The sequence below is a fragment of the Xenopus laevis genome, chromosome 4S (assembly GCF_017654675.1).
Source record: "Xenopus laevis strain J_2021 chromosome 4S, Xenopus_laevis_v10.1, whole genome shotgun sequence".
NCBI classification, from domain to species: domain Eukaryota; kingdom Metazoa; phylum Chordata; class Amphibia; order Anura; family Pipidae; genus Xenopus; species Xenopus laevis.
Genome location: NC_054378.1, coordinates 31,164,818 through 31,308,996, shown reverse-complemented (window position 1 = coordinate 31,308,996; position 144,179 = coordinate 31,164,818).

Below are 144,179 nucleotides of genomic sequence, written 5' to 3'. Positions count from 1 at the left end.
TATGGGGCTGTGGAACATCTTGAAAAATCCCTCTAAGATCTGTGTGTTTTTAGTTAGACGCACTTCTGCAGCGTCCCCCGTCGCCCCCCTTTTTCTCTACTTTGTATTGTACGGGCGGGGCAGAGCTTAGCTGTGGGGCTGGGGACAGCCTGCTTGTCTGTATCTGAGCTATAACTTTCAGAGAACTTATCTCTGAGCTGTTTGTCTTTTTGGTGTCAATTTTTTTTCACTGTTCTCTATTATCTAACTTAACCCTTCTGCTATCAACTTTTCTTGTTCCTCTCTTTGCTTTCTAGCTTCCTTTGATTCTGAGGCACTTTCCTGACTTTCTAGGGCACATACTTGACCATTTACCTCTTTTGCTGCCTCTCTCTTGCTCTTAGCTATTACGGGAAAACAACCCATCATAGAGTGGGGAGGCTGACGGCTCTATGTATGCCTTATGAGTTACAACCACTCAAGTCTGTGGGGCTAAAGCTTCTGATATATCACTGCTGTGCTGCGTATGTACTTAAATGCTTGTACTCTTGTCTGGTGATCCCATGTATCGTTGGGAGGAATGGCAAATGACTTACTCTCTGTAAGTGTACTCCCACTTAGGCAAGTAAGCCACTACATCTTTGCCATATTCAACAGCAATCACACTACCTGGTGAATGCTCTACAGTCACTCTGCCTAGCGACTGTCTTGCGCTCACCCTCCTTGGTGAACGCGCAGAGGTGATCAGCCTCTGTTCACAATCCTCCCCGCTAGGGCAAGATGCTCCTAACGGAGTCTTACACTCATTCTGGCCAAATGCCTTAGTGAGCCTATTTCATCTCAACTAAAAAAATGCCCTCCTCCCTCAAGTACGCATACTATCTTGGGGTATACTGGGGTCTAACCAGGTAAGTTAGTACAATTCTTATAAGCAGCAATAGTATAGAAAAGTTAGAACTTTTTCACTTTGCAATTAGTCCCCAATCACATGCACATTCATACAGGACACATGGTTAAGACAAACATAGATACCTCGAGTGATCACCTTGGGTCAGGCTGCTTGCACAGCAACACCCTGTCCGTTTGGAACCGGAGAAGAAAGGAGACAGAACAAGGTATGCTTACCCTGTGTGGCCACTCCTGTCCCGTTAGTTCTCCGGGTCCTCACTGTGGATGGGTGAAGTCAGCGTCTTGAGCCTGCCCGCATTATCTCCACCATTTTGTTAGGGAATAATCCAAAGACCGGAGATCACCGAGGTAAAAGGAATAATCCAAGTTTATTATTTATATAATAAACATACACGAGCTCCGTGGGTTCTGATACACAAGTAGGTCAGAACTGAGAAACAAAAGATTGACCACACATTATATACCCTCTGGTGGGGAACTTCATGGGAATGGTATGTGAAAGGAGTACGGAAGGGAGTATAGGGAGTGAGGAGGAGTACAAGTCAGTGTGATTAGCTAGTTATGTGAAAATAAAGGGAGTACCACTATGTGCGAGCTTCAAAGATATTGCACCTTGTTACTGAGAACAAAAACATAACAGTAATACGAACCTTCTCACAGATGTTACACATAACCTTGAACAGTTTCTAGAAGGGCCTCATGGGCACCTAGAAACTGTTCACTCCATTAAGGGGGGCCAAGCAAGGCCTGCAAGACTTTTCCCCTACAGTACTGACTTCCCATGTCTTAATTACCTTTTAAAAAAAAGTACGGGTCTTTTTGTTTTTGTTTTGTTTTGATTTGTTTTTGGTTATTTCATGGTTTAGATTACATGAAAACATTTCTTGAACTTTACTCATATGAATTATTCTTTTATTCCATAATATGATTGTTCATATATTTAAGCCATTGTATTTTCATGAAAATTCAATAAAAAGAATTTTAAAAGAAAGATGATTCTATAAACTGAATTGAGCTATAATTTCACACTTTGAAAAATCTTCCTCAAACTGTACAAATATGAGTTGTTGTTTATTATATAATGTATATTTAAATATTTTTGTGGACAACATTGCCACTTACAAATAATGTAACAAAACAGTTACATTAGTCAGACATGATTGAACAACCATTTAAAATTTCTATTACAACTGTTTTCAAGATTTGGCAGTTTGAAGGAGATCAGTATTAAGCAGTTAGTGAATATACTGTGAATGGACAGGTGTTGCTTATTGCAAATCTTATCACCAAGTAAAACTATTATACTATATCATAAAGCAACAATACTGGACCAGTTATCAGAACTGAACCTTCCTCTGGGATCTAAACATTGGCTCGGCATTGAAAACTCATATTTACATCCTTGGACCCCAACTTGGACCCCACTCACGTACCTCTAACAGACCAATCAAATAAAGTAATCCAAGGATTATCCCGCCGCATCTCTGGTCGATTTTGAATAGCTGGCGATCGATACATAATTCTAAACATATTTCACCATTTCCATCACCACTTGTACCACTGGATACACTCTCAATGGAAATACCCTCTCTCCAACTCAATACTTGGACCCAGAATGGGGCAAACTCTCTTCTACAATTGATTAAAAACCAAACGCTTAAAACACTTGCCTCCATACAGAAGGACTTTAACCTCCCGCAAACGGAATTTTACAAATATCTGCAGATCTGCTACTACTCACAAAAATGCATTCAACAAATTAGTAGATCACCTACAATATGGGAATATATTTCCAAAACCCAATACACAAGAAGAAAGTTACCTTGACACTATTTAAAATACTACTTCTACCGGACAGCCCTGCTAAATATGGATTCATACAGAAAATGGGAAAAAGACTTGTAACAAACATTCACGACACAACAAGGGAACCAAGGTTTTAAATCACAGCTTCAATACTATAAGGGGCATATTTATCAAGGGTCGAATTTCGAATTGAAAAAACTTCGAAATTCGAATTCAATAAGACCAACCGAAATGAAGTTTAAGGCTTTTTTTTGGACAAATAGGTCAGTTTTTGATCATATGGGTCCGTATTCGGCCGAAATAGAATCGTACAAATTGAAGGAATAGCGCATTCGATTGAATTTGATTCGAAGTTTTTCCCAAAAAAAAACCATTGATTTTTCAAAGTCCACCACTTGACTCCAAATAGATTCTAGGAGGTCCCTCATAGGCTAAAACAGCAATTCAGCAGGTTTTAGACGGCGAATGGTCAAAGTCCATTTTTTAAAGAGACAGTACATGATAAATTTCGATATTCAAATTTTTGAATTTTTTTCAAATCTTTAATTTTTGTTAAAACAATAAAATAACTTAAATATTAAAATTCAGAGTCAGTGTCATCCCCTCAAAAACAGTGCAAGCCTAGCTGAGTGTCCAGTTAGCAGGGGCACTACAAAAAAAAGTTTGGTTGATTTTTACTGACCATTGTGCCAATGCATTCTGTAATTTTTTTGGGGATGCACAAATGACACCTGCATATTATGTGCTGGTAAGAGCTTAGTGTTACACCTTATATTTCTGTTTAAATCAATTTATAATTTAAAAAATGCATAAGTTACAGCTGTCACCCACACATAAAAAGCTGTGCAATAAAAGTAATTTGGAAATTAAACACAAACCCAAATTCTTTTTTTCTGTTAAAACATCCATACCCCCATTATAAATATATTTAAAAGCTGTCAATCATATATTGCTTGCCCCGTATCTATGCCTGAAACATAGAGGTAGGGCAGTCAATCATTTTCACTTTTCATTCAGTACTTCCTAGATGTTACTACACTCCACACATTCCAACTCCCACCTCACAGTCAATATTTGTGTATCCTGTCAATAGGCATGGTGCATACAGGAGATTTTGGTGTAGCTTGACATGATAGAGAGAGCACCTACTTCTTGAGAGCTTTGTAGCATGGGTGCATTAAACCCCAACAAATAGTCTACTCATCAGCCTGATTATCAGCCTGACAATGTCCCTTCACAAGTCGGGTCTAGCGGAAAGGCACGCTACAATCCAAGATTGTGCAGATGGGAGAGATACGCGTGGCTCTCTGTCCCTGGGCTCCTCTCCAGCAGTTTTGCAATGCTATGTCTGATCTCCCAAACAATCACCTACAAGTTGGTTGTTATTTTCAACCCAGCACGCACACTCACAGTTACCTCAGACCCTAGATCTCTCCACAAGCTCCAATGGAGCCTGATCTTGACTTGAACTGGTCACCACACAGACTCATGCAGCACATCTGTCAACCCTAAAAAACGGCAGCCCTAAAAAAAGCAATCACAGAAGCAGTGACTGGGGCTGTAAAAGAAATACATTCTGAATTTTTTGAATTGGGTAACTGGACAGACAAGTTTGAATATATCATCGATGACCTTATACAGAGACAATCCACTCTTGAGGAAGAGAATACATACCTTAGAGACAAGCTACAATACAACTGGTTATAAGCATGCGTGAAGACCTGGAAAATAGGTCTAGGAGGCAAAACCTCAGAATTCGGGGAGTGCCTGAGGATATACCAGTACAAGAAATACCAAACTATCTCATCTGCCTTTTCTCTGTGATATGCCTCAACACCCACCCAGACCAATGGACATTTGATAGGGCTCCCTAGGCCAAAAGCCTCCCCCAACTAAACCTCCCAGGGACATAGTAACCTGTTTACATTACTTTAAACAGAAAGAGCTGATTTAAGCTCATGATCGCTCCAATGCGGAAATGGAGAGATCTTAAGCCAGTTACCCAATGCCTCAGGGACATGAAGATCCCATATAGTTAGGGATACCCCTTTAAATTAATTGTGCAACAGAATGGACAGACATATATCTTGCAAGATCCAGATAAGGCACAGCACTTCCTTGCTGCCATAGGCCTGTAAGATAAGCCATCTACTAATTCAAGGGGAGATCCAACTCGGACCTCGATAGAAACATGTTCATAGACTGCCATCTCAACAACAAATGGTAATAAGCCCATCTTCTTCTTCGGACCATAGAAGCAACTCGCCCAGACCTGGCTGAGGAAAACACCACTGCATCACCTGATTGGAATTATAATTGATGGTTTTAACAATTAGCACCTTCTATGCCATGGACTCACACCATTCCTTGCAGAGACTTAGGGGCAGATTTATTAAGGGCGGAGTAACTAACATTAGCGAAAATTTGCCAGTGTGATGTCATTTCGTTACTTCGCTGATTTACTAACGGGCGCAGGTGTAACTTCGCTAGTGAAAGAGATAGACTCCAGTGGTAATTCGCTCCCTTACGCCTGTCTGACGAAGGGATGTAACTACGTAAATTCACTAAAATGCAGATTTTACTGAACGTTACCTCTTGCGACAGACTTGCCTTCGCACCTCAGACAAGGCAAAGTGCAATAGAGTAGATAGCAATTCCTCAAAAAATAGTTGAAAATTTTTCTAGGTCCCAAAAAAACGCTGGCAACTTTTATTTCAGGGTGATAGGCTGCAAAAGATCGCAATTTTTTCCTAACATTTCCTAACATATGGCACATAAACTATACACTGTGTAGGGCAATATAACAACTCTATTTTATTGTATTAAGATTTCCCAGGCTTGTGTAGTGTAATATATTGGCTGCAACATATACATCCATTCAACTTTAACTTCCCGACACATGCAAATTAGCTAATGCTAGCACAACTTCACTTTGGATTTTAGTGAATTGGCATTGGCCTGGAGAATCTACTCACGGCGAAGTATTGCGATGTGAGCAAAGCGGACGCTAGTGCAAATTTGTCGCTTAATGAATCTGCCCCTTAGTGTACTATAGACACATCTCTTCACAAGTGTTGACCAGAACCCCCCAAACACTCCCCAAAACCGCAATGTATATAGTATATATCCTTTCCTTCTGTGTTTAATATTGTTTATTTTAGTTTACTATACTATTTCATCTTTTTGATGGTTATACACATTAGTTTCACTACCACTGTTACTGCTCATTGCTGCAGTCACCTGATTGTTATGATATATATTTTAACTTTGAAGAAATCCTTTTATAGACAGCCTTTACTTGGCCATGTCTTTTTAAGTTGTTGCCAAGGCAAAGTTATTTTTACAAGTCTTAATTGCAAGGGTCTCAATAATATGGCTAAGCTTTACTTAGTCCTGCGAGAAGTGCAGTTCCAAAACTGACTTTTCTCTAGTACAGTAGACGCATTTCTCTCAGGACAAATTACAATCTAAGCATTACCCAAAAGGATATTATGCATCGGCCCATACTAAGAAAGCAAGGGTGGCAATTATCATACACAAAGACTGCAGGTAACACAGGTGTAAAGAGCACTCACCCTGGTGGTCTAGTGGGCAGGCGGGGATGCCCACCGCTCACCGCATGGTGCTTCTCCTTTGGCTGCTGGCGCCGGTCTGGTCTAGGATGCGCGCGGCGTGCACTTCCTGGTTTTACATGCGCAACATTTCCACTGTCATGATGTCATCTCACCGTGGCACGAGATTTGAAGGTATTTAAAGGGGTTTTGATTTTAAACTCATTGCCTCATTGCCTCATTGTTTGGTCTATCTCGTTTAGTTTCCTGGGTGTGATTTTGCCTGTCTGATTCCTGTTATTGATCCTGCCTGTCTGACTATCCTGAACTCTGATTATCCTGACCTTTGCCTGCCTGACTATTCTGATTCTTCTGGTTTTGAATCTTGCCTGCTTGAAATCCGCCTGCACCGACCCGGCCTGTCTGACCTTGCTTGAACTCTGCCAGCACCGACGCCTGCCTATCTGACTATGCTTTGTCTACTCCTAGAACTGTACCTTCCATCCAAAACCTTGCCAATAACTGTGCCCCTTTGCTCGTCCAGAACTTTTGCTTAGCTCCTCTCTTATAAAGACCTGGCTGTTATAGGCAGAAACAAGAGCCGAAACCAGGGAATCTAGCACTGGTTCTGGATTTAGGGTGCCGATCGTGACAACAGGTCACTTGCAACCTCAATGGGCCTTTTTTAATCATTGAAGGTACCATTTTTAACACACCATATTTTTGCACCCAACCCAACCAAGGCCAGATGAGGTTCCTCAAGAAGGTCCTCAATAGAATTTCTGCCTCCAGAATACCCTACAAAATCATTGGGGGAGATTTCAGTATTTCTAACACTTAATCCTGGGATAGGTCTACAACCTCACCAGATAAAAACTCCCACGTGGTATCTAGAGAATTCAGACAGCTACTATCTAGTATCTACTATGTAGCTTTATTTGACTCCTGGTGCATTGACCACCCACAAGGCCGACAATATACATTCTACTCAGCAATGTATAAAATTCATACATGCCTAGATTATTTATTTATCTCTCAACCCTGCCTTTAGACTCAATTATACCTTTGATATATCAGCAATTGCATGGTCAGACCATGCTGTGGTTATATTGACCCTTGACCTATATACCACTCCACCTAAACCGGCGCATTGGAGATTTGGAGACACTGGTGAAAGAATATTTCACTATAAATGAAAATTTAGTCCAGCCATTAGCTACTCTCTGGGAGGCCCATAAGGCTACCATGAGAGGACACTTTATAGCTCTATCTTCCTTCAGGAAAAGGCAACAAATTCAGCTACAATACAACCTGTTAAGTCAATTGAAATACCTAGAGTCTCTCCCATCCAAGACACTGCTTGATCAGATTGCAGACATAAGAAAATACCTTAAAATCCAAAAAGAAGCTATAGTTGAAAAAGCGCTGGTATGGACTAAGCAAACTTATTATGAAAATGCGATCAACAGCATACCCTTCTAGCATGTAAGCTGAGAGAACAAAAAGCCCACTCCAACATTGCCGCAATCAAGAATGAATCTGTTGCATTGGTCTACAATCCTGATCACATAGTTGTTCAGTTCCATAAATATTACACCACCTTATATAATTTAAGACAGAATCAGAAACCAGACTCTTCACACAAAGTTTCTCTGCTGTCAGGATTTTTCCAACAAGCAAACATGTATAAGTTTCAAGAGAATGATCTAGAAACCCTTAACGCAGAAATTATACAAGAAGAGACCACTCTTAAAGCCCTTCCCAACAATAAAGCTCCAGGCCCAGATGGGCTTCCTTATCAGTATTATAAACAATTCCATCTTATCTATATATGCTTTTCAAATGGTCAGAGAGCTTTAAGTAGTGACTGTCTTATTCAATGTTTCTTTCTTTGTTTCTTTTTTGATTGTGTATTTCTTGCTCTATATGCAGTCCAACATATGTGCTATTGGACATGGAAATAAGCAATCTACATTTACTTGTAACGAGTTATAAACAGTGTAAACAAAATGGTGCCTGCTTACTGTGATTATGAATTCCAAGACTAAAGGAAACAAAATCTAAATAATTAATAAAAAAAATCAATTTAACCAAACTCCCAACATCAGAAAATTATTCGGTTTATCAAACAAAAACCAGCAGAAACAGCTCGGAACTATAGAGAATTCTGAAGGTAAAAAACATGTTCCAATTGTTAAACGGATCACCTGCCATTGACTTCTACATGATTTTGACAGGCTTTAGCTGGAGTATTTTCAGATTTTTAGAAGCTTCAGAGCATTAGAAATCTTGAAAGGTTTGAGGTTTTTTTTGTCTAAAAATTAGAATTTTTCCCCTTTAAAAACTTGACCAGAAAAATTTGAGGTTTAATAAAGAGGTCCCTAAATCTTATCAGTGTATTGTTTGGGAATCATGAAAATTAGAAATAATGAATTCAAAAACTTTGCAATGAGCAGCAATTTCCAATTACACCTTGTATTGTGTAATTGGTACTGTATTTTCTAAAGATATTTACATTTGCAGAAATGTTCTTTGATCATCAAAGATTCACAAGGCCACAGACCTACTGTATTCAAAAATTTTAGAATTTAGAGGTAATCATTAAAAAGTGCGTTAGTTATTATTGAAAGCACATTGTTAAGTTTCATAAAATATTAACGTACAATAGCATTTTTTGTTGTTAAAACTATTTCACTAACAAGTGATAAAGCTTTAATTAGTTGATTCAATTAAATGGAGTACAAGTACAAATTATAAAAATACTTCTGTATCCCTCAGGTGTTGTTTACTGAATTTCTTCCAAAGCCTTTCATGTTATAAAAATAGCCCACTATGGGGCCAAGATACAAAATATATTTTGTTCAGAAATTTGAAGTGTCTCAGTGACCCAAGAAGCTTCTTTTGAATAGTAAATTAAGCAAGCAAGGCATAACAACAAGACTTCTGCTTCATTCTCTAAAAAAAGAATAATAATCTCTATAAACTGAGATTTTAAATTTGAAAAATGCATTACATGAACTATGAGAATATGTCAGAATGACCTCTTTAATGTCCACTTTTTTTTTTAATGTCATTTTTTTTGTACTGTACATTAACACGCAACTGATCAAGAGGTACAGCTAGCAGCATATTTACAACTATGTTTGGGTTGCCCTCAGTTCAGTGCTATTAGGTGACTCACTATGGGGTAGAACTTGATTGACAAGGATCTTTTTTTTACTCAAATAAGTTATGTAACCTGTAGCATAAAAGTTATGAAATAGTGGCAGGAGGAAGAGAATTAATAGCATTTTCTGTCCACAGCTAAACCTCCTGTATAATAAACCCCTCTCATTTAACTGCAAGCCCACCAAACAGTCTACTGCTGGGTACACAAATATACTATATGTGTTTGGCCAGTGCTGACATTGTCCAACTCTCTCTCTAATTATATATGGTGTTTCTAGCTTCTTGAAGTGGGGCTGGGTCTTTTATTAAAGCAGAAAAAAGAATGGATTGTGCAATAACCTGTTCAGTCTACTACAAGAAAACTGAAACACAGGCCTTAGTAACATTAGAGTAGCTAGAGGACAAAAATAGGAATATCCCAGTCAAGGCTCTGATCTCATTCCAACTAAGAATTGGCTAACTCGGGGGGCGTGGCCAATGGCTAATGGAGTGAGACGAGTTGACGTGAGACGGTGCTGAGCTCCGGGCACACATCCTGAAATAAACCCTGAAATACCTGCGCAGGATCGATAATCCTTCATCCACCAAGTGAGGGGCACGCAGTACTACCGCACAACGCCTTGCCATGGGCAAAAACAAGCCTGCACAGACGCGCGGCAAAGGAACCGATCCGCAGCATGGGCCCTCGCAAAATGGCGGCGCCGAATCTGCAGCACTGGAGGGAGACGCAGGTGGGGAAACTTGCAGCTCCCGCATTACCAAGGTGAGCGCCACTGCGGCACAAACATTGGGGAAATTCGCCCGTTACCCATTAACAGACATTAACCAGACGCAGACCCCTGACGCCACGTGTCATGATATGGACCAGACGCAGACCCCTGACGCCACGTGTCATGATATGGCTGACTCCTTAAGAGATAACCCCTTCCCTCCACAACGGTCAATCCTGAACCGACCCTGGGGGAAGTTATCCAATTACTCCACGCTAACCATGCCACAGTCCTTAACAGACTGGATGCAATTAAAATGGACTTTAATATTATGAAACTAGATGTGCAAAAACTGAGAGAGCGCACGCAGGAAACAGAAAGACGCATCTCAGAGTTAGAGGACAGAACACAACCTCTCCACAAAACTGCAAGTGCGCACTCGCACGACATAGCGGCCAAAACCAATGATTTGGAGAACAGGCTTAGGCGCAATAACATCAGAGTTGTGGGCATACCTGAAAGGGCAGAGGGGCGCCAAATGGAACTTTTTCTGGAAAACTGGCTACTACATACATTTGGGAAAGACACTTTCTCACACAGCTTTGTACTGGAAAGGGCGCATAGCGTACCTGGGAAGGCCCCACCACCAGGCTCTCGACCTCGCCCGATTGTAGCCGTCTACTCAACTACAGGGACCGTGACAAGATCCTGCAACTGGCAAGAACCCTGGGGCCCATTCAATTTGAAAACCAACGTGTCTCGATCTTCCCAGATTTTTCTATGGAAGTTCGCAACCAAAGGCTTAAGTTTACGAACATAAAGGAACGGCTCAGAAAATTGCAACTCCCATACTCGATGTCCTTCCCAGCACGTTTGCACAGAACGTATTTCTTCACATCACCAGAGGAGACACTGAAATGGCTGGAGTCCTCCAACCTCTCATCTTCCCCACCGGCTGAACCGGAATCCCCTGCTCAAGCAACTCCGGAAACCTGAAGTGGCATGTAATGGATATGCCTATCATCTCCCTGCACAGGTCCTACTGACATTCCCGGATAACGGCTACGTCCGACTACATCTGAATCGAGCTCCTACACCAGAGCCCTGGAATCGAGGAACTGAAGCTAACACTCTTTGATTCCCACCCTCTTAAAGTTTACCATGTTTTTTTGTTAAAGGGTCAACACCTGCTTAAGTTGGGAACAAGCAGGTAGGGTGGGCCGGGTTTCAAAATTTCTTCTGCAACTGGACACATGCACTGTTGTTTCTTTCCCCTTTTGTTTTCTAACAAGTTTTATGCCTACAGTGGGCCGGAACACAAGCTCTGACAGACAGGAACTTCTTAGGACCTTGTTCGGTGTCATGCCATCTTTTACACTTACCTCCCTACCCGAGGATCATGGCTAAGGTAAAATTTCTTTCTTGGAATGTAAGAGGTTTGGGTAACCCCATAAAACGAGGTTTGGTGTTTAAGCTAATTAGGTGGGTTAAACCTCACTTGATCCTACTCCAGGAAACACACCTGGATGGGAACAAACTTAGATCTCTACGTAAGCCGTGGCTGGGATCTTATTTCCACTCCACATACTCCACATTCACCAGGGGTGTATCTATTCTGGTTTACAAGCAATGTACGTTTACTCTTATTAAGGCTATCTCTGACTCTGAAGGTAGATTCATAATACTGTCCTGTTTATTGAATAACAAAAGTTATATTGTGGTCAACCTGTATTCACCTCCCCCCTTTACTGGGGCACTGCTGTCTCTGGTAATGGAAAAAATGTTGACACTGCCCCTTAACCCGATTATACTACTTGGTGATTTTAATGCTGTAATGTCTGAACAGGAGGATAGGCTTTACCCGAGAACTAACCCTTCTACAATTCTCCCTAACTGGGCCTCCACCTTTGGCCTCCTTGACCTGTGGAGGTAAAAACACCCTGGGGTTAAGAAATATACCTCAAAACTCACATAGACATAAACCTACATTCTACTAGCCTCCAAAACATGTGGGACGCTTTAAAGGCATACACTAGGGGTCTCTTTGTTCAACAAATTAAGACATTTAATAGAAATGCTAGTAAAGAAATTGTCACCTTAGAATCCCAACTGCTCCAGGCTGAGAAGGAGTTCTGTACGAGACCCACCCCCCAATCCAGTCAGAAATTCAAAGCTTCACAAGTCGCATTGCAAACTGCTCAGTTAACGCAGGTTAAAAAGTCACAACTGTACTATAAAGCTAATATATTCTCAGCTGGGGACAAAAATGGTAAATTATTGGCTATGTTAACCAAAGACACCTCCACCTTGACAAGTATTCCAGCAGTTCGAGATGCAACAGGGACGGTGGTTTCTGATCCCTTAGAAATTACCCGAGTTTTTGCAAATTATTATAATAATCTTTACTCCTCCCGAGCAAGACATACTAGGAATGATCTGGTCTCCTACCTTAAATCTATTCCATTGCCATCTCTTGAGACTCAAGATAGCTTACTCCTAGAAGAACCAATTACGGAATTGGAGATAAGTGCAGCCATTTCATCTCTAACTGCTGGAAAAAACCCAGGCCTAGATGGCCTCCCCACTGATGTACCTCAAATATGAAACGTTACTTGTACCTTTACTGTTACCTCTTTTTAATGGGGTGCTGGAGGGGGCGGACCTGCCACCCTCTATGAGCAAGACTTCAATTACTTTGATCCTAAAACCTGAGAAAGACACTCTTAACTGTGCTTCATACCGTCCAATTTCATTAATAAATGTGGATGCAAAAATTTTAGCTAAAATTCTGGCTCTGAGACTTAATCTGGTAATAACTAAGCTTATCTCTCCGGACCAAACGGGATTCATCCCGGGTCGAATGACAGACATCAAAGTTCGTAGACTTTTCACTAATATGAGCATTGAACATGATAACACCGGGCATCGGGTCATAGCGGCCCTTGATAATGAAAAAGATTTTGATTCCGTAGAATGGGATTACCTCTGTGCGACTATGGAAATTAGGGGAATCAAGGGCAATTTTCTGAAATGGACAGCTATGTTATATAACAATCCAATGGCACGTATTAAAACTAATCAAACGGTCTCCTCCTCGTTCTCACTTTTTAGAGGCACACGGCAGGGATGACCCCTCTCACCCCTATTATTCGCAATTGCGATGGAACCACTCGCCTCCTTGCTTAAAAGCAATTCCGAGGTCCAAGGGCTAAGGATCGGTCCTATCACTGAAACAGTTGCTATGTATGCTGATGACACCATACTTTTTTTTTTAGAAAACCCCTATAGTGCCCTGAATGCAGCTCTGACTATAATTAATAGACACACAGAATACTCTGGTTTGACTATAAATTGGGGGAAATCCATAGTTTTCCCGATTGATGCCTTCCAACTTGACGAAGGGAGATATCAGGCAGCTCTTCCTTGGGCCTCCACTTTCAAATATTTAGGGGTCCTCATTCACAGGGATTTAAACCAATTTACTGATCTTAACCTTAACCCCTTACTTTCACTGCTAGAAAAGAAAACTAGGATTGGAGCAACCTCCCTCTGACCCTCCTTGGTCGTATAAACCTTTTTAAGATGGCTCTTTTACCCAAATTCACATACTTATTTTTACAGGCCCCTATTCAGGTCCCTAAACAATTTTTCCGTAAACTAAAGTCATTATTAAATACCATGTACTGGGGTGCAACCTCCCTTAGGACTGCTTTAATGACACTACAACACCCGTCTGACAAGGGGGGCCTGGCTGCGCCAAATATGTTCTATTACTATTTGGCTACCAAACTAGTTACAATCTGGAGATGGGCATCGCCATCCCCCGACATTGCTGTCACAACACTTGAAGCTCAAGTTGCTACCTCCTATGAAGCCCTTAAAAATTTGCTGTATAGAGGTGTGGAGGACAGGTACCACTATTACCTTTCACTGTCTTACGTAAAAAGTCTATTTTACTGTTATACTGTGTATTTTCTATATTTCCTTGCTCAAGCTATTATGCAATACATATCATATATCGATAAAAGCTAGGATGCAACCAAGAGGAACCTCTCCACAGAAACAGACTTGTGCTAAGAAGGCGTCACAACAGTTTGTGGTCATGCTACTCTGCCCCTGTTTCCTGAAGACGACTGCTGAATCATACCGAATAAGGACATGTTATGATTTCTGTTATGATCATTGGCTATGCTGCTAAAACTCTTATATCCGGAGCTGCCAGTCGACACCCCACTTAACCTATATAACCCTTTGTACCTTAGAATAAAGCAGAAGAAGCATTTTGTATACTGAACTGTCTGTGTCAGTGTCATTCTTCCGGTCTAGACCTTTGCACAAACTAATTAGGACGGGAATAGATACTCTCAGGACTGATTTTGTCCTTATCAATTGGCGCCCAACGTGGGGCACCAGGTTCTGGCTGACCATTAGCCGATGCCACGGACAGCAGTCGCCCAGTAGAAGAAAGGACGGAGACTGATCACCGCCGGGACACAGGTAAGACCTATGTTATTAGTTTCTTGCCTGTGTCATACCTATACCTACTACTGATTGTGCCTGTTGTCGATATCGACTTTTAGCAGTCAGCAAAGACAGGTAACATCTTGCCTGGTGCCATTTACCTGACCTGTATAAGAGTATCTATTGCCCTGTTTATGTTATGTGTTATTTCGTCTCTGGGTGATTTGGATAAGACAGCGGGGATTGCCTAGAGAGAACAGACATAGTGGATATATCAGGAGATATAGATGTATGACAGAAGATCCCCACTGATGAAACTCTGGGAAGTAGTCAGTGAGAGGCGGTCATTCTCTATATAAATATATAGACATAAGACAGAAGATCCCCACTGGTAAACCTCTGTGAAGTAGTCAGTGAGAGGCAGTCATTGTCTATATAGATATTTACGTGAAAAGGACAGAAGTTCCCTGCTGACTGAGCCCTGTGCCAGTCAGTGTGTGGCGGTCCTGGCACTCCGGGAGTGCTGGTGCGCGTATCATACTATTTCTGTTCATATCTGACTAAATCCAAAAGACATCCCACCAGAGTCAAGGTTATGTCATGTCATGTTGTGACTGTGTGTGTGGGTTGATGTTTGCAATTTCCCCAGAAGGCTGGAAATTAACAAGAATTAGGAAATACCCAAGGGGTTACTCAATAGTCGATTTAGTATATAAACCAGTGGTCTGGCAATACCCCCAGATTTTGTGTTATCGACTTAATGCCCATTTTCCAGTAAATGCAGACTGTATTGGACTTAGGTTGTCACAAGTGTGTGATATAGTGAAGACTCGCACAGGAATAGAACCCACAGTCTGTGAGGTTTGCCCAGCGGAAGGTTTAGTAGAGTGTGAACAAGCCGAAATTAATAGACTGAGGGAATTACAACGACGTTGGTCATTACCACCGCCTACGGCCATACCACCCCCACAGTAAGCCCATAGTATAAGCTAGACCACCACAGTCCAAGGGGGGGTTATGTCATGCCCTAATTGCGTGTGTGGTCTGCTCTTTGGAATTACTCCGTTTGGGTGGAGACTAGCCAAAGTCACGCCAGGGGGCTACCCCGCAAGTGGATTAGGTATAGGGCCGATTCTCCCGGGTTTTACGGACGTTTTGGCGTACCGTCTCAACGTCCATTTCCCTGTGGATCAAAGTAACCTGGGTGATAGTTTGTATGACATAAGAACAAGGGCGCTCGGAAACGACCAACACCCAGTTGTGTGCGACAGTCATCCAGCAGCTGGGTTGGACGAGAGTGAGGCCGAAGAAATAGACAGGGTTAGAGACCTTCTGTCATACCCTTAGGCCCACCCATATCAAAATGGGGAACACAAATAGCAAACAGACCGAGGGGATAACGGCATTTGACCTAGTTAAACGGCGGGAAGGGAAAAAGGCAGTTAAAGAATACGACAAACTCGCCAAGTTATGTGATTTAACCTCAAATGGCCCCAGATTGCAGCTAGAAAATTGGTGCATACTATTAACGGAACGTAGGGGTCTTCTATGAGACAAGGGTCTACTAGAGAGTGCAGAAGCATGGTTTAGAGTGGCAAAGGACCTGCAGAAGGAACTCTGGTCCGAACAAAGGGTTATACAACCAGATGGTAAAATCAAGTTTTTGTACCACAAAGAACCACCTTTCCCTTGTATGGCAAATGTGCAGCCACCACCCTATAATGGTGCCCCTAGTCCTGACGGCAGACATTTTGTAAGCCCAGCCACCGCCCCTAGTCCTGACGGCAGCCATTGTGAAAGTCCAGCCACCACCCATGTGACTGGTGGCGGCCATTTTGATACAACCAACGTCCAAGTTACTGCCCGCGACATTCTCAACAACAACAACCCTTTCCACCCCTCAGCCACTCCATTGTATCCAGTGTTAACTGCCGCTGGTCAACTATATACACCTACTTTAAAAGGTCCAGCCCCTATAATGATTTCAGGAGAGGAGTATGAATCGGAGGAGTTAGAAGAAATAGTAGTGACAACGCAGACTCCTGTCTCCTCCACCACTAACATAAGACCACGGGGGGGGCACTAGGAAAGTGAAAGGTCGAATCGCAGAGATACAGGCAGAAGAGGGGAGGCCAATTTCCCAGATAGTAGACGATGCGTATAAAAGGCAGTTCTCTAAATACAATCCCTGGCTTACTATATCCCAGGCAGAGTCAACCCCACTGAACGCTCCCGACACACAATTATGCTCAAATAATAAATACTTATTGCCCAAATTTGACCCAGGGGTTACTCAGTCTGATGATGATCAACTACAAACAACGCATCCCACACCCACCCCCATAAGAGGGGGTATGAAGGGAATGAGGGGGCCCCAGTGTTATATGTAACATTCACTCCATCTCAGGCATCCACCCTAATCGCACAGTTACCAGACCCTGACCGTCAACCCATGCCATTTTACCGTAGATTAGCCCAAATTCAGAAAAATTACTCAGCGGCATGGAGAGATTTAGAGAGTCTGTGTGAAATAAAGACGGGGGACGCATATTGGCCACTAATGAAAAATTCTTTGGACTCTTGCAGCGCCACTAACGACACATCTTATGAGTCGGGTGTGGAATTCTGTGATCAAATTAAAACCTGGGCACAGAATAGGCTGGCTGATCAGGCCGTTAATATTCACGATATAGTACAAGACAAAGCCGAATCAGTGGAGAAATTCCAAGTTCGGCTGTTACAAGTGTTCGACGACTTGGGATTTAATCGTTATAACAAACCTCATGCTCAAATGCTGTCCTCCGCTTTTGTTGGTGGACTAAAGGACCACATTAAGAGGGGGCTCACCACTGCCCGCCCGGAGTACCGCACGCTGCCCCTCGACACGCTGGCGCTGGTCGCAAAGGGTTTGGAAGCCTCACAGTCAAAGACAAAACCCACTCCTCTCATGGTGGCTGATGCCGTTCCTGCTGGGAAGAAACAAAAAACCTGTTTAAATTGCGGACAACCTGGTCATTTCATGCGTGCGTGCAAAGTCCCCCGACGTGCTAAAACAATGCAAACCAACAACGATCTTCCACCGCCCCCACCTGCTCCTATTCCTAACTACCCTAATGCTCAGCAATAGGATCTCGGCAAGCCTGTGTCCCTTATTCCTGTGATGGCGGCTACCTCCGAAGGCAATCCTCCGAAGGCAATGGCCCGCTTGCAAAGATTACCTTACCTATACAGGGCACCCCCACCACATTCCTGATAGACACAGGCGCAGCCAGAAGCGTAATCAGGACCCAAGACCTCCCCCATCAAGCTACTCTATCTGACATGGATATCTCCTGTGTTGGGGTCGACGGCACTCCACGGAAGAACACTTTAACCTGCCCCCTTCAGGTAGGATCCTTCTCTGGACTTCTAGCTCGATTTGTGTTGTCCCCCACATGTCCCCTGAATCTTTTGGGCACGGATTTGCTGTCCCGACTGCAAGCCAAGGTGGTTTTTCTCCCTGACGGTTCCGTGACGGTCTCAACCCCACTGGATCAAGATGAAACGTCTACTCTGTGTTCCGTACCCCTACTCCTTTCTGCTGACCCGGATGTACTCACAACCTCCATCCCTGATGACGTAATTGCACGAATACCTCCAGCCCTATGGTCACAAGGCCCTGAAGATATAGGGCGTCTCCGCGTACCCCCTGTTGTAGTCCGCTTAAAGGACGGCGCCTCTCTGCCCCGGAAACCACAGTATCCACTTAAACCTGCACAGTCACAAGCTATCACTAAACAGTTGCAGACCCTTCCCGCAAATGGGGCAATCATCCAGCGCGCTTCTCCATGCAACACTCCTCTTTTCCAGTTAAGAAGAGAGGAAAAGAGGGTGAACCTGACAAATACCGCCTAGTTACAGGACTTGCGGGCAGTCAACGAAGCTACAGTCATGGAAACACCCTTGGTGCTTAACCCTCACACCATTCTATCTGGAATTCCTCCATCTTCCACTTACTTTACGGTGGTCGACTTGACCAAAGCATTTTATTCAATTCCTCTGCATAAAGACTGCTGGTACCTCTTCGCCTTCACCCACGAGCACCAACAATACGTCTGGACGGTCCTCCCACAGGGGGCGCAGAACTCGCCTACCCATTTCTCACTGGCACTGACTTCAATCTGAGGGTCCAGGGTTTTTAGGGGGGATTGTGGAGGACAGGTACCACTATTACCTTTCACTGTCTTACGTAAAAAGTCTATTTTACTGTTATAGTGTGTATTTTCTATATTTCCTTGCTCAAGCTATTATGCAATACATATCATATATCGATAAAAGCTAGGATGCAACCAAGAGGAACCTCTTCACAGAAACAGACTTGTGCTAAGAAGGTGTCACAACAGTTTGTGGTCATGCCACTCTGCCCCTGTTTCCTGAAGACGACTGCTGAATTATACCGAATAAGGACATATTATGATTTCTGTGCTATGCTGCTAAAACTCTTATATCCGGAGCTGCCAGTCGACACCCCACTTAACCTATATAACCCTTTGTACCTTAGAATAATTTTGTATACTGAACTGTCTGTGTCAGTGTCATTCTTCCGGTCTAGACCTTTGCACAAACTAATTAGGACGGGAATAGATACTCTCAGGACTGATTTTGTCCTTATCAGAGGGACCAAATCACAGCTTAATATATCCCCCCTAATGAAAGCAACTATGTACAACTGGAAATCAGCAATGCTCCACTTTCCCAGTAGTGGCACCCATGTGTCCAGTTATACACCCCTATGGCATAACCATTATCTCCCTCACCTCATGACATTACCAGACCCCAAAGTCTGGGCAGACTATAGGATCAAGTACATAGGTCAGGTTTTAGTACAGGGTGAAATACCTAGCTTTGCAGCCCTTAAAGATACCTTTGACTTGCCCATTAAGATGCTCTTCCGTTTTCTGAGACTGAGACATGCTCTCCAATCTCAATTAGGCAGGGATAAAGTAGACACCACCCCCAGGAAGCTGGAGACCTTGATTTTTAGCCCTACCTTACTAAAACCAGTCTCTCAATTCTACTCTATCCTGAATAACCCCAAAGAACCAGTCTTAGATAAACTTTACAAGAAATGGGAGGTAGATATCCCTCTCTTAACCCCTGAAATGTGGCAAGAAATACTTGAAACGTACAACTCTGCATTAATTAGCTCAAAAGACAAAATGATCCAATTCAGATACCTCCATAGAACTTATCTGACCCCACATACTGTAGGCTACATCTTATTAAGCCTTCTATCCCAGATATAGGCCCAAAATGTCTAGGCTCCCCGGCTGGGTTTATCCATATGGTGTGGCAGTGTCCACAAATCCAAAGATTCTGGAGTAGGATTGCACAGGAGATTAGCTCCCTCCTAGTGCTTATTATACCAATGGACATCACCCTTTTTATTCTCCACCAAACTGTAGACACTGCTCCTACTGTGGCGGAAAGGACACTGATATGTTTTTTACTTATACAAGCGAAAAGGCTGATAGCCCTAAAATGGAAGTCTGACCAACCTCCAACGAAAAGGCAATGGATAGCATTAGTAAACAGCTCAATCCCCCATTATCGACTGACCTATTTTAACCGTGGTTGTCCAAACAAATTTGTAAAGGTATGGTCCCCGTGGTTAACTGAACATATTCCTTCACTTCTAAGTCAGAGCGATCACACACAATAGAAGATCCTTCCAACTTTACAGGGTCCCGCCTCCCCCCTTACTGAGAAACAACAGCAGGCATAGTTTATTGGGAAAATTTATTCAATTGTTTCTTATATATTACAGATGGCTAACTGTACCCAATCTTTCTCTTGTGACTCTACTATATGCAATTTTCTTGATAATACATTGTACACAAGAACTTTTGTTACTCTTCCTTAATGTCATCTGATATTTAATGTACACTCTCTTTCTGATGGATGTTATGTATCAATGGCTTTGATTCAAACAAAAATGTCAATAAAAAACAAGTTTGAAAAAAAAAAAAAAAAAAGAATTGGCTAACTCAGGGAAAATTTGCCTGGAAGATTGTCCCAAAATCTGGTGTATGGAGCTGGTATATACTTACACTTAAAGAATAAAGAGTTTCAGTGTTTTGAGTTAAAAAAATCTTAATTTCACTTAAAGTGATACTGACGCTAAAAAACTACTTTTTAAAATATGAATGTACATTAAGGGGGTTATTTAACAAACTCAGAATGCAAAAATCACATTTTTATAAAATCGGAATTTTAAAAAGTCACGAATTTTTCAGAATTTATTAAACCCAGAGGATGGAAAAGTCCGAATCTGAAAATCCGGCATCTCAGACCTGTCAAGTTGCATATAAGTCGATGAGAGAAGGCCCAATGATTTATTGATGTGCGCTGGGTTTCATGCAATACCCCGAATCATGTTTGTACCGCACACAATTCAGTATATGCATATGTTCTTAAACAGCTTGAGGACCACATCCAACACTTCATTTTATCTTAACCAGTTTAAACTATTAGAATAAAACAAGCGTCTCTTGGGTAAGATTTATTCTGAAGGTATAGTTTTCCTTAAATTATGTTCTAATAAGAGTGAAATTGTACTACAAGTTTTGCATGACTTATAATGCAATTCTTAAAATATTTTTTAAGCCACTTTAAAGTGTTGCACTACAAAAATATAGAATGCCAAACTTTTCTTAGCAGCACCATAGTTTTTCAGTTAATATTGGTTTTCAAACAACGACCATCATGTTTACTATCAAGTTGGTAAAACAAAGTGACTTGCAACACATTTTGTTTGAAAACCAATATTAACTCAAATAATATCTTTTAGTCCACTGTTGTTAAGTCTTACTCACATGTGATTCATGATTTTCTGTACAGTATGAAATAGCTAAAGCTAAGTACTGCACAACTCAACAGTAACCATTTTAGTAGAAATATTTACTACAATTCGTGTTTTCATGCATGCAATGTTTTCATGAAAGTGGGGCTCAAAAATATAAATTTTCAAACAAGCTATAGAATTTAGAAATTATGACAAATTTAGAAATGATGATACCCTAACCTAAAGCTTGTAGTGCACTGCCCTGCAGTTATAATAATTATAATAATTATATATATATTAGCCAAAAAAAGTATATTATTGCTCTCTAGGAGGCAAGTTTCTCTTGTCTTATTGCAGATCACTAATAATGAATGTTCTGCTGCTCTCTTTTAAAGGCAAAACATTATTCTTCTCTGCTATTTCCTTGGACATCATTGTTCCAGATTTTTCCATGACCAATGATCAAATTATTTTCACCATTTCTGTGCTAACTGTCAAGTACTTTCCAGTGTCAGTACCCCAAACAATACCATGCTAATTCCAGGGCTGCATTCATCTGTGGCAGTTGATCTAATGACAACTTTACACCCAAATAAAATGACCACCCAGAAACTTGATCACTTACTTAATACAAAATCAGATAATATACTTGCCTTTAACCCATTTTTTCTGTTTGGCCAATGCCTGTTCTATAGATCCCCTTAAAGACATGTGGCAGTTATTAATTTTAAATCAGCCATGTGTGTGTAGTCACTACAAAAATCTAAAATCAGTTACTCCCTTGGATTTATTCATGGCAGCAGTGACTGTATAAACTATAGATTTAAGGGCTTATTTATGAAACATCTCATTTGTGAGGTGAGTGAGGTTATTTCTACTTCATGTATGTATGTATATTTTTATTTGTAAAGCGCTCCTTGAGGGCAAAGCACTGTACAGCAAAACAACAAATTAGTAGTAACAAACAAGCGGTCATTGGAATAAAAAGTAACAATAAGTGCATTATTAGAAATACAATTAACATAAATATAAAATATAATTACAATACAGATTAAGTGCTCAGTGTCAAGGAAACAAAAGGCTAGAGGACTTCATACATATTCACAATTTAAAAAAAACTGTTTATTTATGAAACAATAATGTAAAAAACTCGATTGCATACAATCATAAAAAAACTAGAAATTTTTGAGTTTATAGGCTTGAAAAACTAGTTTTTCAAAAACTCCAAACAGCAAATTTAAAAAATGGATTGAATTTTGCTCCCTACATGAACTCACCAGCTTTATGATGCCGACTTCTTCGCATTCTAGTTTTCGAAAAAAAAAAAAATTTGCTTAATCAATACAAGACATTCGAGTTTTTTAAAGTATAATTTGCTTTTGTGTGAAAAAATTCAAATTTGAACTCAAATCATGTTCCACTATGGAGAAATCCAGTTGTAACCAAAAAACACTTTTACTAAGAAAGCATTACACAGTTAACATAGTGGCTTCTGCCATCTACCAATGTACCATCTCATGTTACAGGGATGGCTCAAGCCATGGACATATCCTGATTTAACCCACCAGAACTTTATAAACTCTCCAAAGATATAATGCAAGTTGCCACTATATATCAAGCTACAGGATAATTATATGTCTTTGTAAGTCAAGTGAGTAGATGTTTTGGTGAATAATTGGGCAACCTGCTATTATGTAAGTGTTTATTAATAAAAAAAAAGTTTATCTTTATTTAAGACGTAATGTGCAATCCTTATATTTTTTTGAGCTTGTAAATGTTAGGAGGCTTCTTTTGAGCGGCCCCCTCAGGTATTAGCACCTCAGCATTTCTTTTTGGGTGTGCGCTTTCCAAATTGTATTTTGTTTTGGTGAATAAAGCTGAAGTATTAGTAGATGTGTTGACTGATGACATCTTTACATCTATTTGTACTTGCACTAAAAGTTTCTAGTGAACCAAACTAGATAATGGTCTATGAGAGACAGGCTCTCCTCATGGGTGTGTTTCAACATTGTGTTTCCATTGTGTTACTTACCTGGAATTTTATTGGTTAATTTTTCAATCCTTGTCTTCTGATTTACCCTGATAGTCCAGTGGGCCATTGGGGATGCACGCCATGCTCTTGGCGGGGACGCCCGCTGCAGGCTTCCTCCTCTTCTTCGCACCAGTTCTCCTATGGTGCGTGCTGCATATTTAAAAGGGCTTTGAAGGGGCTATGAACCCAAAATCATTGACCCTTGTTATGTCTAACTTGGTAGTATCCTGGGTGCGATTTCTGTCTAGTTTGATTCCGGTTTTGACCCATGCCTGAATATTCTGAACTCTGCCAATCCTGACCTTCCTGCCTGACTATTATGAACTCTGCCAATATTGACCCTTGCCTGCCTAACTACTCCTTGAATGCTGCCTGTACTGACCCCGGCCTGTATGACCCTGCTTGAACTCTGTCTGTACTGACCACAGCCTGCCTGACTACACTTTTCATCTACTCCCTGACTTGTTGCCTTTCGTCCAAAACCTTGGAAACGCACATGCTCCTTTGTTCAGAACATCTGCTTTGCTCCTCTTGGCTGCATCCGAGTAGCTGAGGGCTCCTCCTGAGGCCAAAGGTGGCTGCTACAGGCAGAAGATTGAGCCCTGACCGGGGAGCTTAGCACTTTTTCTGAATTTAAGGAGTTGTACATGACAACCTTCCACCCAGCCAATAAAAAAAATGTATATTATCGCAGCTGTAAATGATGGTAAGTGTATTGGAGGTATGCCCCTGGCTTGAGAGTAAACAGGCAGGGAATTAATGCTTCTTATTTAAGGTGGCCCGCTGCAGAGAAAAGGTTCAGGGGCTGGCTGGAAAATTATGTACTGAATAGTTCTTAGTAATGGTACTGTTTTGATTGAAATGATAGTTAATTAATAATAAAACAACAGCTGCAGCCATGTACATGTCGGTTTTTTATTATTGAAATGTTTGGTTGTTGGTAAGTAGGTAAATGCTGGCTACAACTATCAAGACTTATTAACTATGTCAACTAATTCCACCATCCCCATAGACTGATGGGAGGTATTAGTAAAATGAAGCATATAATGAACTATATTTCTGCTTGTAAGGTCAACTCTTTAAATTCTGTTTTTTTGTGTACTAGAGAAGTAGAGCAGGTCTTCCTTAAACAGGAGGCAATATTTAGTCATATTTAAGTCTTTGAAAATTGAGTCCCACATATTCTTTGCAAGGTATCAGAGATAAGCATTGGCATATACCAGTTATTTATTAGATAAAATTAGAAACTACTTGTGCTTTATTGTATATTGAGGTGTACCTTTCACTGTGAATAAATTCAAGTCTTCAAAGCACTGTTGTCTTATCACATTTACACATTAACAATGACCAGTAATTTTCTAACTGAAACTTTCAATTCATACTAATTAATTAGAGTTAGACTTCTCTTAGACTTTTCATCCTTAGAAATGTATAAAGTCACAAAAGAACACTTTGCAAAGCCATAAAACAATCTGTATTAATGCTAAATAATCACATTCAGGGTTCTTTATCTTAGCTGTACATGGCTTTCATCTGCTTTACAAAACATTAAAACTCATTGTAGAAAGAAAGGATAATATTAAAAGGACATATTCAGAGCTGGTCACATAACGTGTTATAAGTTATAAGTGTACTCAGATTTAATATTTAATGTACTTAAAATCAAATTAACTGCAAATATTAGTACTGACATAGTGTTTATAATTACTTTTTAATCTTTGCAGTCTGAACATGTTTTCATTTTAGAAATACAGGCAAACATTTTCTGAACCAAATTGCATGTTCCAGCAGCAAGATAGAGGCACTGTGTCATTTATTTTTGCTTAGCTGTAATGCATTCTTTGTGTTGTTTAATAATATGTGACAAATGAAATGTCGGTAATGGAAAGAGGTTGGGACATTTCTAGCATTATTTTCCAGTATTTGTTATCATTCTTATTTTAAAACAGACACAGAATTGTATATACCTCATTATATTTCCCACCATTAAATCACTAGCAACATTGCTTCAAACTACCTTGATTCAGTGAAGAAACACTGAAAGTGTCTATCAAAGCAGAAATTGGCTGACTGATAAAAAAATGTTATGTGTCTTGGCAGCAAAGGATCAAGATGTTAGTGTACTCATTGTGTACTCTGATAGTGCCCCAATGATTTCCTTTCCTGGTCTAATTATTATACCACTGATTCCATTTGTAATCCAGGTGGTGGAGAAACTAGGAATTAATTAAATAAAATACCTTTGTTGGGGTATGAGATTAGAAAGATGTTTACATTTATTTGTGCAGCAAAGAAAAGTCTGAACATGGCATTTTTATAATAGCATTGGTATGAAGAGCCAGCAAAAAGACATCAAGTCCAATTTTACACAGACCCCATCAATAATCATTAAGTTCAAAGGAAGTGTATCTTTAAAGAAGGGGATGATATTGTTCCTGATCCTAAACTAGCCAGTCAAAGAGCATCCATGATATGTTAAAACAAATTGTGAGCTTGGAATATTGCACTCTCTCCCAGTGTAAGACATTTCTCCAGTTCTTTGCAGATCTGTCTTGTGCACTCACTCCAAAGACTCTTCAGACGCAGTGTAAGATTAAATGAATAATCTTTATTCCACAGGTAACACCTTACGCGTTTCGTGTGTTTCCTGTGGAATAAAGATTATCCGTTTTGATCTTACACTGCGTCCGAGGAGTCTTTAGAGTGTGCCCAAGGCAGATCTGCAAAGTAACGTGTTCTCCCCAAGCTAAGGGTTTGGGGCGCAGCACCCGGGCCACCAAAGGAGAGCGGTGAGTGCACCTGATTTTAAAGATTGTACTTAAAGGGAATCTGTCGTCATTTTAAACTTTTTTTTTTTTTTTGCATTTTTATAAAAAACACACATCCATAAACACTGTCTGGCAAATAAAATGTTAATCCACAAATCCATGCATAAGTTATTTTAGTTTGTATTTTGTCATGGGGGCTTCCATTTCTGCTCATTACACATTCATCCTGTGCTGCTCTAACAGCAGGCACAGCATTACCTGTGTGCTTGGAGGCAGCCACTCTGTAATGAAAAGCCAGGTCGCACTACGACATGAGAATCTAGCTGTACACTCCCCCTCCCCTCTCTGCCCATGCGTGTGATGTTTGGAGGAGAGAGGTCACATGGTTTGCAGGGAAGCAATTACTTTCATTTTCCTACGTTCTGCTCTACAGCTGCACTAGCAGCCCCTCCTCCCACAGACACTATCAAAGCTCCTGCCGTTCTGTAAGTTTGATCTCTGCATTCCTTTGGTGAGGGGAACTTTCTCTCCTTGCTGCCTTCCTAGTTAGTTTTACTGGTTACTAGATGAGGTAAAGGAGCTGTGAGTTCCCTCTGCTATCCACCTCACACACACCTTGCTCCTTTCCTGCCTGCAATACTTCTTTTTTCATTAACTACTTACTGCCTCCTTTCTCCTGAGCTATTTTAACCCTTCCTAAGTTTTCCTGGTTTTCAAGTATGTCCTCCTTATTTTCTCCTTTTTTTCTATTCCCTGTCATCAGTCCTGGGAGTGTACTCCTGTGTTTCTGCCATTCATTTTTGTGTAAACAAATATAATAAACTATCTATAGAAAATATTTTTTCCAGTGCCCAAAATGAATTGTGTGTTTGTATATATATATTTATTTTTGAAACGTAAGTGGGGGCAGTGATCACAGGACTATCTTATTTCAATCCTTCTGAAGTGGTGTCAGTGGGAGCTTATCTTGATTCCTGCCTATTGTTCAATTGACAGGCTCAGCAGACAAGGCTCTATTTACATTACAGCAGCTTGTAGGAGGGAGGGGAAATTACATCACTCCAACTTGCAGTGCAGCAGTAAAGTGTGACTGAAGTTTATCAGAGCACAAGTCACATGACCTGAGGGCAGCTGGGAAATGTCAAAATGTCTAGCCCCATAGCACATTTTAAAATTAGATATAAAAAAATCCTTTTCTTGTTTTGAAAAACGGATTTCAATGCAGGATTCTGCTGTAGTAGCACTATTAACTGATACATTTTGTAAAAAACATGTTTTTCCATGACAGTATCCCTTTAAATTAGCGACGGGTTCAGGGCAGTGGCACCCAAACCACATCCATTACTTGGTGAGCGCAATTTAAAATGTATAAGTACAAGCGACTAAATAGTAAAGTGAATAATTAAGTTGGCAGCACCTGTTCCAAATTTGGTATAAGTATTTCTCCAGTTCTGACACATTATTTCTAGTACAAGTATAGGATCCCTTATCCAAAACCTATTATCAGGAAAGTTCTGAATTACGGAATGTATATATTATATAATGTATATATTGGTTTGATAAGTTATATGTTTGATTGAGGTACATTTTATTTTCATAGTATCCATGAAGAGATTATTTTTTATACCACCTGTTGTTTGTAATTTTCTGAGTGTTCATACACAATATATTCGATATAGAGTTTTGGGTAACTAAGGGGGTTATTTACTCAGCTCCGAAATTCACAGAAATCTGAAAAATTCTTGATTTTTTGTGTTATAATAGGCTTAAAAAAAATCACAAATTTTTCGAAATTTATTAAACCCTGAGGGCTAAAAAGCCTGAATATAAAAACACGGCATCTCAAACCAGTCCCATTGATTTTTGGTTTTGTCGGGGGTTTCAGGCAATTTCACAATGTTTTCAGAGCTTTCGGGGGAAAACTCCGAAAAATTCTGAGTTTCGGGAAAAATTCACGAAAAAATCGTGAATATCTGAGCTTTTCCAGCAAAGATAATTTTCGGGAAAATGTAATAATAAATAAGTGCTAAAAACCCGAGCGGGTTAGATCGGAGTTTGTGGCAGCGATATTGAGATAAATTCGGACCTTGATAAATAACCCCCTAATTGTGGGGGTGCCCTTGGGTTGTTTGCACCATGTATAAAACTTTTGCCCCTTTGTTGTTGTGTTAGTTGGAGTGCCCTCTGTAGATCTTTATTTTTCTACCTTAAATGCTTTGTCACTATATAAGACTAATTTAGTTATATTTTAAGGTATATTTATTCTTTGGTTGGAGATGATCTACTATTATTCTGCAAATTTAGTTATGATGGCCTTCATTTATCTCTTTGCTAATCAGTGTTTTCTGTTTTCTTAGTATAGGTATGGTCTTTTATCCAGAATGCTTAGGACTTGGGGTCGTCCAGATAAGGGATCTTTTCATAATTTGAATCTCCATACTTTATGGGGGTTATTTATGAATATTCAAAATTTTCAGATTTTTAAATAAAAAAAGTGTGATCAAACTAAAATCCTTATTTATCAATAAAAAAACACAAAAAATTGGAACGTTAAATAAATAACTCCCTAAGTCTACTAAAACATAATTTACACATTAAATAAACCCAAAAAGATTGTTTTTTGTCAACTAAAGATTAATTATATCTTAAAGGCTTATTTATTAAAGGTCAAATTTTAGTGGTTTTAAAGGTTTTGGAAATTACTAAAATCACAAACTGTAAAACCACAAATTTCATTAAATTTAATAAAAGATCAAAATAAAAATGTGCAAACAAAAAAAGGCTCAATGATGCCCCAAAAAATACAAATACCTCAAAAACCTCTAAAAATTTTAGTTTTTCGGATAATTCCTAGTGAAAAATAATTTGAAAACTTTGAAAAGTCCGAATTGATTTAAATAGATCCAATAATATCTGTGTAGCTCCCAATGTCTTCTATAGCACATTTTACTTTGCAAAGTTTGGTATTAAAGGTTTTCATGGTTTTTTCACTTAATACATTTAGATTTTTTTATATATATATATATATATATATATATATATATATATATATATATATATATATATATATAAATTGAAAAAGCATTGGCATTTGGGTATTGGGTATTGAAGGTTTGCCTCAATGCGGGAATTGTGCTTTTTACCTATTAGAGAAGGAATTTAATATTAAAAAAGGTAATATGTATGATATGCCATGTTTAAAGTTTGGCTGTATGCCTTTGTACAAAACAGAATATACAAGTGACGCAGGCAAGAGCAGTCAATATATACAGTATATCAAAGGACACAGAGCAATCTGTTGCAGGTATCTACCATGTATTACAATGGAAAAAAGGATATGTGCTGAGGTTCTGTGTGCATCAATAAGGCATACTGTCCATTTGCATAAGTGTAAAGTAAATATATAGCAAATAAACAAACCAATAGTTGACACAGGAACTTATTCATTTACCTTTCAGAGGCAAGGAAGTACAGTACTGCTGGTTTTTGGCTGTTAATGTTTCTTTTCTCTGGAAAACTTTTACATAGGTCCAACTAGATGTTTTTTTTCTTTTATGTTTCTAGTATGTAACTTTGTAAATAAATGTAACATCCACGATTCCCAATATATTGTTTAGCTTATAAATTATAAATAAGACATACAGCATTTTTGTTAAAATTATATTCACCCTCTTTTTAGATGGAATTTTCAGAAAAAAAGGCATTGAAATAGGAAACTACTTTTTATAGACATCAACATTTTTGACATTTTGCAAACCTTTATCAATATGTATGTGAGTCTTTAGAAAGAGTAGATTCCACAGACGTTACAAGTCAGGCAGAATTGAGATTTCATTATTATGCAGTACGCATGAGTGCATTAAACATCAGGAGGATGAGGTAAGAGTACTGTAAGTTAGGCTAAGTCATCCTTAAAATGGTAATACAAACAGTTTTCTGGTCAAATTGCAATCTACAAATGCATAGAAAAAAATCAATCAGGGTTTACTTGCATCAACTGGATGAGACAAAGTGACATTTGACTGCCTTAAATGATTCCTGCAAAGTGAAGATTTGTTATATATTAAGATGTGATTTTATTCCCTTTCTTCATGTGAATAAGCGTATTGTAGTAACACAATGCATAGAAAAAGATTGCATAAAATGTGAGGAACTAAAACCCTTTTTTAACACAATCACTCCACATAGCCAAAAGCAAACAAGGAGTTTATTAAAGCAAATAAGTGGAATTTTCTGGAATGGCCAAGTCAGTCACCTGATCTGAACCCAATTGAGCATGCATTTCACTTGCTGAAGACTAAACTTGGATAGAAAGGCCCACAAACCAACAGCAACCGAAAGCTGCTGCAGTAAAGGCCTGGCAGAGCATTAAAAAGGACAAAACCCAAAATCTGGTGATGTCCATGAGTTCAAGACTTCAGGTTGTCATTGCCAGCAAAGGGTTTTCAACCAAGTATTAGAAATGAACATTTTATTTTCAGTTTTTTTAATTTGTCCAATTGCTTTTGAAGTGATTGTGTTTAAAAAAGGCTTTAATTTCTCACATTTTTATGCAATCTTTTGTTCAACTCACTGATTTAAAGCTGAAAGTCTGCAGTTCAACTATATCTAAATTGTTTCATTTCAAATTCATTGTGGTAATGTATAGAACAAAAATAGTTGTCTCTGTCCAAAGAATTATGGCCCTAATTGTAATTTCACATTTTTATGTAAAAAGTTTTTTTTCTGTAATTTTCCCACTATTTATAGATGGGAACCCAAACCTGGACCCTTGCAAAGTTTTTGAAATTTAACATTCATATTGCCCCCTGTACCTGTGCCAGCACCTATCCTATTGCCCCCTTTTGTACCTTTGCCAACAACAGTCAATCCCTCAGATTGCCCATAAACCCACAATCTGTACCTATGCCAGCAGGAGCCAAAATCCATCATAATGTCCCAAACATTTGTGTACCTGTGCCAGCAGCCACCATATTGCCCCATGTACCTGAGCCAGCAGCAGCCAATCCCTCAAATTGCTCCCAATCTGTACCTGTGCCAGTAGCAGCCAAAAAATCCATCATATTGCCCCAAACATCTGTGTAGCTGTGCCAGCAGCACCATATTGGCCCATGTACCTGAGCCGCAAGCAGCCAATCCCTCATATTGCTCCCAATCTGTACAAAAAATCCCCAATAATGTCCCCTAATATGTACTTGTGCCAGCAGGAGCCAAAAATCCATCATATTGCCCCTAATCATCTGTTTACCTGTGGCAGCAGCTGCCAAGAGGGAGGTGATGAGTGCTTCTGCCGCAGTATGAATCACAGGCAATAGGGGGTTGAAGCAGGCGGTTTATACATTTGAAAAACTAAGGCCAAGCAAAGCTAAAAAAAAATATAAACCCATTGAGGACATATTGCTTTCCCATTTCCACTAGAACAAATATAGGGCCCTGAAACATTAATAGATTTTTATTTGTAAAGATGAAAAGATAATATTATGGGACAAATATCCTTTATTAAACATGAAAAATATATATTGCAAATATTAACCTATTACTGGACATTGAAACAACAATTCCATAATTCAATTTCTTTTTAATTAGACTTCATGGAAGATACTACAATTGTTTGGAGTATAAGAAATAAGCCAGTGAGACCACTGAACTAGACTTGTTGTCTTATCCAGAAAATAGCATAGAAGACTAATTAGATAATATAATAAAGTATAAATAAGAGATTTGAATCTTTAAGTTCCTGTATAACATTGTGTTTCAAATCTATTAATTTTAATTGGAAAATTACTTTATTACTGATATCATATCTAGTATAGGTAAATCGAAAACAACTGGACTCGCTGAGTAATCATGAAAGATGTTTCACTACTCATCTGAGCAGCTTGTTCAGTTCAACTGACTGGTATGGGAAATTCTTGGCATATAAACTCTTCCACTAATCCAATCACAATGGCACATTGTAACTCTTCAAAGAGGTGACATCTGAAATTTACAGAGGTGTTGATTCTGTGTAGTTACTGTGATAGGATTATCAATGTGTCATGCAAACCGGTGTTACTTGTGAGAGTTGCATGAATGGATGTGTGAAATCCACTGAAGTACAGATGTTAGAACAGCATTGTATGTATCAGACAGGTGGTGTCAAAGGCCCCCGCCTCTGTTCAGGGATGGTTTCTCAACCTTGACATGAATTGCCTCTTCCCCGCCTCATTCAAACCAGCGGTCTTCTTTATCCAAGATCTGGACCTTGCTATCTTGCTATCTTCAAAGGAGTGTCCCTTGTCTTTTAGGTGTAGAAAGACAGCTGAGTCTTGCCCTGTAGAGTTTGCCCTCCTATGCTGAGCAATTTGCTTGGTGAGCAGTTCATCATCATCATCATCATCATCATCATCATCATCATCATCATCATTTATTTATATAGCGCTGTCAAGATACGCAGTGCTTTACTGCAGTTATGGCAAACAGGGAATAAATGGTGGATAACAGACAAGGATTACAGAGTACAATAGGGTTTACAAACTAAAAGGTTAGGGTACAATTGAGACATTAGGATTGTATAAACACTGTCATTTTTGATACAGCAATGATTAATTAAGGTACATCGAATAGGCCTCTTTAAACAGATGGGTCTTTAAGGAGCGCTTGAAAGTTTGGAAGGAAGGAGAAAGTCTGACAGCTTGTGGCAGAGAGTTCCAGAGAAAAGCAGAAGCCCGAGAGAAGTCTTGTAGACGAGAATGGGCAGAAGTGACCAGAGGAGAAGTGAGGCGTAGATCTGAAGCAGAGCATAGGTTTCGTGAAGGAGTGTATTTGGAGATTAGAGATGAAATATAGGGAGGGGTTTCATTATTAAGGGCCTTGAATGTGAGTGTAAGTAATTTGAATTTGATTCTAGAAGAGATTGGGAGCCAGTGAAGGGACATACATATGGGAGCAGCTGATGTTGAGCGGCGAGCTAGATGAATGAGTCTATCGGCCGCGTTTAGAACAGATTGGAGTTGTGAAAGGTGACTTGTTGGAATACCTGTGAGGAGTAAGTTGCAGTAATCAAGGCGGGAGATGATGAGAGACTGAATCAGTGTTTTAGTTGATTCTGAGCTGAGATAGGGTCGTATTCGAGCAATGTTGCGCAGTTGAATACGGCAAGATTTTGCAAGTGTTTGAATGTGTGGTGAAAAAGACAGATGAGAGTCTAAGATGACTCCTAGGCAGCGTGCCTGTGTGGTGGAATGAAAGGAGGTGATGTTTACGGTGAGTGATATCTGAGGGACAGGGGAAGATTTTGGAGGAAATATAATGAGTTCTGTTTTAGAAAGGTTCAGTTTCAGGTGGCGCTGTGACATCCAGGAGGAGACAGCAGAGAGACAGTCTGTGACTTGGGAAAGGACAGAATTAGAAAGATCAGGAGTAGACAAGTAGAGTTGGGTGTCATCAGCATAAAGGTGATACTGAAGTCCAAATGACTGAATGAGTTTTCCTAGTGAAGTTGTATAGAGCGAGAACAGCAGGGGGCCAAGAACAGAGCCTTGAGGAACTCCAACAGAGAGTGTGAAAGTAGTAGAAGTAGAGTTAGAGAAGGAAACTTTAAAGGAACGGTCAGACAGATAAGATGTAAACCATGAAAGAGCAGTGTCCCGAATGCCAGCTGAGTGTAGAATGTCAAGGAGGAGTGTGTGGTCAACTGTGTCAAAGGCTGCAGAGAGATCTAGAAGGATTAGAATGGAATAATGACCTTTAGACTTTGCCAATAGAAGATCATTGGTTACTTTGGTGAGTGCAGTTTCAGTCGAGTGTGATGGGCGGAAGCCAGATTGCAAGGGGTCGAGGAGGGAGTTGTGAGTGAGATGCTGGATCAGGCGTTTGTAAACAAGCCTTTCTAGTAATTTGGATGCGAATGGAAGAAGGGAGACCGGTCGATAGTTAGTATGAGAGCTGGGATCAAGGGAAGGTTTTTTGAGGATAGGAGTGATTAGTGCTTGTTTGTATAATGATGGAAAGGTACCAGTAGAGAGTGAAAGATTGAATAGGTGGGTAAGTGCAGGAGAGAGTGTATCAGAGATTGGGTGGAGAAGGCGAGAGGGAATGGGGTCAAGGGAGCAGGTGGTGCGTTTTGAGCTGGCTAGAAGTTTGCTAACTTCATCTAGAGTTGCAGGGGTGAAGGAGTGCAAAGTAGATGTGAGTGGACTGCACGTTGGTCTGAGATTGTTGTCGGATGGTATGCTCAGCCTAATGAGATCGATTTTTTTCATTAAAGAAATGAGCAAGGTCTTGGGTGGTAACATTAATAGGTGGAGGAGGTGGAGGGGGGCATAGGAGTGAGTTAAATGTGGCAAACAGCTGCTGTGGTTTGGAGGACATAGTAGATATTAGATAAGAGAAGTATTGTTCTTTGGCTAATGATAGAGCTCGGTTATAGCAGGAGAGCATGAATTTGAAGTGGATGAAGTCAGGATCAGTTTGTGACTTTCTCCACTGTCGCTCAGCTGATCTACTACATCTTCTGAGGTACCGTGTTACACTAGTGTGCCAGGGTTGGGGTTTAGCTGGCCGGCTGTGACGGGTGGTAGAAGGTGCAAGGGAGTCAAGTGCTGTTGAAAGAGCATCGTTGTAGAGAGAAGCTGCCATATTGGGACAGGAGAGAATATTAATATGAGATATGGATTGTGCTGATACTGTTGATAATTGTTGTGGTTCAAAGGCATTAAGGTTTCTGTACGTGTGGGTAGAGAGAGATGGTTGTGAAGGTGCAGGTGAAAGCAGTATCTGAAAGGAGAGTAGATGATGGTCAGACAGAGGGTAGGGAGAGTTAATTAAGTTGGATGGGCAGCATGAGTGGCAGAATATAAGGTCAAGAGCATGACCCTCGATGTGGGTAGGTGAGTCGGTCCATTGAGAGAGACCAAATGAAGCTGTTAGAGAGAGAAGTTTAGAGGTGGCAGCAGAAGCAGAGTTGTCAATGGGGATGTTGAAGTCCCCTAAAATGAGAGCAGGTGTCTCACTGGAGAGAAAGTATGGAAGCCAGGCAGCAAAGTGATCCAAGAAGGTGGAGTAGGGACCTGGGGGGCGATATATGACAGCAACACGCAGAGAGATTGAAGAAAACAACCATATGCTGTGGACTTAAAAAGAAGTGAAGGAGAGAGAAGTCGGTGTAGTTAGATTTTGAAACCTAAATTTGGGGGAGAGAAGAAATCCCACCCCACCGCCATGACGGCCATCCAGTCTAGGAGTGTGAGTAAGTGAGAAGCCTCCATAGCAGAGCAGTTGTTTTGTCTCCCCAATGTCTCCCCAATCTGTGCACTCCTTGATACACTGGACTCCATATACCACATTGCTTTGTTTTCCTTTTGGTGTTTGATCCTTTGGGTGTACCAGTTTTTGTCTCAGTGAGGCTCATTTATTAACGCATCACAGCGCAGAATTGTACGCAAAATAGTGACTGCGCCATCAGGAGCGCGATCACAAGTATATTTGCGTGATATTGCACATTCAACAGAGCTTTTGCACTGGTTTTGTTTCTGCGCATTGCGGAAACGTTTGGGCAATGATGTCGCAAACTAAGCCGTGTTGGAGAGGGGCGTGACTGGGGGTGTGGCTAAAGTGCAAAAAGTTTGCGTTTGTCGCACATCTGCGTCCATACGGGCGCAATCGTGCGCTAGGAAACCAGCACTATATTTTTTACGACTGTCTATTCCTGGCATAATATAAACGCTCATTAAAATGCGCACAAAAGCTGCCCTACGATATTCGCATTTTTGCATTGATGTGGCTGGGATGAGAATTTAAAAAATGTGTGCAGGATCAGACAGGTAAATAGGGTTGTGGCAAATACTAGAGGGCCTGATGTAGGTGCGGTTGTTTGTTTTTGAGTTGTGTTGGGTGTTTGTAATGACATGGATTATTTAGAATTACAGTACTGACCATTATGAATAATAACTGAAATTAGTGTAATATGTAAGATTAGTGTACAGACAAATGTACACTTGTGTTAAATATTAAAAATATGTTATTGAGATCTCCCATATACTTTGCTTAATGCAATATATTAACAGTTTGTGTGTAATTAGGGGCATAATTATATATTAATAAGACCATGCATCTGCAGGGTGCCCAGGAGGTATAGGGGCCCTTTAAGGGCAAAATTTTTATACATTTGCCAAAACATTTTTTAAAAAAGAGTCAACCGGTATCGTGGACCTGATAAATAATTTGCGGTGGGGCGCAGTAATGTCTAGTTACACCACTGCATGTAATGATAATAATACTGCAGTTGGTGGTAAGTTTCATGCACTAATGAAATGTGTAAATTTGCATTTTGCTGTATGCAGGCTAGTTGATAAGGTCAAATTTACAATAACAACTATACATTATTCTTATTAACTTGAAATTGCATAGGCAATAAGTGTAAAAAAAAATTGTACATATAAATGCATAAATGTTTCCAGTTTGTCCCTACCAAAAATAATCTGAACTTCATGAAAGGCAGATGATTGAATTGTTACATTTCTGTTTCCACTGATAATGGTGTAAAATATATAAAGTATTGTTGCAACAAAATGTATCAACTTCTTATATTTCATTTTCTACACTTAGATCATGTAGGTAATGGAAATAGCATATGCAGGAACATTAATCTATGGTAACTATATTGGTTTATGTTTTGTTACTTACCACTGGAAAATAGTTTGCTATAAGTTGCCTGCGTAAGAGCACACCCTCTTGATTTTGATCTCTATTTTGAACTATGATATCATCTATTTGTGGAGTCAGATCATTGGCAACTTCAATATGTTCTTGAAGTGCAAAATTGTGAAGAATGCAGCAGCAATAAATTATTTGGCAAACTTTTTCCGGTTTGTAAATTAAAGCACCCCCTGTTTTATCCAGGCATCTAAAACGGCTTTTTAGTATTCCAAAAGTTCTTTCAATGATGCATCTCGTAGCTTTATGGCTGGAATTAAATCTTTCTTCTGCATCAGTTTGTGGGTTGATTACGGGTGTAATAAGCCATGGTTTCACAGCATAACCACTGTCACCTTCAAAGTATAAAATGTTAATGATTAAGTAGTATCATTTAGTTGACCTGTTACAAACTGCTAATGTGTGCTTTCCAAAAGACATGTTTCCTTAGGCTAATGCCACCAATTATTTCTTTACCTTTCAAACTTTACAACTGAAATTACATATTTATAATCCACATAAAGTATTCACACAAATTACATAACTAGTCATTGAATATCAAAGCATCCATTTGAAAATGTTCCTAGGAGAGAGAGAGAGAAATAGATAGAGACATCGATAGAGAGTTATAGAGAGAGTGGTATTGTATAGAAAAAAATATTAGAATTTCATAAATGAAAAAAAAAACAGTCACTTAAGTGCATGACATTTCCCATATTTTAGGTACTAACCAAGGAGCCATCCACTTCCAGCTTGTCCTGCTTCAAGCAGTTGATGCAAGTGTGAGTTCCGGAAGATGAATGAATCATGTGTAGATCCCGGAAACTTTGCCACAACATCTATAATCTTACTTGTTGCATCACAGACAGCATTGTTAAATAAAGTTTAGAAGGTGTCATGTGCTGTGATTCATATTGTAAATATTAATGAATAAAATATTACACTATACATACTTGTACATTAATTGAATGGAAGCCTTTACGGTTGTAATAATAACGCTCTTTATCAGCAGGCAGAATCAATGCGATATGAGTACAGTCAATTGCTCCAATGACATTTGGCATTTGTGAAATGTTGTAAAAATCACTTTTAATCTTTGTTAAATTAGCTGTACTCATGTCATAATTTATCAGCTCCGGTGATAAGCTACAAATGCCAGCTAAAACACCTTTTAAAATGTGCGAAAAAGTCGGCTGACTAAAATCACTACATGCACTAACAGTTATTTGAAAGGAGCCAGAAGCTAGAAAGTGCAATGTAGCTAGCAACTTTGACACCCCTGGAATAGCATGGCTATGTTTTGTCGATGGTTCAATGTAATGTTTGATTTGCTGATACAAATCTGTTATTGCTGTACGACCCAGCCGGTATCTTAACCTGATTTCTTCATCTGTTAAGTTTGCCATAATCGTGCGAGCATTACATTTTCTGGGAACCCTTAAACTTGGCCTTTCAATTGTTTCTGCATTCTCAAAATTTTGATGTAGTATTGCTAATAAGGCAAGCTGATAGTTTTGGGTTATAGCCATTTGTGATGAGATAATTTTTTTCAAGCAAAGCATTAAAGCATAGTTTGCGCTCTGGCTGACGCACATATACGCTACGATGGACGCAAACTGATGTACGATGGACGCAAACTGACGTAGTATGTAGACATTATACGTTTGCCTCCTTCAGTTCGCATTATGCGTCATAGTGCACAAAATGCGCCATTAAGCACCCTTATATGCCTCAATGTAGTCGCATAATCCAATATTGAATATTTAAGTAATTAGGGAAAAATAATAGAGCAGAAAACTTAAAAAAGTGTATAGATAAAGTGGTATGTATCTATGACTTGGGTTTGCATTATTGATTATCGGTCCTTTGCTATTTAGTAGGGGTATTGTTACGTCCTTTGTAACTCTTTGCTATCTACAATCCCAAAGTGTGGATTGTACACGGCTGATTGTGTCTTTAGCGACGGACTCGGGGCAGCAGCACCTGGGTCACATTACCGAAAGGGTAAGCTTATCCGTATTATTATATATGTGGAAAATAAATGCACTTTGGATACGAGTGTTGTCCCTTTTTGGGACACCAATAGGAGCAGGGTTCTGGGCATATTGCACCCGAACCACTACGTCTGAGCGAATTAAAAGCATAAGAGATGTGTAACAAACTAGATGGATAGAGCTTATAGAAAATTTATAATCCCTCGTATTTTGATGCATGGTGGAATATTGTTCGAAAAACTCTTTGCTATCTGCCTGCCACTATAATTTGTACTTTGAATTAGAATGATTTGCGTGCTTTTGTGTGGCCATTGTGATCACTACATTTACTTTTCCTTTATCTGCATCCTTTAGATAATTTAATGCTGGGGTGTCAGCAAGAAAACTACTGGCAGGGAAGGTGATCTCAGTGCCCATTTAATTAACTACTTCGGTATTGTACTGGAAATAATTTATTTTTTGTAAACAAAGGAACAGATGATGTGGCAGTGTATTTTAAGTTCTTATTTGTGTGCAGTTTAAATCAATAAAAACATCCGCAGTCAAGTATTTATTGTAAAAAAAGGCTAACCTGTGGCTTCTAAACATGGATTTCATAATTTTGCACAATGATGTCTATAAATCTGCTAATGCAATGACCGGAAGTAACATAGTTGAAGATATATATATATATATATATATATATATATATATATATATATATATATATATATATATATATATATATATATATATATATATATATATATATATATACAAGCAACAGTATAGCAAGTGTGATTAAGCAATGCAAACTTGAGATACACAAGGAACTACAGCCACATAAACAGTACATGGGTTGAGGAGAGAAATGTTATATATCTGAATTTTATTTATTGTTTCAACTTATAAATACAAGTTTCTTTACTAATAGCTATATCATTCACAACGGATTGACTGTAAAATAAATAACATTACAGAACATATTGGGGATTAGTGTAATTTTTGATATATTTCATTAGTTTTAATAACTATGAGTAAACAACAACTAAACATGTTTTTATCAACAATACTTTCAACTGGACTTTTTTCATCTTTAAAAACCTTCAACACTTCAGTTGTTTTTTAATAGATCAGTCAGATTTTTTTGCATGTATTAATACTAATCAATTAGCATTGGAAAATGTTATACATACATTACATTATGAAAGTCTATTAATCTCCATATTCTGTCTTTAGTGTTTCACTTTTGTAGCACAGTAATACATTAGAAGACTCTGTTATGATATTTGTTATCGAAGGTTATACTTTCTAGACGTTTTTGTGTTTAATTACTAGCAAAAAAATTAACTATAACACCTATTTTAATTTCAAACAGCAAAATAAAATCAATGGTATATTGAAAAATGTTGTGCCCAAATTACTACCTATTAAGAGCTGATTTTTATTAAGAAGAGGCATTTCAAAAACTATATATTGAACTCAATATAAATAAAAATTGGAAATTACTAAGTACATGTAAATGCAATTAGAAAAAAGTGTCTATTCCTAGTTAACTATATTATAGCTAACTAATTAAAGCAATGAGTATGTAGTGTAATAATCAATTAAGATACAGCTAAATATGTTTCTGGAATGTTTAAAAGATCATAGTACTGATGTTAAATATAAAGATTAATATATCTTTTACAATGTTCAACTATGTCTGTTTAAACATTTACTTATACATTCTTCATTTTACCACTTATTTTCCCTAATTTTTTACATACTGCTGGAATTTTTTCACTCTTGCTTTTTCCACCCCGAACGCCTGGGGGGTGGTGTTTCTATTGACAAGTGTTCATTTTGGACTGTGGAGCTTTGCTCAATAGCACTATCAATGTTTTCAACATTCTGTTGGCTGTCACCTTTGTCAACAATACCTGCATCATCAACTGTATGAATGTTTGAAGGAAGTGGCACTGATGATGATTTAGGAACACTGTCATTAACTGTTGCATTACGTAACTCTGCCATGTCTGCCTCAAATAAATTGTTTGCATTTTCAATTATATAATCTGTTGTGTCTGTCTCAACTGCTAATACTAATTGTCTTTCCATTTTAAGGAAACCTAAACATGCAGACTCTATGGTCTTTACACCATTATTGATTGCTTTTAAGGAATCCTTGTTCTCTTTTGTTAAAGTTGTGCATTAGTAACAGACAGTATTTCCTTCAAAACATTCAAACACTCTTCTTGAGCCGGTCGACCTTCTTTACACATTTTGAACAGCTCATCCTGAATAGCTTTTTTGGAAGTATCAACATCTTGAGGACTTTTGTGTTTTAGATGAACTAGCTACATCTTCTATATCACTTAGATCTATGAAGTCTTCATTGTTGATGATGTTATCAATATTTGCTGCAAAAAAGAGAGATAACATAAGTTACAAGCATTACCTATATAGTGGAAATTTAGATATCAAATGTTTTCACAAACAGCCTTTACAATTTTTTTTATTTAAAAAGGTTTTCAACTTGCACAATCTGTAAAGCTCATTAGCTTCTTCTTAATCAAGCATTGCAAGTAGTAAATTTTCCAACACACTAAAAGGATAAATTTGCCATTCCAGTTAAATGGTTTTTCACACTTTTAACAGCTAACCACAGCTAACCACAAGGAAACACAATTAAATTGCTGTGCTTGATTCCTTTTACATTTAGTTATGTGTCTCTACATTATGATTTAACAGTGGAAATCTAAAAAGTATTGCCTGTACTACACTATGTTTTATAAAAAATAAAAAATATCGATATATATGTGTCAAAATTTTTTTCAGATTTGTTTTTGATGATTGCATTTATTTTAGTATGGTCTTTCCCAACCTATATATTTGCTTTTCACAACATGCAATTAACTATGGTAGAACTGTTTGGAATATAAGCCTTGCAATTCCCTGATGTAAAAAAGAATGTATGTGCAGTAAACACATATGCAGTCACCAAGGTATATCCTATGCTTAAATAACCAGATAAGTGGGTATAACTAGAAAGTCATATTGTGTCACTTAAAAAGCAATTGTCTATTACAGAGCTGTGCTAGGAGAGATGGTTTTCTGAAAGATGTGTTTAAATATGCATAAGTAAAATTACATAATATAGAAAAAAAACGACAGTTATTGTATCTCAATAATTCCTGCAAGTAGTTTGGTGAGGCCTTTACTCCATATTAGTAGCAGTTATTATTGGTATAAATTCATATATATTTTTATTTGAAAGCAAATGTCATTCAGAGTTACTATAATTTATAACATGAGTAGATGCAATAGTAAATACATTTTCAAAGTACGTTACCATAATTTCTGACGGATTGCACATCACTACTATAAAACGCTGAGTCGCCTTTAATTAAAATTTCTGGTATTGTCCCTTGAACCTTAATAAGAGTCAAAAATATTTGTAATGGTTGAACTAAATAAGCAACGATTTGAAATTACTTATTATTACATTTGTAACTTGGTAATCAATCTTTGTTAATATTAATACATAAAATGATAAATGTGTCAGACATTTAAACATTATGGGGCCGATTCACTATCTTCGAGTGAAGGATTCGAAGTAAAAAAACTTAGAATTTTTGTGCTCCTCGACTATCGAATTGGCGTAAATTCGCCTGAGTAGAATGATTCGAATAGATTGAGCGCAAAAACGCTGCGACTATTCACCATTCGATAGTCGAAGTACTGGATCGAGCGCAAAAATGCTGCGACTATTCGCCCATTCAATAGTCGAAGTACTGTCTCTTTTAAAAATACTTAGACTGCCTACTTCGCTACCTAAAACCTACCAAATTGCTTTAAAAGCCTATGGGAAAGTCCCATAGGCTTGTTTTCCAAGTTTTTGATCGAATAAAAAGGCATTTGATCGAATGAAAATCCTTCGATCGAATATTCGATCGAGCGCCTATTCGCCTGGCGAATAGTCGCCAATTTGACTATTCGCCAGCGCGTAAATTCGCCTGAATTGCCTATTCGATTCTATTCAATTCTATTCCCCAGTCGAATTTCGAGGGATTTAACCCCTCGAAATTCGACCCTTGATGAATTTGTCCCTATGTGTTTCAAAAAATATCATTTATGTTGTTTGTGAAATTATAAGTATTTCTTAGGATTAATTGGTTCATTTTCTTTAAAAAAGTAGCCTTAGAAAATTTTTGCCAAAGATTACTATATGTATCAATTTGTTTGCCATTAAAATATTTATATTACTGCCATGCTGCTTTACTCTTACATTTCTCCATAGTACTCTTGTAATAGTTTGTTTTTGACATAAAAAATATTATGAATAATAATGTTTTTTAAAGTCACACTAGTTTACGATTAAAAGTAATTTAAAAGTATTACTTGTGCTTCAAATGGATTTAACGATGCAATTTTCCACCAGTTTTTATCCTTTTTTTCTCTATTTCACTTAATTTATCTTTTGTACGTCTTACAATGAAACATAAAAATTAATATGTGTTAAAAATCATCAATACAGTGTTCATAGTAGATGAAAGAAAGTATGGCATTACTAAAAAGCTATATTATAATCCATTATTTATATTGTATTTTAATTGTCATCTTGAACAATTTTATTTTTCTATTGAAAACATATACATTTTACATATATCATCTGTCTTTTTGTTTGATTAAAAAAAATTCCCTTTAAATAAACATTTACCGTCGAATATCCAGCCATCCTTTCTTTAGCTGTATGACTGTCCTTTGACCTACTCCTACTGAACAAACTTTGTTTTTTATGCTTTCCCATATTTTATTTTTCCTTTGGTTTGATATTTTAGATGCTAGAGATCCATAAAGTAGATTATACTTTTCTGAAATCTGTAAAATAAAATTAAAATAAAGTCTTTCAGTTAAGATTGTAATTATGACATAGTAAGATAACTCTGTTTAAATATTAAAATGTATAATACTTGCATCATAAATACTGAATGTAAGAAATTGTAAAGTGCTACTTCATCCCCTGACTGAATTTTAGGATGATGTAAAGACTCATATGTTGATACAATGGACAATGAGTTTAAAATTTTGACTTATTCACTTTTAACATTAGTATAATTTATAACTCACTATTGTCTATTTACATTATTATAGAAGAAAGTGTTGACGTTAATTAACTATTAAGGGGTTATGTTATAAAAAGACATTTTGGTGTAGAATGAGCAATCTGCAGTAAAAAATAAACAGAATGTGCTATTTACTGCTTATCTGTTTTAATGAATACAAAGAAATGATTATTATGGATTTTTGCTTCCATTGAAACCTATTTTCCTTTTATGAAAAATCAAGTTCTATTATTCAGACAATAAATTGGAACATTTTTAACATGGTTAAAAAACAATGACCAATAAAATGGCTCATATAAAATGGCTCATATAAAATATTTAGCAATTAGATGTCTGCTATCACCTACAATGTAGAAAAGTAAAGCAAGGATTGCAGTAGTTGCTTGGCCTAAATCATTGGTCTAGTTTATCTACATACTTTAACATGGTAATTTAGACCTATATGTATTCCTATATGTATTAGGCTTTAATGATTTCCGTTATCTCATTTGATAAAATTTAGTTAAAGTACTAAGCAACAGTTCCAGCATTTAATACAAGTAAGCCATAAACCCACAATTAATTCTACAACAGTAGATCATTATTAACTTTGTGGATTTACATTTACATTTAAATATTAATGAAATAAAACTGAGAACTGCAACTAACAACTATATAAAAATATTATCAAGACATCACAACTAGACTTACTGTACTTCACAAATTAATAACTCTTCATCAGAGAATATGGTCATTCTCTTATGGTTTTGATCATTCAAAGCAGATTTAGACTGGACGTTTGTATCATCTTCAGAAAGGTCACTTGAGGAAAAATTTCCAACGTCTTTCTTCTCACTTATGTTGCAGTGTTTAATTTCAAATTCTTTATTTCCACAATGTTTACTTTTACATTTTTGTTTACCATTTGGCTTCTTACGATTTTTCACACTCTCAACGTTAGTAGTAATAGTCTCTGAAGTATTTTCACATATAACTTCAGTTATAATGCTTTCTTGTGACCTGCGTTTCTGTTATAACACTTTGAACAGACTCCAAATTGACAGAATGTTGACTTGTCACAGGCAAATTTTGTTAATTTTTTTGTTACATTTTTATGAATGTAAGTAGCATTAGAATTATAGGCAGGATTTTCATTTCCTAATTGTGTTCTCAAAAAAGGCAAAAACTGCAGCAACTGCCATTGTTTTAAATACTAAGTTTGTTTGCAATAATTTTAAGAATTACATATTAGCTAGGTGAACAGTTGCTCCGATCATAATGCAGTAAATCTTCGCGCCTTTTCTTGTGCATATCCGCATCAGCACGTCACGCACGCAAGCACACCACCTGCAGGAATTCAATGTCTGCATGAGCGCAAAATGAAAACAACATGCATGTTTTAACAGTTGCGCTAGTATTGGCGTTTTACGCGTCCATATTGATGCTTATTCGTCAAGTGGAATAGGTGTGGTTACATGATTACAGATTCACGCAGGAAAGCACCTTATATTTATTGCAATATTGAAAACGAAAGCAACCATGGCATGCCAGCAAAGGATCAAGTCTTTCTCAGGAAGAGAACTTTATTTTTTAGTTCAAGTGCTAGATAAAAAGATGTAAGGCAGTATAATTTTCTTATGTTGCACACACAACATTGTTGGCCATCATATTAAGTATTAAGTATATTAGGTAATATGTTTGATTAATGCTACAGGGGTATATATTGTAAATATTTTACAATCATGCTATAAACATGTTAATATAGTTAACTGAGTATTACTTATTAATACATTAATGATTAAACATTTCGCAACAACACTAAAGATGTATTCATGATATATACACATATATTTTATAGTATAGCTGGGTTCAAAAAAAGTGAGGCCTTTAATGAAAATATTAATTTAGGATTTTGTAATAGTCAGTTACAATAGTTATTTATAAATATATAATACTCAAAACCCATGAATATCTTGTAAATTATATCCTTATAAACAGTGAGTTCTGATTTCATCAGTTATAAACGGTGAGTTCTGATGTCATTTCTGTCACATGACTCACTGAAACTTGTGTATTATAATAAATAAAGCACCCCCAGTTGCAAAATACGAGGATATTAGAAGTTACCTCGGAGTTTCATGACCTGTATAAAAACACTCGCCCTTTGGCCTTGTGTTTTTATATGGTCATGAAACTCCTCGGCAACTTATAATATCCTTATATTTTACAAGAGGGGGTACTTTATTCACTATATATATAATAGTATGTAACAGGACCTTATTTGATTAACACACATATAGTGATAATTTTAGTAAAGGGCAAGTTAAGAAAATGTTTAAGCAGCATTATTATATCGTTTTGTTGTTGTTGTTTTTTTTGCTGCCCAACCAAAAAATAAAATTGTAATTGCTAAAACTAGTAATTGACGGAATCTGTATCATTTAAATTTTCTGTTATTTTAAATAAATACATAAACAAATTTATAAACACAATTGAACTCAATGGACGGCAATTTCGTGTTCACAGATACTTATTTTATTTTTATTGTGGAAATGTTTGCCATTTTCTATAAATATTTATAAAAATAGAGGTATTTTCTCCATGGCTACTAGGAGTATGTTATTATTGTGTTATTATAGATGCTGTGAACTAGAACACAACAATGTTATATATATTTTTTTTTTTCAAATGACAGATATGACCATGTGCCAACATATGCACTAAACTAACAGTTAATGCGGAATTGCATAATACAGGAGGCAGAAAAAATTATTGCACAAAAAACTGGTCGCAGGAGAACAAATACAAAAGACACTGGATTGATTTAAATCATTGTGAAACAGAACTTAAACTTGAACTAATCCGACACAGAATTCAATTAGGTAATTATTATCTATATGTGCAATGTATTAGAAGTAACATTTATCTATATACAATGTCTAATGTGGGTCATCCCACCAAAGTATAACATTACAAAGCACCATTTACTGCACTTTTCTCGACTTTATAAGATAAACATAGCATATCAGTTTAGTCCACACTCAGATTTATTTTCTGACATAATATATAATATGAAAACATAAATGTTAAACATATATTTGTTATAGTACAATGGAACTATTTCTAATCACATCTATTTTATGTAATTTACATCAGCATGTTTTTATACATAAATAAGAAATGGTAAAATACATGTTATTGATTAAACAAGTGTTTTTAATTCACTTATAGTTGCTTGTTAATAAGCATTATTTAGCATCATTATACAGTAGACTCAATATTTAATAAAAAAATTACTCAACTACTAATGACATATATTTCATTTTATTTAATTTTTGCACTCAATAGCTAAACAAAGAAAAAAGAATAAAATGACTACACACAAACAACACCAGCCCCATGTTTCACTACCACAGCAAGCGGCACAAGCAGGATCATCCCACTATATACCTCAACCAATCGATACTTTCAATACTACACAAGAAGCAAGAGAGAATGAGCCAACAGCAAAACCATCTGGCCACCAACTTCAGGCCCCAACACAATCCACAGCACCTCCTAATCTACCACCTAACCCACCAGTACATGGTCAAGATCCTTCAGAGACTGTTTCTCCACCACATGAGCTGCAGCCGGAATCTCCACCTGAAAATGCTTCACATAATGTCTTCAAGAAATTATCACTGCCAGCAGGACCAGACCTCGAAGAAGAGGTTTGCATTACATTTTTCTTAGCAGTAATGTACAAACATATTATTTACAATTATTTATTTATATTACTGGTAATTTGAAGAAATAGTTGGTTTAGAAAAAGTTGCAGTAATGTTTGAATTGTATGATTGTTTAACAAAAATTTTCATAATTAAAATAGAACATACATTTCACATTAAAGAGAACATGTTAAACAAATTGTGGTACAGGTATAGGATCCCTTATCCAGAAACCCGATATCCAGAAAGCTCTGAATTACGGAATAATTTTATAATTTTATCCAAATAATACAAATTTTTAAAAATGAATTCCTTTTTCTCTGTAATAAGAAAACAGTAGCTTGTACTTGATCCCAACTAAGATATAATTAATCCTTATTGGAAGCAAAACCAGCCTATTAGGTTTATGTAATGTTTAAATGAATTTCTAGTAGACTTAAGGCATTAAGACCCAAATTACGGAAAGATCCGTTATCCTGAAAACCCCAGGTCCTGAGCATTCTGGATAACAGGTCCCATACCTTTATTTGCAAATTTTGCAGTACTTTTTGAAATGTCTAGTCATGTTCAATAAAGATTATTTTTTAATTTGCAGATTTCTGTATGTATTATGTTTTTTAATTTGTTACATTTCATGTACAATTTACAAATAACAAATTATGTTTTATATATCAAGAACAGAATCTCTTATCAATAAAACAATCATTACTAATATTTTAACTTAATGCAATAATATGTACTAGTCAATCAAACTAATAATGTACATTACTGTGTATTATTTTTAAAATGTGTTACATTTAGTCAAAACAACTAAATAGCAATCTAAACAAAAAAAAATACCATTTCAGTTTTTATAAAAAAGTACAATATACACAGCAGATAACAAATAAAATCAGTACTATACAATAGGACTCTTCATAACGTATCCATTATCTTCAGTGTATCAGCCCACCTGATATTTTACATTACACATTATTGAAAGGTGCACATTATGGAGAGTCAGAGTTCACAGTCTAAAAGTTATCAGGACACAATTCACAATTGAGTGTGAGCAATGTACTTTAATACTCAGTGCAAAGGCCATCAGGCAGGGAGACACAAGTGTTTATCAAACAAACATGATGAGACACGAATTACAACCCAATACTACACTTATACAAGCGGTAATAATAAAGGTATATACAAACATGAATTTTTATACTCAATTGCAGTTCATATGAAACCCCCTTCCCCCTATAAAGTTTGTATTAAGCAAAGTTAATTTATAGATGTGTTCAAGGTAACCTAAAAACCTTTCATATACTAATATTAGAGCAAAAATGAACGCATCGGCGACACATAGTTAGCGCATAATGCGCCGCAAGTAATGCAACTGTTTAAAACAGCGCATCCATACACGCACAACAAAATTATTCGTTCCTTTTTGCGGTTTATGCACATCATTTATTACAACCATTGCGACAGAAAATGCGCAAATTTAATAATCGCATTTGTTTGCGACGAAAATAGCGTGCACATAACACTTTTCAAGTATCGTGCACTACATTAATAAATACACGCATGCGCAAGGCAAATGTTGAGCCTCTGCGTGTATTTTAGCCCTGCAATGTGTTAATAAATGACCCCCAGTGTGTTGCTAGGCTTGAAAAACACAGGGACGTGGTGTTTGTTGAAAATTCTCCTGAGTATCTCTGACACTCCAGCTACATACAGGATGACTATGTTTCACCTACTATGTGTCTCCGGACGGCTATTTCTATTGGTGTTCCTGTTCGGCTTGGTTGCTGCTGTTTTGACAAAGGCCCAGTCTGGGTAGCCAGACACATTCAAAGCTCCTCTAAGATGTTTTTGCTCTTTGTCTTTAAACTCTGTATCAGTTGCCACACTTTCCGACCTGTGGTGCAGAGTTCTAAGGACACCCAGTTTGTGTTCCAGTGGATGGTGGGAATCAAACAACAGATATTGATCCGTATGAGTTGGTTTACTGTACTTCCTTTTTCAAGTTACTCCCCTCTTGGATACATATCAAACAGTCCAAAAAGGCAAGTTTGTTCTCATGGACATCTTACCTTGTGAACTATGTAATTGTCCACTGAGCTAATGTGTTCTGTAAAGGCCGCCACTTTATTTGGTCTGATTTTGACCCAGGTGTCACCTGAACCAGTGACTCTGTGTAATTTCCTGGAATGTAAGTAAGGCCCTCCTTTCCACTTCCTCCAGGTACAAGTTAGCTACAATTGGAGAGACTGGAGAACTCATTGCATAGCCATGTTTCTGTCTATAAAAAGGTCCTTGTACTTGAAGTACAGTATGTGTTGTTAAGGCACAAATCTAGCAACAAACATACTTGGTAAGGATTGAGCTTCGTTCTGTTGCTTGTTGCAGTTGTTTTCTTACAGTCTCAATTGTCTCTGTCGTAGGTATACATGTGAACAATGAAGTAACATCATATGATACCATTGTTTCTTCTGCTTCTAGTGTAATGCCATGAGTCTTGGTTACAAACTCTTTGGCATTCTGGATATGATGCACTGTATTGCCTACCAACGGGGCTAAGATGTTAGCCAAGAATTTTGCAATGCTATATGTCACTGAATTAATGCTGCTGACAATGGGTCTTAGTGGGGCTCCTTCTTTGTGTATCTTGGGGAGTCCGTATAAGCATGGTGTGGCTTCTCTGGGGTACAGGTGGCGGTATAAAACTTGATCAATGGCTTTCTCCTTTTCAAGTTGTAGGCAACCTATCACCTTTTTCTTGTAACCGCTGGGTGGGTCTTTCCTTAAGGGTTCATATGTATTGCTATCACTGAGTAGTGTGGTTATCTTGCAGTGATATTCAGTTGTGTTGAGCACTGAGACTGAGAGCTCTCTTCTCTTGTGTAGTAAGGTTAGAGGGAGGTTCTGGCACTTGACAAGGCAGCAGACACTTTTAGCCGGAGTTGCTCCACTTCTTCCTTTTTCATGTGATTATTATTGATAGCAGATTCTGTCGGCTGTGATGAGTTCCACTACTGGGATGTGTTGTGGTGTCACTGTATAGTTTAACCCCTTGGCTAAAATGTCCTTTTCCGGCTGAGTTAGTACCGTATCTCATCACGTGTCTTCAGTGTTCTTTGGTGTCTCATCTTTCTGCCTCCAGGTTAGTTCTTCTGTCCTTTTCCAACTGCTGCTTTGTGACAGTATGGTGGTGAATTTGCTTACTTGTCTCTCCTTACTCTTAATATGTTGTGCAATCTGTGCATGTTCAACAAAAACAGCCACCCTTTCCAGAGTTAGTTCTTTTGACAGACTCTGTTTCAGATGTTCAACTTTCTGCTTAAGGGCATCAATGGCAAAGTTGATCTGTCAGACCCTTTCATTTAGTATATGTTTTTGGGCTTTTTGTAAAATCTTGTTGGCTCCGTGACCTTTTACAGTGGAACCCAGGTGTAGGCTACAAGAGGTGAGTCCCTGATGTCTGCATCTGAGATTATAGCGTTGATGGTTTTGATTGTCCGCCAGTTTTTCAGAGAAACTTAGGAGGATTTTCAACAAACACCACTTCCCTGTGTTTTTCAAACCTGCAACAGACTGAGACAAAAACTGATACACCCTAGAAAAAATAAAGCAATGTGGTATACAGAGTCCATTGTAGCGAGGAGTGTACAGATCTTTACATTGTGGAGACAAAACAAATGCTCACCAAGCGGATGACTCAGCATAGGAGGGCGAACTTTACAGGGCAAGACTCAGCTGTCTTTCTACACTTAAAAGGGAATTCCCCCCCAAAATTTGCAAAATGGCAAAAAATCGTGAAATTGGAAAGTTCACTAAAAAAATGTAAAATTCCGTTTTCAATCAAAAATCATGAATTCGGATGTTTTCACTCAAAAATCGTGAAATTTGAAGGTTTTCACAAAAAAATTGTGAAATTTGAAGGTTTTCACGAAAAAATTGTGAAAATCGGAAATTGCCGCAAATTCATGCCAGGCGAATTTATTCGCCCATCACTAATAGCAAGGTCCAAATCTATAGCCTATAGACACAAATCTTGATTAAATTATTTTGAGATCACCCAGTTCATCAACAATTATTAAAAAATTAATTAATATATATTTACAATAATCAATAAATCAATTTACTCATATTCCTTCATAAATAATTCACTTGTTATCAATCAAGATAGTATAGGATGGAGCACACAGTAGACAGACTCTGCTGCATTAAATTTTATTCGGCTCACAACATGTTTCGGATCTGCATGGATCCTTTTTCAAGTGACCATGCAGAACCAAAACATGTTGTGATCCGAATAAAATTTATTGCAGCAGAGTCTGCCTACTGAGTGTTCCATCCTATACTCTCTTGAGTGATTACATGTTGGTCTACTGGTGTGGCCCAGTTGGAAAGTGAGCACCGTACACAGGTGGAAGCGTTGGACTAAACCTATTGTATTATCTAATTTACTTGTTAGACCTGCACAGAGAGTTAATTCCAATAAGTTATACAGTGCATATGTTTAAATTAATTTACTTAGAAATTCATATATTGGCACATATACAATCATCATCCAATTCATATGAGATATCTCTTCTGCCCTCGAAAAAAAAACGGCACCGACTGGCTTAAACACACACTAGAGAAGCAAAATGTTTCATCCATATTTAGAACATACAGATATTGTCTTTCTTTAGCCAAATGTGAAACATCTTTCTGCATATATTGTGAATGTTAAATGCCTGCAATGGTAACACAGATGTTAACGCAGATGTTGTGCTGTACTCAAACACAATTTCTGAACTGCAGTGTGCTTATGAAATGTATTGTATTAAGTGAACTTAAGGGCAAGTTGTGTGTTAAAAGGAACATTTGTGTGTACAGACATGCATAAAAAACATGGCTCCTTCTCACTCAATATGCAACGACACATTTAGGGCCATCAACTTGAACTCGTTTCCTCTGTTTTAAAATGTGCAGAGAAAACAAATATGTGTTTTGAAATACCATATTTTTAACATTATTATGCACTTTAACTATAATGGTCCTCCAGGACTTGAGTTTGCAGCCCAGCACTGAGCCTAAGGGCAGCTAGGTAAATGCTTCCTCCTTCTCCTGGTGATCTTATATTTTTCGTTGGGCAGCTCCAGAACATCCTCCTTCTACTTTGCTTTCCAAAATGCAAGTCCAAGCCTTAAAGGGCAACTGAATGTTGTACTACTACTATGCACTTTAACCAGTGATGGTCCTCTGGGGCCTAAGTCTGCAGCCTAGCACAAGGGCAGCTGAGTAAATGCCTTCTCCTCCTCGTGGTCTTAGATATTTCAGTGGGCAGCTACAGAACGTCCTCCTTCTCCTTTGCTTTCCAAAATGTAAGTCCAAGCCTTAAAGGGCAACTGATTGTTGTACTACTATGCACTTTAACCAGGGGTGGTCCTCCGGGGCCTAAATCTGCAGCCTAGCACTGACATCATGTATCTGTGGCTGTTGAGAAAAAGCTCACCAAATATGTTTACAACTGTCATTAATGTAAAGTATTGTTTATGATGTTTCTATTTTTACATAATGTCTATTTTCAAACTGAGCCGTGCCTTGTTACCCTCGCGTGGCTGTTGGGCCACATCAAGTCTCATGAAATAAGTGGGTAATGTAAATATCAATGGACCAGCGCTCAAGACAGCTTGAGGTTAGACAAAAGGGACAATTTGGCTAATATAGTGTAGTATTGTTTGTTTATGGGTGGTCACACACTCTATAAAGGGGGATACTCCTTCTCATTCACCTTTAAAGTTGTTACCATCACCTTTTATCCAACCATTTTTCTATGTGGGTACTTACAAATGTTTAAGATTTTTATGGGCTTCTGGTATAGTGCTGGCCTTCGCAGACAGTCTGCTCTTTCCCCTCAAATGTTCCAATAGTTCTATAGGAATACGCTTAGAATAGTGTAAAATCCTCTTTAATAATAAATATATATAAAAAGATCATACTCACATTTCCACAATGTTTAAGCATATATATCAGAGTCCCTGTAGTGCCACAGTGCGGACTTTTCACAATGCGGTCTGTTGTTTTTTCGCTGGCGACCTGTCGCAGCGTGTGGTCCTTAGGGACACACAGGTGACGTCACAGCCTGATGCATTTCGTCTTACGACTTTCTCAAAGCCTTTGATCATTACATTCGAAGGAGAACGGATTTTGGGCACCGGCAGAGCAAGTGGACCACAGGATCCTAAAACATTTTTTATATTTATTGCGGTCTCATGAAATAAGTGTTTGTTGGCAACCAAGTAACCATTCCATAAAGGAGAATTGAACCCTGTATAAAAAAAACCTACCCCCACCCCAGGTAGACCCCCTCTCTCTTCCCCCCAGGCTAACTGCCCCCCCCCCCCGAGAAATGCCCTATACTTTATACTTACCCCTCGGCGCAGATTCTGCTAGCGGAGTTCCACGCATCCATCTTCCAGGTCCTCTGTAAGCTGACTGGGAGATAGGTATTTTGGCGCATGCCCAGTTGGAGCAGTTTGCCATTTTGCGACAACTGCACATGCACCGTTTTGGACGGAAATTGCCAATCTCCCAGACAGCTTACCGAGGACCCAGAACATGGATGCGTGGAATTCCGCTGGACAATATCTGCACCAAGGAGTAAGTATAAAGTATGGGGCATTTTCCTGGGGGGGGCAGTTAGCCAGGGGGAGGAGGGAGGGGGGTCTACCTGGGGTGGGGGTTATAGGTTTTTTTATACAGGTTGAATTCTCCTTTAAAGCACAGTGGTCAAGGTGGCCTGTTAGAGGATTAAATAATGCTCAGACCAGGTTTATGATGTGCCCTAAGCCTAGGGTAGCTATTTCTATTTCTTGTACAATTGTTTTATACACTTTTTTCTGGAAATATGACACATTTGTCATAAATACATCTTATTGGATGTTTAAAGTATTTTTTATTATTGATTAGTATATTTCATAAAATACTTATACTTCAAAATGTTTCATGTTGTATTTATTTTGGGGAAAGGTGATTTTTTCAAGGCAATTCCTTGTGAAAGGCAAGAAGGTGTAAAAGATCTTGGTAAAAGATCTTAGTAAAAGATATTGCCTACACATAGTCCCATTTGACCTCAGTCTTCCTTACAGTCCCGCCTCCCCCCCTCCATCTCCCTTCCTGTTCCCCATCCCTCCGTCTCCCTCCCTGTGTACGTCCCCTCCCTCCCTGCATCTCACCCCACCCCCACTCTTTTTCAGCACGTGCATGTGGTGGGGGCTGAACAGCCGGCAGGGTTACCTAGGGTGCTCGGTCTGCCAGACGCGGTCCTGCAGGTGGCTTAAAAAGGACAGGGAGCACAAATTCACTAAATAAGAGCTTTTGATGAGAGACTGTTCCCGGGGGCCAGGGGCTGCCTAAACGGACATGGCCACAAATCTGAGCTGAGTTACGCTGCTGTTGAGCAATAGTTTCACAACTAGGGTTGCCTCCTGCCCGGTATTTTACCGGCCTGGCCGGTAAAAATTAAGCTTGATCCCAATGGCAAATCCACAAAACAATAGGAAGTCCGGTATCCACAAAACAATAGGTGGCAACCGTATCCAAACCTTATGTATAAACATTAGGGTTGCCACCTTTCATGTGGTGGGAAGCCGGTGACATTGAGGGGCGGGTGACGTTGAGGGGCTAGTGACGTTGGGGGCGGGTGACGTAGAGGGGTGTGGCGGGTGACGTTGGGGGCAGTGCAGATGACATTACAATCAGCCATTAGCTGATCGCCATGTCAGTCAGGCAGGTAACAGTACAAACAAACTTTATTGGCAAGCTATTCTTTTATTAGGGTTGCTACTTGTCTGATTTTCACCTGGACAGCCCAGTTTTTGGAAGGGCTGCCTGGGTGAAAAGTGCCTGTCCGGATTTCCAAATTAGGAAATCACCTGGGCAGCCCTTCCAAAAACCGGGCTTTCCGGGTGAAAACCAGACAAGCAGCAACCCTAATAAAAGAATAACTTGCCAATAAAGTTTGTTTGTACTGTTACCTGCCTGTGTGCTTCTTATGTTCCCATAAACTAGTCCTGTGCACTGGGACATCACAAAGTTTGGTTCCATATCTTACCATCCTATATATTACCTTTACTTCGCGTTTAAAAAGTTAATTCCCACATCGGAGGGTCAATCCCCCTTTAAAAAAAGTGCATTCCCACATCTGAGCCTCACTTCCCCTTTAAAAAGTGCATTTCCACATCTGAGCTTCACTTCAACTTTAAAAAGTGCATTTCCACATCTGAGCCTCAGTTCTGCTTTAAAACGTGCATTCCCGCATCTGAGCCTCACTTCCCTTTTAAAAAGTGCATTTCCACATTTGAGCCTTACTTCCCCTTTAAAAATTGCATTCCCACATCTGAGCCTCACTTCCCCTTTAAAAAGTGCATTTCCACATCTGAACTTCACTTCAACTTTAAAAAGTGCATTTCCACATCTGAGCCTCAGTTCTGCTTTAAAACGTGCATTCCCGCATCTGAGTCTCACGTCCCCTTAAAAAAGTGCATTCCCCTTTAAAAATGTGTTCCTGACAAGAACAAATCCTGCTCCAGTGTGTAAAGGAAAGGCCTATTTTGATTAATGGACTCAATGGTCCTCGGCAGGTCAAACCTAGTGAAATTTTTAATATACTTAAAAGTCTGAATTGAAAATTGATAAATCCCGATCACTTCCACGATGTGCGATTTTTGTGGATTTTGCTGTTTTCCACTAAAAATATTGTATTTTTTGGCGGTTTAATCAGAGAATATTGTGGAAAACTTCCCAAACATATCGGGAACCTTTAATAAATACCGAATTTATTGTAAGCGGATTCATGTTTTTAGTTTAGCAGTTTTGGGGGGGTTTCAATCGTGCTTTTTAAATTTGGATTTTTAAATAAATATCATGAGATTTGTGGTTTTAGAGAAAGTGGGTTTAGTTGTGGTTTCATAAACCACTAAAACCAATAAACAAGCTTCCATTTGAAGCTCTATGATCTGTAACATGTAGCAAACTAAGGAACATTCTCCAAAACATATAAATTGAATGTAACTTCATCCATAGTTAACACAAATTTGATAAGCAAAATTATTTCTAGTGCATGGTGAAGGATTTTCATTTAGTGAATAGTTTTTGTTAAACTTATGCAGAATTACATTTAGAGGTCTTCTGAGCTTTGGGATTTAATAAAATGCTAGTGTACAAAAAGGTATCTGTTTTATATATTTTATAAAATACTTTATACTTGTTTTGCAAAACTGAGAGTGCAACCAAATTAAACACAATTACTATATTTAAAAAAAAATCTGTATCATTAAATAATTTTTTTATAACCAGTATAACAATTTACAAACAGGTGAATATTTAATTAAAGTATTATCTTTTTTTAAAAAAACAAACAAACAAACAACAAAAAGGCCGTAATTTGTTTTATGTGTTAGTGACTATGTAAAAGAAACAACAAAGAAAAATATCTGTATATCTCTCATTTATCTTATTTAGCAAATTGAAATAGTTTTGTGCTGTTCAGCAGTGTTTTAAACTTGATGTAAATATAGATGTTTATGAATAATTTATCATATAGTTTTCATGCTTGAAATAAACAGATACATTAAGATAAAATAAGACTAGGACTTCAAAGATGAACAGCTAATTTAACCAAAAGAATAAATCATTATTTTAAGAAACCATAGCTTGTTAAACCTAAGCAGTATAGCACCTGCAACAAATACAGTGTGATTGGCCAATTAGCATAAAATAGCAAAAAAAGCTTTGATCATTGTTGGTATTAAGATATACTGTATTATGTATTGTTAGCCGAAATAGTTTGCAGCTAGTTAATTTGTCCCTTGCATATGAGTTTTATATTCAGCTTTTAAAGTAAAAATGTATGATTAGAATAAAAAGAAGTAAAGTTTAAGATAAAAAAATGAATAAAACATAATTAAATGTTGAGCAAGGAAATATATATACAGTATATAATTTAGCACATATTTTAGAGCAAAACATTTTCAGTGACAGCCAATGTTTCCACTGTCACATAAAGTAAATGGGGAAAAAAAGGAATGTCACTTTACATGACTGAAATGTTGGATTTTCAATAAAAACAAGACCTTTGAGTGTGGTATGGCATGGGGTCACTTGCAGAAATGGAAATTACATCCTCCATTATGTGCTGAAGTGAACATTTGGCTGGAATTTAACAAATACAATGTGATTCCCAAACACAGTGTGCTCCCAATCCAGCAATCATCAGGCTCTCTTCCGTCAGTAGCCAGAACCAGGAGCCTGGAGTCGGCTAGTTCGCACTAGTGCGTAGGCGCTAACAAAAACTCTCTTCCGGAAGGGGGGCGGGGGGCCCGGCTGCACAATCTGCACCCGGGCCTGACGCGATGTAGTTCCGTTACTGGTGGCTCTGTTAAAATACACGTGCGCAAACTCGCACACTCCTTGCACCCTGAAAAGAGACTCTACCTGCGGATGCTTCCTCTGCTTGATCTGCGGCTTGTATTGTCACACATCAAATCAGGCGCATGTCCAGTGAGACAAGGTACGGTATGAGTAGCTACATGAATGTTCTGGTAGCTGCTGGAACTGTAAAGAAGACACGCAAGGAACATTGGGGGAGTTTGGAAGCAGTAAAATAGAAGAGACTGGCAGATGGGGCTACATTACGGGAACAAAATGGACATAAGTAATTGTAAATGGAGGACATGGGGACATGGCACATGGGGACAGAGGAAAGGATGGCAGATATGCAGAAAGGAATAGGAAAAGAGACATGGGGCATATGGGGAAATAACAACATTCTGCATTGGAAAATGGGGAATGAAACATTACATGAAAAACTAAAAGATAGCCTGGCCAAGAGAAATGGAAGGCACATCAGGAAATCACAAGAGGAATGAGGAATAAGCTGGCAGCAAGGAAGGACAGAAAGGAGGCAATGAGAGACACAGAGAAGCTAACAGGAAAAGAATGAAAGCTGAGAGGAAGAAAAAATCTAGAGGAAAAAAAGATGTGGAAGGATCTGAGACATACTAAGCAGTGGAAAGGTAGGCCTGAATTTTAAAAAAAGTTTTGGCAGGTGGGAGTTACACATTTTGTGGGCCCTGGAGCTGAGGTTCTCTGGTGAGCCCCAGGCACCCCAGTCCGACACTGAGCGCATGTCACAATAAAGGTTCCATCTCTAAATCAAATACTCCTCTTTTTTTCTCTCTCCTTCATGGGCAATAAAAAAGCGGCATGTGTAGAAGCGTAGATAAATTTTAATAATAGATAAAATTACACTCACAAGCATATAGTGTTCCGTTTGCATTAAAATCCTCTTTAAAATCAAGTCGGCAGCTGATAGCGATACAGTGTCCCTCTCGTGTCTGCTGAGCATTCGCTCAAGTTCACTGCGCCTGTTCCAGCTTCACAGTCCATACGCTTCCGCACTTGCTCGTCACCACTGATGCGTTTCGCCTGTCCGGCTTCTTCCAAGAGAGGTGACGTCTTTCCCAATAGTCTCTCTTTATTGGCCATGTGTTTGAATCATTAAACTTTACTCATTTTGTTAAAAAGCGCATAAGTCCATAAAAGTTCCTTTAAATTATAGCATTCAAAAGGTTAAAATATTTACATTTTCGATTTGCAAAATTCGTTGTGTTAATTTAAAAAAGCCCTCAAATTAAAATCCACGTTCAGGCCTGAAGGGCAAAGTGATTTCAACCTATGTATCCACCAGTTCTCCCTATGTAGTGTGTTGGTTACTAAATCCCCTCCCCTCCAGTGCTCCTTAACCCTCTCAATTCCAAACCATCTCAAACCTAATGGACATTTATTGTGCTTTTCGCAAAAATGTCTTGAAACCGAATGTTTTAAATTTCCTTTGATTATATTATTTATATGTTCACCAATCCGATTTTTTAACTTTCTATTCGTTTTTCCTACATATTGGAGGCCACATGGGCATTCCAGTATGTAGATAACATTGGCAGTATCACATTTTATTAAATCCTGAATTTGGAAAATTTCCCCAGTTGAGTGTCTTTTAAATGTCTTACTTTTTGCCCCAAACCTACAGGCTTTACATAAACTGCATGGAAAATAGCCTTGAAAAATGTCTCTTTTGGGTTTTTTATTTCTATTTGTATATATCAACCTATGTTTTAAATTGGGTGCTTTTTGAAAGATGGTTCGAGATTTAGTTGGGAGGACACATTCTAATTCCTTGTCTGAACTAAGTACATTCCAATGTTTCTCAACTGTTTTTCGAATGGCTCCTGCCTTAGAGTTATATTGTGTGACGAAACATATATCAAAGTTTTCATCCTTTTTCGCTTTATGTAAAGTTTCTTTTTTATATTCTAACATTTTATCTCTAATTTCTCCTCTCACTGTGTTTCATACTTTCTGTATATCCTTCTCTTGATAGCCCCTTTCTAAAAATCTGTCTTTTAAAACCTTGGATTGTGTATCATATTTTTTTATATTGCTACAGTTTTATCTTATCCTTCTGAATTGTCCCTGTGGTATGTTTCTGATCCATTGATGATTATGGTTACTTGTGGCCAAAACATAATTGTTAGTTTCAACAGTTTTAAAATAGGTGCTAGTGTGAAGTTGTCCCTTTTCTATGCTTTTCTATGTAAATTTGTAGGTATAGAAAATCAATTTTTTCCGAACTGTAGTTCAGTGAAAATTCTAAATGAAATTCATTATTGTTTAACTCATTAATACATTTTAGTATTTCTGCTTCCCCTTTGTCCCAAATTATGAGGACATCATCGATGTATCGTTTCCATAGCAATAGGCCTGCACCCAGTTTCATGGGTATGAAATAAATTATGAATTAATTATGAATAAATTAGCATAAAAAAAAGTTATGATTTAAAATAAATTATATTCCTGTTATAATAAACTCCTTACACCCTTGGTCCAAAATTTCATCCTGTGTTCTACTGCTTTAATGCCTAGTTGATGCTAAATTCAGGTATAAAGTAACTTGACATCCAGGGTAGCTAGGATCCAACTTGAGTCCCATTTTAATTTGTTAAGGATTTTTAAAACCTGTGTCAAATCCTTTAAATATGAAGGTAATGTATTTATGTAGGGCTGTAGTTAAAAAATGTCACACGAGGCAATGACAGAACTTACTTTGGTATTTCTGAGCAGTAGTTAACAACACATCTCCATTTCTATATATCACAATGGGAACAGATGACAGGCAAATACCTTGCAACTGTTTTTACCTGATTAAAGTGCTGGTCAAAATGCCCAATATGCAATAGAACAAAAACACAGTGGCAAATAATTAACAGCAGTAAAATAAAAATGAATGTTTTTTCTAGCAGATGTTACTTACGTTTCAGCTGTGGACATAGAATAAGCATTAGAAATAAATATGAAGTGTATACATGAAACATTAATGTCTCCTTGTTTTATATTATTTTGTTACCAGACAGAATAAAGAACACTTTATAAAGGCTTTTTACATGGTTCATATTGTTACTATGGCATCCAGTCAATATGATTTGATGCAAGTGGCCTAGTCTCTGAATTCTAAAAGAAATTAGTATGCTGTGAATAGAGAAAGGGAACAAATTGACCAACTGTACAATGAATGTGTGATTGCTTTGAACATAATAGTTGGTTACATAAACACGTTTTACTTTGGATGGATACTTTTTGATGGTAGCCCTTAGAAAGCTCATGGGTCACAGCAAATTAGTTCATGTGTAAATTGCTTTTATAATGTGCATCTCTGTGTATTGTATTATAAAATATTTATAATTTTCTTTTTATGATTGCTGTGTTTTATAATTTATCACATGGGACATAAAGTTGCTAGAAAATATGGAATACATGATAACAAGAATCAAAATACCAGTTATAATGCATTTCGTAAAGTAATAATGTAGCATATTGCAAATCAGAATATAAAAGCTGCTAGAACGCAAGCATGATATGTTTTAGTTCCTTATATTCATCGTACATGTATGGGACCTGTTATGCAGAATCCAGAAACTGGGGTTTTTGCAGATAAGGGGTATTTCTGTAATTTGGATCTTTATACCTTGTCTTCAGTATAACAAAAATTAATGAATAGGCAATAAGATATATTATAATAGAATAATTTCTAAGTTTTAACTTTTAACACATCAAAAAAAAAAAAACACTTTTCTGTCCATCATTAAAGTTTACATCCCAGATTTTTCAGTTTTTTTGTACTCTCTAATGGGGTAATATAATAAAAGCAGCAAAGAGAAAAACTATTTGCACAAGTAAGAATACATTTTTTTTATCGCAATGTAATATTCTTCCTTAAACTGTTATTGCATTGCAATTTTGTGCATTGAGCACTTCTAAGAAGTGCTTGCAAGCGTCATAATCTTTTGGAACAAACATTACAACTTTTTCAGTAAGAAGTTTTATTACATTCACTGTGCACTAGTGCAAACTATAAAAATTCATAAACCTTCTTCCAGGTTGTCAAACAGTTTCCGGGTTCACAAAAGCTATATAAAATTTTGGCAAAGAAAAATTTGTTTGTGCAAAGGAATGACTTTTCAAATTGGGAATATTTTTCTGTTATTGACTTTTTATTACATTCCCCCATCAGAGGAGTATTTATCATAATTCAGAAAAGCCTACGTATCCATTAAAATTTCTAAATATAGATAGCAGGAAAGAATGAAAACACAGAATGAATCCAAATAAGAAAACAAAACATAAAAATCTTTGTTTAGGGGCGTGGCAAGATGGCGTACTGAGTAGGGATGTAGCGAACTGTTCTGCGGCGAACTTGTTCGCGCGAACATCGGCTGTTCGCGTCCGCCGCAAGTTCGCGAACGTCGCGCGACGTTCGCCAATAGGCGTTCGCGTCAAAATCGTTCGACCATTCGACCATTCGATTCCTTCGATCGCTAAAATCGAAGGATTTTCGTTCGAATCGAACGATCGAAGCCATTGGATTGAATGAAATCATTCGATCGAATGGCTTCAATCGTTCCATTCGAACGAAAATCGTTCGATCGAACGATTAAAATCATTCGATCGTTCGAATCGAACGATTTTCGGATGTTCGAAGTTCGCGAACAGTTCGCGAACTGTTCGCATTTTTTGCCGGTGTTCGCGAACGGCGTTCGCGAACACATAAACGGCAGTTCGCTACATCCCTAGTACTGAGAGGTCGCACCTGATACACTCTCCCGTCCCGAACTGCCAGAAGCATCTCTCTAAGCAATACCTGACCCGCACTATTATGGGGAAACACAGCAAGAAAGCTGAGCAGACAACAAAAAGTGCCTCACAGTCCGCTCACCGCTCAGAAGGACGCACATCCAAGATGGCGGAGTCGGCCACGCGCAGTCCAAGCCCGGTCGGGTCAATGGTCTCCGGTTATAGCACAGCCTCAACGCGCACTGACATCCGATCCTTGTTGTCTGCCTTACCGACCAAAGACAATTTAAGGGCGATGGCGAAAACGCTACGAGAGTCGCAGAAAGCAGACCTTGCGGAAATCAAAGCAGAGCTGCGCAGTATCGGTGAGGCCTACAGTAAAATTGATGACAGGCTCGGCAAAGCGGAACATGCCCACAACCATTTAGTACACAGATCCAATGACCATCATAGGTTTATCTACCTACTCCGGAAACATATGGAGGATCTGGACAATAGAGGCCGCCGCAATAACCTCAGGATTAGGGGTATTCCGGACTCCATTACCGCAGCCGATCTTGGCGACACTGTAAGAGCCATCTTTAATTCTATATTGGGCAAAGAACCCTCCAGCCCACTTGAACTAGACAGAGTCCATCGTGCTTTGGGTACCCTGAGGTTCAGAACAGAATGACCCCGGGACGTAGTATGCTGTGTCCACAAATTTACTATTAAAGAGGACATTACCCGTGCATTGCGGAATGAGGAGCTTTTTAAATACCAGGATTATGAAGTCTCCATCTTCCAGGACCTGGCGTGGTTTACAATCCAGCAACACAGAGCCCTTAGGCCGCTTACCATGGTCCTACAAGCCCAAAATGTTGCCTATCGGTTGAGCTTCCCATTTGCCCTCGCTGTTGTGAAGGAGGGCAGGCAATACAGTCTGAAGGAACCAGACAGCCTGGAGGACTTTGTGAGAGCTTTAGGATTGCCTACTATTGACCTTAAAGAATGGAGGGAACTGGCTTACAATGGAGACCTTGTGGACACCCTTGCTCACACAACGCGATGCTGGCCTACAGACAACATTTTGTCGCACTTACGCACCTCTGTTTTCTAGGAGGTATACGTTATGGAGAGAACTAGGAGAGGTGATGAGAGGGGATAAAAGGAGAGAAAAAGAAAGAAAGGGGGAGGGGAAAAAAAAACTTTGGATTTTCACGACGGAAGACTAATACCAGAACTCCAGAGATCTCCAGACTTCATAGCATCATCGACGGCTGAGCCGCTTCGGACATTGTTACAACCCTTAACAGTGTAACTTTTTGAGCAGTTTATGTTCCAGTGCTGGGACTCATTCCTTCTACGGATCGTTGGTCATCCTAGCCATCTCTTGCTATACGGAGGTCCAAAACTTACCTGTCACGCAAGTTGCACTTTTCTCCTGAAATCAAGGCTGCCGGAGCAACTTTGGACATTGTCGTACATCCCAATTACTCCTCATTTTGAATGATTTTTGTTCCGGCGCAGTAGACTCATTCCTTTTGCAGCTCATCGGTCTCCTCAGCGAACTCTTCTTATGAGGATATGGTGGCTCCACTGCTTGTCCATTTCCACATGTTGTTTCTATTGGTTTTACTTTAGGCCCCCAACTACCCATACCCCTCAATCACTCTCCAGTCCAATGATTACCAATCATATTAGGCCTACTTCTCTCTGACAACGGCGGAGGCCAGACTTACCTCATTGATTATTGCTACTGTTGATATTTTTATTGATTTGTTGTTTCTAACTTTGTTTCTAGAGACATTTTACAGGGTAGACTGGACATTTTTACGAGCCACCCTACAACACATAAACTTGGGACCTAGAATGCTATCGTGGATAACTACCTTATATACCAATCCGTCCGCTAAACTCAGGGTAAATGGAGAATACTCACAATCATTTAGAATCCAAAACGGGACTCGCCAAGGCTGTCCGCTATCCCCACTCCTCTTCATCCTCTCGCTCGAGAGCTTTCTAAATAGGGTTAGGAATGACCCAAACATTAATGGCGTCACAATCGGTTCCAAAGAACACAAAATCGCTGCGTACGCGGACGATCTGCTATTCTTTTTGCGAAACCCCAGGATCTCGCTCCCGAACTTAAAAGTAGAATTGGATAAATTTAATTCAGTCAGTAATTTTAAAATAACGACTAAATCTGTCGCCCAAAACATCTCTATTCCCCGGGAAGAGTCCAGTCCAATGATTACCAATCATATTAGGCCTACTTCTCTCTGACAACGAGGGTCACCACCTAGCTTAGCTCCCTCCACCCTTAGGCAGCTCCTTCCTTGTCCTATGTCTGCAGTCTCTCTATTGTGTATCAAGGGATGTTATCTGCATATTTTTGATTGCTCTCACTTAAACATGCCTTCCCGATCCCCGTGTGGCATTCCTGCCGGCGGAGGCCAGACTTACCTCATTGATTATTGCTACTGTTGATATTTTTATTGATTTGTTGTTTCTAACTTTGTTTCTAGAGACATTTTCACCATGTTTATATGGTAGTTCGGGTACGGGAGGATGGCTGATGCACCTTTTGCGCGCCGCTCTCACGTACTCCCAACCTAGACCTTTGGGTTTACCACGAGTGTGGGATGGGGATTTCCCCTACTCGCTGTTCAGTCAATCCCACCCCAGTTACATTTTGCCACTATCTTGCTTGTTTTGATTATGTTTACCTTTTATGTACTTCAACTTTTTCTCTTTACTTTCCTTTCTTGGCATCCGACCTGGGTCTCCCTCATCTCTACACCCTTACTACACCCTTCAGTATCCACGATGAATGATGACAGACATCCGAGTTGGATCACTAAACATGAAGGGGCTGAATGCTCCCATCAAAAGGTACAATCTCGCACGGGACATAAAACGACTTAAGCTAGACATAGTTTTCATCCAGGAAACCCACTTTAAAAAGCAACAAACTCCGCTCCTCAGATTTAAAGGCTTCTCGATCATCTTTCATAGCACACCTTTAACCACCAAAACAAGGGGGGTCATGATTATGGTAGCAGACTCTTTAGGCTTCACTTCCATAGCAACCAAATCAGATAAGACGGGCACTTACCTTTTAGTCAAGGGGAATATTAATGATTGCATGTACACTCTGGCCTCAGTTTATTTCCCTCCCAATGAGCAACTACCAGCCCTAACACAAACACTTCAAGCTATGAAAGATTTTGAGGAAGGTATGCTCATTATGGGTGGGGATTTAAACATGACGCTTGAACCATTACTGGATTCCTCTACCGCACGATCTAGCATACCACACAGGAAAATTTAAGTTTTTAAAAAACAGCTTAGATCCCTCACTTTAGTGGATACCTGGCGCCTCACACAACCCTCTGTACGTGACTACACTTTCTACTCCCATCCGCATGATATCTATAGTAGACTGGATTACATTTTCATACGCCATGCAGATATCGATCTTCTCAAAGATGCTACAATAGACACTATAACTTGGTCGGACCACGCTCCCATTACATGCACTCTTTTGCATGGGGTCTCCACTCGTAGAGTCTTCTCCTGGAGATTAAACGATTCCCTTCTCCGAGAGGAATCTGCGAAGAAGGACCTTACCAAAAAGCTTCAGAATTATTTTAAAGAAAATAACCTAGACCAGACCGAGCCCTGGACTTTATGGTTAGCACACAAATGTGTTATTAGAGGGGAATTGATACAATTGGGGGCGCGCAAAAAGAGAGAACGCAACGCTAAAATACAACAGATGATAACTAGAATCCGGTCTCTCGAGGCGCAACACAAATACTCCAAATTCACACACATACTTGCCGAACTGACACAAGCAAGGAAAGATCTCAGGGACACGTATTCGGCATTTATGACTAGAGTCGTTGAAATTCATAAAAAACTCTATTTCAAACACGGCAACAAATGTGGCCGTCTTTTGGCTGCTGCATTAAAGAAAAAACAGTTACGAAACTATATACCTAAAATTCAAACATTAGATGGGAAAACAGTGCACACTTCCACGGACATTGCGGAAGTCTTTCGTCAATATTACACTAAACTTTATCAGCTCCATCCCCCAACCACTATACAAAATAAAACCTGTAACATATTGACCAAATGCACTGACTATATTGCAGACTCCAATTCCCCGAGATTATCAGACGATATCCGAAAGGCCCTAGACTTCCCTTTGACTATAGACGAGTTTACAGCAGCCATCAAGACTACCAAAGCCGGAAAGGCCCCGGGGCCTGATGGCTTTTCAATATCATACTATAAGGAACTGAGTCACTGCCTCCTACCGTATCTGGTTGCCGCTACTAACTCTATCACAGCCACTAACAATCCCCTCAGAAGCCCTAGAGGCTCATATAACCTTAATTCATAAAAGAGGTAAGGACCCCACAGATCCTGGCAGTTTCCGTCCCATTTCCCTACTGAATGTCGATACCAAGTTATATGCGAAGGTTCTAGCAACCAGGTTAAATCAAGTCCTAACCACCCTGATATCACCAGAACAGGTAGGCTTTGTCCCACATAGAGAGGCCAGGGACAACACGAACAGACTCTTTAGCATCATCCATTATTGTAAAAGCCGCTCCATCCCTGTTATGCTCTTATCTACTGACGCCGAGAAGGCTTTCGACAGGGTAGACTGGACATTTTTACGAGCCACCCTACAACACATAAACTTGGGACCTAGAATGCTATCGTGGATAACTACCTTATATACCAATCCGTCCGCTAAACTCAGGGTAAATGGAGAATATGCGCAATCATTTAGAATCCAAAACGGGACTCGCCAAGGCTGCCCGCTATCCCCACTCCTCTTCATCCTCTCGCTCGAGAGCTTTCTAAATAGAGTTAGGAATGACCCAAACATTAATGGAGTCACAATCGGTTCCAAAGAACACAAAATTGCTGCGTACGCGGACGATCTGCTATTCTTTTTGCGAAACCCCAGGATCTCGCTCCCGAACTTAAAAGTAGAATTGGATAAATTTAATTCAGTCAGTAATTTTAAAATAAATCTGACTAAATCTGTCGCCCAAAACGTCTCTATTCCCCGGGAAGAGTTTTCAGCTGCTACTACTTCTTTTCCAATCAGAACATCCACTACATGCTTCACCTACCTTGGCATAAAAATATTCAAAACGGACTTAAGAGACTGGACAACTAAAACGTTATAGTGGTTTGGCCGCGTTAACTCCCTTAAGATGAACATCCTCCCCCGCTTTCTATATGTTTCACAGGCCATTCCATACCCCCCTCCCAAGGGGACCTTGCAAACACTGCATATTCTCTCGAAAAAGTTCATTTGGGCGGATAAAAACCCGAGATTGGGGAGATCGACATTAACCGCATCTAAAACGCAAGGTGGTCTAAGTCTTCCAGATCGGCAGATGTACCATCAAGCCACGATTATAATAGATATGGACTGGGCCTTTTACGGGAAAACCAAATTATGGATAGAGATAGAGCAGGAATCCCTAGCAACCCCTTTATGGGCGGCCCCCTGGTTATCTCCGGCTAACAGAATATATAGAGATAGAACAGATGCTAAACTTAAATACACATTAGACACGTGGGACAACCTAGCCAAATCAAGCAAATGGATCAACTCCCCTTCCCCTCTATCTCCGGTACTTGGCAATCCTAATTTCACACCAGGCTTGAATTTAGATAACTACAGGGGATGGGACATTCTCTTACACGCAGGAGCTGATTACTTTTACCGTAGAGGCAAATTGAAAGACCTTGACGAACTATTACCTAATATCACGCCGTCCGACCTAGATAGATTTAAGTATCGGCAAATCAGGCACTTTCTACAGGCAACATTTCCGACCCATAAAGACAGGCCTACCCTCACCCACATAGAACATATTTGGTCCCAGAAAAACCCACCAAAACGCGCGATTTCTCGGATATACAAACACATCACAGACCTTAAACCGACCCCGTTCCCTATCCTTAAAGATAAGTGGCAACGAGACGTGACCATGACTATCTCGGACGACCAATGGGCAAAAATCACTCTGTTAGTACACCAATCCTCTAAATGCGCTAAACTCCAAGAACTTAACTATAAATTACTAACTAAATGGTACCGATACCCTACCAAACTGAGCAAGATCTATAAAGCAGTCTCCCCCACATGCTGGAGATGTAAGGAACATCCCGGTACCCTAACACATATTTTTTGGGATTGCCCTATACTCAACTCTTTTTGGACCTCAATACGCAACACTATCAAAACTGTTACAGACATAGAAATCCTTGATAACCCTTTGGCTGTCCTCTTACACGACACCTCATTGCCACTGAAGACATACAAGAAGTCTCTTGCTCCCATACTGCTAGACTCCGCCAAATCATTAATTCCCCTTAAATGGAGACAGACGGAAAGCCCGTCCGTGAAAGATTGGTTGCTCAAGATCAAAGAGATACATAAATTTGAGAAGCTGAAGACTGAAACTGCTAGCGATTTCCAGAGTTTCATGACTAAATGGTATCACTGGATTGTATTTACCAATTCAGATTCTTACGTCCAATTGTGCACCGTGTGAGATTCGACCTGACATTTTCTGTATAATCTTGCATTTGCTCTTTCCTGAGTTTCCTGTGGAGGGGATGGGATCCAGCGGTACCTACCCATGTGACCCATTCAGACCAGTCACGTTGTTATAATGCTTACATTGGATCTTTTTCTACCCCCTTCAGGTTTCAATTAGTAATAAGTAGACTCGAGCTCGACCATGTCTGTTACGATTTTGAGTATTCCCAGGCCGGTATGCCATTTCTGTTATCTTTCTCTCTCTTTTCCCCTCCTTTCCTCCCTTTCCTTCCCCTCACCTTCCCATACCCAGACCCCCTCCCTTCCCTCTTTTCTCTCCTCCTTCTCACTGTACCCTCTACTTACTAAATCCGAAACCAGGTACATCGGCACTCTATGGTCAAACTTCTGACACCCCAAGCTATATGTTACCCTGCGTAACCATGTACAAGAGACGAGCGAGACTCGACATCTGCTGTTGATGCTTATTCCGGAATAATCTCCTTAGATTATTGATGTAGAGTCATTTTGCGTTTGTGCATGGCTAATTGAAAGCTGCTATTTTCTGTATTGTTCTTGATGCTCTATCTCTGTATCGAATGTGCGGTTGTATACCTGTTTTTTCTTTTCCCTTTTCTGAAAAACCAATAACAACAGATTTATAAAAAAAAAAAAATCTTTGTTTACTCTGAATTTTTCAGTAAAATTTAGAAAAACCAAAGTAACTAAAATATACTAAAAATATTTAATAATATTTTAAATACTAAAATATTTAAAAATTTGCTAGGAACTGCTCTCATTGACATCTACATGACCTTGACAGCTTTTAGGTGGTGTAGTCTTACATTAGAGTTTTTACACTTACACAGGATCTATTTATTAAAGGTCAAGTTTTGTTTTCTCTAAAAATTTGATTTTGATTCACCAAAAAAAAAAAAAAAATGTTTAGTTTGTATTATGCCCCAAAGCAGAAAAGATACAAAATACTCCAGCTAAACCCTGTCCAGTGCATGTAAAAGTCAATGCCAGAGGTTCCTTTAACCATTTGAAGAGGTTTTTTGCCTTTCACACATTTTTTGGGGGGGTTGGGTGTCTGACGCTGGTCCTATAAACTCGAAAAATTCAAGATATGAGTTCATCTGTTCAGCATGCGAATGGAGGCTTTACCCAATTCTTTAGGTGCAATTGTGCTGCGCCTATTGACATAGGCACTGAGGAAGGCCTGGAGCTACCTGGTCAATAGACTGCACTGTAGATCTGTAGCCACAGCAGTGCTTAATTTAGAAAAGAAGATAGGAAGGACTGATTGGAATGCATTTGTATGCATGACCATTTAAAGTTTTAGACACAACTGGGGGAAAAGTGCAAGTTGCTCTGTGTATGTAAATGAGTCCTGAGAATTTTTGTACCAATGCATTAAACTTTTGTAGGGGCTCCTACGGGTTAATCTGCCCTGCAGCTTTAAGGCCCCACCCTTTTTCTTAGAGTGATCTGCCAGGAGAGGTGTGACAGCTTCCTGCTACACTGCACTATAGTGTGTGTAAGGAGTGGCCTCTTCCTCTTCTGCCTCTTGATGCTAATCCAGCTGGGTGTGCTCAGGGGGACTGAGTACACCAGGCCCAGAAGAAGGCATGTGTCCAAGTCGGGGGCCAGGCAACTGCATGAATGAGGAAGAGATATACTAGGGCAGACTTGTCATAGTCTCTCTAGGAGAGAAAGTGCAGTTCTGAGCTCCAACATAGGAGTGATAGATTGGAGTTATCTCTCCCAGGCCATATTGCCTGAAGTATAGGGATCCCAGCGGAGAGGGAATCAGGAGAGAGTGATTGCCCTGAGGTTGATCCAGAGACTACTACTGGAATATGTCGCAGAGGTGAAGTGGGATACCTGCCAAGTCTGTCCCCAGGGAGTGTCAGCCTGTGTCTTCTCTAGGTGAGCCTGCCTGCAGATCTGTGTGAACTCTCTATGTGCTATTGCCTCAACTGCGTGAGTACTAAACCTGTGGTCACTTGTCTTGTGCATAGTTAATAAACCGTTTCCTGTTTTACTGCAAGAACCTCCTGGCGCCCATCTTTTGTATGTTTTGTGTGCACAGTAGCCTGGGGGAATGTAGTTGCACTACACCATAGAGGGAACACTTCCACATGACGAAGGCCCTGACCTTGTTGTGTAAGTCGCATGTAGCAATGCTCTACCCTGCTAGTGGGTATTTGACGAAATACCGCCAAATAGGCGCTACACTTTGTTGCCACTTTGTAAAAAAAATATATAGCATTAATCAATATCAGTGTATCAGTGTTTGCAGATGACAGAAAACTATCCAGCCCAATTAATGTGGATAAATGCAAGGTTATGTACGGTGGCAAAAATATTATAAATGCAAGTTATACACTAAATGGAAGTGTGTTGGGAGTTTCCTTAACTGAGAAGGATATAGGGTTTTTTTGTAAATAACAAGTTGTCTAATTCTGGGCAGTATCATTCTGTGGCTACTAAAGCAAATAAAGTACTGTTTTGCATAAAAAAGGGCATGCACTTAAATGATTACAGTGAGGGGCAGATTTATCAAGGGTTTCGAAGTAGAAAAAGCTTCGAAATTCAACCATCGAATTGGAATACTTTGACTTTGAATATCGAAGTCAAAGTTTGTTTACATCTGATTTGGCCATTTGCGGTCGAAGTAAAATCGTTCGATTGAACGATGAAATCCTTTGAATCGAACGATTCGAAGGATTTAATTAATTGATTGAATGATTTTTCTTCAAAAAATGCTATAGAAGGTCCCCATAGGCTAACATAGCACTTCGGCAGGTTTAATTTGGCGAAGTATTGAAGTCTACGTTTTGTTAAAGAGACAGTACTTCGATTATCAAAGTATTTTTACTTCGAATCAAATTCGAAGTCGTAGTAGCCTATTCGATGGTTGAAGTATCCAAAAAATTACTTTGAATTTCGAATTTTTTTACTTCGAAAATTCCCTCAAATTCACTTCAACCCTTGATAAATCTGCCCCTAAATTTTCTGTGGATAGTACCATGTTACTAATGTGGGTTTTTTGATGTAAACTTGCCTAAAAAACAAAAATCCAAAAAACCCATATCCAGTAAAGCACAGGTCTTCAATAGTCTGGGCTTATACAAGCAAGGCCAAATTTGCTAGGGCTGCCAATATGTTAATGCCCCCCCCCCCCCCGTGAATTCAATCATTATGTTTTTGATTTGTGGCCAGCTCTCCTTGTAGCAATAAAGTGCAGTGGCCCAGGCAAAAACAGTAGCACAACTCCATGCTGCTTTGTAATTTTTCTTTCCCAGGCATCGCTCATCTGCATTTTGACATTCTAAAGGGCTCATTTAAGAACGTAAGTGTGGGTCAAACTGAAACCAAAAATGTATGCACAATCACAATAGCATACTTTTTATTATGCCATATTTTCAAAAATAGGACAAAAGCAAATTATGCATATTCTAAATTATTGGGGCAATAAAATAAAAATGCAAGACATAATTTTTCATTCTCAGACATGAAAACATATTTACATGAATAAAAACTTTATCCACTTAAAGTTTGTAATAAGCGATTGCGGGCTCTTTCAATTAAACTGCAATATCTAACATGAAGCGTCTCTAATAGGCATGCCTGAAATGTAATGAGCGATCCTGGATAATTAAGTAGTTATAAAGTAATGTTTAATTGCTGCCTAATGTAGTGCCAATAATTTTACATATTTAATTAATTAATATGACAGAAAGAATGGCGTTTCTGTTACATGCATACATTCATAAGAATTGTGTTGTGCTTTATTTCTTCGCTTTTTTTCTTTGAGAAGTATACCTACAGTATGTTTAATTGTGTTTTGTGCAATATTTTTACTATGTTATCACAACATAAAGCTACTAAAATGTGCGTCACCCATAATAAGGTATTGTAGATTAATGATTGTGATGCAAAAACCTACATTTACTTCTTTATTTATATGTTTTCATGTAAATAAAAACTTTTCAGGTACAAGAAAAAGGACCCTTATCCAAAAGCTCCAGATTATGAGTTTATTTTAAGCAAATCATTTTCTCTTTTTTTTTAAAAAAAATATATCCTTTTTCTTGTAATAATAAAACAGTACCTTGTAGAGTTATGGGGATCTATAATCCAGAATATTCAAAACTCGAGGTTTCAGAATAAGGGGTCTTTCTGAAATTTGGATCACTACACCTTAAGGGGCAGATTTATTTAGGGTTGAACTGTCAAATTAGACTAGTGAGTTCAATTCCAGTTTTTTTTAAAAATTCAAATTAAATTTTTTTTCCTCTGGCCCTAAGAATTTGAATATTCACCACCTAAAACCTGCTGAATTACTGTTTAAGTCAATGGGAGAGTTCCAGGGATCAATATGGAGATGTTAGCAGCCTTCCTGACATTTGAGTTTTTTCTGAGAAAAAACTCTAATCAAGTTTGTTTAAATTCAATTCGATTTTTCGGGTCATTTAAATATGTCTGAGTTTTATTAATTTGATTTTATTAATAAATTATGACAAGTCAAATTTTAAATTTATGGAACTTTAAAAAAACTCGAAATTCAACTCTTGATGAATGCGCCTCTAATTTTTGTGTACTTCGACTAGTGAATAGTTCAAATTCGATTCGAATTTGAGAAAAATTATAAAAATTGGTATTTTCGAATTTTATCATTGTCTCTTTAAAAATTCGACTTCGACCATTCGCCATCTAAAAACTCCAGATTTGCTGTTTTAGCCTATGGGGGACCTCCTAGAACCTACTTGGAGTCAATTGGTGGACTTTAAAAAATCAAAATGTATTTTTGGAAAAACTTTGAATCAAATTCGATTGAATGCGCTATTACTTAGATTCATACAATTCGAATTTGTTCAAAAACAGACCTATTTGATCAAAAACTGACCTATTCGGCCAAAAAAATCTTCAATTTAATTTCGGTTGGTCTTTTTGAATTCGAATTTCAACTTTGAAATTCGACCCTTGATAAATCTGCCCCCAAGTGTACTAAATGATCAAAGTAACTAGGCAAGAGTTTTGAAGGGGAGGAACTGAATTTAAAAAAAGTGATAAAAAAACATAAGTACACCAAAAAATTAAGCCTTATTGCCATTCTTTTTCTTTTGCAATTCCAGAATTAAAAATGTAAGACTAGAAAGGCAAATACTTAAGTTAACATATAAACTATGAAATAAAACTCTCCTTTTAAAAAAATGTATCCATGACATATCATAAGTTAAATTAAGGTAAATTTCCTTTTAAATGAAAATGAACATCTAAAACATAAACTACAATATCTGTTACAATATGAGTTATTTTTACATCTGTTTTATTCTCCAATTAAATTCAGTGTACTACTATATTGTGACGCTACCGTATTTCTAGATTCTCGGGATATTGCACAATATATTGATACAATGAAGAGAAACTATTCAATATTTTGACAGGTGATTACTGTGCACATTTGATTGACAAAGTGAATTTAGTTAATAGATAGCTTTGAGTTTGCTGTCAGAGATTTTTGACAACACACAGATTAAACATTACACTCGCTCAAACAATGGTTTTGATGTTTCTGATGATGCATATATGACAGACTTTTCGAAAAATGCATTTTCCAAACCACAGCATTTTAATCTTTTGACAAAATATCTTTAGTCTCACAGGGTTTCTGGATGATAAAATAGAAAGAAAAGTTTCCATAGTTACTAAGGGCACCATATTATTCAAGGCAATAAAGACAGAACATTATGTTTTTTTTATTCTTTTAGGGCTTTTGATTCCATGAGTCAGTGTACAAGCTTCATTTAAATATGATCAATTAGATATCTTAAAGAATAAGCAATTTATTCAGAGTTATATTAATTAATTTAAACAGGGTTAGAATATCAATCCAGAGGGAAATTCAATATGGGATAAAAAAAGGGAAAAAGGCTATTATTATCTTGGCCACTCATCACAATTTGAGGGATTAACATCTTTTGTCAACTTAAATAACTATGTATATGTAATATGCATGATATTTCTTGTTACTGAAATCCTTAAGGAAGAAGAATTTGATAATACTGGCAGACTGTTTATTCAACCTGGTAACAGAGCTGAAGGTCAAGAGCTACAAAGGCAAATAATATGTTATCATGAACAAAAGGTCATGTTGCACCAGAAGCACTTTTTTTGCAAATACTATTCCTAATAGTTATCTCCCTAAATGGACATTTAATATAAACTATTAGACAATTAGGATATTTAAGTAAGTGGAAATGTTAGGAAGAATTCTTTCTATCCACAATAATTTTTTATAAATGTTTAGTGAACTATTATTGACAGGTTTTTCTGTATGTTTATTATTTATATACATACTGTAAAAGCTTTGATGGAAGAGTCTAATGCAAATGGTCCAATATACCTATGGTCAGTGTCTGCAAATATATTTGGGAGAACACAAATTTTTGGCGAATTTACGAGTTTCTCCACCAGCAAATAAATTCACCAAAACTGTGGCCTGCAAAAAATCTGTTGAATAAAACATTTGTGCGCACATAAAAATTATTCGGACGCCCATTGACTTTAAATGCATTTGGACCAAATAGTCGCACGTATAAACATTGTCACTCTCATCAAAATTGATACATATCAAAATTATTTTGACGCCCATTGATTTCAATGCGTTTTGTGAGTCTTTCGATGTTTCACAAATTTTTCGGTAAATTCGACACAGAACGACACAGGTTTGCCCATCACTATCTATGGTAACTGGGGGAGGCAATTACAAATAAATATTTTTTGAATGAAACATTTCTAAAACGTGGGAGAACCCTTGTGCTATTAAGAAAGCAATACAGTCATATTAAAAAGTTTGGGAACCCCTCTTAATTATTTAAAGTTTTGTTTATCATTGGCTGAGCTTCCAAAGTAGCAACATGCATTATGGAAACAGTAATATTTCAGCAGTAACATAAAGTTTATTGGATTAATAGAAAATTAGACAGGTGCATAAATTTGGCCACCCCAACAGAGATATTACATCAATACTTATTTGAGCCTCCTTTTGCAAATGTAACAGCCTCTAGATGCATCCCATTGCCTTCAAAATCTCTCCAATTCAGTTAAATTCGATGGCTGCCAAGCATGGACAGTCAGCTTCAAATCATACCATAGATTTTTGATGATATTCAAATCGGGGAACTGTGATGGCCATTCCAGAATTTTGTACTTCTCCCTCTGCATAAATGCCTTTGTAGATTTTGTTGGGAATCTGATCAGCTATTATCCTAGCTTTTGCTTTAAAAGCCCAGTGGGTGAGCTTTAGCCTATAGGATAAACCCATGTAAATGGGATTTTCTTAGAACTTGTTTGGAGTTCATTACCAGGATTCCTTCTGTTTAGTTAAATCTGTATGAGGCAGTCTCCTCAACCCTAATAACTTGTATGTGAAACCACACAGTGACTCTATCTAAACTGATCAGATAACCCTGCACTACACTGATGAGCCTCAAGAAAGGCGAAACCGGTCTGTAGTTGGGAATCTGATCAGATATTATACTGGCTTCTGCTTTAAAAACCCAGTGGGTGAGCTTTAGCCTATAGGATAAACCATGTAAATGGGATTTTCTTGGAGATTGTTTGAAATTCATTTCCAGGATTCCTTTTGTTTATTGATATTGGTCTAAATTCATCCGACCCTCAACTCTAACAAGGGGCCCAGTCCCCGAACTAGCCACACAGCCCCACAGCATTATGGAACCGCCACCAAATTTGATAGTAGGTTGCAGGTGTTTTTCTTGGAATGCAGTTCTTCTTTCACCATTCAAAACGCTTTTTGTAACGACCAAATAACTAAATTTTTGTCTCATCAGTCCAAAGCATTTTGTTCCAAAATGACTGTGGTTTGTCTAAATGAGCTTTTGCATACAACAAGTAACTCTGTTTGTGGCATGAGTGCAGAAAGGGCTTCTTTCTCATCACCCTGCCATACAGATGTTCAGTTTGCAAATTGCGCTGAATTGAAGAACAATGTACAGATACACCATCTGCAGTAAGATGTTCCTGCAGGTCTTTGGAGGTGATTTTTGGTTTGTCTGCAACCATTCTCACAATCCTCCGCATATGCTGCTCTTGTATTTTTCTTGGCCTGCCAGACCTGGGTTTTACAGCAACTGTGCCTGTGGCCTTCCATTTCCTGATTACATTCCTTACAGTTGAAACTGACAGTTTAATCCTCTGAGATAGCTTTTTGCAGCCTTCCCCTAAGCCATGATACGGAACAATCTTTGTTTACAGATCTTTTGAGAGTTGATTTGCTGTAACTCTTCAGAGAAGAGTCAAACAGAAACACAACTTGCAATTGTCCACCTTAAATGCCTTTTCTCATGATTGGACACACCTGCCTATGAAGTTCAAAGTTTAATGAGCTCATCCAACCAATTTGGTGTTGCCAGTAATCAGTAGTGAGCAGTTACATGAATTCAAATTAGCAAATTTACAATGGTACCCAAATTTTTGCAAAGGCAGTTTTTCACACTTTAATTTCGTATAGTGATGGGCGAATTTATTTGCCAGAAGTGAATTTTCGTGTTTCACTGCCGGCGCATAAATTCACGAATTTGCCGACAATTTAGACGCCAGATTGTCAGACGCCCATTGACTTTAATTTGCCTCAAATGTCGCTGCCATCAAACTTGCCGCTGGCATGTTGTCACCAGCATCAAAATTCGCGTTTCACAAATTGTTTTGCCCGTTTCACGGATTTACAGGTGCAAATTCACCCATCACTAATTTCATACAATTGAATACTGCTTTACTAAAAATCTTTGCTCATAAAACACCTCAGTACTGAGATGTTCCTTCGAAATGAAAGACATACATACCACTATCTTTTTTGTTGAAAGTGGAGTCAATTAGTATGCAGGTTAAGAGGGTTCTGAAACTTTTTCATATGACTGTATAATGCAAAGAATTTAATGACCAAGGCCCATAATCTGTCAGTGTAATGTTGACCAATGATCAACAAATGACAAATACATTTTATTAGTGAACTACTGACCATTTATGAATTTTAACATGGTTATGGTACCTTACATCCAGAATGCTTGGGACCTGGGGTTTTCCGGATAAGGGGTCTTTCTATAATTTATATCTCCATACCTAAAAAATTACAATTTATAACATAATGAGATTGACAGTTTTAGTAATCCCTTTAAGTAAAACTCTACCCCCGACACAATGTAGGTCTCCATAAATATATTGCATAAAACAGCTCATATGTAAAACCCTGCTTCATGTAAATACACCATTTTCATTATAATGTAGTATTTATTTAGGTAATCCTAAATAGAAAACTGCCATTTTAAGAAATAAGGACCAATCCTACGATTCACAATGCATACAAACAAACCATACTTGTTAGGTCACATGTGCCAATTAACAGACAGATGGAAGAATATAATAAAAGTATTAAAGGAAAAAATATTCGTAATGAGAAAAATGATGCCTTTGGTTGAAAAATCTTCCTTTGTGCAAATATAATATAGTTTTTGTGAACCCAGAAACTTCTTAACGACCTCTTCCAACAGTGAAAGAGAGTTTAATTACTGAAAAAATTGTTATGTTTGCTCCAGCAGATTATGACACCTTCAAGCACTTTTTAAAAGTGGACAATGCGCAATTAAATTCCGCAATGCGCTATTAAAATTCCCAATGCAATAACAGTTTAAAGGGGATGGGTCAACCAAAAAAATTATTCAAAATCCTATTTTATCACATTCGTCAAGCAAAATTAACTTTAAATACACTATATAAATTATTTGAATCTTGTTTCCTTCCTTCCGTTTGTGAATTCATAATTACAGAAAGCATGCAGGAGCCATTTTGTGGACACTGTTATTAAGACAAGCCTTCCCTCATCTCAAAATCTTGTTTGGCACCAGAATGGGGGACCCAATGTCAATCCCCATGCTCTGGCTACACAATTAAATGGTTAAGAGAATGGGGGAATGTGGGGAGTGCAGTGACACCTAGGAAGTGCTGAATGGAAAGTGAAAGTAATTGTCTGCCACGCCTCTATGACTAAGGCATAGAGGAGGGGCAGACAATTTTTGATTGACTGCTGAGATTTTTAAAAGAGCTTACAACAGATATGAATGCTTTAATAAAAAAATATTTTATATATATATATATATATATATATATATATATCTATACTGTGAAAGGCTTTAGCACACACTTCAAAAGTTACATACCTGGGTGCAACGTTTCGGCCCTCTTGATAAAGGCTCCATGCGAGGGCCGAAACGTTTGTGTGTTCCCACATAACATGGTGTTGGAAAACCTTCCCTTTAATGACATGTCAACATTAAAGTCATATGAAAAAGTTTCAGAACCCCTCTCAGCCTGCATAATAATTTACTCCACTTTCAACAAAAAAGATAACAGTGATATGTCTTTCCCAGGAACATTTGAGTACTGGGGTGTTTTCTGAACAGATTTTTAGTGAAGTGAAGATTTTTAGTGAAGCAGTTTTCAGTTGTATGCAATGAAATCAAATGTGAAAAACTGGCTGTGCAAAAATATGGGTACCCTTGTAATTTTGCTAATACTGATAACTGGCAACACCAAATTGGTTGGATTAGCTCATTAAGCATTGAACTTCATAGGAAGGTGTGTCCAATCATGAGAAAAGGTATTTAAGGTCGCCAATTGCAAGTTGTCCTTGTGTTTGACTCTCCTCTGAAGAGTGACAGCATGGGATCCTCAAAGTAAATTGCAAAAGATCTGAAAACAAAGACTGTTCAGTATCATGGTTTAGGGGGTGGCTACAAAAAGCTCTCTCAGAGGTTTAAACTGTCAGTTTGAACTGTAAGGAATATACTCAGAAAATGGAAGGCCACAACCCAAAGATCAACTCCAAAAACCTTCAAGAACATCTTGCTGCACATGGTGTACCTGTACATCGTTCTACAATTCAGTGCAATTTGTTTAAAGAACATCTGTATGGCAGGTTCATGAAAAATAAGCCCTTTCTGCACTTACGCCACAAACAGAGTCGCTTGCTGTATGCAAAAGCTCATTTAGACAAGCTACAATCATTTTGGAACAAAGTGCTTTGGACTGATGAGACAAAAATGTAGTTATTTGTTATTTGGTCATAACAAAAAGTGCTTTGCATGGCGAAGAAGAATGCCACATTCCAAGAAAAACACCTGCTACCTACTGTCATGTTTGGTGGAGGTTCCATCCTGCTGTGGGGCTGTGTGGCTAGTTCAGGGACTGGGCCCCTTGTTAAAGTTGAGGGTCGGATGAATTCAACTCAATATCAACAAATTAGTCAGGATAATATTCAAGCATCAGTCACAAAGTTGAAGTTACACAGGGGTTGGATATTCTAACAAGACAATAACCCTAAATACACTTCGAAATCTACAAAGGCATTAAAGCAGAGGGAGAAGTACAATATTCTGGAATGACTGTCACAGTCCCCGACGTGAATGTCATCAAAAATCTATGGGATGATTTGAAGCAGGCTGTCCATGTTCGGCAGCCATCACATTTAACTGAACTGAAGAGAATTTGTATGGACGAATGGTCAAAAATACCGTCATCCAGAATCCAGACACTTATCAAAGGCAATAGAATGCGTCTAGAGGCTGTTACATTTGCAAAAGGAGGTTTAACTTTGCCTCAGCTAGAACTGCAGTGGAGATATGGGAGATTTTGCTGAAGGTATAGTGAGCTGATGATTTACATTATACCAAAAATTCTAACTGTTTTAAAAATTGGAGGAGACAGTGAAATCCAAGATGCCTGCCTCAGCTAGAACTGCAATGGAGATAGGGGAGATTTTGCAGAAGGTATAGTGAGTTGATGATTTACATTATACCTACAATTCTAACTGTTTTAAAAATTGGATTTCTTGAACTTTCACATAGTGTCTTTACTTAGTAAATGATTTTATTTATGATTGGTGCCCTTTAAGAGGGGTTCCCAAACTTTTTCATATGGCTGTATTTGTAATTTAAAAGGATACAAGAATAGTTGCTACCCTGTTGACCTCTTTCTGGAATACAGATGACACCAACTTTGATCTAATTGTTTTACCCCTCCTATATTAAACATCAGAGACAAGACATTCTTTCACCTGGGAATAGATCCATTGTAGCAGGTGCCAATGTTTATGCATAATGTACTAATGTACTTTTTTGTTAAATGTTAAATATTTGGTTACATCTCTGTCCTGGGTGGTTATGGCAAATCTGACTCTATTTGTTTCACCGAAAATTCACAAAACTGCAAAAATGTGCCAAATGCATTAAAATCTATCAGCGACAAATGTTTTTGGACACACAACATTTTTTTGTGGATGTGCGATAATTTTTTTCACCGATTGGACTCTTTATGGGCGTCTTTTTCACTGAAAAACCTGGTGATACATTTTGCTCATCCCTAGTCCTGGGATTTTTTCTTGGCTCCTTATTCCACAATAACTTAAGGGGGCGATTTACTGATAACTATATTTCGTTTGTTTTCTCAGAATCAAATCTTATATTAATCACTTTAAACTGTTAAAAATTCGTAATTTAATAAACAAAAAAAACACTAATACAAAAGTTGGACATCTAAAAGCTAACAATGTCATGTAGAAGTCATTGGGATTTGTCCTTTTTCAATTTTACTTTTTTGTATTTACTATAAAAGTATTGTATTTTTGGATATGTCAGTATTTTTATTTGTTTGTTCTTTTTATATTAGTATGTTTTAATTAATTACTTGTCATTTGTGGTTTTAAATAAAATTTGTTTTTAAAAACTGCTAAAATTAGAATGCTGGTAAATGGGCCTTCCAAAGTTTTCAATATAAAGCGATTTCACACTTCTGAAAAAAAAAACATACAAACTTGCTTGAAAATTTGTATCTACTGTTGAGGAATGTGCCCTATAATCTCTAAATAATAAGACATCCTTGACTACACAGCTGATTTCGGTAAAGGAATGTGCTCTTCAATAGAAATATGATCTTTCTCACAGCAAATGATAGAAATACAGTAATTCATTTAGTGTTGACAACATTTACAACATGATCCCTAATTACCAACCAATGTGCTCTGTAGAATGAGTCCAGAAAATATTCTAAGTAGTATTTATAATGCTACAGAACAGGCATAATTTATTCCAATGCTCAAAAGGAAGCCTGACTAATGATTAGTGAATCAAAGTATTAATTCTCTCACATTTTACATGTCTTTTACTTTTTAAAATCCTATATATACAGTATAGTCTCTTCTGCATGAAGTGCTTAAATAATTTAGTCAACACAACCAATAATTTCATTATCTTATGCTTATTCTAAATTTTTTAATGCATAACTGTACTGTTTTAAACCTTATTAAAGTCATCTAGCTCTTTAAAATGAGAGACAAAGGATGCCAGTGCAAAAGCATTAAAAGGTATAAAAGCCACACAACCTTAATACTTATATAGTAAATGCTTACGTTTGGAACAATTGCTGTACTATGCATCATTTCAAATTCTAAAATGAGATGTGGAGCACAGTTCTAGCGGTGTAAACTTAAAACTAATGAGCAAAACATGAATGAGAGGTATTCATGATTTTTTCCTTTCAAGTTTTTTATTTTCAGATTTTTTAATAAATAAGGCATCATTAATTTTTTTTTAAATTGTGAGTTTATTCAAAGAAGAAACAACCTTTACAATTACAAAAAATAGATACATTTTGATAAATAAAGATTTGATAAATAGGTTTCCCCACTACAACATAATAGGTATCAATTGAGAACATGTTAGTCACCTTTCTTACACAGTACTCACTTCAGTGGTAGTACTCTAGACAACATGATTCTGATTTTTGAATGAAAAGTTATTGCCATTGAATTTGATCCCACTGGTGGCCAATAAAAGGGCAACCACGTTTGGGAGTTTTACTTTGAAAACAGCACATAAGTTGCAGGTAAAATTTAGTCCCTTTGTAAAATATATAATGAAGCATTTGAATTCTTAATGAATCAGTAGAAAGTTTAGTGTAGGACTGGCCATACTGGGGATGACTTTGATGTAGTTGGCCAGCTTCAATATATTCAAATACAAGAGGTCCTCTGCACTCAACCCAGTATCAATATATTAAGGATAGTGAAACATTTTGTGCCTTAAGCTACTAAAATGCCTCTCCCTTTAAACAAAACAGGGGATTGTTTGTCCATATATTGCAATATATTTAAGCTGGCCAACTACGTGAAAGTCATCCATGGTATGGCCAGTCCTACGCTCAACTTGTATCTGATTCATTAAGAATTCTATTGCTTCATTATACATTTCACAAAGGGACTAACTTTTACCTGCAACTTACTTCAAAGTAAAACTCTGAAACGTGGTTGTCCTTTTATTGACCACCAGTGGGATCACCTGACTATAGCTGGTAGACCTCTTGTATTTTTCTATGTGAATTTTGTAGTCACAACCTCATTGCACCCCCGCTTAATGGTTTTAAAAATTAGTGGTGAGCACAACTTTCCCTTGTTTTTTACACCTTAAATATATTGCAATATATGGACAAACAATTCCCGTTTTTTTTTAAATGGTAAGGCATTGTTAGTAGCTTAAGACACAAAATGTTTCAAAGTCCTTGGTATGTTGATGATGGGTTGAGTGCAGAGAACCTCTTGTATTTGTCTATGTAAATTTTGTGGTCACAACCTCATTGCACCCCCGCCTAATGTTTTTTAAAAATTTGTGGTGAGCACAACTTTCTGTTGTTTGGCACATATTGAAAATAATTACATTTTATGTACAGAATTATATTTAGTCCTTTAATGTATTTAATCAAATCCCTTCCTTCCACAAGGTTTAGTAGAAGCTCATTATACAGAAAGGTTTTCAGTGAATTTATGATTTATTTTGATTATTCTCTTAGGAACCAAAAGAAGAAAGTGACTTTACTTTCAATTTCACATTTTGTTTTGGTTAGTGCATGAGATAGCAAAACCTGCATATTTCCTAATTAAAACAGCAAACAGAGTTTTAGCAGTGCAGAGCAACATTTCATGATAGTTTCATTACTTAAAAACACTTTCATGTTTTGGTGTTACTGTTCCATTAAATAGTTACTGCCATTTATTATATGAAAAAACTTGAATCTAACTGAAAGGAAACTTTTCTGCTTTGATTTTTAATTCAGTTTGGAATGGTTGCATTTATTAAATGTGCAATAGACTCATTGGTATTAAAAGGGCAGGGATTGTGGTAAGTTTGAAGCGTGGAATCGTGCAACACCAGATGTAAGTGGCATGGTGTCTTCACCTTAAAAATATCAATTACAAGACCAGTCCTGGTTAGCATGACATTTACTATACCTCTGCCCAGTAGCGTAACTTGAATGTGCAAAAAAATCAAATCCCATGTCTCAGTGTCTGCTGTATAGTAGGTTACTCCCTCTTTATGAGGGATCAAGGACAGATAAAAACAGAATGTATAGCTTTTGTACAAAAACACTTAGTTTGTCTTTTCACACATTTTAAAATATAATCATAATATTTGAATGCATGTACACAAAAAATCTAACAAGATAAAGATATATAAGTATTACAAAAATAAAACAAAATGATAAACCTAAATAAATCAAATGTAAAGACTGAAAGGAGATCAGTGGCCTTGAAAAAGGTCACATATATGGCAAAATTATTTCAGTTGACATTTTGAAGCAATTTTGTATTAAAATATTATTACTTGCAAAGCTAAATAAGGTTGTAAAAATGAAGAAAGACATTCATACCCACAAGTGTCAATTTCACTCTATATTATTACATTTTCCAACAGCTTCTCTCTGTAGCATTTTTACCATGACTATCTGGGTTGATTAGAATGGTTCGTAACTGTTATCTGTAATAGATTTTGCCTGTAGCAAAATTCATGCAAGCATAATAGAACAAAGTGTGCTGAGATTAAATTGGGACCATCATTTTCAGATGCCTGACATTTATTGCATATTTCTATTAGAATCCAAATGCCTATTTGTTTTCTACTTTGTTTTTATTCTTATATTACAAATGGATAATGGAATGTAATCTGTTTTAAATGTTAGGTTAAACACTGCATATCAGTAAGATCAATAAAACTTAAATACACTCCTAAACAATTAATTCTTAGGGAAGAACATTTCTGTGGAAAATACACATTAACAGGAAAACAGTATTCTTTATTGTTTAATTAAAAGCAATGTTTAATGGCTTGCATCTCACTATTCAAATATAATGTGCATATTAAATGAAATACACACGTAATGGATACATTGAGTGTATTTTATTTAGAGTTCTAATTAAATTTCACTATCTTTTATTCATGGAATTATTATTAAAGAGAAACAGACAAATAGACTATAATTAGGGGATAACATGTAGACATCAATTTATTTTGCCTTTCTGATAATATCTAGTGATGGGCGAATTTATTCGGCAGGCGCGAATTCGCGGCGAATTTGCGTGATTCGCTGCCAGCGAATAATTTTGCGAAACGCCCGCGTAAATTCGCGGAAAAAATTCGCCGGCGTCAAAAATTTTTTTTTCGAAAAAACGAGAGGCCGGCGCCGTTTCGCGAATTTTTCGCATTTCGCGAATTGCGTGCGAAATTCGCACATTTTTCAGCAAAACGGCGCAAATTCGCCCATCACTAATAATATCCCACTAAGCATGTTTGTGATCAGTGATGTGATAACAAGTTGCTAACCAGAAATCCTTGCTGACTGAAAATACTGCATGAGTACTCATTTATGCAATACATTGTGGTAACAAGAATGGGGGAGCTTGGGAGCTATTATCAAATGTATATTGGCTATGCTAGTGTATAAGTATGATAAGTATGATTGCTATGCAAAGCAGAAGTGCTTAAGCATTCAGAGTTTCATCTGGGTACATGAAAGATCCTTAATTCTAGCGGGGGCTGTGTAATTGGATGATACATTTTTCTTGCTACAAGACTTCCTGGGGCCAAGCCAGTTGTCCAGGAAACAGTTTATTTTCTTTTTTATTCCTAATAATACCCAACTGGGCTATCCTATGTTCTCCCAGTCAGTAGGAATTGTTTTTGGGGAGACTATAGTGACACCTCATGTTTGGCATCATCTTGATTGCCCACCTATTAAAACACAGAATACCCATCTTCTTATCATGGTATTTGTTACTGGAAACTGCCAGTGTAATGTATCAAAAATGGCCCTGTAAAATCTTGCTTTACAAAGGGTCATAAAGACACAAACCTGTGCATTCCTAATTCATGCATAGCTAATGAGAAGTAATGTCTCGGCATGAGGGCAAGTTGCACTTCCCGGGGGGGGGGGGGGGTAGGTTGGGGGGGGAGGAGGGAGGGGGGGGGTCTATGTGGAGTGAGAGGGAGGAGGGTCTATGTGGGTGGGGGTAGGGATTTTTTTGGTTAAGGGTTTGTTGCTCCTTTAATTATATATCAGTATCATTTTTATTAAAAAATACAAAATGGATTTTCATTCATTATTAGCAAGGAATTGTTTACATTGACATGAATATCCAGAAAGGGTCAGACTGGCCTACTGGAGTACCAGAGAATCTCATTGTGGGTATCAACCTAGAACAATTCCCATCACTCGACTTGTATTACCACAATGGGCCTTTATGAAACCCTATACAATTATCTATATCTAACTACTGTGAAAGTCAGACCAGGGAGTCAGATTCCTAGTAGACCCTTTCTGACACTACATCTAGATTGAATGGTTTGCAAATATACAGGGTCGAACTGGGCCAGCACAGACTCATTCTACACAGCCTGTGCTCCTGGCCTTCACCCCTACCCAGTAGAAGAAATGACATGCACAGGTACTCGCTGGCGGGGGGATGGGGTGGAGAGTGGCAGAGGCAGATTTGCAGCTGGGGGAAAGGGCCCGGATGCAGCAGCCCCAGTGGGCCCAAACCCCCCAGTCCGACATTGCACATACTGTATATAAAAGTAACTCATTAATCATGTTATGCTTCCAAACATAGCAAATCAGATTTTCCATGATAGATACACTGGATTAAAAAGGAAATCCAGTTAAATCAATAAGTCAGTGGTACAATAATTGAACTGGTTTTGCTGAAGACTTAAGCAGAAAAAGACCACCAGTGAAAAGAATGAGAACAAAATTTGATTAGTGCACAAAAGGATGTCATATAACAAACTCAATTCTGTACATTTTAACAAGTACTCTGTCTCACAAATGTATAATCTCCATTTAATGGACGCACTTATGTGCAAAGTTACTTACAGAATGAATTATGTTAAAAAAACTTGGACATAATATATAATAGTGTAACTAACTAGTGCATGTCAAGCTAGATTTGAATGACAAAATAGATATTTGTGACAGAAAGCAAGATTTTATAGTGTAGGATTCATTCTTTCCACAAAATGAAAGCTTAGTTTCACAAAACAGATAAAATATCCATTCTGTGAAGCAATACCGCCAGTCACATTTCTGAACCAATAAGAACAAAGCCTATTGCCATATAACAAACAAGATGAGAAGTTGCCAGCTCTGCTCCACCTGGCTGCATCATCCCTAAGGCATAGTAGCTGGCCTGCTATAGAGGGTGCCCTCCAATGTCTCCTCTGCTGCATAGTAATAAACATGAACAAACATGATTCTATTAAACAGTACGGGGCACTTTTACTTAGGGTCGAATATCGAGGGTTAATTAACCCTCGATATTCGACCATCGAAATAAGATCCTTCGACATCGAATATAGAAGTCGAAGGATTTACCGTAATTCGTTCATTCGAACGATCGTAGGATTAAATCCTTAGAATCGAATGATTCGAAGGATTTTAATTCATTGATCGAATGATTTTCCTTCGATAAAAAATACTTAGAAAGCCTATGGGGACCTTTCCCACAGGCTAACATTGTACATCGGTAGGTTTTAGGTGGCGAAGTAGGTGGTCGAAGTTTTTTTTAAAGAGACAGAACTTCGACTATCGAATGGTCGAATAGTCGAACGTTTTTAGTTTGAATCATTCGATTCGAGTCGTAGTCGAAGGTCGAAGTAGCCAAAAAAATACTTAGAAATTCAAAGTATTTTTTATTCTATTCCTTCACTCAAGCTAAGTAAATGTGCCCCTACATGTTCATAATTAAAAGTTCTTACAAATGGCTGAGAAATATATTGCTGCACTCATGATTGTAGAGAAAGAAAAGTATGCAAAACATAAATATGATAATTTTAGGTGATATACATAGTAAGTAAGGTTGAAAAAAGACACACGTCCATCAAGTTCAACCTTTTTTTTTTTTTTTTATCTGCCTAAGTGCTAGTTGATCCAGAGGAAGGCAAAAAAAAAACATCTGAAGCCTCTCCAATTTGCCTCAGATGGGGAACAATTCCTTCCTGACTCCAAAGTGGCAATCGGACTAGTCCCTGGATCAACTTGTACTATGAGCTATCTCCCATAACCCTGTATTCCCTCACTTGCTAAAAAAGAAATCCAACCCCTTCTTAAAGCTATCTGTATCAGCCTGTACAACTGTTTCAGGGAGAGAATTCCACATCTTCACAGCTCTCACTGTAAAAAACCTCTTCCGAATATTTAGGCAGAACATCTTTTCTTATAATTGGAATGGGTGACCTTGTGTCAGCTGGAAAGACCTACTGGTAAATAAAGCATTAGAGATTATTATACGATTCCCTTATATATTTATACATTGTTATCATATCACCCCTTAAGTGCCTCTTCTCCAGCGTGAACATCCCCAATTTGGCCAGTCTTTTCTCATAGCTAAGATTTTCCGTACCTTTTACCAGCTTAGTTGCTCTTCTCTGTACCCTCTATAAAACAATAATGTCCTGTTTGATTGATGGAGACCAAAACTGTATGGCATATTCTAGATGGGGCCTTACAAGGGCTCTACAAAGTAGAAGAATTATCCCCTTCTCCCATGACTTTATGCCCCTTTTAATACAGCTCAAGACCTTATTTGACCTTGATTCTGTTGACTGGCATTGCTTGCTACAGCCAAGTTTATCATCTACAAGGACTCCAAGGTCCTTTTCCATAATGGATTTGCCTAGTGCAGTCCCATTAAGGGTATAAGTGGCTTGGATATTTTTACATCCCAGGTGCATGACTTTATATTTATCTACATTGAATCTCATTTGCCACTTAGCTGCCCAGATTGCCAGTTTGTCAAGATCGTGTTGCAAGGATGCCACATCCTGGATGGAATTAATTGGGCTGGATAGTTTTGTGTCATCTGCAAACACTTACAATACCCTCCCCTAAGTCATTAATGAACAAGTTAAATAAAAGTGGACCCAATACCGAGCCCTGAAGGACCCCACTAAGAACCTTACTCCAAGTAGAGAATGTACCATTAACAACCAACCTCTGTACCCGATCCTGTAGCCAGTTTCCTATCCATGTGCAAATGACTTCATTAAGCCCAACAGACCTTAGTTTAGAAAGCAGTCGTTTGTGGGGCACAGTATCAAACGCTTTGGCAAAATCCAAATAGATCACATCTACTGCCCCCCCCACTGTCCAGCATCTTACTTACCTCATCATAAAAAGCAATCAAATTTGTCTGACATGACCTATCCTTCATAAAGCCATGCTGATTGCTGCTCATAATGCCATTGACTAGGACAAAATTTTGAATGTGATCCCTTAACAAGTCTTCAAATAATTGAAGATGTCAAATAAATGACAGACGTCAAACTTACTGGCCAATAATTGCCAGGCTGAGATCGTAATCCCTTTTTAAATATTGGAATAACATCAGCTTTTTTTCAGTCCATAGGCACCATACCAGATGAAAAATCAGAAATAGGGGCTGGTCTGAAACTGAACTAAGCTCTCTTAGAACCCGGGGGTGTATGCCATCAGGCCCTGGAGCCTTGTTTACATTAATTTGTATTAAAGCTTTATGAATCATATCCTGAATCAGCCACTGACTAGATTGAGATGAGCCATTAGTGCAGCTGTAAAGTGAGCCTGGGAACTCTGACTCCTCTATTGCATACACTGATGAAAAGAACTGATTTAGCACATTTGCCTTTTCTGTATCTGTTACAACCATACTGTCACTGCTATTTAATGGAGCAACACTCTCAACCTGCATCTTTTTACTATTAATATATTTACAAAAACCTTTTAGGGTTAATTTTCACCTCCGCCGCAATTAACTCTTCATTTCCTTTCTTTGCCTTCCGGATTGCTGGTTTACAACATTTATTACAGTGTTTATATTCATTAAATGCAGCTTCTGTCCCAACAGGTTTGAAGTTTTTAAATGCCTTTCTCTTCTTTCTTATTAACTTCTTTACTTCTGTATTAAGCCACATAGGATGATTCTTAGAGCTTCTACATTTACACCTTAAGGGAATAAATTGAGAACAGTAAGATATGGCTATTCTTATTGTAGTACCCTGCTTGTGTACACATTTTGATTAAGGGCATTCCTGCTGTTTTGCGATTGTCTTATGATTCATTCCTGTTCCTCTTCCTGTCTAAGCTGAGAGCAATAATGGGGCATGCACCACCTACCTGCCATGTTGTAATAAATGAACCAGAAGCAGGGGTGTAACTACCATGAGGTATAGGGGCCCCATGAGGCCCTAATTCATATACAGCTTCAATAAATATTGGTAAAACAAGCCAACTTCTAAACATTTTGGGGGCCTGAAAAATAATTTGCTGTGGGGCCCAGTAATATCTAGTTATGCCACTGGGGCTCATTTATCAACACTGGGCAAATTTGCACATGGGCTGTTACCTATAGCAACCAATCAGTGATTAGCTTTTTAAAGCCAGCTGCAAGAAGAACAATGAATGCAGCAATCTGATTGGTTGCTATAGGTAACAGCCCATGGGCAAATTTGCCCAGTGTTGATAAATGAGCCCCACTGAGTCCAGAAGTAACTGTGCTTGTCTGGCTGTTTTGACTGAATCATTTAATCCACTACCAGCCAGTTTGTCACACATCATCTTGCAGCCTAACCCATCATTATAATAGGTCTAATATCCCTTCAATGATGTCTTACAAACTCTCAGACTCAGTTATAAGTTTTGTATATGATTGTTAGGCTCCAACATCTCCTCCTAGCTGTAATCTTGCACCAGTTAGCTTTTAGCAGTTTTTTAATAATATGCTTAGCTATAGTTTAACTACTACATAATAGGTTTAGCCAGAGACATGGGACTTATCGAGGGTTGCTACCTGTCCGGATTTCACCCGGACATCCCAGTTTTTGGAAGGGCTGCCCAGGTGAAAAGTCCGGATTTCCAAATTAGGAATTCCAAACAGGACACTGAAGTAAATTGCCACATAATCAGTCCTGCCCTTGATGTCACCTGCACTGCCCCCCCCTACATCACCGACCCGCCCCCTGTCCATTTTTGCCAAAAAAAAAGATGGCAACCCTAGACTGATCATATGCACACATATTCTGTATAGTATAATGAGTAAGTCTTATGAGATGTCTCATAGTTAGCTGTAGTTTAACTACTACATAATAGTTAGCCACAGATGTAAGACTGATCATGTGCACACATATTTTGTATAGTTTGATGTGTAGGTATTATGAGCAGCCACGCATAAGACATATATAGTATTTTCCTTAATGTGAGTTCAGATTTTTTTAAGACTGTGCTGCTGAACGCCATCTGCCAGTGGGTCACTTAGCTGCTTTACTGAGCCTCATATACCAGATTAATCCATATCGGAAACATTTACACATGGGTAGGCTCTGCTCAATCACAAACTGTTACACTGCTTTTGACAAAGCTGCCATAGTGATGAAATGGAAGGTATGTAGTCAGGCCCGGACTGGCAATCTGTGTGTTCTGGCAAATGCCAGAGGGGCTGCTGTAAGTTGCCATAGACAGGCACTAGTGGGCTGGTAAGGTGCTGTTTGGGCCTCTGTGTAGCTGAAATGCCAGGGCCTATTTTGAATATCAGTCCAGACCTGTATGTAGTAGTTAAACTAAAGCTAACTATGTGACTAAGAAACTAATTATAAGGCCCACACATCATACTATACAGATTGTGTGTGAGTCTCCAGTGTCTTGATTGGCTGACTAAAAGTGGACTGATAAAAGCTGCCAAAAGACCAAGTGGTCCCTAGAGCCCACGATCAGACGAACATCTCCCAGTGGCCATACTGGGGCAAGAGCTGCTCATTTGACAACCTCCTCACTCCAGACAATGTGTACTCACACACAGTCTGTATAGTATAAGTAGGCCTTATAAGCAGTTTCTTGGCTTACATAACTTCCATTTCATCACTATGGCAGCTTTGTCAAAAGCAGTGTAACAGTTTGTGAGTGAGCAGAGACTAATCATGGGTGGATTTTTCCCATATGAATTAATCTGACATATGTGGCTCAGTAAAAAAGCTGAATAACCCACTGGTGGATGGAGTTTAGCAGCAGTCTTGTTGAAAAATTCTGAACCCACTCTAAGGAAAATATTATTTTATTATTGTATGACATGCACCTAGATTGCTGCTGGGCAAGGAACTGCGCAGTTCAGATTTGACAGTATTACTTATACAATGTCCCTAATTAGTGATGGGCGATTCTGTGCCACGAAATTCGTGAAACGGTGAAAAATTCAAGAAACGCAATGGGCGTCAAAAATATTTTGACGCATGTCAATTTTGACGCCAGCTACAATTTTTATAAGTGCAACTATTTGATCCAAATTCATTAGTGAATGGGCATCTGAATAATTTTGACACACAACAATTTTTATGCTCACAAAAATTTTGACGCACGCCAATTTTTTTTGATGCAGCTGATTTTTTGCCGGCTAATTAATTTGCTTGTGGGAAAATGTGGTAATTTGCACCGAATTCGTGTCTGATGAATTTATTTGCCCATCACTATCCCTAATAACCAAGGTTACACATTGTACCACATAGACTTTAAGGGTCATTTATGACCACAGTTGCCATGTTTTTTTAACCACAATTTACACAATTATATTTTTGCTCTGACACTAATCAGACCCAATTGCTCTTTTCTAATTCTGGGTGTTGTCATTACTGATGTGACATGCGTGTGATATGTGCACAGTTGTGATCTCTGCACCAGTGTTGTGCCCCCCTCGACCCGCTCTGAAAGGGGAAAGCACTGGGCCGGTAAGGGGGTGGCATCATTAGAGCCCTTTTGTTATAAATGAATGTAAAGCATTGTGCAGCTTGCTGCTTCTATATACAGTAAATAAATTATGATCCCCTAAAATTGCCCCTGTCTAAATGAACCCTTTTGTTTACACACAGTACTCAGTAGTGGCTGTTCATATAACCTACACATCATACTATACAGAATATGTGTGCAAATGATCAGTCCCACCTCTCTGGCTAAACCTATTATGTAGTAGTAGTTGAACTATAGCTAAGCACATTATTAAGAAACTGCTAAAAGCTAACTGGTGCAAGATTACAGCTTGGAGGAGATGTTGGAGCCTAACAATCATATATGAAATTGAGAGTCTGAGGGGCAAATTCACTAAGATTCGTAGTTGCGCCAGGCGTAACTTCGCCGCATTTCGCCAGGCGTAGTTTCGCCAGCGCTTTGCAATTTCACTAAAATCTGAAGTTGCGCTCAGGGGTAGCGTAAGGTTGCGAAGTTGCGCTAGCGTTGATTCGCTAAGTAAAGCGAAGTTACGCTAGCGAAGGCTAATTTGCATACCAAATTCAAATTTCAATGGAGGAATACGTATCAGCACTACAAATGCCTAGAAAACCTTCAAAACATCAAATAAAATTTTTATTTTGCCCTACACATCTGCCCACTGTCTAGGGAAGTTGCCATGAGTCAGGAAATGTAGGGGGGAAGGAGGGGAGCCCCAAAAAAAATTTCGATCTTTTTCAGCCTATCACCCATAATGTAGAAAACACGCCAGCGTTTTTTGGGACTTAGAAAAAATTTGGACTTTTTTTGAAGCAATCCCTATCTACTCTATTGCGCTTCGCCTGGTCTGAGGTGGCGAAGGAAGTCTAGCGTAAAAGGTAGCGTTCAGTACACTGCGCCCGTTAGTGAATTTGCGTAGTTACGTCGCTAGCGAAACTTCGCCAGGCGTAAGGGTGCAAAGTAACACTAGCGAAACTACGCCAGCGTTCGTTAGTGAATTTGCGCAGTAACGAAAATGCCAAACGCTAGCGAAGTAACGCTAGCGTTCGACGCTTCGGCGCTTAGTGAATTTGCCCCTGAGAGTTTGTAAGACATCATTGAAGGGATATTAGACCTATTATAATAATGGGTTTGGCTGCAAGATGATGAGTGATAAACTGGCTGGATTAAATGATTCTGTTGTGTTAGTTCAGGCAAAACAGCCAGACAAAGCACAGTAACTTCTGGACTCAGTGGCGTAACTAGATATTACCCCACAGCAAATAATTTTTCAGGCCCCCAAAATGTTTAGAGATTGACTTATTTTACCAATTTGTATTGAAACTGTATATGAATTAGGGCCTCACTGGGCCCCTATACCTCTTGCCCCCTCCTGCAGCTGCAGGGTCTACTTCCTTTGTAGTTACACCCCTGCTTCTGGTACATTTATTACAACATGGCAGGTAGGTGGTGCCTGCCCCATTATTGCTCTTAGCTTAGACAGGAAGAGGAACAGGAATGAATCATAAGACAATGGCAAAAAAGCAGGAATGCCCTTAATCAAAATGTCCACACAAGCAGGTTACTACAATAAAAATAGCCATATCACCTAAAATGATGATATAGTATGTACGTATATTTTTATTTGTAAAGTGCTCTTCAAGGGCAAAGACCTGTACAGCAAAACAATAAATTAGTAGTAACAAACAAGGGGTCATTGGAATAAAAAGTAACAATAAGTGCATTATTAGAAATACAATTCACATAAATATAAAAAATATAATTACAATACAGATTAAGTGCTCAGTGTCAAGGAAACACAAGGCTAGAGGACCCTATCCCGTAGGGCTTACAGTCTAAATGATGTCTATATTTATGTTTTGCATACTTTTCTTTCTCTACAATCATTATAAGTGCAGCATATGTTTCTCGGCGATTTGTAAAAACATCCAATTATGAATCTGTAGTGTTTAACAGCAGCCCTTTTAGATTCTGTTTGTTCATGTTTATTACTATGCAGCAGAGGGGACAATTGAAGGCGCCATCTATAGCAGGACAGCTACTGTTATGCCTTAGGGATGATGCAGCCATGTGGAGCAGAGCTGGCAACTTCTCATCTTTTTTGTTATATGGCAATAAGCTTTGTTCTTATTGGTTCAGGAATGTGACTGACAGTTTTGCTTCACAGAATGGATATTTTATCTGTTTTGTGAAACTGAGCTTTCGTTTTCTGGAAAGAATGAATCCTGTAATATAAAATCTTGCTTTCTGTCAAAAATATCTATTTTGTCATTCAAATCTAGCTTTGCATGCCCTAATTAGTTACACTATTATATATTATGTCCAAGTTTTTTTAACATAATACATTCTGTGAGTAACTCTACACATAAGTGCATCCGTTACATGAAGTTATACATTTGTGAGACAGATTGCTTGTTAAAATGTACAGAATGGAGTTCATAATATATTGACATCCTTTTGTGCACTAACCAGATGATGTTATCATTCTTTAATAGAAATAAGACTTGTGTATATTGTTTTATCTGTGTATGGTCACAAATACTTATATACAATAAGATAAATTAATTCTGTGTATTAGGGATAGTTTTGTATACAGAATGTATTTGGGTCAAACGTCACCCCATATAGGGTAACATTGGGATAATTGAATTATAATAATAGTATTAATTAAAAATAAAAGAATCATATAATAAAAAATGCTCTGCGCATCCATAGATTCCAAAGGATGGTTAGTATGTCAGTTAAAAGGAAACTGAACTACTCTGGCACATTGTGTACTAAGGCAATACACTACCTCCTGCTACTGTATAATGTAGTATATAGAATATGTTATGTACAATATATATACATTTATAAGTGGTTTATTATGAATTTTACTTTTTAGAGAATTATTCATTCATTCTTGCATCATGCTTTTTTTTCTCAGACATATTATTCTTGTTTCTGAAAAATTTCATGTTCCAAGATCTCAGACATATTTTGTGACAAATGTGACAAAACTGTTACTAAACAGTTCATATTTTTTAGATTGAGCAGGAGTAATGCTACTTACTAAATAATGTGTAGAATATGTATTTGATTGAATAAAATCACTTGCACACAGAGCAATTAATGTGTTTATTAGCAGATAGTTTAATTATACCTTCCAACATTTGAAAAATGGACAGAGGGACAAAAATATCTGCTGCTCTATGCATGGCAAAACTTTTTTGACCATGCGTGTTTTATGGCTACACCCCCTAAATACCATGTCTATTTTACAACATTTTAGCACATTTCTGGGAGTTTTAAGACCATGTTTTATGTATTTCAACAGTTTTCTTTTTAAGCTGTGAGTCTCAGTTTCGCCAAGAGACTGGGTTGTCTTAAAAAGTTACAATTGTATCTGTGCATATCTTAAATTGTTATAAATGGTGCAGCTGCTCATTGTTTTTTAAAATAAGTTTCAGAAACTTTTTAGCTTTATCTGGTGTCAGTGCAGTAGATCAAAGAGAAACTCAGGACTTTTTTTTACTGTCAAAATTGTGCCATAGAAAACTGACAGTTGGGAGGTATGGTTTAATCTTTTGGGCCACACCGCTTTATCAAGCTTATGGATACCTGGTGAACTAGAAGATTTAAATGAGAACTGTCATGAGTTACAGTGTTCCCTGGACAAAAGGTTACAAAGAGAATTATCATTGGTGTATGCTATAAACCACCTCGTATAAGTGACGAGTATGAAGCCCAGCTACTCTTGCAGATAGAAGCGGCTTCACAGCTGGGTCAAGTTGTTGCTATGGGTGACTTCAATTATCCAGACATTGACTGGGGTAATGGGGTTGCCAAGACAGAAAAAGCTAGTAGATTTGTAAATATGCTGAAAGACAACTATTTATTCCAGCTCGTTCAAGAACCTACTAGGAATAACTCTCTTTTGGACCTTATAATAACTAATGATACTGAACTCATCTCTAGCATTTGTGTGGGTGAGCATTTAGGGAATAGTGATCATAACATGGTCTCCTTTGAAACTCTGTTGCAGAAGCAATTCTATAAGGGAGTAACTAAAACACTAAATTCAGACGTGCAAACTTTAACAGTATAAGGGCATCTCTGCTTAAGTGGGAAATGCTTTTCACAGGGTTAAACACAGAAAAAAATGGGAAGTCTTTAAACTGCTTAATAAATATACATGTCAGTATATTCCCTTGTAAGCAAGGAACGTAGTTGCAAAGCAAAACCTTTTTGGCTCAATAGAAGTGTTGGTGTTGAGGTGGGGAAGAAAAGGTGTGCTTTTAAGGCTTTCTAGTTAGCTGGGACAGCCGAATCATTTATAAGGTAAGAGGAGGCCAATAAATCATGTAAAAAAGCTATAAGGCAAGCTAAAATTGATATGGAAAAGGATATTGCAGCCAGCAGCAAAAAGAATGCAAAATTATTTTTTAAATATGTTAATAGTAAAAAAATGAAGCAGGAAGGGGTGGGACCTTTAATATCAGAGGGGGTCAGCTGGTTGATGAAAACAAACAATAAGCACAGATTCTGAACACATATTACATCTGTCTATACAAATGAGTTAATGAAGGTTTCCTTCTTGATAGTCCCAATTCTAGCAATTCTAGTAATACAACTAATGATGCATGGTTCACACATGAGGAAATTCAAAAAAGACTAGAACATGTTAAGATTAACAAAGGTCCAGGGCCAGATGGTATTCATCCCAGGGTACTTAGCGAGCTTAGCTCTGTGATTGCCAAACCTCTTTACTAATTTTTCTGGATTCATTGAGATCTGGCATAGTGCCGAGAGTGCTAATTGCTAATGTGGTGCCTCTATTCAAAAAAGGATCCCGTTCTCAGCCTCAAAACTATAGGCCAGTTAGTCTGACGTCAGTGGTAGGAAAGCTTTTCAAAGGGTTAATAAAGGATAAGCTACTGGACTTCATAGCAAATCATAATACTATGAGTTTGTGCCAGCATTGTTTTATGCGTAATAGATCTTGCAAGACTAACTTAATTTCTTTTTATGAGAAGGTAAGTAGAGACCTCGATTCTGGGATGGCAGTGAATGTGATTTACTTAGACTTTGCTAAAGCATTTGATACAGTGCCACACAAAAGGTTACTGGTTAAATTAAGGAATGTTGGCCTGGAACATAGTATTTGTACCTGGATAGAGAACTGGCTAAAAGATAGACTACAAAGAGTGGTGGTAAATGGAACATTTTCTAATTGGACCAGTGTTGTTAGTGGAGTACCGCAGGGCTCTGTACTAGGTCCCTTGCTTTTCAACTTGTTTATTAATGACCTGGAGGTGGGCATTGAAAGTACTGTTTCTATTTTTGCAGATGATACTAAATTGTGCAGAACTATAGGTTCCATGCAGGATGCTGCCACTTTGCAACGTGATTTGTTTAAACTGGAAAACTGGGCAGCAAACTGGAAAATGAGGTTCAATGTTGATAAATGCAAGGTTATGCACTTTGGCAAAAATAATATAAATGCAAGTTATACACTAAATGGCAATGTGTTGGGAGTTTCCTTAAATGAAAAGGATCTAGGGGTCTTTGTAGATAACACGTTGTCTAATTCTGGGCAGTGTCATTCTGTGGCTACTAAAGCAAATAAAGTTCTGTCTTGCATAAAAAAGGGCATTAACTCAAGGGATGAAAAAATAATTATGCCTCTTTATAGGTCCCTGGTAAGGCCTCATCTGGAGTATGCAGTTCAGTTTTGGACTCCAGTCCTTAAGAGGGATATAAATGAGCTGGAGAGAGTGCAGAGACGTGCAACTAAATTGGTTAGAGGGACGGGAGACTTAAATTATGAGGGTAGACTGTCAAGGTTGGGGTTGTTTTCTCTGGAAAAAAGGCGCTTGCGAGGGGACATGATTACACTTTACAAGTACATTAGAGGACATTATAGACAAATAGCAGGGGACCTTTTTACCCATAAAGTGGATCACCGTACCAGAGGCCTCCCCTTTAGACTAGAAGAAAAGAACTTTCATTTGAAGCAACGTAGGGGGTTCTTCACAGTCAGGACAGTGAGGTTGTCGAATGCACTGCTGGGTGATGTTGTGATGGCTGATTCAGTTAATGCCTTTAAGAATGGCTTGGATGATTTTTTGGACAGACATAATATCAAAGGCTATTGTGATACTAAGCTCTATAGTTAGTATAAGTATGGGTATATAGAATTTAATTAAAAGTAGAGAGGGGTGTGTGTATGGATACTGGGTTTTCATTTTGCAGGGGTTGAAATTGATTGACTTTGTCTTTTTTCAACCTAATTTAACTATGTAACTATGATGGAGTTCAAGGAATTTGTTCCAGGAATGGTCCATGCAGGTATCTGGTCAAAAGTGCAATAACCTTATTCTTAATAAAATATTGCAACTGTATACTACCTGCAATTAGCACAGTGCGTAAGTAACCAGAATTCTTTCTTTCATATAACATTTTCATTGCAAATATTAGCCTCTTTCTCTTAGCATTTGTATAGCACTTTGAGTTCCTTGGGGAAAAAAAATCATATATTAATGAAGCTATGTAAGCAGAATGTCATTCTGTCATAACTGTTCTAAATACTTTTTTTTGCTCTTTATATTATATAAAGAGATGTAATTTATATTTAGCCTTTTTACTTGAAACTAGTTGAAAAAATATAGTGTCATGGTTGAAATGAATCCTCTTTCTCTTTTAATAGTTGAATTCAAACCATAGATATTCCTATCACTGTTTTTAAGTTGTGTTTTTATATGCATGTTCATGTCTGAAAAAGCAATGCTATTTTTCTAGAGTACAAGTTTTTATGTCAAAAAATATAGCTTAGATTAGTTTAACATGAACAGTTGAAGGGATTCTGTCATGATTTTTATAGTGTAGTTTTTATTTCTAAATGACACTGTTTACATTACAAATAATTCACTCTACTCTATTCCTGAACCAACAAGTGTAATTTTTTAGCTATAATATTGTTGTATAGTCACCATCTTTGGTCATTTTGCCTGTTCATGTGCTTTCAGAATGAGCCAGTGCTGCACAATGGAACTGCTTTCAGATACGCTGTTGTTTCTCCTATTCAACAGAACTGGATGAGTCACAATGGAATTTTACCACTGAGTGCTATTCTTATAACTACCAGGGAGCTGGGTGTGTGTTAGGGAGCTGTTATTTGGTTGCTTTCCCATTGTTTTATTTATGGGCTGCTGGGGGGGGGGGTGGAGAGAAGAGCTATGGATTTTAAATCAAAGAGTATATTGTCCTTCTGTATATGGCTTATTTTGCTCAAATAATATCTGCATTAAAGTAGAACTAACCCCTAAAAATGAATATGGCTAAAAATGGCATATTTTATATACCGAACTTATTGCACCAGCCTAAAGTTTTAGCATCTCAATAGCAGCAATGATCCAGGACTTCAAACTTGTCACAGGGGGTCACCATTTTGGACTGTGTCTGTGACACTTACATGCTCAGTTGGCTCTGAGCAGCTGTTGAGAAGCTAAGGTTATGGCCCATTGCAAATTATCAAGCAGAAAATGAGTTTTGTCTGTAATATTCTGTCTGCTACAAGGTTGATTATTAATTATGATGCTAGTTGCACTGGCTTCTGGGCTGGCATGTAGTAATTATCTGTATTACCTATTAATCAACCTTATATTGAGACACATATTCTATGTGTACTGTGTATTTTAAATCAGTCCCTAAGCTCAGTAACTAAATGACAGCAGCACAGAGCATGTGCTGTGAATCAGCAGAAAAGAAGATGGGGAGCTACTGGGACATCTTCAGAAGCAAATATCTTCCTTGCTAATGGGCTGTAGTTTCTCTAGGGCTGGTACAGACACCCAAAACATAATTTACAACATTTCTAGCCTACTTCTTTAGTTAAGCTTTAGTTCTCCTTTACTGTATTAGAAGTTGGCATTTAGTGTAATGTCTCCATGCCAATAAGGGACATTGCAATGCATTGGCTCTTTAAAGAAGATGTGCAGAAAATTACATTTCCTGGTCAGCTATTTTACAAAACATATTTCTTACCGGTTGAATATCAGGGTGGAAAAATGAATGACAAAAAAATAATTTTCTGGCATCAGCTGCTTTTATATATAGAAGTTGATGGAAGGTAGTCACACTCGCAGGTCTTAAATTGTAAAAATTGTATTTTATTTCATGGCACAAACTGACATTTCAGCTGTTTCCTCAGCCTTTCTCAAAGTGAAAAATAACAAAAACCCACTAAATACTGTGCATGGCAGGAACCCAAAGTGATGTGTGCCAGTGATGTGTAGCTCATTCAATAAAACCCAATTAGTAATCTCTATTGAAAACATCCTTAAACATTGCAATTCATTGTTAAAAAATTAATATAACAAAGTGTTTATACAAAACATTCAAAAAGATGTGCTCGCTTATACATTAAAACACAGATGTGAAATTGAAGCAGTGGCATAATAAATATCTAATAATCCTGTTACAAATAATACCATCCATTTTCTGAAATAGTATGACTTAGCTGATTTGTGCACTTCAATAAAATACATACACATGTGCAATATAAAATAAAAAGACTCTAAACATAATCACAAATAAACACAAATCAACACTTGATAGTCTGTGCCTAGGGATGTAGCGAACCGCCGATAATGTGTTCGCGAACGCCGTTCGCGAACACCGGCAAAAATTGCGAACAGTTCGCGAACAGTTCGCGAACTTCGAACATCCGAAAATCGTTCGATTCGAACGATCGAAGGATTTTAATCGTTCGATCGATTTTAGCGATCGAATGGTCGAATGGTCGAACGATTTTGACGCGAACGCCTATTGGCGAACGTCGCGCGACGTTCGCGAACTTGCGGCGGACGCGAACAGCCGATGTCCGCGCGAACAAGTTCGCCGGCGAACAGTCCGCGACATCCCTATCTGTGCCCTGTGCAATTAAGAATGTTTCTTAATATCAAAACATCGACCCTATGTATAGAAAGCCGGACTTCCTTTTAATAATACTCCAGCAGCAAATTGGCGATACCAGCTCATTCTGACCTTAAAAATCAATAATTATAATTAAATATATTTAATTATTAGCAAAATCGCTATCTCACATTATGCGTTATCCATGTTTAACTCATGGCGCCATTCCTAGACCTGCAGGTTTCTTATATGTAATTACTGTTTCAATCAGGATACCAATAATATCGCTCATCGCAGAGATAAAATATATAAATGCTGCTACTATGTGCAAAACCGCCGAAAGAAAACAAAATTAAAAATTGAATCCACAGCAAGAATTCGAATTCCTTCGAAATCAGGGAGTACATCTTGAACCCAGCACAATATCAAAGCGCACAACCAAATTTAATTGGAAGGCTCAGCAAAGGCTTGAGACTGATAAAGAGGAATTGCTTCTGGTATTAACCATTTGTGGTCTAAGACTGTTATCTGTATGTCTGCCATTTCCCAACCTGCCTTTGATCCTCTTCAACTCAAGGGCACTCTTAAACAATTAATTGCTACCTATGAGAGCTACCAGCAATTGTGTTTCAAATATACTGACTTCTTAAAGTGACACAACACTGCAGAGACACAGAAAGAAGTAAAGGAAGTAAAGGAATTTGATGAGACAGCTTGTTATTGCAAACAAAGACAAAGGCAGAAGTGAGAATCACACAACTTCATGAATCCAGATCTCATCATTCTGTATCTAGTAGACACTCCATGAGATCCTCCAAATCCCTTCAATCTGGATCTTCCATTTTTCGCCACCAGCTTATTCAGGCACACCCCAATGCTAAAGTCACTAAGATCCAGGCAGTCTTTGTGTGAAGGAAGCGTAATAAAAGAAAAACTGACGGTCTGACGAAGGGGCCCGCCCCCGAAACGTTACATTGTAATAAACACGCAGGGCTTTGCCCGCATACATCGAGCTCTGAGTGCCAGTTTTTCTTTTATTACGCTGACTACAATTGGGGTTGCCGATCCCTTCTGACTGTGCACCGGGCCAACTTATGCTGGAGAGGCCAGGGTGTGCTGGTGGGTTCTGGAAATTTGTGTGAAGGAAAGCAGAAATGGAAGCAGAAGCTGCACACTAGAAAGCAGAAATGGAAGCAGAAGCTGCACACAAGAAAGCAGAAATGGAGGCCTTCAAAGCAGTGTGAACATACCACATCTCTGGCAAGGTTGCATGTCAAGGGTTTTGAATACATTACCAACTATGCTGTAAATGATAGCAGAAGACATTCAGTTGCATCTAATGCAACAGGCCAATGTATGTACATTGCATATACTGGTCCTAGAAACAATTTACCTACTTCACAAATCCACAGCCTACACTCAGAGAACTCAGGAACCCAGTGTATTTAAAAAGATTGATATTCTGTCTACACCCACTACAGTTCCTGGAAAGACTAATCAAAGATACACAAATGAGAACCCGAATCGTCAGGCCCTTTGCATAACAAACCACACTTGCTCAGGAAATGTATTGGCTTTAGGAAAAAAACCCTGCAAAAGCACAAGGAACTTTTAAGGAAACTGGGGGTCTGCTTCAAATGCTGTGCATCCACAGAACACCTTGCCAAAGCCTGTTAGGTTAGTTTTTCTTTCTGCAGTTTTGGCATTTTCAGCAGTAGAACATCTTACAGCATGGGTCTAAAGCTGGGCATTTTATTTTATATTGCACATGTGTATGTATTTGTATTGAAGTGCACAAATCAGCTGTCATAGTATTTTAGAAAACAGATGGCATTTGTCACAGGATTATTAGATATTATTATGCCACTGCATCAATTTCACATCTGTGTTTTTATGTATGATTGGAGCACATCTTTTTGACTGTTTTCTATAAACACTGTTATTTTAATGTTTTAACAATGCATTGCAATGTTTAAGGATTTTTTCAATAGAGATCACTAATTGGGTTTTATTGAATGAGCTACACGTCACTGGCACACGTCACTTTGGGTTCCCGCCATGCACAGTATTTAGTGAATGTTTGTTATAGTTTTTTCACTTTGAGAAAGGCAAAATGTCAGTGTGTGCCATGAAATAAAATACAATTTAAGACCTGTGAGTGCGACTACCTTCCATCAACTTCTGTGAAGTGTTTTTTGTAGACTGCACCCAGGCAACAGTGAGCAAGTAAACGTTTCGGCCTCCTCCAAGACCGTTTTTAAAGTAATTAGTATGTAGGGACCCGTAGAGTTAATCCTATGGTTTAAGGGTGGCCCCTCCCCTGCCTCATGGCCTGAGATACGGGTTTTCTGCCTGAATTTTCCAGGGACAGAGCCTTTGGATTGGTGCAGCATGGCTGATCCCAAAAGGAACCACAAGGTGCTGCTGTGCAACCATATAAAAGAGGATGCCATGTGCTCTGTCAGCCATTACAGCTAAACAGTTCAGGTTACAGTGACTGCTGCAGATATTTGTTTCACTTGGGATAAAGTGACAACACCAGCAAAATGTAGGCCTTTAATGGAGTGTGATAGGCCTGCCAAAGGCTGGGCAGGATCCTCCAGTGCCTGGATACCTCAATTAAGATGGTTTGGAGTTTGGATGCCGGATGTCTGTATTCACCTTTGGAGATGGGTGAGCAGTTCAGCATGGATGTCGTTTTGTGCTCGCGCTATAGAGAGCGTTGGGAGCTGGATAAATCTGGATGCCTGCTTCATCTCTAGGTGAGTCTGCCTGGAATGGTAGAGAAAGAGGATCTAGGATGTTTCTGTGTGTGCTCGACTGGAAGATGTCTGGAGCCTTCATCGCTGTGGATGCATATCAGCTCTGTGTGAGACTACCATCTGTGTGACTCCCTTGGGTGAGTGTTACCTTTGGGAAGGGTAAGAAAGGATGAGGATCCAGCGATCTCCTGTTTATGGAAACAGGCTGTTTGTGAGCCGGTCACGTGGGAGCACCACTTTCCTGTGGGAAAGCATGTGGGTGGGTAGCGCTACCTAGAACTGTACTCTTTTGGGGACAAGGGATGGAACTCTTGGGCTGCTAAAGGGAGTGGTGTGGGACTTTGCCTGGCGGGGAATCACCAGGACTGGACTGCAACATGTTCTAGGGTAGTGGGTCATGCTTTAAATGCATTTTGTGTGAAACGTTACATTTTACCTACCCTTTAATATTACACTTGTTTTATATAAAGTTATATTGTTATATAATAAAGTGTGTGGGTGATTTGTTTTCTAATGGGAATATCCTCAGGAGTATTCCAGGACCCCATTAGTTGGAGGAACTGCCAGAGAAGAGTTTTCCCAGTACATTTCAACTTGCAAAGGAAACTCAGGACCCAAGTTGGTAAGCTGGTACAACCTTGGCACCAGGGGGGTCGCCAAGAGGGTGTTACAAGTACATCACCCAAATGCCTTAAATACTTGGTGGGAAAATGGCCAAGATGGAAATGATGTAACCCCATCACCACCAGATAGCAACTAGCATTTAAACATCACACTTTCAAATTCACATAACTTTATATCGACATAAAAACAAAAAAAACAAAAATGAGACAAAAATAAGGGATAAAAACAAGATATTGTGCAACTTTGTAATCAATTCAGTCTGCATTAACGCAGCCATTTACAATGTTGCCTATGTTGCACAAAATATCAAAAATTTGAACTAAGTTGGAAGGTCTGCTCTGGGGCTCACCCTATTAAGGTTACAAGGTAAATCTTAGGTGTTACACTGCTACACAGCTCTTACACGTACAGTGTTCCCTTAGGCATGTTATACTATCGCTACGGACACTGCACCCGCCCACGCTTTTGTTTATCTGTCTCATTCTATGCCCAGACATTCAGATTACCCCTGATATAGCTTGGCATATCGGGGAAAAATCCGCTCGTGGATTTTTGCGTCTATGGCCACCTTAAGCCCTGCTGACTCTCCCCTCCAGGGATACAAATTCATCAGCCTCCTCATCAGCTCACCTACTGGATTTCCTCAATCACTTTTGACTCTGTCACTTGGTAATGCCTCCCTCTGATCCTTGCAGTGGCAGGCAGCACCTCCAGCCACTCTGTTCTTAACACAGACAGGTAACCATCCTGTTCTGCCCAGAGAGACCTCCCTAACACTTTCATTACCATTAAATACCTTTCCACAGGATATATATATTTATATATATAGGACAGCATATATATATATATATATATATATTATATATATATATATATATTATATATACTGTATAAACATATTTTATTTAGAAAATCTTCATTTATTTTTAAGTTTTTACATTGTAATAACTATTTAGTTTCACCTGTTTATTGTGAATGGGTTATCAATAAAGAGGGCACTGCAGCCTCTCAGTAGCTGAAAAGAGGCAGCACCTGCTGCTTTAAAAACTTGTGAAAATTTCTCTTGTTTATCTTGTTTACCCTGGGGTGTAATTAAATAACCCCATTAATGCTAACAATAATGTTGATGATTAAGGGAACTCTTTCACAAGAAAATTCCCTTCAGAGAAATGTTTTGCAGATGTACTGAAGAAAACTGTATCACTAAAGTACCACTCCAAATAGTTTGCTTTACCAAAACACCTTTCTTTTGCTGCTTGGCAAACTGCCAAGTTCTTTGCTTGCTTGAAAAGAATTCTATAGCTAGAGGCTAAAGCAGAAACTGCAATGATTTAAAAGAGAATTGGCTAGGAATGATAATGTACCATATTGTTAAAATGCAACTGGCATTTTGGATGTTTTTACAACTGAGAAAAAAGTGATTAATTATTTACTGAATTGGCTGGACCCGGGGCTAAAGTTAAATGCCAAATGAGTTTAGAAAATTCAGTCAGTGTTCCTAAATCACTTTAAACATTTCCTAACTGTTACAGTATGTATTCCTAAAATAAATAACGAGGAATTGATAAGGGTGTATTTAAGATCAGGCTTCAGAGAATAAAAGTTTTTATTGAAAATAATGAGATTATCAATTTTTGTACAAACAATATACCCTGTAAATGTAATATGAAATAATTTGAATTTACTAAATCAACTGAGTACTTGGGAGTGATTTATTATTAATAAGAATGTTTTACCACTTGCCATAAAAAGATACAGTTCTCTTCAGAGTTAACAATGTCTTTGTTGTACTGTTGTGCTGAAATGCATTTATCATTTATTTTGTTTTTGGTTTTAATAATTTAGAAGGGTGGTAAAGCTCAGTGCTGCCACTAAGCTTTAAAATCTCATAGAACAAAATGGTGTTTGAATGCTTATAGCAGTTAAATACAAGGGCATTACTACAGAGAAAGTGAACATGCCATTGCAAAAGGGCCAGGAATGTTAGGGTGCCTAGTAATGCCATAATCAATTTCAAGATATCTTTGTAGACTAACTTCTTAATGTTTTGGGGCCATAATGTTACGATTGGTATCCCATACCCAGAACATTTGCCAAGGTCCCGGCCCAGTCTTCTCCCTATAACAGGCACCTTTCAATTCTGGAGAAGTCCTCCGCTACTTGGGTGCCGGCAAGTCTTAACAAGAGAGGACCAGGGAGAGAGTTCTGGGCATGGAACCACATGTAGTACAGAAACAGAGAACAAGAGGTGTATTTGAAGTCAAAGGCTGGGTCAATACCAACAGGGCAGCAGTACAGAGTCGAGAGGTGAGAGGATAGTCGAGGTCACAGGCCGAGTTCAAACACACCAAAAACACAGTACAAACGCAGGATTAGAAGAATAGTCAATACACAGGCAAAGGTCAGGACAGGCAGAAAACTAGACATAGTCAAGGGAAGGGCAGGGTCAGGAACAACTAGAAATATTCAGAATAGCACCCAGGAACTAACAAGACCTATGTTAGGCAATGCATGAAACCTAGCATGAAATTACCGCTTGAGATGGTAGGCAGGTGAGCCAGGAACCCAAGACCTCTCCTCAGGAGCTTAACCCTTCCAATGTACAAGATACTGTACCTTATCCCTGGAAAGGCGAGAATCTACCATCCTCTGAACCTTATACTAATGCTGACCTTCCACAGAAATTGGAAGAAGAGGAGAAAACTGTCGCACCACTCTGGCAGGCTTTAACAAGGACATGTTAGAGACTAGAGAGGATACATGGATGTCATGAATTAGAAGTTTTAAGTTCAGGAGGCAAATCCAATCTGACAGTACCAGGATTGATGATTTCTGACAGAGAAAAGACCAATGAATTTAGGCCCTAATTTGGCAGAATAGACCTTCAATGCAATATTTCTGGATGATAACCAAATATTATCCCTCTGATACCAAGGTGCCTTCTTACGATGTCTATCAGAGGCTCTTTTTTGAGCAGCCACTGCAGAAGATAATGGATTGATCCTTTTTCAAAACCTCAGAAAGGCGATCCACCAAGGAATTTACTGCAGGCACATTAGAATACTGATCCGAATGAAATAAAAAGGCTCTAGGATTATGGCCAAAATTTATACAAAAAATTATGGTAAAAAATTGATTCTCCAGTAGACAAGTGAGTTGCATTATTAAAGTCAAACTCAGCCCATGGAAGAATATCTGGCCAGAGTGACTGATTACTGAAAATATAACACCTGAGATATTTTTATCTAAGGACTGATATGCAGACAAGAAAGACAAATCAGTCCCCATGAGAGCACAAATGGCTTGACAAAACATAGACACAAATTGAACCCCTCTATACAAAACAGTGTTCACAGGGGCCACATGAAATGAAACTTAAATATATTGGATAAGAAGAGTTCAGCAAGGGACTTGGCAGAGGGGAGGATGAGAAGGGGAATAAAGTGAGACATTTTACTAAAACAATCCACTACCACCCAAATTACAGTAATTGGTAATTCCACAATTAAATTCATGGATATGTGAGTCCATGACTTTTCAGGACATAGGAAGTAACTGTAGTAGCCCAAGGTAATGATCTGGATAGTTTGGAACCTTGGTAAACTGGGCATGAATCAACCTACTGTGGGGAATCACTCTTTAGGTAGTAGCAGCAGCAACTCCTTTCACACAGATAGTAGACAGTACACAGGTTTCCAGCTGATCTTTGTATGTGATTTTTATTCCACACACCAGTTTACACACAAACATAAAAGTTCATAATCTTTTAGGAGGCAAAAAACAAAATAGTCCTTTTTGGAAAATGTCCTTTTCCCAAAGGATCCACAGCCCCACTTAGGCAATACAAGTCCAGCAAACACAATAAACTGTTAACTCACAGTCCTTTGGAGATTCCCTGTGCTTTTCTCCTGGAAGCCACTCACTCCCAAGAACTTCAGGGAAGTAGCTGGTAGCCAGTCCTTGCTACCAGAGAATTTGTCTCCTTGTCAAAACTTGTGTCCAGCAATACAGTCCTTATGCTCAACAACACAGGTCACATGCAGTTACACTGAAAACTTGTAACACAGCCCCAATAGCTCTCCTTTCTCTCTCAGACAGGGCAGAGAGCAGCATTAATTGAGCCCCCACCTTTTTACTTCAGGTGAGGCTAGTCACCTCACTGCTACTCAGAGCCTCATTTTCACATCCCTCTGCACTGCTTCATAGAGAATTCTGGGAGGGATATACTTTCCATCTATGATTTTCCCAACCATGCTACACTATCTAAACACATCTTGTCTCAAAGTTAGCCACCACAACAAGTGATACAGGGAGCAGGTTTTTCTGCAACGTGGATGTCCGGCTACCTTAGAGTCATGAGTAACAAACTGCCTCTCAAAGGTTTTCAGGAATGAATAATTTACCAGGAGGCACATTAGAAGGGAATTATCCTGTACTTTAGACAAAAAGGGAATACAGATCTGGACTCAGGGCTGCAACAATCACCTCCTTTGACACAATAGGATCAGGTATAGATTAACTTTTCCTTAGGACTGGAGACAAAACTTCTAGACAGGGTATCGGCTTTGGTATTACTTTCCCCAGGCCTGTATGTAATAACAAAATTTAAACAGGTAAAGAATAAAGCCCACCTGGCCTGTCTAGGATTTAAGCGCTTAGCAGATTCAATGTATAATACATTTTTGTGATCAGTAAAGAACGTGACCACATGCTTAGCACCCTCCAAAAAATGTCTCCATTCCTTGAAAGCCCATTTGATAGCCAGTAATTCCCTGTTAGCAATATCAAAGTTTGCCTCAGCAGGGGAAAACTTTTTGGAAAAGAAAGCACAAGGGTGGACCCTATTGGTAACAGGGTGTCGTTGAGACAAAACTGCCCCAGCTCCAATCTCTGAAGCATCCACCTCTACCAAGAAGGGTAGGATGGGATCTGGATGCAAGAGAACTGGGGCTGAAATGAATGCCTTCTTCAGAGAATTGAAGGCCCCTATCACCTCTACCGGTCACATGCTAGGATCCACCCCCTTCTTAGTAGGAGCAGTGATGGGAGCTATTAAGAAAAATTCTTAATAAATTGCCTGTAGTAATTGGCAAACCCCAGGAACCTTTGAATAGCGTGTAAAGATAAGGGTTCTACCAAATCTAGGATAGCCTGGACTTTGGCTGGTTCCATCTCTAAACCCTTCTGGGACAGAATATACCCCAATAAGTTGATACCCCAAAGACACACTTATCAAGCTTAGCATAGAGGTGATTTTGCCTTAATCAGGATATCATCTAGATATACCACAACATAACGACCCAGATGGTTATGAAAGATGTCATTAACTAGCTCTTGGAAGATGGCAGGGGTATTACATAAGCTGAAAGGCATTACTAAATATTCATAATGCCCATCCCGAGTGTTAAATGCCATCTTCCTCTCATTCCTTTCCCTTATCTGAATTAAATTATAGATGCCTCTGAGATCGAGTTTGGAGAAGATGATGGCACCTTTAATTTTATCAGTTCAGAAATTAAGCCCCCCATCTTTTTTCTCAACTTTTTTCTTCTCCTGCTGGAGAAGAGGATGGTCTTATGAAGCCTCTTTCCAGGTTCTCTATAATACATTCCTCCATAGCCGGGTTTCAGCCAAAGAAAGAGGATAGTTCCTATCCTTAGTAGGAGAAGAACCTGGTATTAACTCAATGGCGCAATCATAAGGCCTATCAGGAAGAAGGGTCTCAGCAGCTCTTTTTGAGAAGAAATCAGCATAAGGTGAAAGTAAACCTTCCAAAGAATTGCAGCCAGGACATGAGACAATTTAAAGCAGGAAAGCTTGCAAGCTGTACCCCGTAGAACTATTTCACTAGTGAGCCAGTCCCACCTGGGGATTGTGTGTAACCACAGGAGGTCCAGCATTACAGGAGTTTGTGGACAACAGATAATAAACTATGAAAGTTGCTCAACATGGTTAACTAGGGACATAGTAAGGTTACCAGAACATATTTGGAGCTCTCTTGAAGATTACATTCATTTTTTTTATCTAGAATCCTTCCCAACACTTTATCCTCCATAAGGATGTGCCAATGTTTCTGAACAAGATTAAATACCTTCCAACTATCTTTTTTTTTTTTAAGTTCTCTTTTATTCAACAAAAAGGCAAATTGACATATCAGTACATATCAAGTAGACAAGTGTGATCAAAAATACACAGTCCACATAGTATATGCAAGCAGGTATACAAATAAAACAGTACAGTCAACAAGGACAGGTTTGAATCAAAGCAATCACTGAACATTGGGATTAGGGTATACCTCAAGCCATCTCTCCCAGATTTTCTCAAATTTAGTTGAGGAGCCACGCACTTCATAAGTGAGTTTGATAAGTGGTAAAGTGCGGTTGACCAAAGCAATCCAGTACTGAACTGAGGGAGGTGCAGGCTGAAGCCAATGAAGTATGATGGCTTTTTTAGCATAAAATAGCAAAGTACGATACAGAATTCTAACATGGGTTTGTGGAACCATATCATCTACGGCTCCCAAAAGACAGGCTTCAGGAGAGAGGACTTGAGGCAATTCCAGGTTATCGCTCAAACATTTAACCACTGTACGCCAAAATCGAACAATCTTGGGGCAGGACCACAAAACATGTAAAAAATCTGCTGACTGGTCTTGGCACCTGGGACAGGCTGGAGATTTATCTGGGAATATATTATGCAATCTGAGGGGTGTAAAATTTAATTTAAAATTAATTAATCTATCTCTAGTAGAAATAAGAAAGCTATAGCTAGAAGCAGTGGCTTCCTCCCATACATCATCACTTATCTCAGGCAGTATTGATTGCCATTTACGGTGTGCAGAGTCAAATGGAGAAGGTCCAAGGTCTTGCAAAGCTCTGTATAAGTTAGTAACTAGCTGTCTCGTACTCTCTACCCTAAGAATATCTTCAAACCGAAAAGTATGATAAGTAATTGGACCCGGACCAAACTGGGCTCTACAAGCATGCTGCAGTTGCATAAACCAGAACACATTCAAACTCATAGGAGCTACAAAATCTTGTAGTTGCTGAAAAGTTGGAAATGACCCATGTTGCAACAGGTCTCCAAGGGTTTTAATTTTACGAATGGGCCAATATATAAAATCAGGCAGATGTCGAAGGTGGGGAAGATGGGAGTTGCCCCACAGAGGGGTGTATGGAGTAAGCAAGGGATTTGACAAGTGCTGTAGCCTCCGTGCAGTCTGCCATGCATCATAGGGGGCCCTCAATACAGGAGGCAGAGTAGTAGAGTCCTTTAACTTCCTTTTAGGGCAGTGGCATAGGGATTCGATCGAACCCAGGATAAGGGAGTGAAATAACATATTGGGGTCTTCTGGATTAGGTACCAGCCACTCATGCACATGTGACAATTGTGCTGCTATATAGTAAAACCAAAGATTAGGGAGTCCCAGGCCCCCATTCGGGACAGTAGCTGTAAGAGACTTCCAGGAGATCCTAGGGCGTTTATCCGCCCATATATATGAGATCAAAGCACTATTGAAGATAAAGAATGATTTAGGTATCTTCGTGGGAGCATTCCGAAAATAATACAAAAAATCATTTTAAATAGATTAATTTTCCCCCACAAAGTCAAAGGAAGACCCTTCCAGGAGGTTGCCGTTCTGATAAAAGTACCAAGCAATGGTTGTAGATTGTCATCAATAAAGGAGGAGTCTTTGGCAGTTACAATAATTCCCAGATATTTAATTTGGTCGGACCACTGTAATTGGAGAGATGGGGTCGAAGGACATCAGGGATAGGATCCACCGGTAAAATGGAGGATTTATCCCAGTTGACCTTCAAGCCCGAGTATGTCCCATATTCTTGGATAAGGGAAAGGGCATTATGAAGGGAAGGACCTGGATCTGCAAGAAATAGCAAAATATCATCTGCATATAACGCTTCGCAGGTTTTGTAGTGGAGTCCAGTTATATTGGTAGCCTGTCTAATCATAATGGCCAGAGGTTCAATTGCCAATGCAAACAATAAAGGAGACAACGGGCAGCCCTGGCGGGTGCCACGATACAATGGAAATGGTAGAGAGTTGGAGTTATTAACCCTAATCTGAGCCTCTGGATGTGCATAGAGTAACTGAATCCAAGCTATAAATTTAGGACCAAAGCCAAATAATTTGAGTGTTTCTCACAGAAAGGACCATTCTACCGTATCGAACGCCTTATCAGAGTCAAGAGATACTATGATTCGGGAATCATGAAGCATTTGCAGATTGGTATAGAGACGTCTAAGATTAATAGAGGTGGATTTAGTGGGCATAAAGCCGGATTGATCCGGGTTAATGATAGAGGCTATAACCCTGATCAATCGGTTGGCCAGGATTTTCGCTAGTATCTTGGCGTCCGTGTTAATGAGTGATATTGGGTGATAGGAATCACAGGATTCAGGGTGTTTGCCCGATTTATGTATCAAAATTATCAAGGCCGAGTATAAAGAGGGAGGGAGTCGGTGGTCAACTAAGGAAGCATTGTACATAAGGAGTAACTTGGGAATTAGGTCTTTGGCTACTGTTTTATACCACTCAGCTGGGAGACCGTCAACTCCTGGAGTTTTATTATTCGGAAGGGAATTTATAGCTTCTGCAATTTCTTGCACAGTTATATCAGCGTTTAGGAATGCGACCTGTGGGAAATCTAAACGAGGGATAGGGAATTGACTCAAGTAAAGACTAATGGACTCTGGGGATTTAGTTATTTTGAGATTGGTATAAAGAGGTATAATACTCCTGAAACGTCAAAATGATTTCATTAGGTAAGGATGTGACATCCCCATTCAGTTTTTTAATTCTAGGGACCATGGTAGTGGGCGTGGAAGCCAAATATGAGAGTGTCTTCCCACTTTTTTCACCTTGGTCAAAGAGACGCTGAGTAGCATATAATAATTTTTTTTGGGTTAAGGAGGTACGGGTGAGTTCCAGGGCTTTTTGGGCTTTACATAAATTATTATGGAAGAACTCTGAAGGTTGATCTACAAATTCTCTCTCAGCTGCTTGAAGCTCCCTTTCGGCCAACTGAATCTCTTGTTTAGTGTGATTTCTAGCCTGCTTAATAGCAAATATTAGGGACCCATGTGCTACCACTTTAGAAGCTTCCCAAGTTACAGCTGGAGAAGGTGAATCCCCATTATTAATCCAATACTCATTGTATTCCAGTACCACCTTCTCTTGGACTATCGAGTTTTTCAACCACATAGGGCTGAGGCGCCACATCTTGTCAATAGGTTGGCTATTTATACAGATAGTTAAAAGGAGTGGGGCATGGTCGGAGAATGCCCTGGGAAGGTAGGAGATCTCTGATACCCAAGGTAGGAAGTCTTGTGAAGCTAGAGCCAAGTCAATCCTAGAGAGAAACTGGTGTGTGGCTGAATGACAGGAGAATTGTCTCGTTTGTGGATGTTTCCAACGCCACACTTCAGTCAGCAACATTCCCTCTGCCCAAATCGCTAGTGGAGTAGAGGATTGAGTATTATGGGACATCTTATCCAATTGGGGAACAAGGGGAGAATTGAAGTCGCCAAGTAGGCAGAATGGGGCCGGGGGAAATTCCAATACCTTCTAGGAGATCCATAGACATAGGGGGAGGGAGGTATATATTACCCAATATCAATGGTTTAGAATTGATGTTACAGTGTATTAGAATGAATCTACCATACATATCAGTTTTTATCGACAACAATTCAAATAATAAGTGCTTCCTAACTAAAATAGCTACTCCTCTGGCATACGTAGAGAACGTGGCATGGTAGTGGTGAGCCACCCAGGCCTTTTTGAGCGCCAAAATCTTTTGCCCAGTGAGATGGGTTTCTTGCAACAATAATAGCGAAGGAGAGTAGGATTTAAGGTACTGAAATAGTTGTGCCCGCTTAAACTTAGAGTTAAGGCCCCTAACATTCCAAGAGCATATATTAACCGTAGCCATTGGACCAAAACAAACTTACAGATGCGGAGTGTACATTCAACATGCATATATCACACAATTTGCCAACAATAGCCTTTGTAATGTATAAAGAAAAATAGAAAAAATTACCTAAAAATAAAGAAAACCTCGATAGTGTATTAACCTTTAAACACAAAAGGTAATATGCGCTGAGAACTACTCACATGGAGTTTGTGAAGTGTCAAGCAGTTAGAAACAAGTGATCGCTTCAGGATCCTGTCGGCCTCATCTGTTGTGAGCCTAGCGGGGAAAATCTGACAATAGTGCAGAACAGTCGGCTAGCGTACGAGGGAGGGCAAGAAGTTTTAAGCTTACCGGACGTAGGTATTCAAACGCGGTTTGTCCTCTGTTGGTAGCGGTCAGATGGTGCAATCCTCGTAGGTGGATTAGCCAGTCGGGATCCGCCGTTTTTGACGAGTATTGCTGGGAGGTGCAGTTCTGCCGCAAGCGCCAGATCTGGTGGTTACTTTCGGCGTGTTTTCTCCCGGAAGTCAGCTCTTCACTCGTGTCGGGCGTTTCTGATTAGGAGATTTGTCTCTGCTTTTTCGGTAATATTACATTCATACACATGGGGTCATAGGGAATGAATGGATATTTTATTGGTAATAGATAAAAACTTTACAGAGCTTTAACATAGCCCATAGTCCAATGCGTTTCGTATCCTGGAATACTTCCTCAGGGGCAAATTACCCACACAACCATCCGCCACAATTTATCAGGTTGGTAGGTGAGTTTGTCAATTTGCATAATTAGCACAATTAAAGTTAAAACGAATAAATTATTAAGAGTAAACAATATTATTCGTTACTCGTTAAAACAAATATTCCTTACAGGTTAAAATTAATCAATTAAAAAACATTTCAGAACAATTTCTATATTGAGTCCTTTCGGTGTCAGGGTTTTTAATTTATGTATCCAGAATGTCTCCTCTTTGGATATTTGGTTAATTATATTGCTACCTCTCCAGTGTCCCGTTTTTTTGGTTATTCCTATGAAGGTTAGCAATGAGGGATCTGAATTATGATGGTATTTAAAATGTGCAGATACACTGTGTGTTAAAACCCCTTTTTTTATATTGTTAATGTGTTCACGTATTCTTATTTTAAGATTTCTGCCCGTCCTTCCTATGTACTGCAGTTTACAGGGACATTCAAGGAGATAGATAACATTGCTACTGTTGCAGTTAATGAAACATTTAATATCAAATTTTTCATTTGTTACATTGGATCTAAAAGAGGAAATCTTCTTATCTTTGCTTTTGCAAGTTCTGCAAGCCTTACAGTTTCTGCAACTAAAAAATCCGTTATTGTCTTGTGAAAGAAATGTTCTCCCCCCCTTTTCCAGCTAGCGTGGACTCCAACCTCCCGTACCTAATGTGCTATCAGTAGTTTCTGATCATGTTGAAGTCATTGTATTTGGTGCTGTAGAGGATGTACCCCGTCTTCCAAATCACATATACGACGTTCAGCCTCACCTGTGCGCTCGCGTAGCTTCTGCATATCATGGCGGATAAGGAAGAGATCCACTCTGATCTCTTCTATCTTAGATGTGAACGTAGCCTTGTTTTCTGTTAGTTTAGCGGATAGAGATGTTTTAGATTCGGATATCGCCAACATCAGTGGGTGGAGAGACGGCTCCGCTGATGGCCCAGCAGAGCATTCAGCCTCTGAGGGCTCGGTCGTGGCGTGTGACGCAGTTTCCAGCACAGGATCCAAGGCCGCGTTGCCATCTTGAGAAACAGCTCTGGCAAAAAATTTCTGGACACTGTCCGCCTTGGGTTTCGTGGCACTTTTAGGAGGCATGGTGCAATGGCAATGCAGTAAACTTACAGTCCAGGTAGATTCAGAAGTATATGGCAGTAAATAACAGCACAGGATCTATGAAGGTACGGGAGCTCCTGCTACCCACGTCTGCTCTCGATCACATCCAAGCTCCGCCCCACCTTCCAACTATCTTTACTGTATTTCTTTACTATGCATGGGCCTCTTCTCTTCTCTCTCACTTTCTGTTCTTTTTTTACTCTTGGGAATAAGTACTTGTTTCCTCTCTATCTGTCTCACTCTGTGTGTATCCTCCAAGAGTTTGTTCTCCTTATACCCTTTCTCTATGAATCTATCTTTAACATTAACTACCTGTTTATCAAATTCTTCATTTATACTACAGTTATGTTTGACTCTAGGGGATACTTTCTAACCACCCTTTTTTGGGGTAGCTATCCATAGGTAGGTATGAATTGACATCCACTTTTTTGAAATGAGTGCTAATCTGGATAAGGCCATCAACATTAGATATGACCAAATCTAAGAAAACCACTTAGACACTTTGTCCACACAGTCTAGGCATAACCTGCCTACAACCATTTTCCTCAGAAGATAGACAACAAGTCGAGGGAAGACTGCATAGGGAAATTAACAAGATGATCTTTGATAGCCGTGGCCAAACCCACACTGAACTGACTTCTTAAAGCAGTGTCATTCCAGCCCGTCTCTACTGCTCAGCGATGGAACTTACAGTACACCTCGACCCACCGCTTGCCTTGCCTAAGATTACAGATGGCTGCATCGGCTGAGGCAGTGCGGTCAGGATCATCACAGATGATGGCCATTGACTTGAAAAAGGCTTCCAAAGAGAGTTGGGCTGGATCACTGGGAGATAAACTTTACTGTAGTAAGTTGATGACAAAATTCACCCTTGATTCCTCTGTAGGGTGTGCTTTGGTCTCTGCTGAATTTATGAGAAAACAGAAGCTTGGGCTCCTAGTAGGTTGTGCCGCTGGAAGCCTGTCTGATGAAGAGGGAGCTGACAAAGGAGTAATGGGTACACAGTAAAAAAAGGATATCAAAGGCTTTGGTAGTCCGCTCCCTCTGCCGGTTCCCAAAAGGGTCTGTTCTCCCTCAGACTTGTATAGAAATCCAATTCAGAGTTGCGAAAGGAAACCAGCGCTCATCCAGCACGAGGTATAGACAACAAGAGAATGATTCTCATATAGTGTAGTATTTTTGCATAGATGTAATACACCACTTTGTGAAATTAGAGTACTAAAAAGGTGCCCTTTACAGATTATACTATTTGCCGTGCCACTTATTAAAATTCACACAGTGAAGTGAATCTTATGTGAGGGTGCTCACGAACGTTTAAACGAGGTTTTGGCGTTTAGAAAGATAGTGTAACAGTCATCCTCTCACTTCTCTCCAGACTCTGTGGCTTTAAAACAATGCGCTGACATAGTGTAAAATCGTCACTTTTTTAATCCCAAAATAACATTAAAAACACACTCACAATGTTAATGTTAAAATATTCGCAATAAAACAAAGTCACCACTTCGCTGTCTGTTGGAGTCACCAGGCAGCCAATGTAGATGGTTTAGCCGGCGTCTCGGCCGCCTCGTGTATCCCAGTGCGCTCGTGGATGACGTCACTGCCCAACGCGTTTCGTCTGCTGACTTCCTCAAGGGCTTCAAAGCTGTCAGTGCGCATGTCGCCTTATGAAGGGACGGCGGATCCGGTTGCATATACCTCCCTTCCGCTTCTCTCGTCCTGTTTGTTTACATGTTGCTATAGTAACATCTTCCCAGCTCAGAATCTTCTCTTCGTTACCACAGTACCTAACGAATTTCTTCCATCATAGAGGGAGGATTTTAATTTCCCTCACTGATGGATCAATAAATCCCTATGGCATAAACTTTTCACCCACTTTTCCATAAGGACATTTAAAAGAATTTTTCATATATAACATAAACAGCATATTTGTACCTCTAGGACATTTAGACCCTTTCGTTCACATACAAATTTCTTGTTCCCATTAAATTATAAAAAAGCTCTCAGATTGATGTCTACATTAAGTCCTTTAGGCGTAAAGGTTTCTAGGCTATAAATCCAGCGGCTTTCGCACTGTAGGGTGGTTTTTACCAAATCTCCCCCTCTCCATCTATTCTTCACTTCTTCAACCCCCCAGTATTGTAGACAGGCAGGATTCATTCCGTGGGCATCTTTGAAGTGTTTAGAGACACTATGTTTCTCATTTCCTTTTTTTATGTTATTAACATGTTCCCTAATCCTATCCCTCAATTTCCTATTTGTTTTCCCCACGTATTGTAATCCACATGAGCATTGTAAGCAATAGATCACATTTTTTGTTGTGCATCTAATGCTCTGTTTTATTTCAAATTCCCTTTTGTTTACTTCTGAGATGAATTTTTTCTTCCATATCTACAGGCCGTGCATAAGGAACATGGGTAGAATCCGGCCCATGTGTGTCCCTTGTGAGTTTTTGCTTGCCCTTTTGTGGTACAGTGATTATTGGTTAAGATTTGTTTCAAATTGTTCGCTCTTTTAAATACAACTTTGGGTTTGTCTGGGATAATTTTCTGCAATTCTGTATCGCATTGTAGTACTCCCCAGTGTCTTTAAATGATTTTACCTATACTTTTAGCCAATGGATTATATGTGGTAGAGAATACTATCTCTTGTTTTATCTCCCCTTTAATTTCCTTTTCTTTCCCTATCAATAGGTCATTATTATTAAAAGAATCTAGAGAAAAGGTGGACAAAATAATAAGAATTGACCTATTGACCTATCAGCTTTGAAGCCCTTGAGGAAGTCAGCAGACGAAACAGACGACGAAACGCAGACGAAACGCGTCGGGCAGGGACGTCATCCACGAGCGCACTGGGATACACGAGGCGGCCGAGACGCCGGCTAAACCATCTACATTGGCTGCCTCGTTTAAACGTTCGTGAGTACCCTCACATAAGATTCACTTCACTGTGTGAATTTTAATAAGTGGCACGGCAAATAGTATAATCTGTAAAGGGCACCTTTTTAGTACTCTAATTTCACAAAGTGGTGTATTACATCTATGCAAAAATACTACACTATATGAGAATCATTCTCTTGTTGTCTATACCTCGTGCTGGATGAGCGCTGGTTTCCTTTCGCAACTCTGGAAAGGAGTAATGGGTTGCTGCTGGATGGTGTCCAGTCTTGCTAACAGTCTTTGTAGGCACTGGACAATCTAGTCCTGCTTGGATTCTTGCACTTGAAGTCGACTGTTGACATCTAACAAAGCAGAGCTTACAGGTCAAAGCAGAACAATCCTTTTATGTTTTATATGTTCTTTACTCAAGTAGGCACTTGATAATATATTCTTTTTATATGCATGAAAATATTTATTAATGTTACATGTGAAATACTGCATTTTTAAATCCAGGAAAATGTAAAATCAGGGAAATATATTATGTATAATATATAGGTGGGACCACAAAACTACAATGTAAAATGAGGGAAAATGTAAAATCAGGGAATATAAAATTGAGTTTCCACTGTATTTAAGGTTCATCCTTAAATAACTGTAACGCCTTAGATGTTACAGATATTATAGAAAGCTAAGATGAAAGATTTTTCTGTATGAAGTTATATGAAATGACAGATTTTTAACTAAATAGAGACTGAAGTAAAAACCTTTTTTCTTCTTGTTCCTTTAAGATCTATATTTATTTTATATCAACTAGCTTAATTCTATTTCCTTGCATATTGCTATACAATCTATCTTTTAAAAAAAAAAATGATGAATAAAAAAAGATAAAAAGATGAAATTCTTTAGTTTGGAAATGCATAGATTTATATAATAACATTAATGGTAACCTATGGCACATTAATTGCCTATACCAATGCTAGATTTTTATAAATATATATAAATCTAACATTTTTCTTTTTAGTGACTGTTCAAAGCACAAAATAGCAAATATTCTGCATTCTTGCAAATGCAAGGAGTCTGACTCGTAAAATGGGACAGCTGGATGTTCTGGTGCTGGAGAGAAAATATGATGTGATTGGTATGGCCGAAACATGGCTGATTCGAATGACTGGGTAGTTAATATTAATAGCTATACTTTATTTCGGAGGGACAGAGACAATAGAAAAGGAGGAGGGGTATGTCTGTTTGTTAGGCAGGATTTAAAAGCTAATATAAAGGAGGGGTGATGTTAGAAAATGAGGGGGCAGAAGTCTTATGGGTGGATCTCTTCACCGTTTGTAAAGAGGCTAAGCTCCTGATGCAAATAGAAAATGCTGCTAGTTTGGGGAAATTAATGATTATGGGGGATTTTAATTACCCAGATATTGAATGGAGCAACAGTACTGCCAGGACAGTTAATGGGAACAAGTTTACAAACTTGTTGCATGACAATTTCATGGCACAAATTGTTGAGAAGCCAGCCAGAAAGAATGCTATACTGGATCTAGTGATCTCGTAAGACCCAGAATGTATACCAAATATGCTACTCAATTAACCCCTGGGTAATAGTGACCATAATGTGATATATTTTAATGTCTGGTGCAAAAAACAAATATACACTGGGACAACAAAAACCACGAATTTCAGAACAGCTAATTTTAGTGCCTTGAAAGGCATTTAGAAACTACAAGTCTGTTGGGACAGAAGCTGCATTTAATGAATATAAACACTATAATAAATAATCCAGAAGGCAAAGAAAGGTAATGAGGAGCACATTGTGACTGAGGCAAATACTAACTGCAAAAAGTATATTGCTCCCTTAAATAATGGTACCAGTATGGTTGTAACAGACAAGGCAAATGTGCTAGATCAGTTTTTTTCTTCAGTGTATACAATAGAGGAGTCTGAGATTCAAGGCTCACTTCGTAGCTCAGTCTAGTCCGTGACTGACTCAGGATATAATTCATAAAGCTTTAATAAAAATTAAACCTCTGGGTTCTAAGAAAGCTTAGTTCAGTTTTATACCAGCCCCTATTTCTGATTTTCTCAGATTCACTTTCATCTGCTATTGTACCTATGGATTGGAGAAAAGCTGATGTCATTCCAATATTTAAAAAGGGATTACGATCTCAGCCTGGTAATTATAGGTCAATAGGGATGTAGCGAACTGCCGATTTGGTGTTCGCGAACGCCGTTCGCGAACACCGGCAAAAAATGCGAACGTTCGCGAACAGTTCGCGAACTTCGAACACCCGCTAAAATCGTTCGATTCGAACGTTCGAAGGATTTTTCATTCGAATCGAACGTTCGAAGGATTTTAATCGTTCGATCTAAGGATTTTCATTCGAATCGAACGTTCGAAGGATTTTAATCGTTCGAACGAATGGAAATCGTTCGAACAAATGGAAATCGTTCGACCGAATGGAAATCGTTCGAACGAATGGAAATCGTTCGAACGAATGGAAATCGTTCGAACGAATGGAAATCGTTCGAACGAATGGAAATCGTTCGAACGAATGGAAATCGTTCGAACGAATGGAAATCGTTCGATTTTAGCGGTCGAATGGTTGAATGGTCGAACGATTTGTATTCGAATCGAACGCGAACTCAAAATGCGAACGTTCCCAAACGTTCGCGAACATTAGGCGGACGCGAACGGTCGAAGTTCGCGCGAACAAGTTCGCCGGCGAACAGTTCGCTACATCCCTATAGGTCAATAAGTTTGAAGTTATTATTTGAAGTGTTGCTAAGGGATAACATTCAAACTGTTGTCCTTGTGAATGGCATTATGAGCAGCAATTAGCATGGCTTTATGAAGGATAGGTCATGTCAGACAAATTTGATTGCTTTTTATTATGAGGTAAGATACTTGACAGTAGGGGGGCAGTAGATGTGATCTATTTGGATTTTGCCAAAGCGTTTGATACTGTGCCCCACAAATGACTGCTTTCTAAACTAAGGTCTGTTGGGCTTAATGAAGTTGTTTGCACATGGATAGGAAACTGGCTACAGGATCGGGAGTAGGGATGGGCGAATTTGACCTGTTTAATTTCGACAAAAATTCACAGTGAAATGTTGCAGACGCCCATTAAAGTCTAAGGGCGTCAAAACAATTTTGTCGCGCGGCAAAATTGTTTTGAAGCACGTCTTTTTTTGACACACGCCGCCATACAAATCTATGGGCGTCGTTTTTTCGGCAAAATGAGGCGAAAAAATTTCCCCATCCCTAATCGGGAGCAGAGGGTGGTTGTTAATGGTACATTCTCTATTTGGAGTAAGGTTCTTAGTGGGGTCCCTCAGGGCTCGATATTGGGTCCACTTTTATTTAACTTGTTGGAGAGTATTGTAAGTAATGTATCAGTGTTTGCAGATGACCCAAAACCATCCAGCCCAATTAATTCCATCCAGGATGCAGCATCCTTGCAACAGGGTCTTCACAAACTGGTAATCTGGGCAGCTAAGTGGCAAATGAGATTCAATGTTCATAAATATAAAGTAATGCACCTGGGATGTAAAAATATCCAAGCCACTTAAACCCTTAATGGGACTTGACTGTAGCAACAATGCCAGTCAACAGCATCAAGGGCAAATAAAGTTTTGAGTTGTATTAAAAGGGGCATTGATTCCCGCCAAGAAGGGGTCATTCTTCCACTTTATAGAGCATCAGAATATGCTGTGCACTTTTGGTCTCCAGGGCTAAAACAGGACATGAATTAGAGAGGGTACAGAGAAGGACAACTAAGTTGGTAAAAGGTATGGAAAATCTTAGCTATGAGGAAAAACTGCCAAATTGGGGATGTTCACGCTGGAGAAGATGAGCTTAAGGGGTGATATGGTAACTATGTATATATATATATATATAAGGGGATCATGTAATAATCTCTCTAATGCTTTAGTTACCAGTAGGTCTTTCCAGCTGACGCAAGGTCACCCGGCTAAATATTCAGAAGGGATTTTGTACAGTGAGAGCTGTGAAAATGTGGAATTCTCTCCCTGAATCAGTTGTACATGCTGATAGATTAGATAGCTTTAAAAAGTGGTTGGATGGCTTTTTAGCAAGTGAGGGAATACAGGGTTGTGGAAGATAGCTCATAGTACAAATTGATCCAGGGACTAGTCCGATGGAGTCGGAAGGAATGTTTTCCCCCATTGAGGCAAATTGGAGAGGCTTCAGATGTTTTTTTTGCCTTCTATGAAGCGCAGCCCAGAGACTGGGTGGGAACATGATCATATGGCGGGCTTCATAGATGACATCGTATTAATATGGCAGGGGAGTGAAGTACAACTACTTGAATTTCTAAATAGTCTTAACATAAATGACATGAATCTAGAATTCACATCCACCTACATCCAGCTAAATGAAGTTCCATGATCTCGGCCTTCGGCCTCGTGTTTTTATATGGCCATGAAACTCCTCGGTAACTTATAATATCCTTATATTTTACAAGAGGGCGTACTTTATTCACTATATAATATTCAACTTTGCATCAAATGCACTACTAAACATGTGATTTACTGCTTGGAATGCCCTTGTGGCCTACAATATGCAGGGAAACCAAATAAGAGTATTGAGAGAAAGAATAAATGAACATGTTAGAAATATAGAAAAAAGAGTGAAAAATCATAGTGTATCCAATCATTTCAAACAAAACCATAATATAAACGCTAAAGGTTTAAAATTCTGTGGAATAACAGTAGTTGCAACAAACTGGAGAGGTGGAGACAGGGTGAGAAGGACATTGCAAGATATATATATATTATATATATATATTTTTTTATATATATATTTTAAATCCGAATGAAAGAAAGAATTGCCAGGTTGCCATGACAACATGAAAAAATGTAACTGCACTAACCAGGAAGCTATATTCAGAGGAGGCATCATACCGGTGGAACACAAGTTAGCTTGGGAGGAGGGGGTAATAAGGGAAATATGCAGTATAGGCTGCATGCCTCTGAGGAAGCCGATTGGCTCCGCGAAATGCGTCAGGCGGAAGTGACGTCACGGCAAGCTGCAGGAACGCCATGAGGAAAAGGAGAGAGGAAAACTTTGCCAGCAAATATACCTCCTTGTAATACCTGCTAAGGACTTGAGGTTTTTATGTGGCTGACTTAATTTAGCAAATGTGAGTGCAAAAATAGATTTTAAAGTATTTTATAACTAAACAGTATTATACTATGGAGTTCTATATCCCCTTATTGGAGCCTGAAGGTACCTGATAAGGAGAATACATACCTGTTAAATACTACACGCGTCTTACCCAACCTGGGTCTTGTAAGTAGGCATTGCTGTAAGATTGGTGGAGGCTATCAGGATTAACCATTGGTGTACCACGTGAGGGAGTGGAAGGGTTGTTGGAATAGAGTTTTTGTGCGCACACAGGGTGTCATCCAAATTGGAACTTATTATACTTATACTTATATACTATAAACTGTTTCTGGTTTCTCCGTTACCCAGGTGCTGATCCACTTGTGTTTAATACAGGCTATTTGACTGTTCCAATGTAGCAATGTCTAATGATGCTATAACCCTCTAACCTGAGTTATTGTGTTTTGCTATCAGGTGTAAAAATAGCTGCCTAGTATTTAATGCTACTGTTTTCCCTGGAATAAAACCTGTTTGTTCAGGGTTAGTTAGCATAGTGATAACCTAAATAAGCTGCTTGGTCAGGATTTTGACAATGGCCGTGAGGCAAGAGATGGCCCTGTATGACTCACATACAGGGTTGGGCGAATTTGACCCGTTTAGTTTTGCCAAAATTTCCAAAAAAGTCTATGGGCATCAAAAAAATTTGGAGGCACGGAGAAACTTTTTTGCCGTGCATCATTTTTTTTAAGCGCGAAGCCATACAAGTCTATGGGTGTCATTTCCGTGTCGAAACAAGCATTTGGTCTTTGCCTTGCTGCCTAATAAATTGAACCTGGCAGTTTGCCTATGGTAAGGGATGTGTTAAGAGTGTTGAGGAGATATATATAACTCAATAGGTATCACATCTACTCCAGGAATTTACCATTCGGGAAATACTCAAATGCTAAGTTAATTTGTTCTATGGATATATTACTGTGGAGCAATGCAGTATTCCAGCATCGGAATCATATTTATCCAGCATTGCTCCACAGGTGCTGGTTAACCAAGGAGATAACAACCATGTCAGATGTGTGGGCATACAACTCTCCTAAAACCTTCTCTACAATGAAATCTAAGTACAGTTAACTGAACACACAATGGCTGGGATACCTGCAAGTTAGTTGTGCCTTAAAACAGCAAACCAAGCACAAACCCATCAGGTTAGCTACGTCCCAGATACTGGATTCTAGTGATGTGCAGGTTGAAAAAAACTTGACCTGCACCCGAACTCGCACCTGCACGCACCCGACTTCCACCCTCCATTTATAAACCCACATCTGTCTGCTCCACTAGTGATGTTCCATAAGGGGTGGGCAGGCACATGCCTATAAAAACAGTTGGAAGCCGGTGGTGTAAGGTCACAAACAGCGCAGTAAGGTGGAACTGAACCCACCCGACACACAGGTTCCGCGTGTAACGAGTCAGTCCGCACATCACTACTGGATTCCCTCCGATATAGAAAGGTGCCCTCTCAGGAATATGTAAAAGGCTATTGAAAGCCCTTGTCAATAAAAACCCAATAAAAAACAGGGATACCTGGGAGATTGACCTGGCCTATGTAACAGATGACCAGTGAAAAGAGTCCTTGAGAGCACCTGCATATGTCTCCCTCAGTTACAAAGACAGATTGATACAACTGTATATGGTACACAGAGCATACTACACTAAAGCTAAATTAAATAAGATATATCCCAATGTGCCTAAGACGTGGAACTCAACCAGCTACCATGATCCATTCACAATGGCATTATCCTAACCAAGAGCAATATTCTTCAAAAATTCTACGGCACTACCATGCTAAATAGCACATACACCATTGGTCATAAAGGCCTTATTCCATACCAGACATAGTGACATAGTAAGTAAGGTTGAAAAAAAGACACACGTCCATCAAGTTCAACCTTTTCGTTTTTTCTTTGTTTTTCTAATCTGCCTAACTGCTAGTTGATCCAGAGGAAGGCAAAAAAAACCCATCTGAAGCCTCTCCAATTTGCCTCAGAGGGGGAAAAAATTCCTTCCTGACTCCAAAATGGCAACCACACTAGTCCCTGGATCAACATGTACTATGAGCTATCTCCCATAACCCTGTATTCCCTCACTTGCTAAAAAGCAATCCAACCCCTTCGCCATCTAATATATCAGCCTGTACAACTGATTCAGGGAGAGAATTCCACATCTTCACAGCTCTCACTGTAAAAAACCCCTTCCGAATATTTAGGCAGAACCTCTTTTCTTCTAATCGGAATGGGTGACCTTGTGTCAGCTGGAAAGACCTACTGGTAAATAAAGCATTAGAGAGATTATTATACTATCCCCTTATATATTTAGTTTTTTTACATAGTTATCATATCTCCCCTTAAACGCCTCTTCTCCAGCGTGAACATCCCCAATTTGGTCAGTCTTTCCTCATAGCTAAGATTTTCCATACATTTTACCAGCTTAGTTGCCCTTCTCTGCACCCTCTCTAATACAATAATGTACTGTTTGAGTGATGGAGACCAAAACTGTACGGCATATTCTAGATGGGGCCTTACAAATGCTCTATACAGTGAAAGAATGACCCCCTCCTCCCGTGACTCTATGCCCCTTTTAATACAGCTCAAGACCTTATTTGCCCTTGATGCTGCTGGCATTGCTTGCTACAGCCAAGTTTATCATCTACAAGGACTCCAAGGTCTTTTTCCATAATGGATTTGCCTAGTGCAGTCCCATTAAGGGTATAAGTGGCTTGGATATTTTTACGTCCCAGATGCATGACTTTACATTTATCAACATTGAATCTCACTTAGCTGCTCAGATTGCTAGTTTGTCAAGATCATGTTGCAAGGATGCCATATCCTGGATGGAATTAATTGGGCTGGATGGTTTTGTGTCATCTGCAAACACTGATACATTACTTGCAATACCCTCCCCTAAGTCATTAATGAACAAGTTAAATAAATGTGGACCCAATACCGAGCCCTGAGGGACCCCACTAAGAACCTTACCATTAACAACCACCCTCTGTACCCTATACTGTAGCCAGTTTCCTATTCATGTGCAAACGACTTCATTAAGCCCAACAGATTTTAGTTTAGAAAGCAGTCATTTGTGGGGCACAGTATCAAATGCTTTGGCAAAATCCAAATAGATCACACCTACTGCCCCCCCCCCACTGTCCAGCATCTTACTTACCTCATCATAAAAATCAATTAAATTTGTCTGACATGACCTATCCTTCATAAAGCCATGCTGATTGCTGCTCATAATGCCATTCACTAGGACAACATTTTGAATGTGATCCCTTAACAAGCCTTCAAATAATTTGCCCACCACGGATGTCAAACTTACTGGCCTATAATTGCCAGGCTGAGATCTTAATCCCTTTTTAAATATTGGAATAACATCATCTTTTCTCCAATCCATAAGCACCATAACAAATGAAAGTGAATCTGAGAAAATCAGAAATAAGGGCTGGTCTAAAACTGAACTAAGCACTCTTAGAACTCAGGGGTGTATGCCATCAGGCCCTAGAGCCTTGTTAACATTAATTTTTATTAAAGCTTTATGAATCATATCCTGAATCAGCCACTGACTAGATTGAGCTGAGCCATTAGTGCAGCTATGAGGTGAGCCTGGGAACTCAGACTCTTCTATTGTATACACTGAAGAAAAGAACTGATTTAGCACATTTCTGTATCTGTTACAACCATACTGGTACCATTATTTAATGGAGAAACACTCTCAACCTGCATCTTTTAACTATTAATATATTTAAAAAACTTTTTAGGGATAGTTTTCACCTTTCTTTCCTTCTGGATTGCCAATTTACAACATTTATTACAGTGTTTATATTCATTAAATGCAGCTTCTGTCCCAACAGGTTTGTAGTTTTTAAATATATTTCTCTTCTTTTCTCTTTACTTCTGTATTAAGCCACATAGGATAATTCTTAGAGCTTCTAAATTTACTCCCTAAGGGAATAAATTCAGAACAGTTATGATTTAATATAATTTTAAATGACAACCATTTCTGTTCTGTGTTTTTAGCTGAAAACGTAATGCCCCAATCAATGCTCTGTAGGGCAGCCCTTAAGGCACTAAAATTAGCTTTTCCAAAATTCATGGTTTTTGTTGCCCCAGTATATATTTGTTTTGCACCAGACATTAAATGATATAACATTATGGTCACTTTTAACCGGGGGTTCAATGACTTGAACATTTGCTATAAGTTCTGGGTCATTTGAGATCACTAGATCCAGAATAACATTTTCTCAGGCTCCTCAACAACCTGTGCCATAAAATTGTCATGCAAAAAGTTTATAAACTTTTTCCCATTAACTGATCTGGCAGTACTGTTGCTCCAGTCAATATCTGGGTAATGAAAATCCCCCATTATCATTACTTTACTCAAACTAGCAGCCTTTTCTATTTGCATCAGGGGGTCTATAGCATACGCCTACAATTAGTTTGAACACATGACATGTGGTCCTCCCTATCCTGAACAGTACCCCCAGCCAAATCTCCCCCATTTTCCCTTTCTTTGCCCACTATCTCATCTAACCTGTTTTCCACTGAATCTTTTACTGAACCCCCCCCCACGCATAGTTTAAAATCTCCTCCAACCATCTAGCCATCTTCTCTCCCAAAACAGCTGCACCATCATCATTGAGGTGCCGCCCATCCCTAGCAAAGAGCCTGTAGCCGACTGGGAAATCAGCCCAGTTCTCCAAAAACCCAATAAGACCATACTGTTCCCTTTTAGTCTATGGACACACAATATATTATAGGCTCCATTGGGCAGTTATGTTTGATGTCTCAGTATTATGCTTCTATATGAAGTAAATCACACAATACTTTTGTACATGGCATGCATCTACACATGCTATTTCCCTAAGGGAATAATAAAACACCTTTATATGTTAGACAGAAGAACCTATATACTAAAACAGAGGTACTTAAAAGTTGCTAGCATACTGTATATATCATAGCTCTCTACTCCTCACCTCTACCAGTCCTCTCCCAAGTCCGTTCCTCCACAGGGAACATTCAATCACAGTCTGGTATTTTCTTCAGAATAAATTATGTAATATGAATATATAATATAAATTCATATTGTTTCATATACTATCCATACAGTATGTACAATACATAATAGGTCTTATATTCTTTTGCATTTTGTTTTTTTGTTTTTCATTAATTGCCCTTAAAATATACTGTATTTTAGAGTTCTTCACAAACAAAGGTTGGAAAAGGTTACAGCCACAATGAGCAATTATGTTAATTTATTTAGGTTATGCTTTGATGCTTTCTCTTTTTTTTTTCTTCCTATCAATTATTTTGGTTTTTTCTCCTTAGCATGGGCGATAAAGCAATTAACTTTATTGAACACTTGACACAAGCTGCATCATGCCCAGTGAGGAATTACAGAAACAGATTTAAAATATGTTCCTTTTCGCCATATTTACTGAAAGACTTGGATCAGCTTATAATGTTTATAGACCCGTCATTATGCTGCTGCCAAGACTGCAGGTGGAAACATTTAACAGCAAGTCTAGTACCTGAAATATTGCACATTTTATTGCCAAAAAAGGCCTGTAGTACAGAAGAGAATAATATTTTGCAGTTTAGTGCACTAATAAAGATGTACATATCTGGAACTGGATATTTATTTGTTTAGTGTCTGTTATATCTGCTGTAATTTTCTAAGATAAGATGGTATTGAAAAGAAGGGCTTCAGTGAATCTTCTCAAAAACAATAGAGAAACAACTCTCCAGTTAATAAAGATGAAGAGATGCTATTAAATGATTTTGTGCATTACCTTCCTACAGAGAAACACAATGAAGATCATCCCTGTAAAAATGTACTGTTAAGCCATGGTAAAGATAACAGATTGCATTTTACAAGGAAGCTATTGTTTCCTGCTGTCGTTAGCAGTTATAAATAGAATCCACCATTGTTAGCTCAAAAGAACTGTTGCAGAGAAACTGGAAGGCAGCTGCAGTAATAGAAAAAAACATTGAAACATTTTAAAATTGTGCCATTATCTAAATTATACCTATAACATACTTGAAATGTTTTCCTTATAGAGGGTCTCTTACTACTTGCCTGCTACCTGCAAACCTAACAACAGCTATGCAAAATATTATATTTTTTTCCAAACTTGTTTTTATTTCTTATTGTAATATAATAAACATTGTGTTTCAAATGTACAATTTGTTTCAAAATTTGAAGATCCATATAGTTACATTAACAATATACTGTAACAATTTAATAACATTTCTAACTCTCAGCTCTTTTGAGATTCTTGCAGAGACCCTATGAGGAATTATATTGATAAGCGGCCAATAATTTGGTGACTCCTGGGGGGGGGGGGCTGCGTAGTCTGGCTGTTCCCGTTCTTGCTATAAAGTTCTGAGGTACTGGGATGAGTCCATGGTCTTTTACAGTTTCCAGGTCGAACCATGTTGTGTATCTAAAAGTGTAAACTGTATGATGTAAGATTTTATGTATGTTACCCATATGTTGAAAAATTATGCTGTATTATGTTCTTTTTTGATAAGTGTTTCCAGCCAATCCATGTGGAAAATGTGATGTAGTTTTTTTACCATTGCTATGGATGGTGGTTTAGTGTCTAACAATTGCTATAGTATCATCCTTCTAGCTGCTGCTGCTAGTCTTCCTATCAAATCTTATTCTGCTTTTATTAGTTGTGTGTATGATGTGGTATTGCTAAATAATGCCCATTCCATTTGTATCTGGAGCAGTTTTCCACCAAAAAATTTGTAATGAAGGGCAAGACCATAACTTATGTACCATCAGCTTTAGGAGAGCAGCATCTAAGACATTTATCAGAGGATAGATTACTCATTTTATGTCTTCTAACTCGAGTAAGATTGGAGAGACATTTCCTGATATCTACTCGCTGTAGTAACTTCATAATGTTTGTATATTGTTTTAGGATGACTGGTATTGTAGAGTTTGGGATCTTGGTGGTCTTGAAATTAGGTTTTTCTTCATTTTCAGTTTTCATTAGCATTCTAATGATCTGGTATATCTTTGAGGTTGTTTGTTTTACATCTTTATTTTTCCAGATTTGATTGAGTGGGTTGTGTTTGTCTCTGTTAATTGTTTTATTGTATGATTTGCGAAATTAATAATTTGGAGTCTTAAGATGATTTGTGGTTTTGTAAATGGAAATTACTCAGCTAGTTTAGTATGAGATAAGACAGAATAATTATCATCTAGTATGTCATAAAGATTTTGTTAGCTGATTGCCATGCTTAATATATGTCACACAACATGGTGTTTTCTCGTATGTTTAGTGGGATATTATTTATAGGTCTGTGTAGCAAATAATGCTGATGAGTGAATAGTTGTTTGCTAGATATTGATCTAAAGATGTTGTGTATAGATCTCTATTGAGGAGTCAGTCTCCTGAATATCTGAGGAGTGCTGCTTCGTTGTATTCTGTGATGTTGGGTAAATTGTTTCCACCTGGTGTTTGGCCTGTTTTTTGTTCCAGATAAAAGTTCAGAATATATGATTTCAGTTTTTTGATCTGTATACCTTGCATTTGAGAGTTTTTTTAATATATGTATTAGTAGTGGATTAATGGCTACATTCAATAAAAGAGGCGATAATGAGCAACTCTGAAGTGCAACTCTGAAGTGTACCTCTGCTAATCGAGAATGTTACGGAGTTTGTATTGTTAATTGTTTGGAATGAGGTATAGAGTATAGAGATTTATATAGGTTAAATATGTGAATGCCAAAATGTTGAAATTTGAGTAGACAGCGTAGGTGTGTACTGTATGTGATATCCTATCAAAGGCTTTGTCTCCATCTAGATCTAATAACATTCTGTGTTTTCTTTTCTCTAGGTTGCTGTAATAAACTGTACGGATGGGCGAATTTGAGCCATTTTGTTTCGGCAAAAATTCGCCGCCGCCGCCCATTAAATGTTTTTGATGCGCGGCTTTTTTTTTTTGACGCATGCTGCCATACATGTCTATGGGCGTCAATTCCATGGCGAAACAAGCCGAAAAAATGTGCCCATCCCTAACTGCTGCAGCTCGGACTAGGTGACTTTGTTTGAGGAATCCTATTTGGTGTTCAGTAAGTATTCTGGGTAGTATTTGTTGCAGCCTATATGCCACTATTGGCTACATTTGCTTCATGCAATAATGGGTTACATTGCAGTATATAGGGTGAGCAGGACTGGTGTTATGTCTGGTATGTTATGTTAATAATTGTTTGTAAAATTCCGCTGATTCTGCTGTCCTGGTAACATCCCATTTTTTAGGAGTGTAATCGTATGTGAAATTTCTTTCTCTGTTATAGGTGCATCGACAATATCTTGATCTTGGACGGTTCATTTTTGAAGGTTGGCTTGTATCAAAAACTGCAAGCCATCTTGTGGATCATCTTACTTCATAGAATTTCCTAAAATGTTTGGTCAATATGTTTTTCATTTGTTTTGAGTCATGTATCCAACCATTTTTTGTTTAACTCTTTTGTATAAAAGTGTTGCATGTTTTCCTTGTATCTAATTGTCAACAATTTCCCTTATTTATTACCATATCTATAGAACTTGTTTGTTGTTTGACTCATTGCCATTTGTGCTTTTTCTGTAAATAATGTGTCAAAAAGTAATTTTATCTCTTTGTATTTATTTTTGTCTTCTTGTGTGTTTGTTTGAATAAAGTTTTAGTTTGTTGTTTTTGTAAAAGACTGTATTTTTCGTAGCTCTTTTTTTGTTTAATTTAGTTATCTGTCCTCTTAATACTGGCTTTGCAGCTGCCCATAATAATTGTGGGTTGTCCCAATGGTTAATATTGTCGTTGGAAATCTACAATTATAGGAATGTGATTGAGGTATCATGAGGTATCATCAGTTTTAGATTACCTTAACAAAGCAAAGCAAATGTTTAGTATATATAAGAAGAAGAAGAATGAAAAATATTAGCAAACATTATGCATTTTTAACCTGAGTCTCTTACACCTGATAGGGAGATATGAGTTGAGGGATATATTTGGTTTGTTTAGAGTGACTCTTAAGCATCCTGTATATCGTTATTTGTACAAGCATCTTAAACATAGTGTATTCATCTGTACATAGCCTGTAGACCATTTAAGTTTAGTCTTTGTTTGTTGAATTGTCTTCATAGTATTCTTTGGCTGTCTTTGGATTTTTGAAGAACAGAGTTTTCCATTGTCTTTTTCAATAATCTTTAGCTTTGCTGGTAATAACAGGGAGAATTGGTATCCTGAGGTGAATAGAGTTGTACAAATCTAAGAGCATTTTTTTCTTTTCGCAGTAACACTGGCTGAAAAGTCTTGAAAATTGTTTTCATATTGTAGATTTTCTGTTTTCTTGTAGGCAGTTAAAATTTTATTTTTGTCTGTGTAGTTGAGAAGTTTGAATATAACTTGTCTTTGTCTATTTAAGTAATGGTAATTTGTTCTTTAAAAACAGCTTCAGTTCTGCTCCCTTTACCGATTCTGGGATGCCTACTGTTAGAAGATTGTTTCATTTACTTCTGTTTTCTAGATGTCTATTTTATCGGCTAGGATAGTGATTTTTCTTTGTTGTGTATACAGTATTTTTTGTGTCTTGTCCAGTTCATTCTCAAATGTACTGATTCTTTGTTCAGCATCTGTTATTCTGTGAGTTTGATTTCTCATTGTTTGAAGTATTTCTGCCATGGATTATTTTATGCTGGCTAGTTTTCATCCAATAAGGGGCCAAGCAATTGCATCAGATCATGTGCTTGAAATTGTTGTTGTGATTGTTGGGTGTTGGATTACATTGGGTCACAATCCTGTGCCAGCTTTTTGTCCTTGGGTTTTTGTTTTGTTTGTCTTTGTGGTTTTCTATTGGATTGGCCCAAATATTTTTCCATGTCTGGTATTTGTTGGATATGAGTAGTTGTTTTTGGTGTTGGTCAAGTTGGGTGCTTGTAGTTTCTTTTTTATCCAGTTGAGTAGTTCACATTTGTTTTAGTTTTGTGCTTTGTTTTGTGAACCATAGGTCATTGTGCATTGTGAACCATAGGTTGAATTGTTTCATTAGGATAAATGTAGCATTGTTATATTTTTTTTTTCCTCTTGTGCTACAGCACTTTTTGGATGCAGTTTTGTTGGGGTGCAGGGTATTTCCAGTTGATATACTGAAATATTAATATATCTTGATTGAGTGTCAAGGGTTGTGTGTGTAGTTCTCTTGAGAAGGAAGGATATGGTATAGAATTTTTCCATTCGCAAAGTTATGAATCTTTATAGGGTTGGTTGAGGTGCCTAGATTTGGATAGGCATCTTTATTTCTTTTGTGTTGCTGCTTGTTGCCTTTCGTCCATTTTATATTCTGGGCCCTGTGTTTGTTTTATTGTTTTCCTCACCCTCCGTTGATTAAATTATCTCTCTGGCATTTTTTGTTTATTTTGTGGAGTGGAGTCCCACTCGCTAACCCACTTATTTTGTCCAAATGGTGTTTTAATAAAGTCTGGGGTTTTAGCGTGGGTTCTTTTATTCTAGAGGGATTATGTGGTAGGCATCCATTGTTTCAGTATTTTTAATCTGCTCCAAATACAGGCCCATTATGTGCAGCGGTGTGACTGCTATGGGCCAGGAGCACCATGTGTTTTTTTATCTGGCTTTCCTCTCCTGTCACACTAGTAGCGTTGGAGTCCTGGCCTCATTCTCCCTTCCGTGACCGGATCGAGTCCTTCATCTCCCCGGGGGCTGTGATCGGGTGTGTTTCCACCCACCAACCTAGGCCTGTGTTTTTTGGGTGTTCCACTACCATCTGGTCTGGGTCCACAAGGTGTGTGTGCTGCCTTCCAGGGTTTGCAGGTGAGGGATGAGCCAGATGATGAGCCAGTATCTTTTCCCCTCTGTATTCTTGTGTCAAAGAGGTTGCTTTTAGCTAGGTTTGTATGTCAATAGGCTGTGATGGCACACGATTCTCTGTTCCTGACATGGAGCTCTCAAAAATGAGGCCATCTCTGGGTCTGCCTCCTGGAATATTATGTTTATTAATATCTATTAATACCCAAAAACTGTCCTCTTGGGAAACCCACTCCTTATAATAGTAATGTAAGAAAGGGTAAGAATTGCAGGAAATATACTGTATGTAGTTCCAAGGATTAACAGATTTATCATTTTAATTTTAGCTCTTTATTTATTTTTTAGTAAGGATATTTTGCAATGCTCAGCATAAACACATAAAGAATTTAAATGATTGCAGCCAGAAATATTAGTTATAGCATGATTGGATAGTATATAAAGTATAACTATTATAAAAAGAAACACTAATAAAAGGAAATTTACTTAATTCCTCTTTTTAAATAATGTATTTGTGTTATAGAAATCACAAATAGTTCACTTATGTATGCATAAACAACAGTTAGTTTGTCATTGAAATAAACTGTATGCTATTGAAACTGAATGCATCTGATGCATCAAGAAAGACTCCTCCATTTGCCTAAAGTTCATAGCTGTATAAATATTATTTTAATTAAAAAATAGAAAGATGCCCTGAAACCATTTATACATAATGTTAACTTAATTTGCACTTTTATCATTTCTAGAAAGTAGGAGATTTTGAGTTTAAACAATGTATATATTGTAGTTTATCATGAGCATATATTATCAACGTTCCACACAGGCTAGGTAAGAACACTGACATGGGAGATTGTCATTTCTCTGCAAGAAAAGAAACAAATTGATACGATGTTACCCTTAATTGGCACTTGGCATACATTCTACTTTATTGGTATAATAGTATGATTATGTTAAAGACATTTGATCTAGAGCTATCTGTAATAGATTTATTAAGCATTTTCAATCAAACTGTGTTTCCTCCTAATAAAAAAAACCTTGTATACCTGTATTCCAAATTAATTAAAAAAGGGGTCTGCCATTTTTTTGAGATACTTCGCACTGTCACCATTGCAGTTGAAGGTTAGCAGTTTTTCAGCAACCAGTTTCTTTTATTAAAAAAGTCAATAGAGCAAGTGTGAATAAAATACCAAGGTTTAGAATAAAATACAGTGTGTTCTTTCCTTTGATATTGTTATAATTCATTTATGGTTTGTTATTATTTGTCACTAGTGATATGCTGGGCAGGTATGTATATGTGGCAATGTTTGGTATTTTTACCACTAGCGCTATTTTTTTTCGCAAAACTGTGGCAACATTTTCACCACAAATGCCTTGAAATGCTTCAATGCATTTTTTTTGCATGTCAAAAGCAACTGAAAAAAAAGTTCATTGATGTCAATGTATCTTGTAACATAGTAAGTTAGGTTGAAAAAAACAACATGTCCATCAAGTTCAACCTTATAACTCTATTTATATCTTATAACTCTTGTCTAACTGCTTGTTGATCCAGAGGAAGGCAAAAAACCCCATTTAAAACATATCCAATTTGCCTCAGAAGGGGGAAATTCCTTCCTGACTCCAAAATGACTAGTCCCTGGATCAACTTGTACTACGTATTTCCATAACCCGGTAATTCCTCACTTGCTAAAAAGCCATCCACCCCTTCCATATATTTAGGCAGAACTGGTAAATCAAGCATTAGAGAGATCATTATATGATCCCCTTATATATTTACACATAGTTCATATCACCCCTTATGCGCCTCTTCTCCAGAGTGAACATCCCCAATTTTGCCAGTCTTTCCTCATAGCTAAGATTTTTCATACCTTGTACCAATAACAGTTCTGTTCTGTTAAAACGGTACGGCATATTCTAGATGGGGCCTTACCAGTGCTCTATACAGTGAAAGAATGACCCGATCGTGAAGTGAATCAATGACCCTCTTAATGCAGCTGAAGACCTTATTTGGCTTTGATGCTGCTGACTGGCATTGCTTGCTACAGCTCCAAGGTCCTTTTCCATTATGGATTTGTCTAGTGCAGCCCCATTAAGGGTGTTAGTGGCTTGGATATTTTTACATCCAGGTGCATGACTTTAAATTTCTCAACATTGAATCTCATTTGCCACTTCAAGATCCTGTTACCAGGATGCGTCACCCTGAATGGAATTAATTGGGCTGGATAGTTTTGTGTCATCTGCAAACAAAAAAACACTGCCAAAAACCGCTCATTGACCTCAGTGCATTTTGCATGGAAAAAAAGCCACCCAAAAACACTAATTTACTTCAATGTGTTTTAAGTAATGTTACTGTTTTGGTAATTGTTCCATGTTTTTTGTGCATTTTCAGCAAAACAAATTAGATTCAAGCATCAGAAATATTTCATACATTGGCATATTTTATACGTTCACTGGTAATCATTGTATCCCTAAGGAGAGTTTGAGGGAAAAAGTGTATTCTAGCTGGTCAAGTTGCAGAGAAGCTATAGTGTGAAATTGTTATAATCAAATATGATACACATCCAAAATAAGATTATAATCCATTTAAATGATTAAGTCATTTACATGATTTCTATCAAATCATGCTTTTTTGGGAATGGATACATGAGTAAATTTTCAGCTGTATCGAAGCGCATTAAGTGGACATAAATGTAGCACTATTGTTAAGCAGTTTAGCCAATATATTGATGGGTTCTTCAACCAACTGTTCCATTTTTCTGTGAACACATGTAGGGGGTTATTTATCAATTATGAAACTTTAATAAATTTGAATGTACTCACAAATGCGCAAGGGAGGTTATTTAAGAAAGAACTCAGTAGATCAAATAGGAACAACCCGAAAATCTGAATCCAATTCAAATCAAATTTGAATCGAGTTTTCCTCGTGAATATTAACATCTTCAAATGGTTCAACGGACCTCTGCCATTGACTTTTACATGAATTTGGCAGGTTTTAGGTGGTGAAGTATAAAATTAGAACTGTTTCCAGGGTCAAGGTGTGATAAATGTCACATTTGAATTCAAATTCAAGTAGTTGATTTTAAATTTAAGTTTTGACCAAAAATTTTTTGAAAATTCAAAATTCTAATTTACCATTTGAACCTTTGTAAATCTGCCCCTTAATGTAGATACATAACGGCATCTGCAGACCCAGAAGTAGCAGGGATCACACTTAGGGGCATTTTTATCAAAGGTTGAATTTCGAATTTGAAAAACTTTGAAATTCGAATTCAAAAAGACAAACCGAAATTATGTCAAAGTTTAGCACATTCAATCGAATTTAAATCAAAGTTTTTCCCAAAAAAAGCTTTGATTTTTCAAAGTCCACCAATTGACTCCAAATAAGTTCTAGGAGGTCCCCCATAGGCTTAAACAGCAATTCAGCAGGTTTTTGATGGTGAATGGTTGGTCGAATTTTTAAAGAGACAGTACATTTGTTTCGATATTCGAATTTTCGATTTTTTTTTCAAATTCAAATTGAATTTTAATAATTTTAAATAGAATGTGATTTTAACTGCAATGTTTTTTCATGTTTTTACACTATTTTTTGAAGTTTTTAATGAAAAACTGGGTTGCTCAGAAATAAAATTTGCCCTCTTTCCTGTAAACAAATCAATAACTTTGTAATGTTATCTGGGATCAAATATATATGTTCAGGCATAGAGGTGTGATCACACCTTTTTGAATTTTCAAAAGTAGGGCCAGAACTAGGGGTAGGCAGAAGAGGCATGTGCCTAGGGTGGGGATGGGGCAAGGTTTTTGAGTCAAGTCCACACAACAAATTGTGGTGCACACAACGAATTTTGTATGAAAACACAAAATTTTACATTAATTCTGACCTGAGTACACAGTTTTTAAAAAGCTGAGCAGACAAGTTTAAAATATGCGCACATTGGCCTCTGGCTAGTTTAGTTGGTGCTAACTGGTTTTGCCACAGGCATAAATTATTTTCGCTACAAATTCATGTTGAATGAGACATTTCATTTATCACTTAACACTCACTAACAACCAAACAGATGTTTATTTCAAACAGTGCACCAGCAAATGCTATCTAGTAATTGATTACTATGGGGCCTATTTACTATGCTGTGCAAATGAAATTTGTAAAAAGCTGTGTAGAATTATTGACAAATATACCAAGGTGTGTTTTATTTTACACCTTGCGAATGCCAGATTGCTGCCATTATTTTACACTACTTCAGACCTTTGTAAGTAAGTTCTGGTGGAAGTTGCTCAAAGTGGGTAAAAATTACACTATTTTAATGCTGCTTTTACACATTGATGCTTGCCGATGTGTGGCAAATTATTCTGCCATTTTTACACCACATAATAAATCTGCCCTTTGAGGTTACCTGAAACATCTTGTAGAAAAAACAACAATAGCACTAGGTAAACTGAAGCTCTTGTAACAAATATTTCACAGTTCATTAAATCTGGGCTATTGAAAAGAACTAGCTGTTCTCAAGCACGTGACCTGAAAAATAGATATCTGTTTCATTCACCACAAGGGATTAGAGATGTTTGGATGCTTTTAGGCTTCTGTTAACCAATATTTTTCATCTCAGGACTAGAGATCATGTTTGCAAGCTGTCTGATCAAAACAGTAAGAATTCTGATACATTTATATATAAACCTTTTATCCTTTAAAGAAAATACTCAATGTTAAAGAATGTTAAAGAAAATACTAGGTACTCTAATGTTTAAATGAACTTATGTTATGACTCTAGCCTGTTTTTACCTGTATATTTGTATATCTAGAAATAAGATTTTTTACATATCTATATTAAAGTTGTAAATATTGCCAAAATAAAGCACAGTCCAAATAATTTTTTTATTTTAATATGTCCTGCAGTCACTATAACATCTTAATCAATTTTTAGTATAAGTTGCTACTACCGGTACAGAATCTCTTATCCTTAAATGACTTATCTATAAAGCTCCAAATTATTGGAAGGTTATCTCCCTAATACATTAATATTGGCTCCTTCTTCTATCAAGTTATACATTTTACTTTTAAAACTTTTATCTAAATTATCTAAAAAATATTTTTAAAGTGATACCTATAACAGTTAGGGATGAGCCATTTTTTGCCTGATACAGATTTGTGTTAAAGTTCACTTTTTTGCAAGTGGTGAACATTTTTGCAAATCTGTGTTTAAAACAAGATTAAAGGCTAGACAAAGTAAATGAAAGAAGGCAAATAAAATAAAATGTGAATAATAAAGTTAATAAATCTGCCCTTACCACAAATTGATACCAAATTATAACTGCTGATGCCATTTCACTCTGAAAAGTCATCCATGAAAACACATTGTTCCAACGTGTACTAGTAGAATATATATATATATATATATATATATATATATATATATATATATATATATATATATATATATATATATATATATATATATATATATATATATATATATATATATATATATATACAAAAACAAAAAATGCAGCTCATCCATGTGTTGCAATTAAAATCAGTCTGGTGCATGGGTGTGTGGCTTATATCACATACTGAACTAAACAAATTAACCCAGCACTGTCATTATACAACTTTAAGGAACAATTGGATTAAAGAGAATTTATCTGAATTAGGCAAAAAGAGACACTTTTGGTTACATGGTTTGTACAAAGTATGCATAAGCTGATGCACCCCGCCAAGGCAGTGTTTTTAAGTAATCTGTAGGACTGTGTTTAGAGGGGCGGGGGTTGGGAGAGCAAGCATTAAAGGGAAAGCCACTTTCCTTTATAGAATATACAAAAACAAAAAATGCAGCTCATCCATGTGTTGCAATTAAAATCAGTCTGGTGCATGGGTGTGTGGCTTATATCATATACTGAACTAAACAAATTAACCCAGCACTATCATTATACAACTTTAAGGAACAATTGGATTAAAGAGAATTTATCTGAATTAGGCAAAAAGAGACACTTTTGGTTTTGTATATTCTATAAAGGAAAGTGGCTTTCCCTTTAATGCTTGCTCTCCCAACCCCCGCCCCTCTAAACACAGTCCTACAGATTACTTAAAAACACTGCCTTGGTGGGGTGCATCAGCTTATGCATACTTTGTACAAACCATGTAACCAAAAGTGTCTCTTTTTGCCTAATTCAGATAAATTCTCTTTAATCCAATTGTTCCTTAAAGTTGTATAATGATAGTGCTGGGTTAATTTGTTTAGTTCAGTATATGATATAAGCCACACACCCATGCACCAGACTGATTTTAATTGCAACACATGGATGAGCTGCATTTTTTGTTTTTGTATATTCTATAAAGGAAAGTGGCTTTCCCTTTAATGCTTGCTCTCCCAACCCCCGCCCCTCTAAACACAGTCCTACAGATTACTTAAAAACACTGCCTTGGCGGGGCGCATCAGCTTATGCATACTTTGTACAAACCATGTAACGAAAAGTGTCTCTTTTTGCATAATTCAGATAAATTCTCTTTAATCCAATTGTTCCTTAAAGTTGTATAATGATAGTGCTGGGTTAATTTGTTTAGTTCAGTATATGATATAAGCCATGCACCAGACTGATTTTAATTGCAACACGTGGATGAGCTGCATTTTTTGTTTTTGTATATTCTATAAAGGAAAGTGGCTTTCCCTTTAATGCTTGCTCTCCCAACCCCCGCCCCTCTAAACACAGTCCTACAGATTACTTAAAAACACTGCCTTGGCGGGGCGCATCAGCTTATGCATACTTTGTACAAACCATGTAACCAAAAGTGTCTCTTTTTGCCTAATTCAGATAAATTCTCTTTAATCCAATTGTTCCTTAAAGTTGTATAATGATAGTGCTGGGTTAATTTGTTTAGTTCAGTATATATATATGTATATATATATATATATATATATAGCCCTCTTCTGCTACTGCATGAGATCTAGCATGCATTTAGTTGCGTGTGGCGCTACAGGAGTCCTGTGCCTCCGCTATATGGGAGAGCAGGTTCACTTTAATATGCCTCCACCCAAGGTCAGGACAGGCTGAACTGTAATACCCCTCCCTGGGAACTTCTCTGATCCGCAATACACATACACATTGGAACGGTTGATGTGTTTATTTGGCAGGACACTATACCTTTAAATTGCAGTGATACAGGTAGCCTGCCAGCCAGGAGCAACTTCCCTCAAATAACATAGCTATTGATCTCTGGACTGCAGAAGGGAATGCCCACTTATGTGGCAGTTGCTTCAGAGCCCTAAGAAGGACTCCCTTTGGCTTTCTGTGCCCTGAAAAGAGCACGCTTTGTTCTTCAGAGCCCTGACAAGGACCCCCTTTCCTTCCGCACCCTAAAGAGAGTGCGCTTTTCTGCCAGTGGGGTTCCCTATTAAGTTTGACACACAAAACTCTTGTAGTCTGCTGATTCTATATCCCAGCAGCACTTTCTCTCTCCCTCTTCCTTTCTGTCAGCTCACAAAGGGTGGGGCTACTCCCCCTCCTTGTACAGAAACAATACAGAGGAGAGACAAGTGTACACAGCTCTCCTACATTTATTTATAGATATAGATAGTTACATAGATACATAGTTAAATAAATGATATATAACCATATCTATACTAACTATAGAGTTTAGTATCACAATAGCCTTTGAAATTATGTCTGTTCAAAAAATCATCAAAGCCATTCTTAAAGGCATTAACTCAGGGATCCCCAACCTTTTGAACCCGTGAGCA